A 124,404-nucleotide genomic window follows, 5' to 3' on the forward strand; every position below is an offset into this window, starting at 1 on the left:
TTTTTGCAATACTTGGCTCCCCAGCTTGCTGGTTGTGTCACAGGTAAAGTCAAAATTATTAGTCTCTGCAGATGAATTTGCAGTACCATGATGATTTAATAGACCTGGACAGGCAAACTCATCTGCAGTCGTTGCCCTCAAGGAAAAACTTCTGGTTTCTTCTGAATAATTCCATTTCCCCCAAATCTCCCTTCCTCGCTCAGTGCCCACAGATCTCTATTGAAACATATTGTTGTCTTGTGCAACAGTTGTGTTCCCACACTCTGCACGTACAGGTGGTTTAAATAATGAACCTGCTTGACAAATAAAAAAATGTATGCACAGACGTCGGAGTCTTCATCATAATGGCTGATCCACATCCAGCCAAACAGATTTGAAGGCAGACCTGCTCTCCTCCAAAGCCGGCAGAGGATTTCACTGCAAATTGATGCGGTGCCTTTTACAATGTCCCTGCCTGAGTACTGATAGAGCCCTAATAAATCAAGGCAATCACAGGGAGATATGGGAAAGACTTTGCCGTAAATCCCCCTGGGATCATAAATGTACAGCTTCTAAATGCGTCCGTCCACACTACCTGTCTCTCCCTGTTTCGTGCTGTTTGTCTTCTTCTTACTTTCTTTTGTTGTTCTTCCTTTCTTTCGCGCCGTCTGCTCCACTTCAAAGACTTCCCATGTCGACATTGATTCTATCATCATTTAAATCGTAGGAGTGCTGATTTGCACTGTCACTTTGAATGTTCATCGGTTTTCTGGATGATTGTGCCAAATTTCTCATGGAATACAGCGACAGTTAAATCATTCACAGAACGAGGAGGAGAGTGGAAAGCATAACACGTCGTTGTTGTGGCCCTCCACAGCCACTTGTTGGATTTGCCATTTCACTATGACACTGTAGTCGACGCTACAGACTTATTCAATCCTTTATTGATGCATGCAGGGAGATTCATTTGAAATTCTCAGCATTTAAAGTATGAGGAGAAGTGGGCAGCCACTGTGCAGCACTCAGAGACCAACTCCTGTTCTAAGCCAGTGCCTTGCAAACATGCACAGAACGGGATTCAAACTCAGGACTTTTCTTCCTGTGGCGCAACAGTGCAGACCGCAACCACCACCCTGCCCAAATAGAGCCAGAACACTCGGGAAGCCACCTTTTTTCAGGCCTCTGCACAACACTGACTGTTTAAAAAAACAAACTTGGATTGGACAAAATTGGACGAATACCACCTGATTAAAAACTGTCGGTAACACAGACCAGGACCCAATTATCCATGAAGAGATGTGCCATGTCGTGGCCATGGTCTGCAATGCCTTTCCCACCAAAGCTGCTCAATTATGATGGCTTGCACTGGTGCCCAAGAGAGAAGCAGCTGGCACAAAAGACATGCAGTGCAGTTCAGACTGAGGTTCAGCTCTCAATGTTCAGATTTGACTGTTCTTTCCACTGTTGGCACTGGAATATTGAACATGCTAGCATGCCCTCCTACGTGAAATGTGTTATAGAGAAGTGAATGTTCTCAATAGAGTATCAAACCTCACAAGAAAACAAGAAAGTTAAGGAGGGATACACTTTTTATGTATATATAAAGATTTTAGTATTTTCTTACCTCCACCAAGGAGGTCATGTTTTCTCCCATGTCCTTCTGTTTGGTTCAGGGTTTGTTGGTTGGTTGGTTTGTCAGCAGGATTACACAAAAACTACTTAACAGAAAACCTCAAAACTTGGATGCAGGTTGGGTCTTGGCCAAGAATAGACCCCATTAACTTTTGGTTTGGATCTGGATAAAGGATGGATCCAAGATTCTTCATTTTCTTTAACATTTTGACATGTTCAGTCGCATGGATCTTGTTGAAAAGTACAATTTGATGCAGATCCAAATAAACATTTTAATATGTTTAATTTGATATTGCATTAAGCATGAATGATTGAATTTTCTTGTCATAGAACCTAAATACACTCAGTAAATCTCACTTGGTAATTAGTTAAAATCCAATATAGTTTTTAACAAAAAGGTTGTTAATTTGGTGACTGCAGTGACTCACAGTTACTTGTCACAGTTTCCTCACCTTTTATTTGATGGTTAAGTCTGATCAAACACTGATGGATGGGTTCCATACTGAAGGACCCCGAGCAGTTCGAGTGAATTACAGTGATATGCACACCACTTCTCACTTCTCATGATATCTGGGCCTTGAGCGAATCTTGCTGGAAAAAGCCAGCTGGAGTCTTGCACACACTATTTTTATAAATAAATTGTCCCTTTAGGTCACAGAGCTCCCCTGAGCGTCATCCCTTTATGGAGATGACCCGTGCCTACTGAAATATTCCCGACAGTTTTAGCACGTCTAGTCTTCTACTGTGAATCACTGGAGTCAGCGTTTACCAGAACGTCCTGCTCTGGGGCCAACTGCCAAGTACATTTATCACCGTATCGATGATATTGTGGGTTCCTGTAAGTGGTGAATGCAGGTGCTAGCGTACTCTCTATCTCAAAGCCCAGAGGTGTAACAACCTCAGTGCTGCATTATTTAAAGATGTAATAGAATGTGTTTTTCCTGTCAAATGAGAATCTTTTTATTTTTTTTTACATTTGAAGCTAAAGGTGTTGCGGTTCATGGGTTGACCAGCAGGTGGAGGAAGTTTTCATGGACTTCTTCTACCCTCCAGCCCCCACCCGAGTCCCTCCTCTGCCTGCCTCATGCTGCCCCTGATGAGAGGAGTTCCTGCACAAACTTCATTCCACTCCACAGAGGGGGAACATATGTTGGAGACTTAACAGAGAGAGTCAAACTAAGCTCTCAGACTGGACTTCCTTTTTTTGTTCTTGGATTACTTCTCTCAAGTCAGGGTCTTAATGCGTTTTTTTGTGCCTTCACACCAGAGTACATGAATGTGGAGGTGTAAATGAGATTGTAACTGCCTGTAGACATGGATACATCCTTTGCTTTGGCCCTCCTGCTCTCTCTTCATCTGCACTGCCACCTCCTCGTCTGGGCCGCAATGGACTCCTGCTATGATGAGGAGGAGGGCGCCCCGAGCCGCTGCATGCCCAAATTCGAGAACCTTGCCTTCAATCGCACAGTGGTGGCATCAAACGTGTGCGGCTCCCCACCTGAGGACTACTGCATGCAGACGGGCTCCACGCGCTCGTGCCACCACTGTGACGCATCAGACCCAGAACTGAGCCACAACGCCAGCCTCCTGACAGACTTCCACAGGAGTGAGGAGAACACATGGTGGCAGAGCCAGTCCATGTATTTTGGCATCCAGAACCCCAATTCTGTCAACCTCACCCTCCACCTGGGTAAGAGCACAGCAGCCCGTCCACAGTTCAGTCTGACCCCCAGATTTCTTTAGTTTGACTTTCCTCAACTTGTAGGGGAGGAGGGGGGAGGGATCTGGGTCAAGTATGTCTATGCTGAGGACTCAGTTATGGTTTCTGTTCCTATAATGCTGCATATAACTTCCTAAGTGCTTGAAATCTTTTCATATGAGCTGCATTCGCTGTATCCCTGAGTAGAATATGGATATCGGTTAGAGCTTTAATGTATTAAGAGGCTTCTGATGGGATTTCACAGAGTTTCACAAAGTTTCCCTTCACACCAGTTGCGTGTAAGAGTTTACAGATTTCTTCGCTTTCCTTCTCTGTGCAACTTTACTTTGTTCACTTTCTGGCAGTTAATTGATTGGCAAAATCTCTAATACAAAACAGCTGTGCTTAACAAACACGAGTTGTGTTATTCAGTCGCGGCTCTGGCTGTCTTAATAAAAAACAATTTGGCTTAGACATGGCTTAGACCTGGAGAGTTTGTGAACGCTTAGCCACAAGGGCATGTCTGAGAATTTGGTAGGATTTAAAGTGGAAGAGAAGCAAACACACAAACACACACAGTTGCATCTGATATGCCTGGACAACAACTGAGTTATGGCCAAGCGCCGGCCCACGGTTACTCTCGTTCAGCCCACATGAAGCCATGGAGCATTGGTGATGAACCCGCCTGAGTCTGGTTTGCACAATACAGTCGTAACTCAAGTTGATGAGGCTTATTTTGCGGTGTAATTTGGGTGAGAACTCTACTAGGACACAACCACAACACACAGCCTTCATAGAAACATGTCTCCATTATGATTTGGGCCAGATGATGCCCCCACAAATCAACCCTTTTATGTCACTCTGTCAACATTTCACATTGGAAAATTCAAAGTTAATCTTCTGCTACAGGCTCAATTTAGAGTTTAATGTTAACTCATCTCATCAAAACAACATTATGTCTTGAAAACGTGGAGTAAACATGTATGTAACGCTGTGATCCTGCCTTCTCACTGAAATAAAGTGCAGAAACAAGTGAAGGGGGGGGCGGAGTGGCTGAGACAGAGACACCATTCACCCTGTCACAACACACTGTAACGTCAACATGATGTTGAAGCGGTTATTTTAAGGTAAAAAAGTTATATAATGTTCAATATTTTTAATACAGGAGGAGCAAAGGAGGACCAACTGAAGTTAGCCCAAGCATTAACATAAACTGCATCTGGAATTCAAAAGATACACTTACATCAAGGGGAAGTAACTTCCATTAACCCCCCAGCCAGAGTCATTTTTGCATAGCCAGGGACTCTGTCAGCAGGTCTACTGTCACTTGATATTATGCTAATTTTCCCTACATGAAACTTTTTTCACAAAACTTTTGGATCCCCTCAGAAATGCATCTGAAGCTAAATTTAGCCTTTGGAAGTTTTGAAATGTGGTCAAACACCTCAGGTTATGAAAGTTATTGTCAAATTTTATAATCATCAAAAACATCACAGCTCAGTATCTAAACGGATCAGTTTAGACCAGCAGTTGAGAAAGACTTCTTGTTCACCTTCTCCATCTGCACTGCTTTAAAGTAGACATATTATGCACACCTCCCGGTTCATAATTTTATTTTTGGGTTACTACTAGAAAAGGTGTACATGCTTTAACGCTCTGATTTAGCTCCTGTCTCTTTAAGGGCCTCCGAATACCCACTTTCCTCTGATTGGTCAGCTCACACACGCCTGAGCCAGAACTGCCAACAACAACACCAGAGCAGTTGTGCTTAATTCATTCTTACGTGCAAACTTCATCGACTTAAAGGCAGGGCTACTGACGAGGCGTTTCAGGAGCAGTGTTTTCTGTGAGAGAGAGGAGCTCCTGTTGGTGTGGACTTTGACCTTCTAGACATTCAAGACCTTTTACATGCACTAGAACCTGTAAATACCTCCATAAAACATCAGGGGAAGGAAAAAACAGAAAAGCTCAAGGTCTTCTTTAATTGAGACATCGTATGATGCAATAGAAAGCACAAATGCATCGTTGAGTAAAACTAAGATTTAGAATAACGAAGCAATTATGTGAGAAGGAGAGCGTAATGGATTGGGTAAAAGAAGAGGATTCATAACTGCAATATCTTATGGCATGAGGTGAAATGAGCCAAACTCTTAAAGGACAGTTTAATGGTAGTGCAAATGATTTCTTTTACTTCTCTGACAGTAGTTCAATGTGGACACTTTTCTTTTGTTCAGCTTTTGAAAAAGCCTATAGCCCGTTACTTACGTGCAAGTACAATATCTGGGTCAACTGTCTGGTGGTTAGGATAAGGATAGATCTGGGCTGGGTAAAGCAAGTAAAATCAGGTAGAATAAGGTTCAGACAGAGTGAAATGTGGAAGCCATAAACCTGAATAATTAAACTTCACTTGATTTGTGCCGGGCTCGGAGGAGAACCTGGTTCAAAGCAAATTATGCAACCATCCACCACTTCCACCACGCCGCTTTATTCCAGTGTTTCTAATACAAGTTTTGAGGATTACCTCCTTCACGCATTCTCTTCCTTTCGAGAAAATGCTTTTGACTCACTTTTTTTGTACACTGTGTACATATTTGCATTTGAAGACATTCCTCATTTCACCAAATTTTATGGGCGCAGCTTGAGCCATTAGCATCATTATCCCATTACCATGCTGCGGAAAAACTGCTGAAATAACTAACGGAGCACATTTGTCACTTTAACTGAATTAAACTGTGGCGATTAATGTTACAAAGCACTAATACAAATCTTTCTATGAAATTACCTTTCCCACTTCCATTTATTTTGCTGGGCTGTGTGCGTGTCTGTGTGTGTGTAACAGAGGGTATCAGCATGTACACAATTCGGGAACTTGACGAATATGGCTCTAGGCCACCCTTTATTATTGAACTAAATTAAAACCAAATACATTCTACTCAAAATTAATATATTTTTGGAGAGAGCACCTTTAATAAATTGAGCTTAATCACAGAGGTTGGAAAAAGCACTTCCTGTTATGTTTAATCAGTCCTCTCTTTGGTTTTTTACTCTCCTCTGGTTCTGCTCATGACAAACAGCCTATTCCTCCAAAAGCTGAATATATTACAGAATCAAGAGAAGTCACCAGTGACTTCCCTGTATTGTGCCACGGGCAGGTTGCTAACAAGCCAGAAAACTCAAAACAAATCGACTTACACAGCCAAACGATTACTCTTCCGTTTAATTTCGAAAGAATAGTTTGACATTTTGGGGAATTGCGCTTATAGGCTTTCTGAGAAGAGCGATACCACTCTCATATCTGTCCGTCGAATATGAAGCTGGAGCCAGGAGACGGATAGCTTAGCTTAGCAGAAAGACTGGAAACAAGGTGAAAACAACAGGCTAAACGATGGTCTGTAAAAGCTCACTAACTAACGTGTTATATCTTGTGTGTTTGATACGTTGCTTCTCGCCGCTGTTGTGCAGCTGTCAGTTAAGCAGTCGAGGTTTCAGGAAGTCACTTTTTACCAGACAGACTGGTGTGATTGGTATCAGTCTTCTCATTCAATTCTTGCAAAGGAAGGGTATTTCCCAAAATGTCAAACTACTCCTTGAAAACTAGAATAAACTCTGACTGTATTCAAAAGAACGCAATGTACCAAACTATTGAGAAACTTCTACTCGGTATCAAAGAAGTGAATTCAACTTCCAGCGAGTTTACACTTGCTAAGTCGTGCAGGGAATCCAACACAGTGAGCATGAAAATGTGTGGTAAAAAATGTTCACTGATAATAAACTGTTGACCTAGTGTGTTCATGTACTTGGGGGAAAATTAGAAATGAGGAAAATATCTGTTACTCTGAGGTAGAACAATGATCTGTCCATGTTATGCCCTGTTTTCAGCTAATCTGTGCAGGGGTAGACTCCACGCCTTCCCTCTCTGTGCAGGATAAATGGCTGAAAATGGATGGTTAGATAGATATTTATAAAAGAAATGTTGACCCTTTCCAGCCATGACTAGTAAGAAAACTAAACTTTTCTGTTGATATGGTGAGCTTGTTAGCAGACTCTTCCATCAGTCACTTGGAGTTGTCTCCCTGGCCACCTGGCGAGGGTTGACTCTCCTTTTAGCTCTATTTTTGGCTTCCACCAATTCCTGAGGGGAAATACCTGACTCTTTAGCTGCTAAATGCTAAATGCTACATCATGTTTTCCAGCTGCCATTTAAGAGGCATACGGGGGGGTCAGACAATGTAAACATTGGTTATGAGTCTCAATTCAATACAGATGCCTCTACATGACCAGAAGCCAAAAGGACTGGCTCTTTCTAAATGGGGCCTAGTAGTATTTCATGGCTGTCATCTGGTCAGATTCCACACAGTATCATTACATAATGAGGGAATGCTGATAACTTAACTATATTTCTTTTTCCAAGCAACCGGATCTATTAACTGTAGGCTACATTTAGGCTAACCTAGGTGTATGGTAAATGTTTAAAAAATGTAATATATATATATATATATAAATCATCATTAATATATGGTAAATCTATAGTGAAGTTAACTTTAGTTGAATGAAATGCTTTATAAACATTTATTAGGTGATTGCAAAGGTTTATAATTGCAGTCAGTTTTACTTTTACAGCCCAGAATCACAAATCACATTTTGCCTCGGGGTGGCTCTACACTCTGTACCGACCTCCCTCTGCCCTTAGACCCTCAGTTCAGATAAGGAAAAGTCTTTTAACCTGGGTAAAATAAAGGGAAGAAACCTCAAAAGAATCACCTTTAACTTCATCCTCTTTGTATATGCGTGTGTGTGTTTGGACTTCCAGCAATCAATCAGCGCAGACAGCTCCTGTTTGAAACTAGAAATTTTCTTGACAGGTCACATTTTTCTGCCTCCACCTCCGTAGGTGGAGAGTGGGCGCCTCCCCGTCTTCAAAGAAACAAGAGACAAGGGACAAAATGATGACAGAAGTTGGAAATGTCAGAGCTTTGACCGTACAGGAACCGTTGTATCACGTGCTCTGCGAGCGAGAAGTGCCTCCGTCAAATGGAGAATATCGATTTCCGATAGCGAGCAGATGTCTGGCTGTGTTTTGAGGCTTTGTTGTTTATAATCTCAGGCTATTTCTTTTCCTCGGGAAAGGTGCCAACGCCGCTTCTGCTGCTGCTGCTGCTGCAGAGGTATGTCCTGTGTTGTCTGGAGGGTTTGTTATTCTTCAGACGATCCCAACACCCACAAGTCTGTCTGCCTCAGACTGAATTGACCTTTGCCCCCTTCTGCACATCTCCCAAACATGTGTTTTCTCTTCACTTGATGCTTTGGATTAGTCCAACATTCTTGAAAGAGGGGAAATTATGTTTTTATAGCAGAATTTTATGCAACTGAACATCCCTAAATTTTGTATGTGTGGCATCCCTTTGTTCCATGTGAAAGCGCTGTGATCCATCTGGGCCGCCGGTGGGGGGTGTCCTCGACATTACTGTTTTCTTTTGCCTCTCCAAACAAAGCGAGCTCCCTCTGAGGGGAATTCAGGCAAATGCAGGGATGATAAACACAGCGGTAGGATGTAGGGACGCATACTGCAGCCAGGTCAGAGTGGGTCTGCGGAAGAGTAGAAAGAGATGGGGGGGGGTGGAGAGAGCCGGGCTGCTTCGAGGGGAGTAAACAAAACATAATGAGGAAGGGAGGAAGAAAAAAAAGAGAATGCAGGCTGGTTTGCTGGTGAGGAATTGGGGTCAGATTTTTCCCACAAGTCTTGAGAAACACACACACGTAGATTTGAACGGCACACATTGATGTCCACAGCTGGTTCTCATTGAGCACCGTCAGAGAAAAGCAACATCCTGTCTCAGATGTAAAACAATTACAAAAGTCTGCCGCAGTTGGCATGACGCTCTCACAGCCAGATTATTGGCATGCACACGAGATCCCGCTCTTCTGTTCTCTTCCATTCTTAAACTTTGCGACGCAGCACGATTAGAAGATAAACCCACTCATCCATGTGTTTGCTGATCACCAAAAATCTCAGCTTGGAGTGAATAGATTGTAAATACTGAGTCTGCAGCACTTGTGGTGAGTTTAGTCTCAGCGCCTCTCAGAGCAGCTGTGTTAGGTTGACACGAGTGACTCAGAGCGGGTCAGACTGCTGCTCCTCTGCTAGCTCCCAGCCTTTTACCCTTAAAGTTGTCCAAATAGTCGTTTTTATTAGCCTGTCTGTGCGCGACGTGAGCAGCTGTGGTTTCATTTGCGATGCCACACGACTCTGGACCAGCCCTGTAAAAGTCACAACAGGCTGTTTTTTTTACTGGGTTTTCCAAACTCATATTAATTTTCAGTGGTAAAAGACGTGTCGCTCGGCGAACAAAGAGAGACTTCTGCTTCAAACTGAGCTGTCCAAACTGCAAAAATAAAGTGTGAAATCTATCATAAGGTGGTTTTTCTCCATAGATATTTTTTTGTTGTATGCTACTGTGCTGGCTTAAAAGCTTAAAAAAAACCCGTCTGCTGTTCCCATATAAACTCTGATGAATATACAGTGCACTCCTGAAAGAGGATCAATCACGAATCATTAAACATCATGCATAAAAAAAAACATACAAATATCCTTTGCAATTAGTCTGCATTTCATCACGGGGGACATCCAACAAATGTTTCATGTTCTGCCTCTTTTATGTTTTTGCCTCAGTCCCCGCGGGGCTGTGCTCACCTCACGCAGGGAGTAAATGAAAGCTAAATGATCTTAGTTCTCCTACAGGAAAGATACCATTAGAGAATGCTGCAGAGACAAGAGACAGCGATGCCGAGTTCTGACTTGGCAGGGAAAAAGCAACAGATGTCATTATGGCTGTAGCCGTGGATGGCATCCCTCTACGAATGCGCCGAGCGGCTGAGACTTAGTATCTAATGATGTAGAAAAAAATCCCCATGAGTGCAATGAAGAAGCCTGTTAAGAGAATTTCTCCATGTTACCTCTCACTCCAGTTCTCAATATGACTTCAGCTTGTGTCTGCCCAGTTAATCCCCCTGTAAAGCTGCACAACATTTGGCAGATCCTTAATGTTTATTCATATGCAGGAAGTATAACTCCGCGAGTGTCCCCGATATGGCCTCCAAGATTATTGTTTGAAGTGTCCACACTGAGTAAACAATGGGAGGAAACGACACCGCTCGATCACGAGGAGATTTTTGTGTTTGTTTAGCGATCGGGCGAGAAGATGTCCACTTTCTCACAAAAAAACAACAACCGTGCTGCAAATGAACGACTTCCCCGCTCCAGTTTTTGCACTCTGGGAAGCATCGTGAAGAAAAAAGGCTTGCATTAATGCAATATGCAAAAAAAAGATTCCAAAATGCATTCTCTCCTAACTTTTTTTTCCTCTCTTTTAATTAAACATGTACCTGGGAGACTCATCCCTCTGCTTATTATGCACCAAAATTACTTTTCAGACATTTCTCCAGTCACAATGCAACACCAATTACTGCGCAACCTAGTCGAATCTGCTAAATCCCCCAACGCCAACTCAAATGGAAATCTGGGTATATCTCCTCGTTTGCTTCGGATCTTTCCAGACGCAGAGACTGTCCTCTGAAAACCCGTTTTCCCTTTTTTGCAGATTGAAGTTGAATCACTGCTTTAGGGGGAATTTATACAAACCTCCGACACGTCTTCTCTTTCCCTCTCTTTTTTCTCTCCATGCCCCCCAAATGGCTGATGCACTACTAAAACTTCACCTCAGATATATAATTCAATCAATAGGTTTAATTCTACGCCACGCTCGCCCCAGCCCCATGACACTCATTAGCGTTTTGCATGTTCGACCAATCACTTTTCTATTGATTTGATCTGCTGCTTTCCTGTCGCACATCAAATGTTGCGTCAGACTGTATTCTCCACCCGACTTTGACTTTCTTTAGGTACAGTTTTCAATTTGCTGTTGTGACTACGCTGTGCTTATGGTCTGGTTAAGGTTTAGGCAAAAAAAAACACTGTGGCTTACATTATTTTTCTGGTTGCCGCAAACACAACAGAAGATGACTGCTTGTCAAAACTATCATTTTATTTTTTGCTACAAACACAGCTGGAAATTGTCCCAAGCAGTGGCAGACTCAGGATGTTTGAGGGGCATGAAAAAAACAATGCTGGCACCAGCTGTATGTGGTGGGGCACCAGCACCCAGACAGATACATTAATAAGAGATAGAGGGGCACCCTAGAGGGTGATTTATCATGTTTTTATCCCTCATCCAAAATATCCAGTGGTTTCACACTTACATAGGTTGAAAGTCAGGTCATAAACATGTTATGTCAACGTGAAATTAAACTTATTGAAGAAATGCCAATTAAGTATGCATGACGCAAACACATTTGAACCTATCTTCTGGTGACTGTGCAGGCATTCTAACCACAGATTTGACAATACAGGCTTTTTTCCCCTCTCTATGTTTTTGCACTCATTGGCCCATTCTGTCCCACAGTTAATATAAGGCTGTCTCTTTCCCTTTGACCTATGTTTCACTTCTGGGGCCCATTATGATCTGGATAATGAGAGAATAATCCTGGGTATTCTTCTACTCCTGCAGGAATGACATTCATTTACCCCGCGTAGGGGAAATTAAGTCTATCCCCCATTGTTTTCCTTCTTTCTATAATGCAATTATGTCCTTTTTTTTTCTTCTTTGCTCCTGGGCCCTAAACTATCACCCCCCATATTTGTCTCTTACATAAGCAGCCCTGATCTAACTGTGGAACTACAATGGATCTCGTCCTAACAGTAATTCTTTCAGTGATTCCATTCAAAGCTAATCATATCCGTTCTCTACAGGGAAGGCTTTCGAGATAACCTATATTCGATTGAAATTCTACACCAGTCGGCCAGAGAGCTTCGCCATCTACAAGCGCACAGAACGGGACGGGCCCTGGTTGCCTTACCAGTATTACAGCGCCTCTTGTGCGAAGACCTATGGCAAGGACGCTAAGGCTTACATTCGCCCAGGAGACGACGAGAGGATGGCTCTATGCACGGACGAGTTCAGCGACATCTCGCCGCTCACTGGAGGGAACGTGGCTTTCTCCACCCTGGAGGGACGGCCCAGCGCTTACAACTTCGACCAAAGCTTGGTGCTGCAGGTGAGTTCATATTTTGTTGTGTATTATGTATGAATAGAAACCCTGTGTTCCCTTTCTTTTCACATATTTTGGTTTACACGGCTCCACTCTCATCCGTCACTCAAAGTGTTTTGCAGATAAATCACATCTACCTGGAAAGCTGTCACAAACATCTAATAACACCGATTGTACAGATTTGACTGTTGCAAAGGGAAAAACAACTTTTCATGACATGAATTAATGCAAAACTCGTATATTTTTCAGAGACAAATGTTTTATTTTGGTTCAACTGGAAATCATTTAACTGTTTACTTCTGTTTAATGCCTCTTGTTTGCTTCTTTTTCATGGATTCATTTTATGCTTTTATTTGTATTATTGTGTCATTTAAACCCAGTACAAACAGGCTTACAAGACACAATTATTTACAGACAGAGAGCAGAATCCAGAGTAGCAACAAAATAATAAACCATTTTGTCATTTTTCCAAGCAAAAACAAAACAAAAGCAGCCAATTTACAAGCATCAAAACTTAATAAAAAATGTCATTATGTGTCTGTCAGTGTACCAAAACACTTCTTGATTTTGAGGAGACATTTCATTTCGAATATATATTCAGAACTCATCAAAATGAAGACAAAACAGAAGGATTTATTCTTGACATCCCAATCGGCAGACTAAACGCTAGTCAAGTGCAATTTCTGCCAAACTACTATGTTGCAACTTTCCATTTGTTTAGGTTGAATTTTCTATTCCTCTCTTTTGGCACAATGTTGTTTTTTGGTCGCCACACTCACAGATAAATAGTTCAACTCCCTGTGACAAATAGCTGGTTTTGGTTTCCTCTTTTTGCCGCTTAAACGCCTGGAAATATTTCCAGGTGGTGTGACTCGGTCTCCGGTTGGCCGTTTGGCAGCCTTGTTGGCTGTAATAGCGCCACTACCTCCACCTCCTGCTGTGACACATGGCTAATAAGCACACAATACGAACGTGATAGGCCACGTTTGGTACATATGTCAACCTTGGATATAACTGTGGTTGTGGAAATGTTAACTGCTCACATAACATCCTGGCAACTGGGTTGTTCTCAACTTCTCCTAATTTGCACAATTCACACAACCTGTTTTCCTCCTGAATATTTGATGTTGGATCCGGGTATCGCTGACCATCCTGATGTATATTTTTCAAAACTTATGGAAAAGGAACGTGTCTGAGTTTGACAATGCAACCAACTTTCTTTTAAAAGAAAAAAAAAAAAGAGTTATTTTTTTCTTCTAAAACCCAAAGGCTGCTCTCATCACACAGATAGCATGTTAGCGCCTCGAGCATCGACTGCATCATCAAACGCTTTTCAATCAACACTTTTACGCAAACAAACAAGCAAACCATAGCTATGCACATATGCAGCATGCCTTCGAGCCATTTTTTCAAAGCATGCTGAAGGGAATCTAATGTTATGTTTAGCTCTGATTAACATTGATGAAGCTGTGAGGAGGCTGTGCTGAATTAATGGCAGCCCCTTGAGAGGGAGCCTGGCAGGGGTGGGCACAGTAAAGCGTGGCTAAAAATGAGTAAATAAGGCACTTAATGCAGCCGCTCCCTTTTTTTCTTTGATGGGGCTGTGAGTATCCTGCATATTGCATCTGCCAATGCATTTGCTCTGCGTCACCACATTAGTGGAAAAACTTCTTCCGACTTCTTGTTAGTTATTGCTGTGGATCTGAGCCGTTGTGTGTGTAGATCAGTGACTGTATCTGTCATAAGAGGAAATTCTATGCAGCAGTACTTCCAGATCTCAGCATTACGTACTGTCACCTGTCAAGGACCAAAGAATACAGTAAAAAATAACCTTGTCACAACAAATTAAGTATGATGGCTAATTAGAGCGTCTTCTGAAGGAGGATATGTCACCAGAATACAATTTATGGCAGTTAGGGTTTCTGCAAACCGCTGATATGTTCACATTTGTATGTGTCACATATACCATATTGACATTTTTATCAATATGTGCCATATCACGTTGCCATTACATGTTTTTGACCTGGCTTTCATATCAGGAAGTGGAGGGGATGCTGGTGAAGTCAACATTTGTAGGTTGTGACACCACAAGATTATTATTAAGGACAACTTTGACCAAAGCAGGTATTTTAAACGGAAACATGATATTCTCCTAATCCTAACAAGTGGTTTTTGTGCTTAATCCTAACCAGAGCATAAGCACAGCGTAGCCATGACATAAAATTGAAACTTGTGCCTTAAAAAAGCACAAACTGCATCATAAAGAAAGGTAAAGTTTCAATATATCTGTGGTTTGCAGACAGGTACATTGCAAACATTTATTCTGGCGATCGGGTTGCTCCATTTCTAAGCAGATGAAACGTGTTTGTGTGGCAAGAAAAAGTCAATCGCTATGTAAAAGTCCAGACAGAAGTGATAATGGAAGCATACGTCACGCGCCAGCAGATTATTTATTCATTTATTTATGCATTTATTCTGAGACAGTAAAATAATTGCCTGTTCGGGGAGAACGTGAATCGATTTTTAGAGATGACTCAATTGCATGGAGTCAACGGAAAGTTCACCCAGGCCAGCTCAAATTGAAAAGCTCTGATATGCTCTAGCTGAATGAACGGTCGGAAACGAGACTCGAGGGTCATGAAGACAGAAAGAACTGGTGCTTCTGATGAGGTCTGAGATCAACCAGAGGACGAGGAGGCTAAACACAAATACACAGACATCTTCTGTCTGAATGCACCTAAAGGCATCATGATCCAAACACATCTCCTAGACATTATGTTTAAAAGTTGTGTATGGATATACTGTAGTTAGGATGGATGGTGGACATACTGAGTGAAGGACACCAGAGACTGGGGTTTGCATCCAGCGTGTGATTGCATCCAGGCAACAAAGGCTGAAAAGTGGAAAGAGATCATGTTTCCAGTTTAATACTGAGAGTCATAAAGTACTCCTGTTTTGTACTGTGGAGTTTTTCAATTATTAAACGAGACCGTGATCTTTCCCTAACCTCAAACGCTTGAGTGCTTAAACATAACCGTTTTACGACCATAAAAAAGTTATACAACCTGCAGAACCATTTCCATACGTTAATTCAAAACATTTCTTCATTATGTTTATAGAATCTAACAGTGATTTCCAGCAGAGAGGGTTTCATCCTCCAATTACCACCTGCTTATTCGATGAATTGCAGTGCTTCCATGTTGCCATCACTAAAAAGCAGAGGCAACAGCAGTGATTTAAACATCCCCAGCAGGAGCAATGTGATAATTTTCACAACCTCCATAACCTGACTGTAGGCCCGGAGTGTTTTCACTCTAAATTTTGCTTCTTCCCGTTGTCTCACGCTTTTTTTTGTTTTTTAACTCCCCTCTCTGCAGCAGCAGTAACAGCTAAAGTTCCTGCCATGCAGTGAACATGAATCTTCAACAATAATCTCCAGGGACTATGATGATTGGTCCACACCCATTCCCCCTTCCTGCCATGAGCAAAAACATAAAGACAATGATTATGACAATGTGTTCTTCTCCTTCCGCGTGACCTTTCTCCTAAAATGTGAGGTGAAAAAACTGCAGAAATAGGATCTGGCAATGCAAGACTACCACCTCTGTAAAAGGAAGCTGTCCTCCTCCACATCATTAAATAAGAAGAGCAAGGCTGTCTTTATGTGGGGGGATATGCAGCGTAACCCTGAAGAACCATAACCGGCTCTCAAGAAAAAGAAGCCATCTTCCGAAATGCAATAAAGTAACAATGAGGGAATTTCCAGAGAATGTGCGTTGCTCAGCCTATATTTGCAGTGTATAACTGTTATAAATCAATTTAAAGATGATTTAGCTATAGCGCAACCCAATCCCAATATTTCTCTCTTGATGTCTTCAGACTCAACTGTGAAATATGTTGTGTTTCAAATCTCTGAATGCGACGTTCAATGAAAAACTGCTGAAGCAAGCGAGAGCCTGACTCTGAGAAATTGCTTTTTGTCCACCAACGCTGGTGTATTTGAATTTTTTTTTTTTTTTTATTATTATTATTCATGCCCTTAAATAAAATTGTAAATAAAAACAGCTGGATGCAGAGGTTAGATTTAAAATAGAATTGTGGCATGATGAATAAACGCTTACTTTGACAGAAATATAAAGAACATCTGCTGATTTTAGTAGTTTGTAACTGATGGTGATGTTTAACCCTTTTCGTGCATGGCGTCCAGTGGACAGATATTTGGAAGCCATCTGGTTCTTTGGCCTTATTTGATACTACAACTTGAAGAGTGACAGGAAATGGGATGAGAGAGAGGAGGGATGCCATGCAGCAAAGGGCCACAGTTTGGATTCAACCCCTGGGTGTCAGCGTTGAGCGACATTGTGCACACTCTAACTTATACACCACGAGGACATCATAAATCCAAAATAGCAGGATTTAGCAGGACAAGATTTTCTGACTAAAACCTCCATAGTGTTAGGCTATTAAACAGCAACACTAAATAGTCTTCAGATTGTATCTAAATACAGGCCCAGTAGGCAGAATATACCCTTTGGTGTTTAGGTTTCTGGTTAGTCATTGCCCCATCCTCATGTATCTTGTTGTGACTTTACACTTCCTGTCTTTGTCTTTTTTCTGCATACGCCTCTGTTTCATTTGTTCAGTAGCCCTTGTGTTTTTAAGCCTGTGTGCTTCCTGTCAGTTTGTCTGTTGTGGTCCTGTGTTCTCCTTGTGCTTTCCCTGCGTTTTGCCCTGCATGCCTCGTGTCATCCTGGTTTGTACTCTGTTTAGTTTTGTTCTTGCTTTTTGTTCCCACTCCCCAGCCCCTTTTGTTGCCCGCCTTTGTTATCATGAATACAGCTTTAGTTCATTAAAGCTCACTTTTTTGTTACGTCTTCCTGCCCGCCTCTGCGTTTGCATTTGGTTCCTTTGCCTTTTTTGCAAATCTTAACACTTTGGTGCGTTAGGAACACTGGAGTGGAAAATATGTCTTATCAATCACAGGAAAAAGGTGTACAAGAAAAGTATTATTAAAATCTGGTATTAAGTACTCTTGTTTTAGTTGAAAAATTCTCTTTAGCTGTCTGGTTATCTAAGAAAAAAAGGATTTTAGTTACTCCTTTATCACTTTTTATACCGCTGAGGCACGTTGTCCACTGCAGTGTACATTTACGTCACTCCGTTAAGTTATTACTGTGATTTTTCACTTATTTCAGAGTGAAAACAACCATTGAAAAAAACACATTACTATGTGATTTCATTATAAAAGCATGAACGGGTTAATTGGCACTCCTCAACTCCCCTAAGATGATTTAAAAAGCAAAACAGTGTGACGCAGCTGAGGAACCCTTAAGGCTACATATGGTATCTGTGACTGCACACATACCTAAACCCCCCCTGCCACACACCCTTACACACACACATGCTTTCTCTGCCGGATGCTGTCTCCTCATAAAACCAGCCCTTTCATCAACCACAGCACTCTGGATGCGTGACATCTCTGCAACCTCCTACAGAGTAGAAAGAGGCTTGCCATCCTCCAGAGTGATCCCATTTTGAACTGGGGGAAAGATGGAGGACAGACAGCAGTGGTGAAGCTACATCAGCTCTCAAGCACGCACTAAGCTGCTACTGAGTAGTCGGATAAAGGCGTTTTCTCCTTGTCTGCTATGCGAGGTCCCCGTGCATCTACAACAAGTGCAAATAGAAATATTGCATTTCATTTCTATTGGATTAGCTTTAGTGTTGCGATGGGTCGGGCACATTGAGTGGCAGGCTACCGTCAGTCAGTGAGGAAAGAGGAATGTGCATGCAGGATTTGGCTCTTAAACTGAAAGTCCAGAATTTCTATATGTTTGCCAGGACGACAAAGAAAGAAGAGTGAATGATAAAAAAACATATTTGAGAGGCTTAGCAACAGCCGAAAAATACCTCTCCGGAAGTTTCCACAAGCACCTGGATGTGGTGCTTCGGCATTATTTGACGATTTCTATGAGTTTTAAAGTGCTTGCAAGAAAAGGTAGCTGCAGCCTGGTTTTCTAGTTCAGAAATGATTTAACTGTCCCTTTCTGATTAATCCCTTCACACCAGCTTTCTACCACCGCGCTATTTCGGCCTCTCTATCCATCTGTTATATAATTCTGGACTCAGGCAGGCTGGGACAATAGCAAACTAGAGTCTAGGTTTGTAGGACGTACAGGATTGAACCCAGTGTCCTGAAATTTTTGTAAAGTGAGCATTATGTTTTTTAGCTGGAAATGCAGGCTCTGTGTGTGAAAAAGAGCGAGAAATGCCTGTTCTCACCATGAAAGGATTATATGGGATTAAGGAATTAAGGGGACTAAGAATTATACGAAGGAGGCATGTGTAGGAACAGGTAGTCTGAGAGTCAGGCATATAGTGATAGGAAGAAAAGGGCATTGTGGTCACGATGTTGGACACATGCGTTCATCTCTAATGACCAGAGTTCAGTCACAAGAGAAAATGTATACTTTTAGCTTACTTTTTGGCTAAATATATACGCAGAGATCTTGCCTGGACCTACCCCGTGTCGCTCATTAACCCCCGACTTTAACGGAAGTTGTTTCTCTTGCTCGCGCTCGGCTGTTTGTTTGGTTTCCCACCTTTCCACAGGCAAAATGTTCAATTTGTGCCGCTGTCACATAATTCGGTGGAGGTGGCATGTAATTCGAGTGTGTCCACAACACATTGAATTCATCCAATTCTGTACAAAGGAAGGTGTGAGAGGAGGACATTTTTGGTTGTAGGCATCTTGAGCAGTGAATTGTACAATTTCCAAATCGCCCCTTTGTTTTTTACTGTGTTGTGTAAGGTCTTATCATAGCCTGGGTGTATCACCAAATAATGCAACAACAAAAAAAATGCCCTTTGTTATTTGAATATGCTATTAATGATCTATATAAGTACTTAACCTTATAGGTTTACGATCTCAATCACTAGCTTCAAGTCTTCTTCAGACAGCATGATTAAGTAAAATATACTTTAAAGCAGGGTATACTTCAGGGCCTGGCTACCTTGTGATTAACAAATCGCTACCACGGCATGTCATCGGGTTCTTAGCCAGGTCCAATCAGTATCGTTTCCACCTCCGCTCTCCCGTCCAAATATGACCACTTCTGGTTCTAATAACCAAAAAGGCCGCCACCATAATGCCGAGGCTTCAAACCAGTAGGTGACGTCACGGTGGGTTTACACTTGTTTCAGACTGAAATATCTCAACAAGGATTGGGTGTGTTGACATGGTATTTGTACAGACATTCATGGTTCTTGACTATATATCATAAATGTCTCAACATTTTATACATTGTCAGGATATTTGGTGCACACTCGAGTATGGCTCGGATCGCATTTTTCTGTCCGAACCCGACTGAGTCCTAGAGGATAGTTACCAAGCCTGACCGGCCCGAGTTTCATCGGGCCCCTTTGAATCACACAAAAACGGTTTGCACTTGGTTTTATAATGATTATTGGGTTCCAAGTGGACGACCGCCAAGACACTTTGTACATTGTAAACTGATCATTTAGACCACTTGGCTCTGGACACAAGTGGTCAGCTGGACGCCTTGAAGACATTATGGACACAAGTCTGTACAGCAGTGTCTCTTGGCTGTTAATGTATCTTCGGATCAGTAACACATTTTAAAACTAAGTATAAACTGGGTCTGATTTCTATATTTCTTTCTCATCTTACTTGTTGAACTTTTGATAGACTTTATTGACTCCAGATTAAAGTTTTTAGACACATCGCTTATTGAACCGCACTGTCTCTTCTTGTCTGGGCAGAGGGGTGACGCTGTTCCAATAAACAAACACCCTTATGATGACTCAGTCTATTGAACCGGCTTTGTTTTTTTACACTTCAAAGGACTCCTCCAAAAAAAGTCTTTAGTTTGTTTGTCTGGGAGAGTTTGATTCCCAGATGTGTCCGTCCACGGCTCCAGCTTGTCCCTGTCTCTCCTTGTCCAGGTCAGCAGCATCACAGCTTTCCACACTGGATGGGGAATAGCAACAGGCACTTTTGATTTCGGTGTCGGTTCCTCAGCCTGCTGTTCTGTGTATGTGGGACCACTGTGACCAGCTGGATGGAAAAATCAATCAATTAATGCATTAGTCAGTGTGTGGGAAAAGCTCAACAGTGTTCAGTCCTGTAAAAAAAATAGCTAGGTTTGCAGGCACATGTCAGTCAGGAGCTAATTTGATTCCCTTCTGTAGCTCGTTGTGCTCAGAAAGACTTAATTTTGCGTTAAACATCATGTAAAAACAACATCTACATTATTTCATCAGCAAATATTTCCCGAGGTAAAAATATAAAATATGATTACATAACCTACCACCATACAGTATTGAATTATTTATCTTCAGTGTACAAAGTAATTAGGATCACTATCAAAACTCATATTTTCAGATGCAAAAACTGCTGTTGCACATTAAATACTTATGAAGAGAGACATCAGGGAAATTATATTAAAGGTACATGATGAACTGCATGTATTTAAAAAAGTCTTGGTCTCCTTGATGGGTCTACTGCTTCAGATTTAAAGGGTAACTTTACCAATTAGAGTGTGTTTATAGATCTTGGGGAGAACTACTGAAGTGAAAAAAAGCCTTTTATAGCTCCAGAGAAAGCTATGTGTAATCTGATTAATATCCTCCAGTGGTGTAACTCAGTGGCAAAGTTGCATTGTGGGAAATGTAGGCAACAAAGGCGATATCCCTGGTTCTGCTGTATCGGTTTCGATCAGTTGTTTTTAAACTGTCTATAATGAGTGGCTTGCAGAAGGTGCATTGTGGGTACTGTAGGCATCAGGTTTAGACAGTTAGCCCACTGGGATAATTGTACGACTATAACACTGCTGGACAGTTTAAAAACAAATGATCAAAATGATGCAGCACAACCAGAGATATCACCTTTTTCATTCCACGTCTTCTTCGCCTGTTTCAAAAACCTGCTGCCTACATTACCCATGATGCAACTTAGCCACTGAGCGACATCCCTGGAGGGCAACTTGGCAACAGCCTCTGCTATGGAAACTTGGCTTCGTCATGCAAAAACACATTTTACTCAAAAACAATTTCATCATTTTAAAGAGTTGACTCGATTAAACAAAATAATTACACGTGTTTTCTACAGATAAATGAGTTGCTTTCATCTCTGCAACTTCAGCCTTTGATTTCTCCTGTTGATAATCAGTGTACAAAAATACACAAGCCACATGTTTCATTCTTTCCTCATCAGTCTATAATTTGGCATTTTTTTCCCTTTTTCCTTCATAACAGCAGGAAAAACTGTAATTGCTCATTACTACTACTGAGATGTTGTTATTTTCATAGCGAGTCAATGTAAGGAGCGACATAAGCGCAGGTGGTTGATCAGTATAGAAGCCTTAGTTACATTAAAACCTGACTACTAATTGTTTTGCTGGCTGTATTTCAGTATGCTTTGGCTGACATCGACCCACTGATTATAAAGCCGGTGGGGGGATCAATATAAGCCAAGAATACATAGATTGGGTGGCAAATCTCTCAGCAGACCTGCCAAACACCCTCTCTCCTTCACTCCACCTCTCCCTCTCTGCCTTCCCCCTTAAACAACAAGATGAGAAGGCCCGTAATTGACTGTGATCTGTGTCCCATTAGAATAAAAGGCGGATCAATTGCACCATTTCTTTCATTAAATCTCTCATTCCCCCTCCATTTTAAGGGTGATGGGACAGATGGGTGGAGTGTGCAAAGACAAAAACACATCAGCCATCCTCTTTGATGCAAAAACAAAGCTGCTGAAAGGAGTCTTCTTTTTCATGCTGTGAATCATCAGGGAAAACAAAAGAGATGGTGGGGCTTTTTTTTTTTTTTCTTTTATTGGTGACATACTGGTTCCCGCTTGAGATCCAAATACTAGAAAGATGAGAACAAAATAATATTCAATACAAGGGGCAGGGTTGAGGGGAGCTCTCAACAATATAAATCCCACAACAGCACTTTATGTTGAATATAAGATGAAGGATTAAAAAAAAGGAGTTTGGAGAAGGCAACAGGGAGGGAAGTACATGCAAGGATATAATAGCTGCTTGTTTTAGACAATAAATACAACTGCAAAGCTTCTCTTCTTCTGTGTAAATAGCGGATCCTTTATTTCACCTGGATAATCAGTATCAGCGCTGCTTTCCCGGCAGTCCTGGGTACATAGAACGGAAACAATCAATAAAGCAATTCAAATTATATCAAACAGTTGGTGCAGTCTCTTGGTCAAGTCTGTTACTGTCAAAAGCCTGTAGGCTCGTTTGATCACTCGCAGACCTGTCCAGCTGATTACAGATAGTGTCACTAAAATACCGCAGGCTGATCCGGGATGCAGCATTTTTTTGGCTGCAGGGATTTTTCGGCAGGTGCGGGTCCGGCCTCACCAGAGGCCTTTGCTGTGACACCCGGGGCAGTTCTGTCAGGTACGGGGAGCGATGTGATGCACAGATTTAAACACGACTGTCAGTACAGTTATTTTAATTGTGTCCACTACGCTGTCAGTATACCAGCGATTTGCTGACATTTGCTATTTCACGACTTTTCCTGTCAAAGACACTGGCAGGTTTCACTTTTGCCAGAATAAAATGATGCCAGTTGAAGATATTCTATGTGGGAATTCTGCACTAAAATCTCTGAAAACGACTTGACCTGTGTTATATATTTTGTTGATTTGTGTACTTATATTATCCCAAATGTTTCCAATGTCTCCACACGTTAAGTCAAGGTAATTGTCTGTTTCATTTGGTTGCCCAGCGCAAGTCAGTGAACGAGACTAAATTCAACACTTATAAAACTTTAAATTATTACCTCGTCTGAGAACATTTGTGCCTGAGTCACGTCAGATGGATTTCCATCAGCGATGGTGGCTGTTTAATGGTGTTTTCACCATCAGTGAAGCAAGTTCGACCGCAAGATCATTTAGTTTGTTCACGTTGCTCATGCAGTGTCAGGACAGATTACCTAGCTGTCCACCGTAGCTAACGTTAGCGAGCAATGGCACACATAAAGGGTGTGTGTGTGTCTGTGTGTTTCACTTCAGGTCAACTCTTTTTTCCCCTCTCTTCTTTGTAACGTTGTGTTCTAGAAGTAAAGTACATTCTTCCTCCAGCTCGAGTCAGCAGTCAGCATTACAGTGAATAAACATCCGACAGTGGAGGTCACCCCCGCGGATCGCTGCTGCAGTCAGGTTGATAAACAGGAGCGAAGATAAATCCACTTTTTAATCTCAAGAGTTTTAAATGAATCTATTAATCCTGTCGGTTAACAGCTCCGGATCAGAGCAGAATCCTTAAACAGATGGATAGTTTTAAGGAGACCTTGGAACAATTTCCAGTTGTCAACAAAACAGGTATTATGTGTTTTCATATCGATACCTAACCGCAGCATAAGCAGACTGTTGTAATGAGGTAAAACAAAAATAGAAAAATAACCTCAAGAAATACAAAGTTGCAACATACCTGCTGTGGCAGAAACATACATTGCCAACATTTATTCTGGCGATTGCTTTTCAATATCTTCCAAATTGATTGGCACAAAATTGATGCCATCAGGTCAAAATTCAGATTTGTGTTTACTGAGAACTGTTGCAAATCTTCGGCCACATAAAGGTTAAACTGGTTAATATTACTCTCAGTCTTAGACTGCAGGAAAACATGTCATGATACTTTAATTAAGTCGGAGTCTCAACTGGTTTTTAGTAAATAATATACACATATCAAGTGCACATCTGCTGCCATCTATGAGTCTGCCAATCTTGCTAAATAGATCATTGGCAGCAGTCGGACTCCCTGAGGAAGCCCCTTCATCGTGAGATGCCTCTTCATTAAGTCAAACCTTGTGTGAATATGATTATATGGCCAAATACAGGTGGCGGCGGCTGACTTGGAGGGGTTTTCGATGGCTAATATAAGATGTGGTTAAAACAAATAGGGGACCATGAGCTGAGCGGCACAGTAACAGGACTTCAGTGAGTCACATGTGATGACCTCACAAATTTCGCTGTCCTCCGTTGACCTTTTACTCATGTCATACTGAAGTAAAAAGCAGGAGAACAGCCAGGAATGACCTTCAGTGAGGTGTCTTGGATTGAACTCTTTAATTTCTCAGAATGTGTGGAAGAAAAACTTCCACATGCACAAGTATTTTTGCCCTCATGCCAATATTCCTACTAAGCTATTTACATGTCTAATATTCCTTTATTTGCAGACATACTGCACAGTATGCTGATTAGCAAACACAGCATCCATCTTTCATTCATCAAACAACTATTTTGAAAAACGGTCGGCATTGTGATAGTCGCACTTCTTCAAAAACCTGTTGACATCCAAGTCTTTCATAATGTTCAACAGTCTGGTAACTCACAAAGCCGACTGTAAAAAATCGGGAAACATATTCTGAATGTTAAGCGTCCACAGAATTGCTCCTGAAACCTGAATAATATCAGCATATTTCATGTCTTCATGGGAAAATGCTACATTTGGAAGAAGCGATTAGCCTCTCAGAACGAGCCTCAGTCTCTGGCTTTGTGGAGTCGGCCGACGCTTGGGCAGAATGTGTTTTTCATAAAGTTGATATTATCAGAGTTAATGCCCCGAGCGCTTAACTGTCCAGTTTCTTCCCCCCGTTGTTTGTAGTAATATTGCATTTCTATAGACATGAGCAGTGATCCAGCTAATGCAGTAAAATCAAATCCCCGGGGGTACAAATGAGGCCATAGCGTAAAACATTTTGTCCATCTGACTGACAATGTGTTTTTATGCCAAACAACCGAAAAACACTTTCACCAGTCACAGTTTATAAGGGTTTTAAATTCAACATCAGCATTCATGAATACTCACGAATAAGTCTTTTTGTGTGGTCGCACGTACAGTAAATGAAATCTTTAGCGGCAGATAACAGTGTGGTCAGGTCTCCCAAGGTGCTTTTAATCATATATCACATTTATCAATTGGCTTTTCCGTGCAGGGAGGCAACAGTCGGCCATTTGTGTCAGGGGTTAAAATCACACTCGCTCAACCGAGCGTAAAATGATCCCCGCTCCTCTCTGTGGCATGTCGGCGTGCCATTCTCTCTGCATATGTCTCATACAGAGCCATGCATATTTCATGAGGCTTAAAACAGGAATTGCATCCTGCCTGTTTTATTAGCATTTTAATCCCTTTGCAGATTCGCCGCTTGTGCCTCAGTCTGAGGAGCTGCGCACTTTTCAATATAGACACTTCACACGCTTCATCTGCTGCTTTTAAAATATATCTCCTTGTCATATTGAGAGGTCAAAGCAAAATTACGCTGCAAAAATAAAAAACCAACTGTCGACACTTAAACGCGCAGGTGTTTCTGTCATGTATATGACATCTGCATAAATGTAGTGTTTGTGTTCTGCCAGCGATCTAATGCGTTGTGTTTTCTTGCCAAATGATTTTTATTTGGAATAAACAACTCTCACCTTGTAACACGCCACTTAGATGTTTTCTCTAAAGTAATGGCTTACTTCAAACGGGGGCTCTGTTGTCAAGTTTGTAAAGCTCTCTTTTTTTCAATAATCACGCGGAAGATGAAAGCTGCTGCATGAATTCAAATTTAATTTGTTCAGTCATCCAATAAAACGGTTTGTCTGTCTCCCCTGCCACCAGTCCATCCTCTCTCTCTCCCCCTCTCTCTCTCTCTCTCCCTCTCTAGAAAAGCTGTGTGGCAAATTGGAGCTCCAGCATTGAATGACAATGAGTAAAAGGGGAAAAATACATATTGAGGGCACAGTGAACTTAAGCAATTAAATTAAAAAGTTATTAACTTTGGAATGAGGGACACTGCTCTCTTTTCCCGTCACTGCCTGCAAGGCAGGGGGCCACAGAGTTCAAGGAAACATACTGAAACAGAAAAGAGGGGAGCGGGGGACAGACGTGGAGAGGAAAAAAGAGACAGAGACAGACGGGGGAGAAGACACAAGAGAGACACGAGGCTTAGAGGTGAGGGGGAAGGTTACGAGCCCGCCACCCCCCCGAGCGGAGATGTCCTCCAAAACTGCATTTGATGGCATCAATAAAAAGTTGTTGTGCGCGGCCTGATGTCTACGTGCGCGTGCACCTGCTCGTTTGATCATTAGAGCGTTATTGTCTTAAGCGAAGGACTGGCTCATTGCCACTCCAGCTTATCCTTAAGTCAGCATCATTGTAGCATTGTGAGCCCAAATTCCAAGGGAGTGAGAATCAAAGTTAATTAAGCTTTTGCTGTGGTTTGCACAAATAATAAGTAATGGGCTGACTACTAATTAACCCTAAGAAACTGCTTCCTTTCAGTGCAGTAAGTGATATTTGGAACTATGTCTGCTTTTCCTGACACAATTAGCACTGTTCCGCCGAGCATATCTAATAACTCGTCCATATGATAATGGTCTCGTACTCTGTGATGAATGGAGGAGGGGGGAATTTGCTTTGCTGTGGTGGGATGGGAATTTTTTGAAGTGCTAACAATGCGTTTAAAACATTTTTATCATCTATGTTTGTGTTAAAGCGTTGAGAGCGGGATGTAGCCGAGCAGCACCGGCGTTCAATGCGGCTCCCTCATTAGTGGAGGACATAAATCTCGTGCATTTTAACATTAATGATCATCAGTTTGTGCAAATCATTTATTTAATAATTTATCAAAAGGCCAGGACATGTCTGTTATCTACCGCCCGTTGTTTTTTCGGGGGATTTGATCACATTAGAAATGAGATTCCTCACTGGAACCGCAGAGCTTCATGCCAGAAGCTGATCGAATCTACCTCATGCACCGTTGCGCTCGTGACGTATTGATCTATTTAATTAAACATGAACCCATGAAAAATATTGACACAATATTCTCGGCGTGTTTGTGTGATGTACTCCTTTTTTTCTCGTAGTTGTCAGAATGCAGCAAAGCACTCGTCTATCTCGACAACTTTTGGACGGATTGCCATGAAATATAAATAACTCCACAACTACAAAATAGTTGCAGCACAAAATTTTTACAGACTTTTATGTTCCCCTCAGGATGAATTGTGAATTCATCTTTCAGGTTCACATTTTTTTTTAGCATAGCAATTGTTTTTCATCATGGTGCCCCTTTAGCTTCCCACAGCGCTGCTTCTGTCACACTGCAACCTGTTTCCATTTATGTAAATCCTTCACTGGTTGAACACCTCACTTATTGTGCACAGGGACAAGTATTATCATTCGAATAGAACAGAGAAAAAGTTTATTATTCAGCCGAGGCAGGATAATTGTCTTTGGTCTGACCGAGGGGAAATGTAAACACAAACATGTCTACAAGATAAAAACAGAACAAAGATCTCATCGTTCATCCTTCGTACCTCTGGTGCACACCTACACTCTCATATTTAAGCTTACTGTAGTCAGCTGCCAGCAATAATTGCATTCAGGATAGAGGAACCCTTGTGGATCCAGAGGTGTTCTGTAGCGGCATGAGGGGAGCAGCTCAGGGTGGAGGGGATGCGTGTTGTCATTGCTGTAAAGGTCATCTGAGGACTTTCATTGTTAGCCTACTATCTTCCCTGCAGTCCAACAACCCTAATCTCTAGTTTTTGTTCAAGTGTCCATACTGGAAAGAGGATGCTCTTTATTACCGTGACATACACTTTTTTTTCCAAAATGTCAAGACTGACCTCAATCTCTAAATTATTAAAGAGACGTCAGAAGACATTATGATCATTTTTAGTGTGTTTCAGGAGAAAACCCGACAAAAGACAGGTACAGCATGAGTGAGAAGGTAGAAAAGCTGAGCAATCAAACAGACGACGGACATAAAGACAGTTTGTAAGCACGTCGCCCAAGACAAGAGTCATTTTCTGTCTCCTGCAGATGAACTTTTCCCACGAGTAGCACTGGTGCTCCCGAGCAAATATTTTAGGAGCACCACTTAAACTGTCATGCAACACAATACATTCTTATGTTTTCCATGCTGACTGATAAATCCTTCGGTAATAAAGGGGCATATCAGGTCTCTGGTGTTTCACATGACATACGAAGGTGATGCTTTTAAAACGTGGGCATGTTTGCAAGTTGCACAGGCGCTCCTGAGTATACATTTTAGTTGCAGTTGCAGTCTGGAGTTCTATCCTGTTGTTCTGACCTCTTGTTCCTATTGTGAGGTTAAATCACAATATATTTCCTCTCCGGTTTCTCAACCTCACTGCCCCTCATTTCACCATATTATGTTACCTTGCAGCTCATATTCCCCATCTCAAACTGAAAATAATCACACGTCCAGGTGGTGTGAAAAACAAATTAAAGAATTCTGTTGGTCCGTTTTTTCCCCCCCCTGGTAACTGCAGTGCATTCAGGCCATTCACTGTTGTCCAAAGTCCATTAGCCAGTCGAGCCATGGTCAAGTAGGGGCAAAGTCAATAAGCAAGGGCCTGGAACAATAGTACGCCGGCGAACTGCACTCAATTCTGCAACACTGTACTTAGGACAAAATAGCAGCTCTATAGCAGCTCCTCGATAGGCTGCTAAGGCACAGAACAGTCTGGTAACCCTGAAAGAGCACTCCAGCTAGCAGGGGAGTGCAGAGATAGGGCAGGAACAAGGAGAGAAGGGAAAATACAGATACAGTATTTCAGGTAGGAACAATAAAGGAGGGATGAGTTACAACTGGGAGCCACCGGTTGACCTAATTAAAATGTAAAAATTGTCCTCTCTCGTTAAAAAGACCTGTTAATTAAGGGATTTTTTACACACTGTGCCACTGATTGCACAGCGAGACACTAAACCTCGCACAGAATAGCCTTCTTATTAGAATTTACTGACAAAGCAAGACCCACAAGTGGCGATGAGGTTCCTGTCGTCACGCCGACACCATCCATGCGAGGGGTTGAACCAATCGGGAACACATGTGTGGCAGATTCACACCAGATGTTCCACTAAGGGGGCTACGACCTCTTGATGCCCCACAAGTATGTCTCTTGGAACTGCAGGCACCGACCACGCAGGTGGTCTGAAATCCCAAGACCCTCTCCTTTGAAACCGGGGGATGGTGGCTGCGCTGACTGACTGAAGAAAAGCCCCTGAGAAGATAAAGATTGGAACTTAGTTGGAGACTTTCACTGCAGTGCTGCTCAGGCTATTTTAAGCTGAGAGAGATCACGTTAGGTACCTGTGAAGAGAGCCTCAGAGGGCTCAGTAGTGTCATTTCATGCTGCTAACCAATTAAGCCACTTTCTTCACTTGCTGAACAGAGAGCAGTGCTGTTTTAAATGGTAACTATCGCAAAGCTAAAGAATGAAAATGTTATTACATTCGCTCTGTGCTCATACTATACAGATTTGGATGAGGTATTTTCGCTTACATGACTATATCCACCATTTTTTCAGTCTATTAATTAGAAATCTTTGATGTCAGGCCGCAAAACCAAATCTATGCTTGTCTTTTCTTGTCAGCCATGTTTCTGTATTGCTCACTGCCCTATTCTCTGCTTTTAACCGCATGTCTGCACAGCTGTAATCTTTAACAAACACATAAACAAGACTATTGTTCGTTATGATGTGTTGTCTGTATGTATTGTATACATCTCTGCAAGCTTACGCCCACTGTATAGTGACATGAAGCCAATAACTGTTTGGAATTAATCATAACATCACAGGAGTCAACAGCCATGCAGTGAGTCTGCACCGGAAAATGCTAAAATGCTACAATCTCACAATTGCAATATGTTGATGTTACACAGATACACTGCATGTTCGCCAGGATCATCATCTCAGTTTAGCATGTTTTGCATTCAAAATTTTCAGTTTTATCTTGTGGCAACACTGTGTTTATGATCTAGTAAAGTTTAGGCACAAAAATCACTTGGTTAGGGTTCAGAAAATGTTCATGTTTTGGCTTAAAACAGCTGGAAATTATCCCAAGATCTCCTTTAAAAAATATCCAGCCGTTTCACACTTACAAATGTTGAAACTCAGTCTCAAATTGCAGTCACTGGCTTGGCTGTGGTTTGCAGAAACATTCTGACACTGTCAACATTTTCTCTCGGCGAGCGGGCTGTTGTAGGCAACTTGTAGAAAGCTACTGGTTGCATGGGAGTTGCGTTCTGTCACCAATGCTAGCGTGACAACTCAGCAGTTTAATGTGAAATTGAGATGTAACAGCTTTAGAGGACAGTCTGGGGATCACCAAAATAATTAGAATACATCCGGTGAGCTCCATATCTGTACGAAATTTTCTGGAAAACCATCCAATAGTTAAAAATTGCCAAAAATGTCAATATGCCGGTGCTGCTGGTGCTTAAGTCGGCGATACTCCTCTGGGGAACATTTACAAAATTTAGAGCTACACCAGTAGCTTGGCAAAAACATGGTATGGTATATCTGTTATGCTTTAAACAATGATAACATGAAAGGTAAAACATGAAGAGGCTAAATAGGCTAAACCCAGTTCATCCCAGTCCAGTTCTATTTGACGGGGCTTCAACCACTACAAAGACGGGCTGTAACACTTGAGAAAAACATGAATGAATGAACTCATCACACATGTTTTCAGTCTGAGGCCCATCCGTCCCAATCTCCTTTCGCTCCCGTTGCCACACTTCAAAGACACCTCTGGGGAGAGGCTTCAGAAACGTACAGCATTACAGGCTTTTTCAAGACAGCCACAGAGTCCCAGTCAAGAAACGCACTGAGAGTTTCTCTCCAGCTATTTGTTTTAAAGTTGGTTCTGCTCACGAGTAAGAGATTCCTCATGTCATTTAGTTCTGCCTTTACCTGGCCTCGCTTTTATCTTCCACCCGACTATTGCACTTCCCCTTTGCTTTTTCCTCTGTTTGTGTTATCCCTCTTCACTTTCTTCTCTCGCTCTTGCTTCATCCTGTCTTTACCTTTGCAGTGGGCTTCAACAGAGGAGCTTAAATCATATCAGGGACGGGGAGCTGTGTCACGTCCCATCCGTTATACTGAAGTAGTGCTGCAGTGATGTCTCTTTTCTTATGTTTTTTTTTTTCCTATTTCTGCCTTTGTCTCCATTAATCCCCTTCTTTCTTCACCCCTCTTTCTGACATTAACTCAATTTCCTACACCATGCTCATTATCTCCCCATTACATCTGCTGTCTCCCCTGCCATTACACCATCACCCCTGTCTCCTTGATCCGCCAAACTCTCCATTCCAACTTATTTTTCTTAGCTCTGTCTTTTGCTGTCTTACATATCATCTCTCCTCTTGTCTCTCTTAAGTAAATTCCAGTTTGTATTTCTGTCCTCCCTCCTTCCTGTCTGCTTCCTCCTGCCTCTAGGAGGCGCAGCAGCCAACACATCACCCCCCTCTGGTTCTCTTTCATTCTATTTTTTTTGTAGAGGTTGACCTCAGACAGTGTTACAACATCTCTCTCACCATGTTGGTCGTTTCTTCTTCCCCTACCTTTTTATCTTTTCCAGGAATGGGTGACAGCCACTGACCTGCTCATCTCTTTGGACAGACTTAACACCTTCGGAGATGAGTTCTTCAAGGACGCCAAAGTGTTGCGCTCGTACTTCTACGCCATCTCTGATTTCTCTGTGGGTGGCAGGTAAGAGTCACCTGAAACCACCTGCTTTCTACCAGCTCATGTCCCTGGGGAGCCAAAATTATTTCTGAAATGTTAAAAAATTAGTCACTTTAGTTCATAACCTTGAGCTTTGTTCTGTGAAACCCAATGAAAACTCACAAGCTTTGTGCCGTCCTGTTTCTCTGTGTCAGGGCTAAATAATAGAGCCTCCAGCTACCTCAAACACAATGCAACACAAGGCCTGTCTCCTAATGCATTTATATAATACTAATTGGCTTTGCCAAATATATTTCAGAGGACACACAAATGCTGTGTGAGGAGGTAGGGGATGCTGGTTGAGCATAAAAACCACAGATTTTGATAGTGAGCCCGGGTTTCAAGTGCTATATCTCACATAATGGTGTGTGTAAGGTGGGGCGATGGTTATGGTTTGGGTTAAATGTTGAAAAATTCAGCATGCCCCATCTGGTGCTTCAAGCAAGCCTTGACTTTTTCAGTATTTAATCAGTAGCACAATGTTTTTCAGGTACATTCAATATGAACAATTTGCAGATATGTAACCTTTTCTTCAAAATCTAATTGAATATGCAAATGTCTCATATAAAAAACCAGCCTGTCCTAATGCGTGAAATATGGCAGCCTGGTCAGTGACCCTACACTTCTGTGTTTGATAATGTAGTTTCAATTCTTGAAGCACCTCTCTAGTGCAGTAAAGAGCAAGAAATATCCAAGTAGGAGGGTGGATGGATGGGTCATACCCTGGCCGTTCCCTCCAAAGACAGGGGTTCACATCCCAACAATCAAGAGTGGGTCTTTTTTAGTCCAAGTCCATATAAGTCATAATATTTTAACAGTTTATCAGCAAGCTTTATTTTGAAAGTCTAATCAAACGTTGCATATAATGTATTATTGCTAACTCGATCATGGAGCCATTAATGTGCCAAACTGACGTTAGAAGACAGATGTACTGTCTGTAACAGGTGTACAGTATGTGTGCAAAGTGAGACGATCAATCAGACTGTCCCGGCAAAAAAAAATAATAAAAAAAAAACCTTGCTGTCTGTCAAGTTGCCATCAGGTGAGAGTAAATCAAGATAATCCTCCATCCCCCTTCCACTTCTTTTGGTTTATTACTCAAAGTAATGAGAGAGGACACGGCGCCAAGGACCGGGCTGCACCATGGCACCGCAGATAGAAGCGGACGATTAAGTAGTTGAGATGAAGCCTTCATAAAGCCTGTAAACTTGATCTGACACCTGTCACAAACGCTTAGGATCACTGCGGCCGCATGACAAATTACACGCCAATGCCACAACACTTGGGGGAGAGACACACATGACAACATGTTAGCCTTGTCCCAGTGCACTCTGTACACATGGGTTTACACCTCAGCGCTGCACCTCACCTCCTACTCACAGATGCTGTAAAAGACAAGATTTATACAGAATATCCCTGCAGGCATTCATGTATATGAAAAACGCTGTTCTTTTCCCTCTGGTATAACATGAGGACTCAACATACTGCACATCACTTTTTGAACTGCACATATGCTGCCTGTACAGTTCGTGTGAACTCCCTCATAACATATTCAGTAAGAATTATCACCGAGCAGCTCCGGTCTACTCCAGCAGAGAGATGTGATATTTGGATCGGAAAGCACTTTGGAGTTACCAGGGTTTTGTTGTCTCAGCGACAACGGAAATAACTGGGTCTGAGCCTCAGGCAAGCACACGTCTGGATGCGGGACAGCTGGCTAAATTTGACAGAGCCTGCCACTCAGACATGTCCCTGTCCCCTATCACAGCCACTCGACAAAACCCGACGACGCTGCCAGGAAATATCACACACAGCAAGGCGTAGCTGCCACTGTGCTCCAGAGGAAATTATATGTTTTCCAAAAGCGGGGAGGGAGGAAATTAGCAGCTATTCACTATCTTGTTGTGAAAATTGACTTAATAAATCGTGTGTTATCTGCTTTTTAAAAGTTATACATTACATTCATTTAAAGATGGTGTGCAGGCAAAAAGATACACAGTTAATAAGAGCTGATGACAAATGCACAAACTAGTATTCTTAGAGATACATGCTTGTTGCAGTGTTTAAGACTGAGTGCTGACAGTTGCTGAAGGGGAATGAAAAACACACCTCATCTCAGGCCATGCTATGCTGGATGGATGATAATAGGAAGTGACAACTCCGTACGGTGGAAACACCTTCTCACTTTCCCCTCTCCTCTGCCTTCTACTCCATTCAACTGTGTGTGTGTCTGTGTGTGTGTGTGTTTTGGAAAAAGGTTGTATCCTTTACAAAACTAGCTATCTGTCTTTCCCCTCAGATGTAAGTGTAACGGTCACGCCACCGAGTGCTTTGAGGGGGAACACGGGAGGCTGGTCTGCGCCTGCCAGCATCATACAGCGGGGGATGACTGCCAGACATGTCGCCCCTTTTACCAGGATAGACCCTGGGCCAGGGCCACCGGGGATTCCGCCAACGAGTGTTTAAGTGAGTAGCCTCCTTCTGGTCCGCTGTCACAAACCCAGCCTGCTGCAAAAAATTCACCAGGCGGTGTTGAATTCAAGTGACAAGCCGAGGCTGTGAAAGGTCCCATAAAGGCCATCAGTGTACCACCTCCCATCAATCTCCAATATATCTAGGAAATTTTGATTTCTACTTCCTGCGTGAGCGAGCAGATACTACACTCGGGGAAAAAAAGAGAAGAGTCAGACTCTCAGTATGGAAATCAAGTTCATTGGGTGTTATTATGCTGTAAAATGAATGGTATTTTACTATGTTGAACTCGGCTTCATAATCGCATTTGTCTATTTGTCTTCCACCACATCTCTTTTATCACATTTCAGGCAAGAACAAACAGTAAGGAAATTCATTTTGTGGCTGCATTACAGCAAGTACTCATTTATAAACGGTGGCATTGTAAAGTGTGTAAGTACCGGCCCCTTGGAGGATGTGTGTTTATTTAAATCAGCTTCTGTTTTGTTCTGTATGTGCCGACTGCACACACAGCATTGGTATGCACATATGTTTGCAGGCATCTGCCCTTCAGAGCTTCTGAATGTGTGATTTAGCGCGAGTGTTATCAGGTTTGGCTCATCACACCGTGCACTTTCACTGCAACGCTGCTGAGGATGAATTGTAATTGGCTGAGGGATAAAAACCATAAAGGAGAGTGGCTCACAAATTGTATTTGTTTTTCGCAGAATTCTATTAAGCAGCAAGCTTGTTTTAATTACTCTTACTCTTGGTTCCAAGCAGATGGCGTCTTAAATAGAGTACTGCGCCCAACTTAATCAATGCGGTATATTAATAAATAAACACACGCCATATAAAAGAGTCGCAGAATGTGGAAGGATAATAATGAATGCTCAGTGTAATTGCAAGTCTCTATCTGGCACAAAACTAATTTTGCCTCAGTTTGCCCCACCAACCTTAAATATCTCAGTGTCAGGCCGCTGCGATATTCTCTTCTGTGTTTGGGAATAACATTTTGAAAAAAGAAGATGGTGATTATAATCAGCATATTTGCACTCAGGAAATGAAGAACACTAAATAAACAGTACAGAGTGGTGAAATATAAATTTGATGAAATCCTGTAATCAATAAATGTGTAGAACTTGGAGTAGAAATCAAGTACTTCATATTTTCCAGACGTTCACAATCAATGTTTTATTACACTTACCACACTGTGTTAGAAAAGGCATCCCATCCAAAGATTAGAGAGGTGTCGGTCACAACCATTGACAGTGTGAACTAAAATGGCACTCAGTAGAGCACATACCTCCTCCTCCAACAGTCCCCTTTATTTAATCAAGCCTAATCCAAATGAAATGAAACATTAGAATCCACTTGATCCAGATTTTTATTTAGATCTGCATGAAGTTGTACTCATAGATACTAGCAACAAATTAACCAACCAACAGATTAATCAACCAACCAACAAACTAACCAACCAACAGATTAATCAACAAACAAATTAACCAACCAACAGATTAATCAACCAACAAATTAACCAACAAACAAATTAACCAACCAACAGATTAATCAACCAACAAATTAACCAACAAACAAATAACCAATCAACAAGTTAATCAACCAACACATTAACCCACCGACCAACTAACCAACCAACAAATTAACTAACCAACAAATTAATCAACCAACACATTAACCCACCAACCAACTAACCAACCAACAAATTAACCCACCGACCAACTAACCAAAAAATTAGCCAATCAAAAAAATAATCAACCAACACATTAACCCACCGACCAACTAACCAACCAACACATTAACCCACCAACCAACTAACCAACCAACAAATTAACCAACCAACAAATTAACCCAACAATCAACTAACCAATCAACAAACTAATTAACCAACCAACAAATTAACCAACAGACATGGGTGAAAACTTAACCTCCTTGGCAGAAGTAAATATGGACGGAGCTTCCAGGTCTAAAGAGTGAAGACAAAGCTAAAGTGCTTCAAATCAACATAATTTCTGATGCCCAGCATTAGACTGGTTTCAAAAAGAAGTCAGAAACTGACCCAACTTCTCACTTGATTAATTACTTCAGTAAACAGTTTCCTAATGCCTTTCTGGTCTGAATCATGAGTTTCAAGTCATCTTGTAAACAGCATGATCTCTGTAAATGATCCTATTTAGAGTAAAATAGGTGACGCTTTAGTGAGTGGCTACCTTGTGATTTTCAAGTTGCGACAACAGCTTCTGGTTCTCAGTCAGGGGTGAAGGCACTTTCACTGAACGCTAATTTGCTGTTCTGTTATTGTACCATAATTGCATACAGCTTAAACATGCTGTTATTTTGTCCATGTTTGTTACTACCAAGAGGTGAAACAACGTCAAGATGGTCCCGCCCCTCTAGTTATGGGAGAGACGTCTTCATCCTAACAAATACAGGTTTGAGCTGTCAGGGGTCTAAGGTGTGAAACATTTGTGGGCTTGAGAGCGCTGAGACCGGTAGTTGTACCTGATGTCACGTCGGGAGAGCAGCAGCAGCACCATTTGCTGTGTGAGACTGCGTTGGCTGCATGTAATTTAAGACTACTCTGGCATAAGAGGAAGGATGAGGTGCCTTTTTGGGTCTAATCGAAACAGGGAACATGATCTCTGGCTTTGCAGGAACAGAGAAACAGCAAAAGCAAAAGTCACATATGGCGTTATTCTTAGAGCATATGTGAATTTGCTGAACTTCTATTCATTTGATATGCATGCTGTTTTTAATTGTTGATGTATTTGCTTATCCACTTTTGGTTTGACCTGGAAAGATCTTTGAAAAGCCATAAAACATGACTGAAGTCAGGAGCTTTGAAAACAGTTTTCATGCTGTCTGTTAACCTTTCTACTTTTATCCTTGCAAAATATCGACCTTTTCTGTCACTTCTTCATCTTTATATACCTGCGTTCACTGTAGAAATATCCAAGACTGTCCTCCCAAGAACAATTACAGCATTGGTTGTTTCAGCAAGAACCTCCAAAACAACATCTGGTAGTGTTCAAGTGACAAAACTCTCTAGTAATTATCAGTCAGGTGACGTTAAGACAAACATTGGAAAAATTACATAACAACACAGGAGACCGATGTTTCCCTTGATTCTACCTAAGAGTGACCACAATCCTTCTGTAACCTTAACCTCATGATTATTTTTGAAAACAAGACGACAAAGTGAATATTCCTAAAAGACATACTATGTAAGAATGTGGCATTAAAACATCTAACGGTGCATTTCATTTCGTCACCTGTGAGTTCAGGATTCACCGGAGACTCCGGATCTCTCATTCATGTTAGTACATTTCATGAACACCAATGGCGGTCACCTCTACGGATCGCTGCTGCAGTCCAGTTGATAAAGGGGAGTGAAGATAAATCCACTTCTTAATCCCAAAAAAAGTCATCTCTGCACTCTTCTACCATTTGTAAATGGCTCAGAATCAGATGTGACCCAGCTCTCTCCTTCAGAGCTGGCCGGCTCTGAGCAGTGGCTCTGCCGCTCTCTGCAACTTTTTTGTTTCGGTATGATAGATTGATAGACAGTCTATTCAAGTCGTTTTTGTACCTGAACAAAGTGTTCACTGAGGGCTTTAACAAGTGATACTTTTTATCTTTTGATTTGGAGGACTTGTTAGAGATTTTTCAGTTGTAGAGAATAATGTGCAATATGATAAACTTTATCATTATTACTGTCTTACCGTTAATAAGAAAAGTACATCTGCTTGCAACACATTTGCTGCTTTATTCTCCACCAGATCAAAAGGTGTGAATTAGTACCTGTGTAATGAATATGTAGTGTGAGAAAAGACTTGCAGTTAGCAGACATGAAGTGTTGAAAACAAACCTCTAAAGTGCAGAAGTGTGACGCTACGGGGGAAGTCACAGTTCGGTCATACCTTGGTTTTAGAGTCACGGTGCGTTTCCATTTTGGAACAATCGGAAATAAAACAGCGACAAATGAATCCTAAATGCCAAATGCTGCGTTTCTTTTCATTTGTTTTCATCAGACAGTGGTGTAAGGTGCAGTTTGTTCCACCTGAGAGTGTTGGTGAAACCTGTAGTGCATTAAGTGGTAAACAGTGAACATACACTCTGGCATAGGTCACATTTTAATGCAGGGCTGATAAAAAACAAACAAATGCGATGTAAATGCCAATTGCTTCAGTAATGTCTTTGGCCCTGTCTGCTTTCACATCTGCAGGCTGCTTAAGAACAGCGGGGACACGCTGTTAGACTTTTTTGGCTTCTTTTTGGTGATTGACACATGTGGGTGATGCCATCTAATACGACGCCGACACGCCGTCCCAGTTCTGATCCACCACTTGCTCTCCGAAATGTTCCACAGCTGATTTGAAAGAAGCAGGCAGGTTCTCGAGCTCCTGCGTCTCATTTAAACTCAGCGTATTGTCAGCAGTCAGTCACAGTGTCTTCTTCTTCGTCTTGAGGAGCAGCTTTTGGGTGCATTGCCTCACCTTATTAATTGCTCACATACTTGCCTGTAAAACTTTGCATGTTACTGGAAGATACCATTAGATCACACTCCTTATCTTGTCCCTGACCCCTGACCCCGTCACATCGCCATACTGGCCCTACACTGCCCCCACTGTTCATGCAGGTATTGCACCTTGCTGCAACTGATTTTGGTCAATACTCATTTACTTATCCACACATTATATATAGAGAGACTGAGATTTTATTAACCCTTATTCATAAGTGATGCACCGATATGGAAATGCTGGGACGACACCGATGTTTAAAATAACAATTTGTAACCGATAACAGATACCGACATTTTAAAGTTTTGTTTTTGTCTAATTTATTCTCCCTTTTTTGTCAAGGAAACAAAGAAATCCTCATTATAAAAGCTGAAATCAATTCAGCCCTTCATTACACTTATCTTCCAATGAGCACAAATTCAATCATACAAATTCATAAAACAACCTTTAATATGACCTTCCTCCCCATGAAAAACTCTTTTTTGAAAATAACTCCTTCAAAAGCTGCTTTATCCTGCTATACAACTCACAGAGGAGAGCTTTTTCCATTGTAGTCCAACAAAAACTCTTTGTGTAACATAAATTAATGTCATAAAATGTAAACGTAAAAGCAATAGAATATAAAAGAAACCATCAGGTTGCTGTGATGACCCTCCTACTCACCTTTCTTGTCCGTTTTCCTCCAGATTCTCCGCCAAACTTGTCATGTTCTGTTCATGCCCTCTTGCAGCAGATTAACAACGGCCACTGACACTGGTGAATGCCACCTTTATTTATTTGCCGATAAGCCGACGTCAGTCAACCACGTGCGTATCGGCTGATACCGATGTTGGGCTGATAAATCAGCGCACCCTCAGTATTTACTCTTCTGACACTCGACTATCTGATCAGAGAGGATCCATCACTTCCTCAACTTAGAATCGACTTTTTCACAATGTTTCCTGGTTCAAATTATTTTGTGCTTGTGAGATAATGTCTGAAGTGTAATCTCTCTCTGGATGCTTGCTGCAGCCTTTACGTTAATCTGACAGAATTCGATTCAGAATTATGTCGTGTTGAAAGTGATGTGTTGTGACCCTCACATAAAAGTGACGAGGGCGTTTATTCAGACAGAGGATGCATTTCTGAAAAGGGATTTATAGAAATGCTTCATAAGACTTGATAGTAAACATTTTCAATGATGCTTTCCCCTGGCTGATGGCTGCTGTTCTTGCTATATATGGAATGGACTTAAAGGAGACATGTCATGCTCATTTTCAGTTTCATAATTTAATTTTAAGTCACTACTAGAAGAGGTTTACATGTGTTAATGCTCAAAAACACATCAGTTTTCTCTTGTCATTGTTTTCTGTCCGGTGCTGCAGCGCTGTATTGCCCCTCTGTTTTAGCTCCTGTCTCTTCAAGGACCCCTCCTCCTCCTGAATACCCAGTTTCCTCTGATTGGTCAGCTCACACACGCCTGACCCAGCACCACTAACAACAACAGAGCAGCTGTGCTACATCAATTCTTACATGCCAAATCACCCACTAGGCATTACATTTTGCAAATGTAGGACATGGTAGTAGTGTGATGTCGCAAAAAGTCACAGAATTAAAGGCGAGACTACTGACGAGGCGTTTCAGGAGCTGTGTTTTCTGTGGGAGAGAGGAGCTTCTGTCGGTGCGGACTTTCAAGATCTTCAACAACACACTGAAGGAAAGGAAAAAAATCTCCTGTAATGTTTGGCCATTGGTTGTCACTGACCGAACGGTAACAGACAAACACGTATTATAAAACATCTCCATATAAGAATATCAGCTTCATAATTGTCTGTCACCACAACCATAATTAGAGCTATAATTAATACATTAAAGGATGTTATGTAACATTTATAAAAGCAATTCTTCAAAACCTCAAGCACAACAGAGCCGCGACAGTTGACAACAACCGACAATGGGAGCTGACAGAGATAAAGTTATGTATATGGAGCACTCATGCAAATAAGAGGCAGAACATAATTCACCAACACGTCGCAACATCGACTCCAATTATTGCGGCGCAGAAAGACATCTTGAAAGGTGGCGGCGAGTCTAGCTATCAGCGCTGATAGAAACCGACAATTTCCGACAAATTCAGCAAAAATGTCAAGTGACTCTTTCAGGCGATATGTTCGCAAATAATCCTTTAGCAGCGGGGGATAAACTACAACACACTCGTGACCTTTTGAGGCTTAGAAAACCATGAAACCCCAAGAATAAGACAATAATTAAGATAAAACATGAACTTTGCAAAATGACACCCACTTAATAAACTACTTATTTTCATTTGCCTCTTTACCTCTTCAACTATAAATCCTCTTTATCACGCTCTCCTGGAACTGCACGCCGGAAATCTAACTGCAGGGATTTGAAACTTACTCCTCAGATTTGTTGTTATCTCTCCATTTCAAATAATTAACTCGCAGCCTTCCTATCACACACAGACATCCTGGAAAAATCCTATTACAGTACACAGTTTATAAAATGTGTTTATCTCCTTCGGCGCAGCGTGCGTTAGGATATTTTTACATGTATGCAAATGATATGAATCAATCATTGCATTTCTCGACGGTTATGAATGCCAGGAAAAAAGACGGTGTTAGGTGAATGACAATCAACATCAACCCAGAGTGACTTAAAACAGTCGAGAACAAGCACATTAATTCAAACATGTTCAAGTAACTCCAGCGGTGACCCTTAATGGAGTGTGTTGGTTTAATGCCGTGATCAATTAGGCAAATTTGTGTCGTCCTCCCACACAGACTGACACAATACAGACCTGCTTTAAAGATACAGTGTGCTTCCATATTCATTTAAATGCCGACTGACGGTGCAACATCTCTTCTATAATATATTCCCCTGCATGAGGGACTTTGTTATCGATTCTTAGACGGACAAAAACAGGAAATGCTTCTGTCTTCTGCATAAAAAAACCTCTCCCACCTATTTTAATAGTACATATCCCAGCCACTAAAAAACTAACTGTCAATTGCAATTGTAATTTAAGATGTTTATTAGGCACACCGCTTCCAATTTCTGAATTTCTTTCATGGAGAAAGAGACTGAAAAGTACTTTAGGGACAATGTGTGATTCATGTGTGATTGTCGCAGCTATCGCTATTGTGTGAACAGCAGCAGCAGGTGGTAAATGGAAGCTTTAGGGGGGGTTTTGATGAGTGTGTCGTCGTTCTGTTATTTTATTTGTCGTTTTGCTATCAGTCCAGGTTGCTTATCAGAACTGGATATTGGACTTCTGATTTTTTTGTCTTTTTTTTTTGCTTTCTGTCTGCTTAAAATCGGTGTGGAGTAATTTGTAAAGGTTTGTGCAAAGAGATTGTTGTTCGTGTGTGTGTCTGTCTCTGTGTGTGTGTCTGTGTGTGTGTATCGAGGGTGGAATACAATGTCATTCTCATCAAGATTTCCCCCCCTCCGAGACTGAAATCATTTATAGCCCGAACAGGTTGCTGCGGGTCTTCATCATTTCCGCTGTTTGTTTGATGTTGTCATCGGTTTAGCCGGAGGCTGTTCCAGTCATAGACTCTTTAAATCCTTTTCTTTGCCAATGATTGAAGGCTGTGGTTGTAACTGGGCGACTGTGATCATTTTGGTTTTGAATATCAATAGAGCAGTTCATAATACTGTAGATGTATCAGACACTTATCGTCTCACCCCTCCGGCAGTACTCCTACTGTGAAATATGAAGAATCCAGAAGTTGATTTAAGCCTAAAATCTGTTTATTCCCTTCTTTTTTATTTTTTTTTTTATTTTGCTGTTTGCTTTGTGGACTTCAATTAGTAGTAAAAGATGGTTCTCCCATTTACAAACAGTCAAGCAACAGGCAGAAACCTAACTTCCACAACGTCATTATAATATATACATGGGCATTTTTTCAGAGAAAGTTCATTTTAGAGGTGATTTGTATTCTTGCATTTCCAAAAACGCTGTTACGAGCACTTAGCTCCACAGGCTCTTGTGATATTAAACATTCTCCTCCTGTAACTTTTGCGTTTGGTGCAGTTTAAGGCACAAAAACAACTCCTCACGTTGATCGTCCTGTCAGCTCCGTCTGTTTTCTACCCTTCGCCTGCACTCTCACAATGACGCCACTCAGAAAAACCCGTCTATTCTAATGCAAAAATAGTCGGGAATTATATTGACATCAGTTGTCAACATCACGCAAAGTAGCGTAAACTGATTATTATTTTCAAACCGTCTGTGTAATTTCTGAACGATTTGATATAGTTTGTCTTCCCCTTTATTCCTCTCTATACACAATATGCACTTTACTGTTCGTCTGATGCCACAATGCGCTTCCACCTCAGAATGCGTCTTAAGCAGTGTGATATAAATCTAAAAAGTCTTTAAATGGCACCTGTCAACATCCCTGAGTCCTTATCGCTTCAAGTGTCAGAACATCTGGGAAAGTGTAATGTGAACTCAACCTCCTGTAGGCCACAAGAATACAGGACTTGAAGTGCACAATTGGGCATAAGAGCTTTAACTATAGAGAATGATGAAAATAAATCATGTAACTGCTAAATGGACTCCAATTGTACCTCTTTAAGCTCTTTGAAAATTTGCCTCTCATTCCCCCTATTCACTGGGGGTACCACCATCCTGTGATTAACGGACAACCCACTGTACACTCTGTGCCACAGCTGCACTATTATATCATTTGTGTGAACATTTGATATATTTTTCTGATAGACTAGCTGACAAATTGTTACTTGGAGTCCCCAATATAGCTGTAATTGCAGGCAGTTGTGCTTGAGAAAGTGGACAAAAGCATAGAAAAGTATAGACCATGAATAACCACTTTAAAAGTAACTTTAAATAAGCGCAATGTCTCTCAAAAGTTCTTAACTGTTACGTTTGTTAGCTTAGCTTGAACAAGTGGAAAACAGCTAGCCTGTCTCCGTCCAAACATAAGACAATATAGTAGGCTTCACCGACTAGCAGCTAAAGCTAGCTAATTTGCACATTATTATGCGTATTTCTTGTTTTCATCTTTACACAAATTGAAATACAACAAACAAGCTGTAGTTTAATGGGTGGTTATGCCCCCCAGATGCAGCGGGCACAAAAACAACTCCTCACGTTGATCGTCCTGTCAGCTCCGTCTGTTTTCTACCCTTCGCCTGCACTCTCACAATGACGCCACTCAGAAAAACCCGTCTATTCTAATGCAAAAATAGTCGGGAATTATATTGACATCAGTTGTCAACATCACGCAAAGTAGCGTAAACTGATTATTATTTTCAAACCGTCTGTGTAATTTCTGAACGATTTGATATAGTTTGTCTTCCCCTTTATTCCTCTCCATATACACAATATGCACTTTACTGTTCATCTGATGCCACAATGCGCTTCCACCTCAGAATGCGTCTTAAGCAGTGTGATATAAATCTAAAAAGTCTTTAAATGGCACCTGTCAACATCCCTGAGTCCTTATCGCTTCAAGTGTCAGAACATCTGGGAAAGTGTAATGTGAACTCAACCTCCTGTAGGCCACAAGAATACAGGACTTGAAGTGCACAATTGGGCATAAGAGCTTTAACTATAGAGAATGATGAAAATAAATCATGTAACTGCTAAATGGACTCCAATTGTACCTCTTTAAGCTCTTTGAAAATTTGCCTCTCATTCCCCCTATTCACTGGGGGTACCACCATCCTGTGATTAACGGACAACCCACTGTACGCCCTGTGCCACAGCTGCACTATTATATCATTTGTGTGAACATTTGATATATTTTTCTGATAGACTAGCTGACAAATTGTTACTTGGAGTCTCCAATATAGCTGTAATTGCAGGGAGTTGTGCTTGAGAAAGTGGACAAAAGCATAGAAAAGTATAGACCATGAATAACCACTTTAAAAGTAACTTTAAATAAGCGCAATGTCTCTCAAAAGTTCTTAACTGTTACGTTTGTTAGCTTAGCTTGAACAAGTGGAAAACAGCTAGCCTGTCTCCGTCCAAACATAAGACAATATAGTAGGCTTCACCGACTAGCAGCTAAAGCTAGCTAATTTGCACATTATTATGCGTATTTCTCGTTTTCATCTTTACACAAATTGAAATACAACAAACAAGCTGTAGTTTAATGGGTGGTTATGCCCCCCAGATGCAGCGGGGCTAGTCTTTTTTTAGCCCCTGTTTCTAGCCTTCATTCTCAGCTAAGCTAACCATCCCCTGGCTTTAGCTTCATATTTAGCATACACACGTGGGAATGATATCAATCTTTTCATCTAGCTTTCAGCAAGAAAGTGATTAACAGTATTTCCTAAAATGTCAGACTATTCCCAACATTTATGATTATGTTACTTATGCACTTATGTTAAAAATTACAGGGCACATCAGAACTAGCGTGGTGGCACTTTCAAGGCTTTAAAAGCGTTAGCTAAGTGGGCTAAACTATAATAATAGCATTGGTAGCAATCATTTAATAAAGTCATTAACCTAGATCTTAATCAGTGAACAATACACTGTAGCAAATGCTTTAAAAGGAGGATTAGCATCCTGTTGACATGGAAAATGCTAGCTCCGGTTAACAGGACGTAACACAGAAGTTGCGTCAATAACTTGAGCAAGGTTACATAATGGCTAGGAATAAGATGGATACAATAGGCTACATCTACTAGCACCTCTAAAGCTAGCTAGCTAACATATTCAGAAACAAGTGGTAGTTTTATGGGTGGTTATCCTGTGTGGAGTAAGTTCCTGGGCACAACTAGACTAGCTTTTTTCCCCTGTGTCCGGTCTTAATGCTAAGCTAAGCTAACGGCCCCCTAGTTCTAGCTCCATATTTAGCATTGACACGGGAATGACATCAATCTTTTCCGGGAAAGAAAGTGAATTTTCCAAAAATGTCATAAACTTCCAATAATAAATATACTCAACTTATATGTGTCACTGCATACGCTCTCATTACACTGTTTGACATGACTGGAGAGGAGGAAGCAACAATCATTCAGTTTTGAGGATTTTACGGTCTCAAGAGACTGCAGCGCTCCTCTGCTGTGGTGAACAATGTCGATGCTCAACGAACAATGCTGCTTTTTTGTAACACCTCTTATCAAATACTCTCATCGTAACCTAAGCACAAAGGTATCAGGGCGGAGCAGTGTAGGCTGTTGCTTAGGTAGAGGTCTGATTTGTCTGCAGCGAGTACACTAAAGGTCGTACAGATATGTATGCAGCATGATCCCTCACGGACCGGTTTTCTTATCACTGCTGGTGCTCCACTCTCGCTCGTCCGACATCTCATTCGTCCAGCAAATTAGATGTAAAAATGAGAAATTACTGTGCCTGCAGGGATTGTTGTCTCTCTCTCTGCAATGCATTCTGCAACACTACTGAGAAATTATTCATATAAAGGGCAGAAGGCAATAAGATTGTGAATTGCATCACCTCCGATGCAGGTGAGGTGAGAAGGCGAACATCATTTAGCCTCCCTAAACTACGTCTCGCTGCTGAAAGACAGCTCCTTCACAATGCACTAACTCTCATAATGCCATCATGAAAAGTTAATGTGTTGTTTATCACTTATATTTGTTTTCTCACTGTTCAACTGTTTCCATCGACCACTAAAGATCCATAATTCCAGGCTTTTTGCCATCTCAGTATATTTTCACAAAAAGCTGGGCTCCCATATTTTTTCATTATTTCACCGTCTAACTGATTTAGCATTTTATGTTCTGTTAATGTCTGATGTTATGTCATTTGATGGGTTTGTTTAGGAAGTATTTGCTTCGCAGTATCTTATTACTGCAGCATATTTGATCAAACGTCTTATAACTGGGAATAATCATGTCATGATAATATCTGATTTGTCGTGTTTACATGCACTTTAGTAATGTGATAATGGAGAAAAACGGGTTTAAACGATTCAGTCAATTAGTTGGATACGTGACATATTCTAACTAGAGTTAACCACCACCGTTTAGATTATAAAGGGATGACCACACCACCAACTGCAGTGAGAGTTTACTCTGAGCTGTGAGGGGGCTGTGTGCTGTTAGAAGAACGTGGTTGTCATAATGTGTCCGGGCTATTCTCAATGAGACAAAGCCCCCAAGGAGCAATATTAGAGCAACGTCCACGCCTATATGGGCATGATATGCAAATGAAAGTGTCCTTGGAAGGCCTTTTATACAGGAGCCTGAAGTGTTGCAGGACCGGCCTCTCAAAAGAGGTTAGTGGCTTGGCTTTTAGCCCCTGGAGGCACTGGGCCATCTCTTTTTTCACACGCAGAGATAGAAACTTTGCTATAGTGGAGATATCCAGTTCAGATAAAGTACAAAATCTGGGTAGAAGAGTGATTAAGATAGATCAGGATGGGTTTCTTGGCTTTTTTGTTTTTTGACTCCCACAGGAACGGCACAATACAATAAATTCCCTTCCAGAGTGGTAGCGTTATCACAGAACTAATGTCAAATATGTTATGAAGGAAATGTACAGTAATTACTACCTGCGTTATGTCCCTTCGGCAACGATATTTCAAGTGGAGCAAGTGCCACCTTTTCGTACCACATGCAGCTCATAAAGAGCAGCTCGGGCTGGATGGAGGGCAGACCGGATGTAGGACTTTGATGTGCTTCAAAAGTCACTTCAGTGAGTTTCTCTATATTTAACAAAAACTAAAAATCATCCCCCGACCTTAACCAAGAGCTTTGAGTCCCTAAACAGAGTGTTAAAAACCTCTTCATCATGCAGCCACATGCAGATACTCTACTGCGAGAACTGCCAAACAAATGAAATACGTTGTCAGTGAACATTTTGCTGATGTGCTCTGCAACCACATTGTGCAACTTGGGAGGTATACAGTATTTCCTTGTTAACTCAATTTGAAAGAAAAGAAAAAAAAGAAAACATGACTCAGGTGGCATTACATTTCATTTCCCTCCTAACGAATTTGTTGTTGCAAATTATGAAAATAATTCCCCGGAGACAGGGCTGTTAACACAACAACCAGAACTGCACTCCCATACAAATCACTCCTAAACAATCCCAGACGTTGCCTAAAGCTATGTGCTGTAGTCACATTTCTATTTCTTTTCTTCAGCATATAATGCAGCTACCAAAACATGTTTCTGTGTCTATATGATTGAGACAAACAAAGTTATGGCCGACAAGGCTTTAGGGCTCCGACCAGAAAAATACCCCGCAGTGTTATACTGTAAAGTATTTCTTTGTGTAAGGCATCAGTGTTGGAGGAAGTGGCTCCATCAGGCACAAGAAAGAGTCCTTTGTGCACTATATTGTGTTCATACTGAGTCTGCATCCTTTACTTGTATGGAGCCTCCACAGTGGCTGCGATGCACAAGGCTGCGTGGTCCCTCGGACAGGATTGAAGGAGGCATGTGAAAAAAGGTGGCTGTGGGCGGCCGGTGGCCAACATGGCGGTCAAGACGGTCAAACTGTGGAAGGCTGTGCAGAGGTCTTCGTGTTAAACTAGTCGGAAAACAGCTTGAAGTGATTTGCTCTATATGTGCACTGCTCGTAGCAATCTGCATCCCACATACACCACCTTTAAACTGTTCTGCTACACTCAGTCTTCACTCCTCACTCCGTTACTTGTTTAGTGGTTTGATGGCTTTTCACTGAAGAGAGGCGGCTGACGAGCATCATCAAAGGCCATAAATGTACATTATTTTAAAAAAAACAAAACATGTAAACAGAGTAGGAACGATCCAGAATAATTATCTATTTTTCACAGCAGATAATCAACCTGAATATGCAAATAATAAAACAGTAATAAACAAAAGCTTGATAGAAACAGGTATGGAAACTGGAGCAGCAAGTAATTAAAACACTTGCTGAGAGGGATGTGAAGACAAACTCATCTATAGACATGATAACTGCAAACTTATACTACAATAATAATAATAATAATAAAGTTGTTTAATGCAGAATCCTTCAAAACAAAGGCATAACAGATTAGACATGTTGGAAAATAAAATACTGTGCTTATAAAAAAGGTTTTGTCAGAGTCAGTATGAAGTTGAACCACTAAAGAAAAACACAACAGAGGCTCGGGCTGTTGTTGACAGCGCTGCCACCTGGCTATCTCCCAGCCCTGACCAGCAGTGGCAGCACCGCTAGCCGGCACGATAAAGATAGAGTGGATGGGAGCTGACAAGCGGAGACGGCTGGACGTATTTGCCCACCAGTGCCAATCAGAACTGAGTCATGCCGCGGCGACTTTCCATGTGGAGTGTCAGTCGGTGTCAGATTGGGTTGCCCCCACGAGCAGAGGGATTGCAGTCAGATGTGATAACAAGGGACTCAGTATTTGTCAAAAGATGTGCGTTGTTTTCAGAAAGCCAGAGCTAATAGTGCTTAAAGGCTGCTGGTTCCCACAGTGTCTTTTCATTGAATCCATCAGAACTGTAATTTCAGGTCGGATGTAACAGTTCTGGTGGGCAGCAACACCACATGGATGCTAACGTGTTTACCGTATCGACTTTTGAGGTGACAGGATGGGAAACGTGTGTTTATGGCTCGGTGCGCTCTGCCCAAGTAGCCAGGTGTTCAGTCAAAAGGAAAATGTTTGTGACAGGAGTCTTATTATAAAGGATGTCGACTACACTCACTCATAATAACTTCATAAAGGTAACGGAGCCAAATGAAACGCAGAACACTTTATTAAATCTCTTCCAAGTTTCTTTCGTGTAAGGCTCTGAAGCAACCGGTGATCCTTTTTTTTTTTTTTTTTTTTTTTTATCTTTTAAATATCGTGAACACCGTTGAGACTACTTATTAACAGGAAGTAATAATCATATGGTTATTGCCAGAACAACGGAGAGCTTGATTCATAATAAAATGGGCAATTTCACCTAAATCCCCCCTCAGGGTAACTGGTAAACTAAGGAGGGATTTGATGCGAGGGGTATGAGAGCTGTGATGGTGTGTTATCAGTTGAGTAATTTGCTCTTGTATAAACATGAATTACTGTTATCTAAGTGCCCCCTGACAGCCGATTGGCTCCTCATTAGGCCTCTGTGAAATGAGATTAGCAACGAGCCTCTAAATTATGATCCAATCCCAGAACACATAATCTCTCACACATATATCCCCCCTCTGTGTCTTTCCCGGGTCTATTTCTGTCTCCTCTCTTTTTTACCTTGTTGCCTCGTCTTTTCTTTTTTTTTTTCCTCGTGGCTGCCGTTTCCTCGTTCTCCCCTCATTTGACCTTTTTGCCCTTTCTCCTCCTCCTCCTCGCTCTCCTTCCCTCAGAGTGCAACTGCAGTGGGAGGTCAGACGACTGCGTGTTCGACGCCGAGCAGTACCGGAGCACCGGCAGTGGGGGGCGCTGTGTGAGCTGCAGAGACAACACTGATGGGCCCCACTGTGAGCGCTGCAGAGAGAACCACTACAGGAGATCTGCAGAGGAGCCCTGCCTGCCCTGCAACTGCAATATTAATGGTGAGCCGCCGATGCAAAAACCCTTAATTGTTTTGATAATAACTTAAAAAAAAAAACCCCTAATTATAATCCGTGCCAATATCATTACTCACTACTTTTGTTTTTTCCCCCCGACGCGAGAAAATGTAATTATGGTTAAATTGGATTTCTGCATTGGCGCAATAACGCACCATAAGCAAGATTTAACTCGACAAAAAAAGGACTCGCAGGATTAATTGTTGCAAATTTTATGGCCAAATGTTTTTAAATCATTAATAGCACCACATTAATATTTAGTCTTTCACACTATTCAAGTGCCAAACCTCGCCTGAGAGTAGAATCTTCCTCTGATTCATAATTTACACAATCTTGTTCGTCTCATGTCTCGCGGATCTCATCAGATTCGTCTTCACCTCAGCGTCCCGTGACCATTACAGAAAATCAATGACCAGTTGACTCGTTATCAGCTGGTACATCTCGTGTCTTCATTTAACACGGTCTCATTTTCGGCCGAGCGACGTTTAAATGTTTGGGGCCCCTAATTGCACCGTCGTCCAGAACCCAGAGAAAGAATTGAACAAATACATCAGAAATCTTCCCCTCTATGTGTCCTGAGTAGTGCGAGGTGATTGCACAGAGATGTTGGAGTCCATTATATTGATAAAAGGTTATAGCAGGCTCCATCAGGCTTACTCTTCCTTTCATGTCCACAGCTGGTCTTTTTTCTCCATTAACTAAAGCTACAGTATGTCAGATACAGTGCGGTTGCGAGGTTACACCCTGCTCTTCAAGCTCATCTCTGGGGTTTCTGAACAGGAATTCAATAACGGGTCGCCATTATGAAACATCATTAACGCTGTACTGACCGTTTAAGTGTATTTTACCAGTAACCTTTTTGGATTCTGAAGTCTTCTTTCTCCACCTGTTTCCCTTTTGTCCTCGCTCTATCTGTGCACCCTTTACATTCCCTTCTAATTTTTTTTTCTTCCTTCACCCGTCTGTCTGACGTCCCTCACAGGTACACTGAGTCTGCAGTGTGATGTAGAGGGAAGGTGTGCGTGTCGAGTCGGCGTGACAGGCCTGAAGTGTGACACGTGTCTGCCTGGATATCACTCGCTGGGCCCCGGTGGCTGCAGGTGAGCAGCGCACACAGTCATCGACACGGAGACATTTTGAGGCACAAGACTCACGAAAACAAAAGCGAATATTAACCAAAGACATTTTAAAAAATATATGAGGAAGAGGGGTTAACACAGACACAGACTTAATAAATCTTCCCTGTTTTGCAGGTTTACCATCTAACATTCCCCAAGCCTGAATTTATCAAACTACAAAGCCGCCGTAAACAAGACGATTCTCATTTCTCCATGTGACACCGCTGTGAATTAGTGACCTTCTTATCAGCAGGCGCCACATTGTGCCAAATACAGTATCAAACCGCTAACAACCGTTGCAACACGCAAGGCAACCCAGAGCGCTTTAACAAATATTTCAATCAAACCCAGAGCAGGGTGTTTTAGGGTCATTTCACCTCTGAAATTCCTGTGTGGTCGCCGTCTGCTGCCTCTTTTGCTCTTTACTCTTTGCTTCATCAGTATTATTATCACCGCGCTAAAATTATAGTCCGTTTTCTGTGTTATCAGACGAGACAGTCGGAAGGTATTGATGTTTATCACAATCTGATTGATCATCAGGTTTATAATCTGCATTTCATCTGCAATATTTTTGTTAAGCCTTGGATAATTTACTATGTGTTGTCAAAGGCTGCAAGTATACGGTATATGTCTGATATTTAGGGGGTTAGAGTGCTGCAGGGATGAAGCAACTTTGTAAGTCGACCCAGAAGTGATCGTCGCCCTGTTTCCCCCGACAAAAACCAATGAGATGTTTCGATTGGATTTTGGATTATTGCTGAATATAAGGTCTGTGGCAAACACAACTTTATGATACTTGCACGCTTTGTGAAGCAGAATCATCTTGACCACTGACAGTACATGATTTAAGAATTGCCAGAAGTACAAAGCTAATATTAGGCTTTACATGATTTACATCGCGGTCGCATGACATCAATTTGACTACCACTGAGTTCCCGGCTACATACACACTTTACTTTGATCAGGTTTGCAACTAAAATCGGCCTATAGAAACAGACTAGTGAGCAGATTGACGCCACCCTCTGTAAGTGTAAATCGCTTACGTTTTTGTCGACCACAGACCTTTTTTCAGGCATTTAATCAAAAACCCATTCAAAAAAATACTTTGCCCTCAAGATGAGGGAACTGGAAGAGTAGAAATGCTAACTTATTTCTGGGTTTTAGGATTCATTCCCGTAGCGCTCTGTCCACACGTGGATGACAGTTAAAGGGTTGGTAATGTGAGGGACATTTTCCTTATAACCATATCTTATATTGTGTAACTACACAGTACAAAGCTGCTGTTTATGTTCTTACATCAGCAGTGGTTGAATGGCTATGTATGCTGTGAGAGGGGTTTGGTTTTTGTGTTGAATAAAGAGAATTATTACACAACGTTGCCATGATTTGATTTGATTTGATTTGTTTTTTACAGCCCGCAATTTTGAACATACTTGAACACTTAGCTGCTAAACAACTAGCTATTTTCCTCAAGAGTAGAGAAAAAAGGGGTAAATTATAAAGAGAACATTGGACATCCATCGAGACAGCCTCTTAACATTAACCCCACATGAATGCTAATGTTGCATGTCTGGTGGATGTGAAAATGGAGAGTGAGGAAATCACAGGTTTTAGCGAAATCGTTGCTATGAGCTGCTGCACATGGTCGGCGTCTTGGTTGGTTGGTCAGTCAGCCAGCCGTCCAGACCAAGAGTAAAAGACCTGCTGTTTGAAGATCCCTCAGAACCGAGCCAGGGAACATGCGGTCTCCTCCATCTGTTACCATGGTGACAGGATCCAGCCTTCACTGCCTTCAGAAACTTCACTGTAAGCTTTTGCTGCAGCCGATCCGAAGGAGAAACTTCTCTGCTGTCCTCCAAAGACACTCGAATGAATAATGCTTCATGTCTAGTTAGGGAAGGTCAGCGTACTTTTTCTAAATATAATCCCATTTGTAATCTGCTTTCATCGACTTAAATATCCTGAATCCATTTTTTTTATTGTCACAAACTATTTATCAGAATGTTATTTCACTCTGTTTTTCTTCATTTACAATATTGATTTATTTAGCAGTAGTAGTTAAGTGGTGAATAAATGCCTCCATTGTATTTAAAGAGTTATTGTTTGGTGTATTTTTGCTGATCCCTGATTGGAAAAAGCTCTCCGAATTGTCACATTGATTGGCTGATTGCAATTGTTGTCTATTATTTGAGGTGGAGCCCCTCACGAAGAACAAAAACTTAACACATCTATTGAAATATTTTTCGACGTCGCTCTGTTTTTGATCATTTCAGTATGCTACAAGAATGAGCTCAGAGGGTTATAATTTATTACAAGATAGCCGGAGTTGTTTTCATTCCTTAGATATGAGCCGGTTTCACCTCTGAGGCTTTGCACACTGTGCCCTTTGTTGCAGCCTGAAGATGCACTGACCTGCTGCATACATTTTGATGATGAAAAGCACGGTCCAACTTTCTCCGACCCCAGAGCTCTCTCTTACTAAGTATGCGCCGCATACGAGCCGGCATGTAAATGCATATGATTGTGCATGTGTGTGAGTGTGTGCGTGCGTTGAGTGTGAGAAGTATGTTGCAGTATTTATATTCATAAGAAGTCTAGCTCCCCCTGACCTCCTCTACATGCCAAGGGAATGCTAAGTTGTGATGGTGCTGAATAGCATATCAATGACTGTTTGGTGTTAGAATTATTTCTACCACCTAACTGTGGACACTGTGACAACAGACGTGGACTCACTGTTAAACACAACCATGGATGTTCAGTTTTTAGCTTTTAACAAAGAAATGTAACATATATTCTTGTGACTAAAGCTGCTAGAATCAGTATTTTTGTCTTAACAGTGAATCAAATGACTATTTGTGATGTGACAAGGGCAGCTCGTAGTGACGAATCCAGCCTCTTCCAGCTGCAGCATGCATCTTTTTTCAGCAAAAAGGCACCAAACAGCAGACAGGCAAGGTTAGCCACTAGCTGGTGAACATTGCTGAACCGATAGCAGCATAAGAAGATATTAGCTTAAAGACTAAGTCCACCCAAAAATGAGAATTCAGTCATTATCTACACCTTCGATTCCCAAGCGGATAGGAAGTCAGGTGTCCACAAAACATTTCTGGAGCTTCATGGCAAAACAGCGTGACAACATTCTCCTGAACAACTGAGGTGGATGGGGACTAAAAACTAAAAAATAAAGATAAACAAAATGGGACCACCTAATCCAAGTCCCAAGATCCCAGAATTGATTTGAAAAGATGTTATTTACATCCTTTTTAAAGCCGAAATCTTCACTGCGGTTGCTAAGCTAAAAGTGTTAGTGCAGATCCCATATGAAGCGGGTGCACAAGCTCGACTGTGCATCGAGGTTGTAAATAATTTCTTTCTCAAATCAATCTGGGATCTCAGGGCTTCTGGAGATTTGGGTTACGCTCAATAAGCTGTATGAAGTTATTTTATGTGGCTACCCAGCTACTTCAGTCGGTTAAGAGGATGCTGCAACACTGTTCTGCTGTGAAGCTTCGGAAATGCTTTGTGGACTTCGAAACTTCACCTGACTTTTTCTCAGTGTGAGTTGATAATGACTGAATTTTCATTTTTGAGTCAACTTATCCTTGAAGATAAAGAGTCAGGTATATTTCTCAGCAGCTTCCTCTGTTAAATTGGGAGTAAATATTGGACTTTCATTAGCCACATCTCCAAATGCATGCTAATGTTACTCCTTCCTCGGTGTATACAGGAAATAGTTAACATGTTAAGTGCATCAAAGGTCCAGAGTGTAGGATTTAGTGGCATCTAGTGGTGTGGTGGCAGGTTGCAGTAAACTGACCACCTCTCAGCTCACCCTCCCAGTGGCCACCAAAGATGCAAAAGGCCCTCTCTAGAGCCAGTGTCAGGGTTTGTCCCTTCTGGGCTACTGTAGAACATGGTGGTGCAACATGTCGGACCCACTCTCTCTGTAGGCTCATTCTAGGGTAATGAAAACACGATTTTCAGGTGATTATACGTTAATGAAAACCTATTTCTGCCATTGGAGCTTCGGGGGGTAATAACATATCAATGCTGCATTTACAGCTTCTCACAAATGGCCAAAAACATCATTTAAAGCAGGTTTAAAGTGAGGCTCAAGATAAAGGAAGCTTTATTGAAAAGGATTACTGACTGAGATCTCATTTGTAACCCTGGAAACTCATGTCCTTCATTGAATATCACAATCTTTTGTTTACTAAGAGTTATTCTCATGGGCAAAACTATCAAACATACAGAACATGCATGCACACATTCCAACATACTGTATATGCATACACACACACAGAGAGAGAGACATATTGTACACACAAACACACACACACTGGTGTCTGTCATTCATGCCGCAAAATCAGGCTTGTTGAGTGGAGGTGTGAATTACGCAGACCACTGGAGCAGAAACAAGTAGAGACGGCCTGCCTTGTGATAATTGAATTATTTGTAATAGCGCCTCGTTAAAAAACAGATCCTGCGTTACGGTTTCAAACAAAAGTAATCAATCAATGAAGGTGATCAAACACATTCTGACACCGTCCATGTCCCCGCGGCTGACCCCGTACACTCGCTTTTATCAAGGTTGTTCACGCTGACTTTAAATTTCAGTTTTAAATGAACGTTCTGATGACTTAAATAAACTGGCAGGGTCGACCAGTCATTAGGGAGATTCAGGTTCGAGCCCTCAAGACAAGTATCCATGTTGTTGATGTGTCCTTGAGCAAGACGCCCCGCTGTGTCCTGGGCTGCTGGTGTGTAGCCGACCATCTGTGATCTGGAAGAGGGCAACGTGTAGAGAATCACATTATTTTTTTCCTTTTGTTTAAAAAAAATTCTTGCTCAATAACAATGTTTTTTCTCCCACATACTGTCCGAGTGTACGCACATCTTTCATCTTCACACTGGTCACCTGTCGTCTGCAGGCCGTGCGAGTGTGACCCCAGCGGGAGTGTCGACCACTGCTCCCCTCTGGACGGACGCTGTCTCTGTAAGACAAACGTCGAGGGACACAGCTGTGACAGGTGCGTTATAAGGTTGCTGCGTACTTCCCTTATGTTGCCAAGGCAACCAGAACCAGAACAACTGAAGCAATTACTAAGGGTTTTATCAGCTTATGTATAGAATACTTCTTTCATCACGTTCATGATCTTTAAAGTCTGCATTTTCAGGGCGATCACCTCCTAGATTTAATAGTAATGTGAAATAGTTGCACCCAGCAGACAGGTGTGCACATCCTACAGGTGCAGCAGAGGACTTAAAAAGAAAAGCCTGAAGAATAAAACTGCTTTCTGTTCTGGGGCTATCCCGTCATTTGGACGACATGGACAGTGAACACGCCTGTACCGACATGTCAATAACCGAGTCTGCCTCTCCCTGTCTGTTTCCACCCTGCTCCTCCAGGACACAGGATCACTCTGATAAACTCACTGTGACATCAGCAATACACACAGCCCCGGGTCTCAAACTATTGAATAATGCTGCGCTCCCACTTTGTTGACTTTTTTTTTTTTCCCCTGATTTCACGGCTGGTTGAGCAGGGCCCTCTCCTGTGTAATGTGACCAGTGTAGTGGCTGATTTTTCGCAGTGTTCCTGTCCCACCCTTATGCCAGCTGGTGTCTGTAGGTCAGCACTCAGGGTCCTTGCAGCTGAGCCACGGAGCCACGCTCGGTCCCTTATTCCTTAACGCTGCCACCCCGAGAACAGCTTAAAGAGATTAGTGGGAACAACACTACGGCAAGGTTGTAGTAAATAGCTGCAATGAGGCTTGTGTGCAGCATTTGCATGTTAATAACTTTTTTATAGATGAGGGTGTGTGTTTATGTGTGTGTACCTGCAGATGCAAGCCAGGCTTTTTCAACCTACAACGAGGGAGCCCCGCAGGCTGCAAGCCGTGTTTCTGCTTCGGCCACTCGTTGGCCTGCTCCTCGTCCAATCACTACGCTGCTTTCAACATCACCTCTGACTTCCTGGAAGGTATGTCTGAGGCTCAGCAGCCTGTGGGGATTGTAATAACACTGCTAAAATTAACAAGACCAACGATGTTTACTTTGTTTTTTTTTGTTTTTGCAACCTCTTCATTTTCCCCTCACTACGATAGTTTATTGTGCTTTTATTTATAGGTGATAAACTGCCTCCAGTGATGTCACCTAGTGGCTAGGTTGCATTGTGGGTAATGTAGGCAGCGTGTTTTAAAAAAGAAAGAAGAATGCATGGAACAAAAAAAGGTTTATGACTCCTTGTTTTCATACTGTCCATAATGAGTCCAACAGGGTTATAGGGGCAACGTTAGACCAGTAGACTGCTTTTCAAAACCTGGTGCCTACATTACCCACAATGCAACTCAAGCAAATTTATCCTCTGGAGCCACAAAAGGCTTCATACTACTACTACTACACACAACAAATATGCAGCATAACAAAATGAGATTCAGACTCAAGACAATACAACTAAAATAGGACTGAACTGAAGTTGACTTCCTGACACTGATGCTAGAAAATGATTTGCGTTCGGTTGTAACATTCTGATTGCATGATTCAGATATTATTGCAGATAATATGCACAACATTACTTTTTTATACACCTTGTGTGCAGCAGGTATATTTAATCACAGTAGGGCTGGGGGATATGGATCATAATTCCTATCTCGGTATATTCTATTGTGTGCCAAAGCGGCTTTTAAGATGTCACAAGCAATTTTATATATACATCAAAATGTGGAGGTTCAAAGTTTTGCAGCACAGCCCAGCAAACTGTAGCATGACTATAAAATGATGAAGTCCATTGTCGACTGAGACAATTAAGTTTGTGTTGGGGAGAGTTTATAAAGGCATTAACAATGGCCATTCAAATGAATATATATATATATATTTACATATTTGTTATTATTATGATTTATGCATAGCATGGACAGAGAGAGAGAGAGACTTTGTCCATTATATACGTCTGTCCAGCTGTGTGTCACTGCTTCAAAATAGATGACAACCAAGAGAAATATTAATTCTGATTTACCTCACACGCAAACAAGCATGCAAACCCTCACCGGACACAAATAGTATTGTCAAAGACTATATCTCATTAATATAATGATATATCGTAAGAAGTCAGTGGACAGGAAAAAGCACCCTGTTTTCATGTAAAGCCACAAGCAGAAGAAAAACTCTAGAAACTTGGTTTTGTAACTTGGTCACAAACTTAGTTTTTCTGTAACAACTCGGAGGGTTTCTGACTTCGCCTGTGTTTTCTCCATATGGTTGTATTTCTTGTATTTGCAGCATCTGCATTTGCATGTGTTTTCTTTACTTGCAGAGTGCTGAGGTTCTCAAGGTCACTGTACACAGTTATTGTTCTTCTATGTTGGTCATACATTAAATAAATACAATGAAACCAACGGAAAAATCATCTGAACACCGACTATCAGTATGCGATGCAGAGGAATGCAGCTGTGATTCATGTTTTGTCGTCTTTTTCCCCCTCAGATCAGGATGGCTGGTCAGGAGAGTTCTCCGGAGGGCAGGAGTACCCCCTGCTGTGGAAGGAAGGTGAAGTCTACCTGCTGCCTCTTACTGAGGAAGACATCGGCTTCTACAAAGCCCCCGGTGAGTCAGACAAACAAAATAATAGAGATTTGAGCTCAGCCGTGAGGACAGATTGTTACCTCAGCTTGGGTTTAAATGGGTGGGTTACAATCCCTTTTGTTGACTCTTATGATACGACATAATAAATCCTCCAGTTGTTGCTATTATAGTAAATATGTAAATGATAGTAGATCATCTATAATAGCCATAGCTTGTTCCTGTTGTTCCTTAGTGAGATTAATCAGGGTCTTTGGCAGCGGGTCACACAGCAGTTATTCTGACACCATTTCCCCCAATCCGCTATCACAGCCATTAGAAGATAAGGGACTAAGCTGGCCCGGCTACAGGACTTAGGGCCCATTTCTATCAGCCGCCCCAGCAGCAAGGGCCTGATGGAATTGGATGTCTTGGCCATGCTGGAGAAGCAACAAAGTAAAAATTGGCTTGGTTTCTTCTTGTCTCCACTAAGTCGGTTCCAGCCATCAACTCGCAGCCCCTCCAGCCACCACGGCAGTCCGCAGCCAGAAGCAAAACAGGAGCAATCCCATTAACTCCGCATCCTGGAGGTTTTATGCCCAATACGCGCAATCACAGAGAACGACTCCATTCGGGGGCATCTTTTTTTAGAAAGATGAAACGCTTACAGCGGGACGTGACAAAGCCTGGTGGTCAGGCATGATTTCCAGAATGTCATTACGAATGCGTTGATAAGTCACGGCTGTGCATGTGTGCGTACTTACACGTGACATGTGCATAAGTCCATAATGAATGCTTGCATGCTTTTCCATATATATATGTGTGTGTGTAATTATAAATGCACATAGTTAATAGTGTTTTTAAAAGTTGCTTTCTTCTTCACACGGTCTATAGTAACGTCTCTGTAGGCCACAACACACAGATTAGTGGCCCAACTGGCCGAGAGCAGCTTTGTGGCAGCCTGCTTATCTACTTCGCACAGTGCTTGTTTATGTTGTTTCTCCACATAATAAATGCACAAATCTATTTCCTTGCCATCCCTATTAATGATCTCATTTTCTCTCGCCCCTTTTTTTCTTTTTCGTAGTGGTGCATGTGTACAGTTACTTTAAAGATTAGAGCGGAGTGGCAGCGGCTTTGGAAGCAGCGCTGGAATTCTCTCTCTCTCTCTCTCCGACGCTGTCTCGCCTCCTTTTTTCCGCCTTTAATTTGTGTTTGTGCTGAAATCCCTCCACTGTGTTCTCCAGCAGAGTGAGGGATAATTCTGAGTGGCAACTCCACATTGAACATCATACGAAATGCATTTTTTTCTGTGATTCCAATGAATCTGTTTGTCACCGTAGTTTGTCTTGGGCTTCGGCTGTCACACGAGGGACAGGATTCAATCATTGGCTTTTTCTATTGAATTAGTAGAGAGAGAGAGAGAGAGAGAGAGAGAGGAGTGTTTGGGATCTGCGTAGCTCAGCCAGCTACAGAAATAGCAGCCAATGCAACAGGGAAAGAAACAATAAATCAAGAATTTCACTTGAGTTTCCTGAATTCCCCCCGACAATCAGGCCAACATGGCGCCTCACTCTTTCACCCCCTTCACCACTTTACCTTGATTGTCAAATGACCATCAGACGATCCAATCACGAATCAGAATTGCTCCTTGAAAACATTTTGATTCGTCCTCTCCCCCTATTTCCCTTTCACTACCGGTGTGTATGCCTGCTCGAGACATAATAAATGTATGTACGTGTGAATCTGTTTTGTGTGAGTGCACTTGGGTGTGCGGTCTTCCTCTGAAGCATGTGCACTGCCACTTGTCCGCCTCCTGATCCTGGACATCTGCTTGACGGTTGACACAGGCGGAGTTCAAGTCCCCGTGGTGACTCAACAGACTGAACACTTGAGCGCAGCTGCCAGAAACTATCATAGACAAACATGAAGTACCTCCCCAAACAGTTGCTTTGACCTGCCTCCAACAACTGTGGTCACCACTTGAATCTGCTGGACAGTAACTACGGCTCTCTTGGCTGAGCCAGCTTTCGTGCTGAAGGGGACATCATCTAGCATAAGTCCTTACAGCCATCTGTTGAGAAGCTTGCAATGTTGATCCTTTTCATATCTGCAGCACAGGCCAACCTTGCTAAGCCAGAAGCAACAGGGAGACTGAAGGAAAAGAGACAGAATTTAAATGAAATAACCCTGCAGAAGAAGGAAAGAAAGCAGCATATGGTTGCTCTTGCGTTCAGTTGAGGAGTGGCAAAGAGAGTAAGAGGAGCAAAGATCCATGAGAGCAGCTCCGGGCTACCTGTCACTCCGATTCAGGCTACAATTGCCGGTAAGAGCCTCACGCAACCTGAGTGCTACCTGCACCTAGGTCTGCACGTAATCCAGTCTGCCGGCCTTGTCATCCGGAAACATAAGCAAAAGAGAAAGGAGATGTGGCGGAGGGAAATGAGAGAGCTGAGTGGAGAGCTAGAAAGAAGAAGAGAGAGAGAAAGACAAGCAGAGGGAAAGTCAACTAACTTAAAAGGTGAAGGAGCGCTTGAGTTGAGGCTCGAGTGGGAGAGTAAAGAGTTTAGTATGCTCGAGACAAACTCAGTCGTACGACATTTTGTCTGATTATGTCTAAAGGTGAAAGTGTTGATACCCTTTCCAAACGGCCACACTCAAAGGCCTTAATAGAGCTCTCGGGGAGGCAGCCGGGAGGTATGTCTTTTGCGTGTTCTGTTGTCTTGACACACTGAATCTTTGGTCAGTGTCTTCATTCCCATTCAGGCTGTTGCACTTGGTTGCACACACAAAAGGTGACAGAGGCACTGCAGTTGTGTGAAGAATAAATAAAGAGAGCTTCAGAGAGAAATTCACACCCTGCCTTGTGTCTCACCTCCACACACCCGACGATCAGTGCGAGGATGTGACTGCTAGATTGTCTGTGTCAGAGACACAGTCTCGCCAATTCCTACGTCGGACAGGTGTCGGATGAGGGGATTTTCAGACGCTGTGACACGACTGACAGGCGCTTTGTTTGAAGCATGCTGTGGCCTTAAGGCTGTTCGGAGCGACAATAGCACTTTGTCACAGCATTGTCATTCATTTCAGACCACGGTGTTGCCACAATGGGGCAGACGCTGAAGGCTCAGTAAACTACGCTGGCCTATCTTATACAAGCGTTTAAATGACTTTGTAACGTCGATAACAGACTTCTACTTCTGTTGACGTCATGGTGACTTTACAAAGTTGTCAAGTCTTGACTCATAACCCTTCAGTGTCACCCATTGGTCTTCTCTCATATAGAAAAAACATCCATACCAGAAAAGTCCTCACATTTCTTTTAAGTGTAGAACTATTTTCGAATCACTCGCTTAAAAAAAGAACAGTATGACTCCTTCATTGACATTTGTACCTCGGCTCTTAGACAACTTGTGTGTGGGTTGGACAAGAGCCCTCAGAGATGAGACCAGTCATCTGATTTGATCTCCGCTCAACACTTGACTTTGTCCCCCGTTACTCCCCTGAAGAACACCAGATAGGTTTGTGTCTTAAAATAGTGCATTTATATTTCTATTATATCAGATTTATATCCAACATAATCGGCTGAATAGGCGTATTCAGTGTGTGCCAGTCTGCATATGTATGTGCTTTATATTGCTTCAAGAGTCCCCTCGACTATGAAGCTTTCCTTGCATGTAATTCTGTTTCAGGTCACGTACATTGTGCCTGCAGGCAGTGCCAGTTTAGTGTTAGACTCGGTGTCCTGACAGTGTTGCACCTGTTTAAAAGTTTAAAGTTTGTCCATCGGGCCTTTGCCCCTCAGACTGTCTGCTGCATGGTGGTCGATGTTGGAGCTTCGATGGGATCAGTGTTTGTACAAGGCAGCTGTGATTAAATTGAAATTGAGTTGATTTAATTTAGTTGGAGCAAAGTCTAAACCTCCCTGATTGATTTTGAGCTCCTCTGCCGTTCCCCAAAAGTTATACGGGCATCTATCACTTGGTGTGATGGCGGCTTTATGCCTTCCTGGCACAGCGTCAGTGGCAGCGCAGCGAGTGGACCTCAGATCATTCTGACAGAGTCATAGAAACAAAATGAGTGGCACAAGTTGATGCTTCTGGTTTTTTTTCCATTCAATTTTCTCAAGTTGTGGACTGAAATACATGCGTATTAAGTATATTGATTATTTATATTAACAATATAAATAATATATATATTAGCAATGCCATTTGTCAGTTCCCAGAGCACAAGTTGTCATCTTAAAGGTGCAGTATGTAAAAAACAAATGTATGCCGTCCCCTATTTGTTTTCGAGTAGCCGATTCTTACATAGTGCACCTTTAATGTAGCTTGTTCTGTCTGACCAACAGTCAAAAAGCCAAAGATGTTCAGTGCAAAAAACAAAATCTTCACAGTGGTATAGTTAATAGCTTTGCTTATAGATATACTTTGACACACTTTTGCTGGTTCGAGAATGAGTTCGTATGCTAAATATTAAAATATTATATATATATTATATAAACTTGTAAAAACACGACTTTAAAAAAACATTTTAAAACATGATAATCAGACAGGGTCACTGGAAAGCTGATTTTTTAAACTTTTTGACAGAGTCAGGACAGCTGTTTTCCCCTTCTTCCAGTCTTTATGTCAAGCTAAGCTAATTGTAGCCTAGCTCTTTATATTTATGATATGTATATAGTGGTATCAGTCTTCTGATTAAACTCTCAACAGAAAGCAAAAGTGTTTTTCTCAAAATGTCTCATGACAATCAGCGGCATATCAACAGAATAATCGCTAACTCTTGCTGACTGCAGCTGTCATTTTGCTAGTTAGCTCAGTTAGCCATGTAGCAAGTGGTCCTATCAGCTGACTCGAGTACACCTGCACTGTGAGCTCGGACCAATGAGGGAGTGTTGGTGTTAATACCCCCACCACAGGAGCCTTGGACCGTCGGGGCGAGCCGGTTAGCATGCTAACTTCTGTAGATGACATGTGGTCAAAGAGGTCCATGTTTCGTGCAGCAGAGACAACACTAACTTTTTTTATAACTTTTATAAAGTTTTTAAGTAAAAAGTTTGACATATTGCACCATTAATGTATAAGTTGATTATCAGTTATTAAAATTGAGTGATTAATCAGTTTATCGTCTAAGTGGTTTTAGTACCGCACTTAACGTTATATAGAAAATGTGAATCCCAGTGTTGTGAGACGCGTGTGCAGCTGGCACGCTGTGGTATTCATAAGATTGTTTAACTTTTTAATTCTCTCCAATTTGTCATGTGAAATAGAATAATGAATATAAATCCATGGCAATGCACAGACAGCAGATCACACTTACACATGAATAATCCTTTCATTGTTTTTTTCATAATGATTCATTACTTTGGAGAGAGGCTCGCCAGTGGGGCCAGTCCTGGATGGTCTATTAGGGTTGTGAGTAATTACGCTTTTGGTACCTCTATCCTCACACACAGAGGAACCACACTGACGCAAATCAGACACCGGCAGAATAATAGCCAGCGAGCAACAGCTGAAACATAACCACTCACGACCATAAGGGAGCACTTTAGGGAAAGAATATTAGCTTGGTCACACAGTAGTATTACTGGGCTCATTACCCACCGTTATGCAAGGAATGCGCAGTATGTATTTCTTATTAATCATTTCAAAAGTAATATCTGTTGACTTTTATTTTCTGTGAACAAGAGTTTCTCGCATTACTCAGTATTACAGTGCGTCACTCCCCAAATATAGGTAATTGCCTCTTCTCAGCTGCCCCCCCCAAAAAATAGTGGCTCTGCTGAGACTGATCTCATTTTTAAACTTAATGCAACAATGAGCATCTGCTGCCGGATGCTATTCTCATGAGTGCAGTTTGAGTATGGTTGTGTCTGAGTGACTGACTGGAGAGATCAAGTTTTATTACGGCTAACACAGTCTACAGTCGTAAGGAAATTAGATTTCTCCGACAATATATAACTATGTAAGTATAACTGAATATATTTTGATAAGCTATTCAGCTAGTTAGGAATATAAAGCTGTATATCTTTCCTTTACATCCAGTTTTGTCTATTCGCTTCAGGCTCATATGAAATAATTATTTTACGCTTCTATTTATCGATTTGTCTTTTATTTGCTCGCTTCACTTTTCAGCCCTACATTTTAACTTGCTGAACATTAAAGCCATTTATCAAACCCCTATTTTCCTCACATAAGATTTAACTACGTCCTCACCGTATTTCTTTAACAAAATGAGCGCCATCCTTTTTAGCTAGCTACCTAGCTGCAGCTTCCTTCTTTCTAAAACTACACCAGGCAGTGCAGGTAATGTTTATCATCATTTTTCTTGAATATTATGCAGAAATATTTACATATGCATAATAAATTGAAATATGGAGATACCCATTTATATTTATATTGAATTAAGCCTTGAGGAAAAAAAGGGAGGGAGAGACTTTAAAAAATACATAACAGAAAACATGTAAAGTCTATGCTCAGATTGAGTTGTTTATGTGTTTGGGTCTGAATTTGCACTGGTGTGAGTGTCGGCCTGTCAAACTCAGAGTGAGTATTGATCGGTTATTTAATTTAGACCTTTCACCCATATCGGTTGTTTTTCCAACGGTTAAGATATTAAACCGGCGAGGGCTCATTGAAGACATTCCTCACTAATTGGTGATGGATTCAATCTTCGCCTTTTTTCTTTCCGGTCCTGGCTGTTTTTTTTGTTTTTTTATATTCCTGGTCATCAATACGTATTGACTCTGAAACTACATTGAGATGTGTGGCAGCTCATTCCACATGAGAAAGCTTTTTGTCCTCGCTGGTGATGATTGGTGGTTGTTAAGCTGCTTCCCTCGCTCCTGATTGGCTGTAATTATCTATTTCTATTGATTCTGAAGCCACATTGACGTGAGCGATGCCGTATCGGACCGAGGACAGAAAGTGCTATTGATTAGTCATGTAATTGAAGCTTTTCCCCTTTTATCACTGCCTTTTTCATTTCCTACACATACCTCCGCTGTTAAATAACACCGTGTGTCGTGCTTCATTTATTGATGTATCCTCACACTCGCTCATGTGGATTGAATTGTTTAAAAGCTAACAGGTATGATGGAAGCCGGATGTGTTTTTTGATTTAAAGAGCTGACAAAATGGTGCAGCACCTCGACTATTGAGTTTGCTTTCTTATTCGTGAACGCTTGCAGCTTATTAGAAAGAACAGAGACACAGTAATGCGTCACTTGAACACATCAAAACAACAATTTAAATTAAACTCTCTTACATTATAGCTAAACAAATAGCTAATGCCACTCCGGCTGGAATAGTTGCTGGGGAGATACAGCGAGAATACTAATAAAACAATGTTATTTATAATAAACCAAATTAAGTGATTGGTGAGAGCAAAAAGCATTATGTATTGAACCATGACGTACTTGAAATGATGAAAGTTTATACTTAATTGAAATAATAATTACATTGCTTTTAACTTTTTAAAAAAGCAATAACTTTAAGTAATTAATTTAACACATCACTGAGTAATACATCACCAACAGCAGTCAGTAACTTCTATTCAAAAAGTGGACTCTTACAAGTGTTACAAAAAAAAACAATGATTAATCTGGTCAAGGATGTCACGGTGAGAGTGGGCCGGAGATGTACAGAGGGCCCCGGCAGAGATGATAAAAGGGGGCTGTTGGTCGGGCACATATTAGACGATCAGACAAGTCGAAATTGCTCCGAATGATGCCAGAGGCCCCTCGCAAGCAAAATCACCCACTCAAGTCCTTAGCCCTCCCAACCCCCAGAAGAGCTCAGGATGTACTTCACACACGATTACGCTCAAAAACAAGGTGGCAACCAAGCGTGCAACCTGTCAGTTCTGCCCACTCGCTCACCCAGAGCTGGTGGAGAATGGCAACATGGTTGTTGTTTTTTTTTCTGAAAATTGTTATGATTTTCTCATGTTTAGAGCACAACAACGCTGTACTTATTTCCATATTGATTGAGGGAAATTTCTTGCCTATTTTTATATATAAAAAGTACATCTTGAGTGTGTTTTGAGGGTTGGTAGCGGAATGGGCGGGGTGTCTAGTGGTGGCTAAGATCTTTGAAGTCCTGTTAATGTGCTGTAATGAGCCAGAGATGAGAGGGTGGGTAATTACACATAAACTCCCGGAGTGCTTCATGTGAGCTCAAAAAAGCATGTACCCATCCGGCCTCGAGGAAAGAAAACAGGCCGGATATTTTCTGAATGCTTTGCTAAAAAAAAAGTAAAATACTAATTCAGCTTCCACCACTATGCTCACAACTCCATCTCTGTGTTTACAACATTGGTTGACACCTCAGTAATAACGCTGACTCCACTCACCTTCTCTATCATCCAACCTACCCACTCCCCAACAGAGAAATTCCTGGGTCACCAAGCCCACAGCTATGGCCAGCTCCTCTCCATCACCTTCACCTCGGAGACCGCCGAGCTGCTCCCCGACCACGTCACCCTGCTCCTCGAAGGCTCCGGGATCGCCCTGTCTGCTGACCTTTCACCCCAACTAGTGCTTGACCATGACCCCGGCTTCACACCGCGGCGCTCCTTCGTTGTCAGGTACGAGATGCAGGCACGGTGCTGTCAGTTTGTGAGTCTGTGTGCATGCTTTTTTTTTTTTTATTATTCCTGTTGAACTCGAGTCTCTCTGGAAAATACCAAAGCGTTTGCCTCGGTGTGTGCATAAGGAATGGATGTCGGGATGTTTGTTTTTCTCTGCATCTGCAGGATCTCCCCCTTGCCTGACTCGTTCGTTGTTACAATATATATAGCGTCCGCAGAGTACAGACTATCCAGGACACCCATGTACTGATTACAGCTCACCCACATTGACTGTGCTGTCATGGTCCCAGCAGAGGTTTTTGGGGATATGAATGTGGTGATGAGCCAGCTCCCCCATGCGCTGGCTGTCATGTAGATCTGGCAGGTACAGAGCAGCAACGGCACCGCATTTACATTTTTACATTTTATACATTTAACAGATGGTCTCACCTCGAGTGACTTGAAATGTGAGCAGCAGTGGAATGACACGAGAGTCACCAAAAGTGCGAGAAAAAAAAAAAAACATGATACCAATGGGGAATAACAGTCAGAGTTACACTTAACTGACAAATTCATTGATCAAGGGAATAGAGGTGAATGAGGACAACACATTATAACAAGACTGAGTCGACAGTGTACATGGGGCACAGCGGTGGTTGTCACTCCCCAATCTGAGCTGTAAAGGTGCCAGCACATCTATCTGCCGGCTTTGACAGCTAGGTACGGCAACACCATTTGGACAAACCAGACACAGAACTGCAGTAAAACCGGATGTTTGTCATGTAAGTTTATAATCATGATTACATTTGCATCAACATACAATTTGTACATATGTTTGGACTGTAAACGATTACAGTAATACGAATATTGTACGCTACGCTACAACACCACTGTCTAGAATAATCAGCAAAAAAAAATTAAAAAGTCACACATTAATATTTTGTTGGACCGCCTTTAGCTTTGTTTACATCACGCATGCTCCGTGGCATTGTTTGGAGAAGCGTGTACGCAGTGTCACAACTTTTATTTCCGTCCAGAGCTGCATACATTGTTGCGCCAAGATCTTGTATTGACGATGGAAGAGTGGGCTGCTGGGTAAAGTCCTCTCCAAAGATTCTCACTGGGGTTAAGGTCTGGACTCTGTGGAGGCCAATCTGTGTGTAAAGATGATGTCTCGTGCTCCCTGAACCACTCTCTCACAATTCATCTTAGAATATGCCCCTTGCCATCAGGGAAGAAAAAATCCATTAATGGAAAAAAACTGGTCCTGGATGAAATCCAGGTTGTCAGCTGACCTCCTGTTTTGGGCACATAACGTTGCTGAACCTCGACCTGACCAACTGAAGCAACCCCAGATCATAACACTGCCCCCACAGGCTTTTACGGTAGGCACTAGGCCTGATGGCTGCATCACTTCAGCCGCCTCTCTTGTTACCCTGATGCGCCCATCACTCTGGAACAGGGTAAATCTGGACTCATCAGACCACATGACCTTTTTCCATTGCTCCAGAGTCCAATCTTTATGCTCCCTAGCAACCCCTTGACGCATTTTATTTAGTTTAGCCTCGCTGATAAGTAGTTTTCTTAAGGCTACACAGCTCTTTAGTCCTCATCCCTTGAGTTTTCTTTGTATCGTCTGTGTGGAAATGCTCTTACTTCCACTATCAAACATAGGGGACCACGAATGTCTGAATCAAATGTTGTTCCAATCCATCTGATAGTTGCTGAATTATTTCAGCCTTGGCCGACTGACACCACCATCATTAGAGCCAGGGCAGTAGCATGGCTGAAAACAGGTAAATATAAGATGTAAGGCAATCCTGTTGAAGGATCACCTCAGACTACAAATGTAGAAAAGCTTGAGTGGAGAGAGGGACACATGAGGTACTGCTTTAACAGATGCAGCATGTAGGAGTCTGATGTTTTGGCCGTGGCGGGGAGGTCACTCCAATCCGGGAGGCAGAGGAGGTGGGTCTGGATGGAAGGATGACCAGGTCGCAGAGAGAAAAGAGAGCTAAGTGGAATACAGCGACAGCATGCAGGTCAGGAGGTGGAGGGTAGAGTGAGTCCATTGCCTGGAGGTACAGTAAAGGGCACCTGTGGTACCTTTGCAGCCCGATGTGCGAACACTAGGGCTTAAAATTTGGTACAAGCAGCGGATGAAATGAAACATTATTGATCCTGATGAAGAAAACTGGAGCACTCAAGGAGCGTGTGAGGTGTGATTTTTTTTAGCTCATGATTAGATATTGAAGCCTGCAACCATGGTGACTTGTTAGTAGACAGGAAGCTGATAAGCTGTCTTATTACACTTTTTTATGTAGATTAACACATACAGTACATATGGGGGTGTAAAAAAACAATTAAGCATAGAAAATGAGTCACAATGAAGTCACAGCTCTATTCTCTTGTTAGCAGGATGTATCCTAATGGGAATGTGTGTGTGTGTGTGTGTGTGTGTGTGTGTGTGTGTGTGTGAGCTCTTCAGGCTGTTCAGAAACATACACACACGTGTATGGCATGGAGAGCTGCAGCCCACATGCCTCGGTGATTTTTTTTTCTATTTTAATGGCAAAGTTAAGTTTGAATTAAATATTTTTTAAACATGAGTCTCGGAGTTAAAACGTCTCTGACCCACCGCAGCACTTTGCTGTTAACAGCTGCAGTTTTAAAATGTCTGAGTAGTTTCGCTTAAACCAGGTATAATGCATATTGTGGCCGCCCACGCCTGCATGTAAAAGCACATTAGTTTTCTATTCAGATCACATTCGTACGCCTCCAGTTGCATATGTACACAAAAGTGAACAGATGAACATGAACTCAGAAAGCAATTCCACATGAGTGTTTTTTTCACCATATATGACAATGTATAACTAGCCCATATAACTGAATATATATGTAAGTAAAACATAAAAAAAAGAAGAACTGCAAAACTTAACATCCAGTTTTCCTATAACATTGTGATAGGATCTCACTTACCTGCTCTATATGCGAATAAACATATACTGAACATCACAAACGGACACACTGTTTCTTACACAATGTATGTCCTGATGTATGACATTTGCTGAATCAACAATAAGGCCCAGGTAGTTGAGATTGTGTTGTCGACAGCATTTCACAAAGTTTATAAAGTTTCTCCTAACTCAATAAATCACAAAATTGAACATTTTTTTAAGGGAGTCTGGGGAATTTTCTCGATTGGCGACAAAGAAGTTGCTTTTATTGGTTTCTGTTCACTGTATTTATAAACTTTGACACCTTTACAGTTGATGAAATGTTGTGCTGTTCCTTAAGTGTAATGGAGATGGTGAGGGATGAAAGAGTGTTTTCAGCTGTGCACTTGTTATCGGATCACTCAGGACTCGTGTCTATACCGGGTCTGAACGAGGCCTTTGCCATACTTGAGCTGTTTATGTGTTTGGGTCTAGATGTGCACTAATGTGAGCGGTGGCTGCATGGGGTACCTGATGAGGCCAGACAAATCTAAATATTATTTCAATCTCGCATTCAGTTGTAGCTTTTATTATAATCCGAGGGCAATGGCACCTCTTTGAATACTACAGCAATCACCGGTTGGGTATTGTGATAAAGATTGCTGCAATCAAAATCAAGCAGCGACACAGTTTCTGTCACACAGAGCTGATGGTGTTTACAGTACCTGCGGCCCGCAGTCTGCCGTCTTTGCTTCCTCTGTGATTGTATTAAGTTCCAGTAATTTGTTGTTGTTGTGTTGTGCTTTAGGCAGTTTATTAGCATCTCTGTTTGGAAAAGTGAGACTAAAGCATTGATTCTGATACAAGCCTGCATTTTGTCTTTACCAGTGGCGGACTCAGGATGTCTGAGGGGCAGGGGCGGGAAACAAAAAGGGCACTAAATGTATGCTGCGAGGCACCAATGCACAGGAAGTCACGATACTAGAAGGGCACGCTAGAGGACACTTTATCTTGTTTTATCTACCATACAGGCATCCAAGAGGACACTTGCTGTAATTTTTTAAGCATGGGGACACCAAGGGAGGCGATTATTGAAGCATCTTTGCGCTCTGTTAATAAAAATGAGCTTAAAAACTAAAACAAATCAAAGGCAGTCGGAGGAAATATTTTGTTCATGTTTCTACATTCAGAATTGTTCTCATTTAGTCAAATTTGATGAGAAAAGATTAAATTTATGACACAATTTCAATAATTTTATTAACTATTATGATTTATTGACTTACATAACCTTTTAGCCTATCCTGTACAGATTTTAGGGCTATGAAGCATTTATAGATACTCCAAGATATGACATCACAATAAGCAAAAAATACCAGTGGAGGCACAGGCGAATTTTTATTGCAGAGTTAAAAAACCAAAGCTATTATGACACTTCATATCGTCCAAGGTTACAGTCTGTGTAGTGTGAAACTCCTTCTTTGTTGCTTCCCCACACAATGTTCTCTTTTTGAGGAGTAACAGTGAAGGGAACTGTTGCCCATCACTTTAATTGGGTGACGCAATCTCTTCACAACCACTTGAGACAGGAGGAACAATTACAGCAACCAGTAGCTCTTTCCAGAATACATATGTGCATGTGAGGGCTGTTTAAAGACGGACTTAAATCTGCCTTTTTCCTGGAAGATGATTCACAATGCCTGCCTCACCGGCATACCAAAAAGGCAGACTGTGCTAGAACATCCTCCTTTCGTTTCTTATGATCCTCTGTGTTCTCAGTTCCAGTCCAATTTGTTGGTGATACTGCCCCTCAACTATTTGTAGGGCTGCTGGAAATCCTCTACCGGTCTCTTTCATCTCATGTTAGACTTCCGCCTGGTTCTCCTTGCCCCAATTTGCTCCTGCAGGCCTTTTTTTTCCTTCCTGCCCTTCACGGTAAAGTGGTCAGTGACTGGAGGAGGAGGACTGAGGCTGAAGTGGCGAACCCTGGTGTGACGGCCTGTTGGGAGGCGGGCGGTGTAATCAGTCACATTGTTGTGGCGAGGTCTCATCAGGTCCGTCGACCTGCGGGAGTGGGTGCAGCTCTCCACATTGAACCTGTTAAAAACACAGGCTTAAGTCATTCTCTCTATTTTTGTTCTCTTCCCCCACGTGGCCTGACGTCTTTCTAGCCAGTAATCCCTCTCATCCCACTCAGCACCTCCTTCACACTGTTTTGTTGCAATTTGTCTTCAGTTCTGTTTTTCTATCTTTAATTCTCCTCCTCAGCACCCGTGGACCAACTTAACTTCCTCCCCGTAGCCAGGCCTGGACGGCCTCTTCCTCCCTAAGAAGGGATTTAATTTCTTTGTTTTCCAGGGTTTGTTTCAGTTGAACCACAGGAAACAGCAAACTGTTTAATGGAATTGAAGGGTCCACATGGAAATTGACATGTTGCACAGCCAGGGAGCCGAGCATTGTCCTCCATGTGCGCTCCACAGGCTATGTTCCAGTCCATTAGCTCAAAACAGTCCTGTAGAGCCTTCCACATACTTCTGGGATCACACTCCTACAGTCTAGATAACAATGGGCAGCTGACTGTTAGCTGCTGCTGAAAGGAATCGAAAAAAAAAGCAGCGATATGTTAAATTTTGTAGAAGCTGAAGAAAAGGTACAGTAGGTTACAGCATGCGGAGTAAGTTGTGCTTTGCTTGGAGGGGAGTTGCACTAGTTCAGATGGGAGATGATTAAAGCATGAGCCAAGTGCTGGCCAGAATCCTCAGTGAGGAAAGGTCTGACTTGATGGATGTTGTAAAGTTTAAAGCTGCAGGAGCGAGATGTGGTTGCAATGATGGGCTCATGCCGCAGTTGGTTGCCTCGAATCACACTGCAATTGTTGGCAGTTTGGCAAGGAGTCAATACACTTGTTCTGTTGTTCGCGGTGGTGGAAAACAGAGTTTGACAAAGGACAGTTCAGTCTTGTTGAAATTGGTTTCAGTGAAGTGGGTGAAAGAAGAAGTGCCCACTTCAGATGGAGCATCAGGTGATGAGAGAGACAGGCAGAATGTGTTGCTAGCGAAGGGAGGCTAGTATGACAGAATAAACCTGTCTCTGCTATATTAGAGATGTGTGCTTAATTTTGCTTCATGTAAACCGTCTATATTGTATATACTGCATGTTTTTTTTAGCAGCATGGCTCTGGGGATTGCAGTGTTGGTCTGCTCTGTACCAATGTTTGGTCAAGACTATGGGATGAATTCTCATTAAATGTTACATGCACGGGGCAACTTATAAGAAGAAATGCAGAGAAAAGCAGTTAGAGTAGTGAAGTCGAAAAATGTTAACTTTATTTTAAGAGTATACGCTTTAAATGATGTGAAAATAAAATGACAATAAATCACATACACACCGAAATATTGCAGAGTAAAGCTGCTGTAAGTGTTGATGTCGTTTTAGCTAACTTCCTGTCTGTTTTACAATCCCCTCCCTCCTCTCCGCGTCACCACACTTACACAACTCATTTCATTTTTCTTTTTTTTTTTGGAGGCAGCTCTCTTTGCCTCTTTCTTCAAGCGTTTTTCTTCCCTCGGCCTGTTGTGTAGTAAAAGCCATCACTAGGAGCACTGGAATTAGAAGTTTTTTCCTGTTTTCCACCATCGATCCTGCTTCTCTGCATGTTCGCCGAGCAGACAGGACCGCCTTTTTAAGGAGATCTTTTTGTATAGATTATTTTGTTGATCCTCTGACTTTACAATAACTTGTTGTAATTGATGTTTGAGTTGATTTGGTGAATGAGTCAGCAAACATTTGCCAATTACACACATAAAGCAGATAGAGTCATGCATCTGACCATCTGATGACGCATCCAAAATTCACGCTTATCTTGGTTTTGTTGTTGGTCTCCTCCATAGCGCTGCAATGATTACTCTTTAAATCAATTAGTGGATCGAAATAAAATTATTGCCAAGTATTAAGATAATTATTTCAAGCAAAAAAATGTCAAGAATTTCTGGTTCCTGCTTCTAAAATTTAAGGATTCTTGAGAGGAGATGAAGAGTCTTTGGATTTTGGACTGTTAGTTGGACAAAACAAGCGAATTGAAGACGTCACTTTGGATTCTAGTAAATTGTAATGAGCATTTTTTCACAATTTCTTTACATTTTATAGGCTAAACAATCAATCAATCCATAATGAAAACAATTATTACTTGCAGGCCTGCTCGAGCTCCTCAGGGAAATATCGCCTCTCTGCTAACTTTGTCTGTCGGCTGCTCTGTGCTGGGCAGCTGTAGCTGGATTTAACTTGTAAATATTTGACTTTCCAAGCTGATGAGAAGGTCTTGGATGCACCGTTAGTTTGCTTCCTGAGTAAGCTTATTATGTGGCAGAGGTACAGAATCTTGCTCCATCAGAGGATCCAGTGCCTGTACTGGGACACAGCTTGCCTCTTTCTGTCCCCTCCACCACTCCCATGCTCCTCTCTGGTGTCTGCGCACTGGTAATGAGTTTCCCCCGTAGCACCGAGAGCTCTGGCTAAAGAAGCTCTGTGGTTCCCTTTTTTCGAAATGCACTGGAGCTTGGGGGACAGAGATTGTCATTAAGTCTCCCTCTCCGGAGAAGTTCTCCACAGATCTCATTACACTTCTCAGGTACATGCACAGATGCACTCCACTACGTACTCTATATCATTCCCTCATGCTCCCTCTGTCTCTTACTGCCTCGTACTACCACACACTCGTACTCGCACATGCAAACATGTGAAGAATTTGTGCAACTGTGAGCTTTCACACAAACACATGAATCCATACGGCCATCTGGCAGTGCGATTTGCAACAATCCCATTTAACATACGCATAAAATAATGTAAATGGGAATATACGTATTTACGTGTTTTGCTAAAGGCACGCGAAAGCATAAATAAACATGAGAAGGAAACACGCACACACACACACAAACACATCTGTCTCGACTGACAGCATCAGCATTCACTGCAAGTAAATATGTTAACCTGTTAAGTGGCTGTGTGCTCCCACCTGGTGCAAAGATCATTTCAAAATCAGATGAAGGAGAAATATATGGAAGCGCTGGGAAAGCGAGCGGAGGGGATTTATGAAAGGAGGAGGTGAATGGCTTATATAAGGTAGCATCCACTCTTCTCTCTGATGTTCCCTCTATTCACATTCTGTTCCCTTGAAACCAGTAGGCGGGGAGGTTTTATTGCCTTGCTTGTAGCTGTATGTGTGCATCTGCAGCATGCAAGCATAAAATGTATGCCATGAGGAACCCCTCAGATACTCAGCTTCTTTTTTACAATCGACTGATAAACGTTGTACACCCAGCTAGTCACTGCTGGTCAGCTGTTCGCTCTTTTAACTGCCAAAAGTGTTTCAGGAAATTGCTCATATGAATCCCTTAAAAGGTACGAGCCAATTTGCAGCAGTCAGCAGAGTGCTAGTAGTAGCGCGGGCATGTGGTCCATCTGGCACTGAGCTCATTTCTGTCATGTTTTGAAAATTCACTGACTTTGATCATAGATCAGGGTCAGCTGAATATATCGAACAGAGAGCAGAATGTGCTGCCAAAATGGAAAAAGGGGAAAAAAAAACCTTTTGGCTATAGGTGACTGAGCAAGGCAAGAAGAAACATGGGATTACTACGTGCCCGGGTAAACCTATGAATTATTTGTGATTTATTAAGCCAGGCCAGAAACTCTGTTCTTGTGCTGCTTGGATTCTCCTTTTTCAGGATAACCAGGACTGTTTCAAAACAAACAAATATTTAATAACAATAATTACATTACAGATGTTTAGATTTTTATATATGGATATTTTAGGTTGCCGTAGAAAATTCATTTTCTTATCTTGAACAAGCAGGTTGTGTTTTCACCCATGTCTGTTGGTTGGTTTGTTGGTTTGATTGGTTGGTTGGTCGGTCGGTCTGTTGGTTGGTCTGTTTGTTGGTCGGTTGGTTGGTTGGCTGGTTTGTCAGCAGGATTAAAAAACAACTATTTCACAGCTTTCAACAAAACTTGGCTGGAGGATGGGTCTTGGCCCAGAATATACCCCATTAACTTTTTGGTGCTGATCCAGGTAAAAGGGCGGATCCGGGAATTTTCTCTAACCTTCTTTAACATTGCGAGATAGGTATAGAAAGAAACCCTATTGCCTGAGAAGACATTTCTCAGGGAATGATCACATTGAGGACAATCCTTTCATACCCAAACAAATCAATGAAGTTGATGTGGCAAAACAATAAATACATATATCTTTTCCTCTATTTTCAATGATCAGCAACCAGCAAGGACATGTAGAAAGGAAGGGGTAACAACCAAGCTTGTTAGCTCAGAGCTAGTTGGTTCATGGGCAAGCTTCACTTAAACAGCGGGTGTCCATATTTTTATTTTATATTAATACAAGATTTAAATAATTAAAATGTATTTTTTCAAGGCGGACTGGATCAATTAGAATATGCTATTTGGATATGCTAATAATGTGCCCCATACGCGTATAATTTGTGTAACTCATTTGTCTTACTTTCATGCTTGCTTATCCTCCCAGTACCTCATCGTTCTTTCTCTTCCTCCGTCACTCACGCACCGTTTATGTCTTGCTCACCTTGTATCTCTATCTCTGTTCTGTCTCCAAGGGTACGCGAGTGTGTGTGTTTTTGTGTATGTGTGTGTCCAGTATTCTTTTGGGCTTTTCTCTCCTGATGATCTCCTCTCATCCTCAGCGGAGCAGGGCTTAATTACAGCGTGGCTCGCCGCGCTCTGCTTGGTGCTGATTAAAAGGGACACCGATGCTCTATAGGGAGAGCCTGACTGGGAGTTTGTTCACTTTCATGCACACTCTGCTTATCGCTGTCTGACCAGCTCCATTACCATGGCTTTGAGGCCCAGTTTGTAATTGCCTCTCTTTATTACTGCGCCTACATGTCAGACCAGAGAACGAGGACCCGCCGCATCAGTGAAGGGTCTGTGGCAATGTACACACACACACACACACACACACACACATAGCACACATAGCACACATGACAGAGGCCATGCTCAAAATAAAGCATTTTGAAAGTAATTTAGTGTCGGGCTCAGAGATCAGCCGACCTAATAAAATAGAGGCCATCGAACATTCACAAATGAAAAGGCTGATGTGGTCAACAGTCTGAATTTATTTTGCACTTCATTCTTTTATGGTTCTTGCCTGTAATTACAAGGTTCATGTATTATAATTGGGGCACCAATTTCAAATAAGGTGCCCTTTTTAAGTGTGGTTTATAAGTTGTCACACATCCCTTTATTAATATTTAAAACAAGGGTAAAAGTCTGTGAGGCCAGTATGCTCCCATCAGAAATGCTTGTTGGACGGTCAAATAGATTCGGAAACCCCCTCCCCCCGGCACCTTTCTGACGTCGTATTAGAGGAGGGTTAAAGAGAGTGCACCGCGTCTTACTCTGAGAAGCAGAGAGGAAAACGATTGGCGCCACAAAATGCAACCGAGGGCTTAAACTGCCTGTAAACAAATGTACAAAATGCATTGTCGCAGTGGTGTACTCTCTCTCTCTCTTTCTCTCTGTCGTGTTGTGGGATGAATCAGGCACCAACAGCCGTTTATTCTGAGAACAGATTCGGTCCCTCACAGCCAACTTCACATTATCAACCTCCAGAAATTGCACAGGGACAACAGGATGTTACAGATAAACAAAAGGTGCATAACAGTATAGGTATTTGAACAGATACATATTACGTCCCTCACAGCCAACTTTGAAATAATGAGCTCCAGCAATCGCTAAAACACAGAAAGAAACAAATGCCGCTGTAGTTAGACCACATAGAGTTTTCATGAGGTTACAAGCAAGCTAGTAAACTCACCTAGTAAATACTCCACAACAAACCAGTTTCATCATATTATCATTTGACTACAGATTATGACGAATAAAAATGCTCGACGCCCACAACATTAGCACGTGGAGCGTCAGGATCCTACAGTTTTCCCATTCTCCCTGTTAATGCCTGTTGCCTTAATCACATTTGTCGTCCCAGAGGCTCGATTTTTCAGTTCAGCAGCTCATAAAAACTTAATTCTGGGTTCTTTAACCTGTTGGTAGTCAGTTGTTTGCTAGCAGACAGAAGTGACAAGGAGGCACCTTCAGACAAAGTCAGAGAAGAGTGATGGATTTTTGTTTCCCCCTCCAGGGTGTGCAGGACTTAATTGCACTTTGTCTCTATGGCTGGATCTAGATTGTATTGATTTTAGGAAGTCTAGACAGCAAAAAAAAACAAAAAAAAACACATAAAATAAGATTTTTGCAAATCAGATCCAAACCAAATTTGGTGATGGTTTGAAATGCGATTCAAATCAGATTTCTACGGATGCATCTGTGGACGTTCTGGACGCTCATAATGGATTTCAAAGTGTCTTTTGTGTCACTTGTCAAAATGTCAAACGTCAAATCCAGACTCGGGGAAGTGCATCGGTGAGCAGCAGCTGAGACAACACAGAAAATGACAGTCTGTGGGCAATCACCCTCGACTTGACGGCATGTTTGTTTGGAGAGCAGGATGATGTAGCTCCATTTCGCATTCTTACATGTGGTATATCTGCATCATCAGTGTACGTAGTGACTGTCTCCTGTGTCGTGCAAATAGGTTGATGATGTCTGGACACAAAAATCTGATGTGATCACATGTAAATAAAAGTGCAGACGGTCTTTCAGATCTGGTTTGAGAAACAAATCTGATTTGCTAGCCGTCTGACCATAGGCTGTGTTGACTGGTGATTTTTGACCAAATGATGGCACCGGATAAAAAGTTAATTCACCAGAGTTGTTACAGTTCATCCTGTGGGAACATGAATGACCGTACCAAACTTCATGGTAATTTATCCCAGAAGTGTCGGGATGTAACAGTCAGGACCAAAGTGGTGCACTGATATTGCCGTCCATGCAGCGTTGTAGGCCAAGACCAGGTCACTACTAAGACCAGAGTGTTTTGAGACCGAGTCAAGACCAAGGTACGACAGGAGCTGCTTTATCTATGTGCAAACAAATACAAACAAACACAGAGTTGAAATCGACTTAACCATCGTTATACAACACTCCTTTCCATGTTTTACACACTACACAATACAGTTTTTTGTGCAAGCAGAAGGTTTTCTGGGTGACTGTTGTCTTCCCATAAAAAACATCATTAAGTACAGTATGTTTCAAACAATACAGTGATATCCCTGCAGCTGTGGTCTTGACATAAGTTTCAGAGTCCTTTCTGTCAGAGACCAAAACGAGGCCGAGTGAAAGTGAGGTCGATTCTGAGACGAGACCGAGACCTTGAGCACTACAACACTACGTCCATGGCTTAAAAGTAATATACTGAGGCCTTATAGCTAGGTTGTAAGCCATTGATAAGAATAACTCATGGATTGCCAAAAAATCTGTGGCATTGCACCCCTTTGCTGGTCTCTATCCTTTTTCCTCCTCTAGCAGGAGACAAGTGCTTTTTTTTTTTTTTTTTTAGCTAGCCCTTGAATTTGTAGCGAAAATCCCAATGGGGCTTTTTACCCTAACCCTCTAGAACACAGCTGCAGAGCATCTGGACCAAAATCCATCTACTTAACATCTTATTAACATTTGTAACTGCGGACTAAAAGGCCTTTTAAGAGCACGAGAAACCTAAGTGTTAGGTACCATAGATTAGAAAGTGTTACCTGTAATCCTGTTTATGAAGATTTACAGTATGTATTCCTTTATGCTGCTGCTCCTCAGCTTTGGGGACCTACACAGGATCCTGGGAGAAGATGATTTAACCCAACGTAGCCTGTGTGGAGCTGACACAGCACCTCTCATCAAGATAGAGAGAGTGCACGATAGCTGGGATAAAACAGGCAGATGTCAGCTGTGCAGCATGGCTTTGCAGAACATCCTTCAGCAGATGGCAAAGCTCAATGATCAAGACCCTGAATAGGTGTTGAAGTCAGCACATTTACATTTTTCTTCGCACTTTGTGTGTGTGCAGGTAGTTCAATAGATAGTCTGCCATAAAAAGTCAAGCTGTGACATGGCATTTATTATCTGCTCAGTTGTAGGAAGGTAATTAAATAGCTATAAAAAAAACACTCCAGTTATTCATAAATCAGCCACGTACACACATTAACTTCACTTAGGTTTTTTGTTCCTGTAAAATGTGACGGTTTAGTTGTTCAGCGTGGCACAAACACACTCTAAATGATGTGTTTTCTGTCTTCTCGTTTCACAGGCTCCATGAAAGTGAGATGAGATTCAAACCTGCGCTGTCTGCCTTTGATTTCCAAAATCTCCTTTACAACCTGACAGCTCTCAGAATCAGCAACGCTGGGGGACACAACTGTAAGTGTGTGTTTGTGTGTGTAAAGATTGCCATTAATGCAGGTAACACGAAGAGTTCAGGCTCTGTTTCACTTGTTATTTTAAGGGTGTTTGTCTTTTTTACTTGACTACTGTGTCCTCTATGGGCCGCACTACAATGACAGTTTGTTAACATACTCAACGCATTATTACTGACTTTTATTACTGTGCATTGTGACATACCTCAGGGGAGTTATACTTGAGTAAAAGTACAGATATTGTGTGAAAATATTACGTGATAGTCACCCACATGAATAGTATTTGAGTAAAAGTCTTACAAGTATCTGATATCAAATGTACTGAAGTATCTATAGTACAAGTAAAAGTAAATTACACATGTATTTATGTGTGTGTATATACTGTACACTGTGGTTATAAATAAATATAAAACTTGGGCTGTGATGCAGTATGTAATCAGCAAAGTAACTAGTAACTAAAGTTATCAAATAAATGTAGTGGAGTAAAAGGACAGTATTTGCCTCCAAATTGTAGTGGAGTGTTAAGTGTAAAGTAGCAGAAAATGGAAATACTCAAGTAAAGTACAATTTTTAGGTATTTGTACAGTACTTGAGTAAATATACTTAGTTACATTCCATCACTGGTTAGAAGTGTAAAATATGTGTTACACTCTGAATGGGGCTTCTGTGCGTAATAAGTATTTTTACTTATGATACATTAATTACATCTTGCTGAAAATACTTTTAGTTAAGTAAGGTTTTATTGTAATGGAGTATTTTTACTAAAGATCTGTGTAATGAAGCATTGTACAAGGGAATGTAACAAGAAGTTGTATTTACTGTCAGTCTGTTAATTGACAGATGCAGCAGGTAATCTGCAAAGTAGCTAGTTACTAAACTAATCAAATAAATGTAGTGGAGTAAAAGTACAATATTTGCCTCCAAAATGTAGGGGAGTGGAAGTATAAAGTAGCAGAAGATGGAAATACTCAAGTTAAATACTAGAACCTCAAATTACTTCATCACTGTGTATACTATTAGAGCTGTAGGTGTTATTTATGCCTGAGTACACGGCCATGTATAAAAAGAACACCAGCAGAATTCAAGTGCCACAGAAAGTTTCAAAAACCTTCATGTCTATTAATAAAAAATACATTTTCATCGCACGAATTATTAAAGTTGCACAAAGATAGTTGCTAAAACAATGTCAGTGTTTGTATTCAGGGAATAGTTCAGCTGCTCCAAATCTGGCTCAGCAAAAAAAACAAAACAAAAAAAAAAAAAAAAAACGGGACATTTATTCCCAGATGTTAGGAACTAGTTCTTGAAAACCTTCCTCTTATTTTTATCGTGTCCTTCCACTCTTTCTATCTGATAGTCTGTGTTGTAAAGTGCAGGAAGGATCTGAGAGGCATTACGGCGGATTAGAGCTCCAAGAAGACAGAACAGCTGGCCGAAATCGGCAGCTCTCTCACACATACTTACACCATTTTAATTAGTTGCTCGGCGCGGGCGTTGTGACACGCTCTGTTGTGTTAGTTCCGCGTGCACTTGGCACGCAAAAAAAGGTCCGGACTGTGCACACACAGAAGCAGAGGCGCGGTCATGCATATTCCTTCCTGTGGCCGTCCGCCCACGTGAACGTGCAAACAAAAGTCGGGCACACAGTTTACACTGCATCCATTGTTCGTCGCAGGGGGAGAGACTCTGTTAATGATTTGTGTTCGGTCTCAAAATCATTCTCAAACAGCTTTGGGAGCGCCTTATCGCTGCAGGCTGCACGGCAAACTTTAATTTCACAATCCTATAACGCCGTCCTCTCATCTTTCTCCTCTCTGCCTCTCACATTCTCCTCGACTCTTTAAATTCCTCTCTGCACACCAGAGACAGTCTCTTATGACAGAAGTGTATTATTTTAATGACAGTATTGTCTTTGGACTATAAAGGCGGGCTCTGACAGCAGTCGCGGTAAAAGGGCCTTTCATTTTCTCCGCCGCAAAAATTGAGTTTGGAACAGGGAGGATAGGCATATTGGAGTTTATGAGGACTCAATGGCTTAATGGCTTAATGTATAGGTACCTAAGGAGACCTAAATTGTCATTGTCTGCGGGGCTGCAGTGAGCGACGGGAATTAAAGTCTCCGCCGGTCTGACAAGGTTTCTTGGAGAAAGGATTGATGGAGAGAACTTTCGCAGCGTGACTTAAAATGAAATGTTTTTAATTAACTGAAATATGGGGTACAGTGTCTGAAACCGCTTTTAATTGCACATTTCCCTCCATTGAATGAGCTAATAGAATTCAGGAGGTAGAGGAGAGCAAAAGGGTAGAGGCTAAGGCGAGGCATGGAAGAGGGAAGAGGACAGCCGTGCCTACTGATTATCCCTCAGAGGTGCAAATGAACTGGGTTTCATCACCGCCGAAGGAATGGTTGGATCATGACTTGTTAGAAGTCAAGGTCCATCCTCTCCTCTGGTTCTTCCACTCTCTAACCCCCTCACTGTTTCTTCCACTCAGATTTCCCTCATTACGCCGCCGCTCATTCACACTTGGTTTATTTCTCATCTGACAAAAGCTACACAGTCATATGTGCACAGCATATTCTATCTATGTATCCGCGGCTGTGGTTAGGAGAGCACAGGGTGAAAGGGATTCGGTTCAGGATGGCCTGCCCCCATCACTATTCATGAGAGGAGAGAGGGATCTCGAAACCCCACAGGAACTGCACGTCTGACATACCTCCACTGAGTCTCCTGTCTCCTTTTCTTCTCGTCTTGCTCTGCTGCAGTGATTTATTCATTTGCTATATCAAAGATTCCCCGGGTGACGAGCGTACGTGTGTGGGCGCAGGCGTGCGCACGTGCGTGTGCCAGCGAGCATTAACTGTGGCATTTACGGGCGTGTGGGTGGATGAATCTGTTATTGTGTGCGCGTGTGTGCGTGTGCGTGCGAGACTATAAACTGTAAACACAGGCCAGAACCTGTAATGAGACAGGGAGGGAGGGACAGCGCGGCAACAAATGCTAATAACCTACTGCTTAACGAGATACAGAAACCCACACACACTCACACACACACACACACACACACACTGCTGATTCCAACAAAGAGCAGGTGCCCCCGAACACTTCAACAGGCTTCTGAGGCAACAATTACCAGTTTACTACTGATCTCTGTCAGCATCAGTTTTATGAAAAAGCACTCTTCCTGTCTTCCCCTCTTTCCTCCTCTGCAGACACGTCGCAGCTCACCCGGGTGATCCTGACCTCAGCCCTCATCCCCTCCGGTCCATCCAGCCCTCCCGCCCCGTGGGTGGAAACTTGTTCCTGTCCCCCGGGTTTTGCCGGCCAGTTTTGTGAGCGCTGCGCCCCAGGGTTCACCCGGGAAGACCCCGGCAGAGGACCTCTCTCGGCATGTGTGCCGTGCAACTGCCACCAACATGGATCCTGCCACCCAGAGACGGGTAATAAGCGAAACATTTACAGTACATTCGGCATGTGTGCTGAATTCAAATGATGAAAAAAAATATCAGAAGGGCATGATGGCTTTGGTGTCACTTGTGTTTATGTTTCAGTGACTCCTGCACATGTAGAAAAAGTCTTAAAAAAGCCTGAGTAAGAGTAAAATCATAAATCAAGTGCAGAACATTTTATATTTAAAGAAGAACTCCACCAGTTTCCCTTGCCAAAGTCAATTTATTAGTCACAGGGAGTTGCTCTGCAGCCTGTGAAAGTAGCACGATGTCTTCTTTGGCTTTGGGGGAACTCTGTCAAGTTTAAGAAAACATATATATCGATACACTGGGGAAAGTTGCTGCAGCCTCTGACTATAAATGACTCAACAGAAAGTTAAGTCTGAAACTGTGGACTGTGTCCGAGATGGCTCCCTATTTACCATAGAGTACACAGTGTGTGCTTTATTATTCTGTTCAAATTCTGGACTTTTAAAATTTTGCCAACAGGCTATACAGTCGCTCTGAAACATTAAAACTTTGGAAGAAAAATAGTGGTGTCCATGGCATGCATTTTATTAACTCTCAGTATCAACTCTACAGCTGTTAGCAAGGACACCACCTGATGACGGTAAGTGTCGGAAATCTCAATTTATACTTTATACTCATTCATCAGTCAGGGATGGCCATCATACTGTCAAAGCACACATTTTTATAACATTTTATAACTCACATGACAATGAAATCCCTCCAATCTCTACCATCCATCCCATATGATGTAAATGTGGCGTAATGGAAGTTAAGTTGTCTCATGGGAAGTGTAGGATCCAGCATGTCTTGGAAGTAAAAGTCAGGATATCTGCATCAACTGTCGCCACAGGCTTTCTACCTGTTTCTCTGCTCATGCTGCACTGATTTCAAAAATATTTGCGCACCAGTTTTATGAAAGGAGCATCTTTCCAGCGTATATATTTACAATCATCAACACAGACGATGGGATAAAACACAAACAAGTATTGTGTTTATACTTTTCAATGGACTACGTTTCAGATATGATCCGCAAATGATCACATCCTGTTTTATTTATGTTTTACACAGCGTCCAAACTATTTTGGAGTTGCGGTTGTACTTGAAACCAACTACCACTATTAGCCTTGGCTGTAGCAACAAGCGTTTCCCCAAATGTTAAACACATAGTATGTTGTCGTATTATTATGGAATATTTAACGGATCCATGTTGCTGGTTAGGCGATGAAGCCGTTCCCTGTGAAGCGTTCAGCCAGCGTTCAGTGAGATAAAGGATCATCAGATGTGTGCCTCTGAGAGCGCGCAGGGAACAGAAAGAGATGCAGGCTGTTCCCGCTGAACCATTTTTCTGTGTCTTTCCAGAACTGACATTCAGTCATCATCGCTTCAAGGGAATGTAACTCAGTCATCCCTGAGGAGCATTGGCAAGCTATCACTCAAGCTGAGAACTGGATGGCTGTACTAATACAGCAATATCCTCATTTCACACAACTAATCTGTATAATACCGGCTAAACCAGGAGTGTGTCATTTTCATGGGAGATAATAACAGCAGCTGCGGTATTCTTTTAGATTTTGTGTCCTGAACGCAACGTCCTGTAAATGACAGAAGTAAAACAGCAGCTGCTGGTCGTGTAAACAAGTCAGAACCGCTTTGCAGTTATTTATATGTGTTTGTGTTTCTGTGAGTGAGTACTACACGCACTATCTGTCGTTCTCTCCTGAAGTCTTCTCCACACTATCTCGCTCTCACAGCTTTTAAACATGTCTCTCCATCTCACCAAGAGCAGACAACTCTCCCATCCAAGGTCCCACCCTCCATCTTTTATCTTTCTTCAATCTCTTTCTTCCTCTCTATCTCTCCCTCCTACCCTCAGCCTTAAAGTATCACAGATCTGACCTAGTTAGGAGATGCCTGAAGCTTTTGGCTGTGAGTGTGTGTTATGTTTGCGACTGTGCGTGTGTGTGTGTGTGTGTTTATATGACTGTGTGTGAGTGCGTCTGAGGTCCGGAAGCAAGTCTGGTATCACTGCCTGCCTGCCTCCCCCCTAATTAGACTTGTTAACCGCCTCTTGGCTAATGATGTCTAATTTGCTTGCAGATTTTCTGTGTCTCTTATGCCTCTTCTCAATCTGGATGTCTCTCTCTCTTTCACACACACACGCACACACACACACACCGACACACACACACTCACACTTGTTCTCTCTGCCTCTCCTTGTTCCCCAGACTCCCTGTTCAGCCTCTTGCTGTCTTCTGCCTCCTTCATCCTCTCAGCTAGGATTGCACCTGCTCTCCCAAGTCACCTTGACTTAGTCCTTGACTCCCTTCTGTGCAGACTCGTCTTAAGTTCCCACTCCCCGTGTGCTTTCCTGTCTTTTTAATTTCATTTGTTTAAGGATCCAAAATTCTGGTTCTTTCATGCCACGTGTAATTTGTAAGTGCTGCTATGTAGAACAGGATTCGGGGCCAACCATGAAATGAGCGAGCAGGTGTGAAAGAAAAACTGAAAAAGTCAGTTTTGTTTTTCCTGTTCTTGGAGAAGATTGAAAGTGTCAGACGAAAGGAGAGAGTTTTTGGGGCGATCCGAACGCAGACGTGCTCGTGTTCTTGATTATTTATAAATGAACCTGTCTAACTTATGTGTAAACCAACTTGGCGAGTTGCCATCTTTGGTTTTTGGAGCCAGAAGTCACCATATTTGGACAAGAGGGTTGGGAGGATATTCTCACTGGATCTGACTGAGAACCCAAGGACACAATGATGTAGCAAATTGTCACTCACAAGGTAGCCATGACCAAAAGCATACCCAGCTTTATTGTCTATTTTACACAAAATTGGACCATAATGTACACAATGAGCATCATTCTGTATTGAGGGAGACTTCAAACTAGTGATTGAGACCATAAACTCATTGGGGAAATGCTTACTGAGGTAATAATTCAAGTGAGAAGTATTTTCTCATAAGCTTACACACAGTCAGACTTGTTTTTGAAACCTGTGGAGTTGACCCCTGCTGGCCATGAGAAAGAATGCAATGGCCTTACATGGTCATAACTGCAATCACCCACTCCCTTCATTTTCATGATTACTACGACTTGTTCTCCAGACTGTCTCCATCATCCGGAGACTTGGATTACGCCAGACGAGCTGTGCTGACGAGCGAAAAGAGTGTAATTAAAGAGCAAAACACTTTAAACTACATAAATTCCACGTTCAGGGCTTTAAAAATGTATGTAAACTATATATTGCTAGATTTGAAATCTCATCGGCTAGATGATGCATCAATCACCTGGAGGCTGGCGTGTAGGTGAGAGGAGAAAGAAGAGAGAGCCTACACGATCACTCATTGGCTGTTGCAGGCTCTAGGGCATGCATATAAGTCAATCAAATGTCTTACATCTCAGGATCTCTGGTGAGGGATGATGAACGAGCCGTGGGCGGGGAGACTCAACATACTCGGTTGGTAACTCAGTTTACATCGACAGTAAATGCAAATAACTTTGTTCTTGGCGAGAGAACCATCTGGCACGGCTGTGAAGCTGAACTTAAACTGAACTCAAAAGACCTTTTTCATTATCCATTTCTGCTCAAGGAGGTTTGTTTCCGCTTGCCATCCACAACGTTACTGCTGCATCGCCTTCTGATTTCCCAAACTACCGAGCAGGCCGAGGGTCATAACATGCGTTAATCGCGCGTCAAAAAAATTAACGTCGTTAACAGGAATTTGCGTCAACGCGCTATTATCGCGTTAGCGCTGACAGCCCTAATATATATATGTATACATATATATATATATATATATATATATATATATATATATATATATATATATATATATATATATATAGTAACACACACACACACACACACACGCTTCTCATTGTGTTTTTAAATATTTACATGGCACAAGTGCCATGCAAGTGATGAATGAGTGTTAAATATGGAACAAGATGTGTCCTCTGAGTCATGGATCAAAATTCCCCCGTGTTTTGTCCTCTGGCATGAAACTCTCGGGTTGAATAGCAGCTGCCTGTCAGGAAAAGGCGGCTCGTTAAAATTAGCCTTTCTCTTTCAAATGGATGGTGGCATGTCATCTTCTGAAGGCCTGCTGGCTTGTCTTTAATAAAAAAGAAGGAAGCAAGCAAACAAACAGCAGAAGCTCTCCATAAATCTATAAGTTCAGGTCAAGGGGAACTATCAAAGTAAGTCGATTAGAGACACCCTGTTCATCATTTGTCACCACGAGGGCGGACCAACCTGCTGTTTCTCCTATCAGAATCTTAATTGCTGTTTAATTACCTAACGACTTCTATCATCATGCAGGGTGTGCCCACAGACAGAACTGGGCTTGAGTTTATTCTGTGGCTGCCGAGGGAAGCTGCAGCCAATGGTGCATCATAATCATGATTTATTAACACTCTCTAAGTTGTGTCGGTTCTATTTGCTCTAGCGCAACACAACAGATTGGAAATGATAATATTTGTGGTGGGACGAGCAAACTGCAATTTTCTGCCGAGCTCTGGTGCCGCAGGGCTGATGAAGTCAAACATATGTCCTTCAGATACAAAAAAAAAAGAAAAGCTGTGTGTGACGCATGTGTTTTCACAGTTTTGGACTGTACATTTTTATTTCAGCGTTGGACCGGACTTGCTTTCATTCCAAATCTGGCAAAGGTCATAATTCATACGCTTTGAGGGAGAGTGTTGAAGAAGGAGAGAGAGGATTGTTACGTATAAATAAAAGCGAAGACACTCCATTTTCTCAGCAGCCCACACTGCAGGGGAGTGCTCATTAATCAGCCAAACAAATGAAACACATGATGCTCTTGACACTGTAGTCTCTGCTGGGAATTGAGCATTAGGGTGCTGTATTAGAGCTCTCTGCTCTCTAATAGACTGGAGTTAGTCCTCAACACTGAACCACACTTGTACTTACATCTTCAGAGGACAATGTCATGTAAGTACGTGTCTGAACAAAAAATGACTGATGGGGCAATTAGAGGGCAAAGTCAACAGTTGTGTAATAACCCGATTCCAATGTACCACTTGCCCATTCCTCTTGGCCCTACCGCTGCATATATTTTGCGGCTTCACGTTAAAGTGAATACGAGGAACTTCTCTTTTTAGCGGCTCCTTTTGACAACAGCGGTACAACACCAGCACCTGCTGTTTCAAAAGATCTTTGCATTTGTTTTGGAAGCCAGTGACAGAAAGACCGCAGGATGGATCGCGATGAGGTAATGTATTTATATGTGATTCTTATATGTGATCGGACCCGAGCACAGGCATTAATAATAACTATATAAAAATAGTCTTTTCACTTTAAGGGGTAGGGTATCCCAATTCTTGTTGGGATAAGAGAGGTAGGGTGAAGTTTGTGGATCTCCAAAACAAAGGTGTTTCAGAGATGTGCTTCAAACCAAGGGTTATGAGAACTATGTCTTCAATAAATGATGGTCCTTTTGTTTATAACAAGCATAAAACATGTCTCGGTAGCTACCTAGCTAGCTAGTTCTACCCATTGTTGTTCCTGATTTGTGCATGACAGTGTAACAATTTCAACTGTGCACTCCCGCAGTGAAGTCAGTCCAGACTGGCGAGGTAGGAATACTGGTTGCTCTGATTAGCCTATAAAGCACTGCTAGCTTTCTTTTGTGATTGATGACTTGAGTGATAATGTCAAGTTGTGGGCATCCATTAGCGTCCTTGCTTTTTCACCACAGCTGAAGACGGCACATTCAAAATGTCCGATCGCATCTATTTACGTTAACGTCATCGACGTCTGCTGATGTGTTTGGGGGGTCTTGAAGGGTTGTCCCATTTAATGGAGTAAGATTTCAACCTTAACTCCTCGTAACTACGTTCTGAGGGGCAAGAGGCCACTCAAAAAATGCCGAGAGGGAGTAAAATTTGGAAATGGGATTGAGCCGATTCCTTCTGTGTATCCAGAGGCAGCTCTGTCTTCAGTGAGACACTGACTCAAGCAAAAAGAGAGACTACACATTTTTTTTACAGAAAGTCTGTGTTCCTGAGGTGTGAAAAGTATTTACCAGGCAGGGAGGGTCTTGTTGCATTACAGTAAATGTATGATCCAGTCAGGATAGCTCAGCCTCTGGTGCTCTGATTTTGACAGTTCATTTTTAGCCATGCTAGCTTGCGGTGCGGCTTTAGGGGGATGCAGTGTCAATCTGTACATCGGTCTGCCAACCACTGAAATATCCCAACAACCACTGGATGGATTGGTTATGAAATTTCATGCAGACATTTGCAGGCTTAGTTGAAACAACTTTGGGGATCGCTTAACTGTTTATCAAGTGCACATCATCACGGCAAAATGTAAATTGTGTCCAATTTATGATAAAATACCTGGAAAAGTAGTGACATTTCCATAAATCTAGTAGTGTAAAGAACAAGAAATGTCCAAGTTGTGTGATGGTGGGGTGGTTGGATGGGTCATACGCTGGACTTTCCCTCGTATCCATGTCAATGAGACATTATTAATGAGAAATCACATATTGATTAGGTTAATAGCCCATTAACGGTTAGTCCCAGTTATTTCCAATTCATCACCTGCACGAAAACATTTTGTCGATTCCTCTCATGTGACTCGCACCAAAGCATTAAAGATCTGAAGGCGTGAATCGATGTGGACCCAAGTGATTGGTGTCTGTACATGTATTGACTGTAACAAAATGTTTTTTCAGTTTTATCTTTTTATAGCAAATGTAGCTTTTGTTTCTGGTAAAATGTAACAAATGCTATTATATTATTATTACTTTAAATCTAAGCATTGGTTTATTTCAAAAGTAAAAACTATACTTAAATGTAAGAGTAAATATTAGCTTTTTTCCCAAATGAAAGAAATTAAGTTGTAAAAAAGCCAAAAAAATGGTGTGTAGTCTTCATGAGAAATTATCTTTTTACTTTGTGTGAATGTAAACAAACGAATTATAAACATAATTTGAGAAAAAACTAGTAAATTTAGCTGCAAATTAGAGTCCAAAGTACCTTTTTTTCCACTGTGTGCTATGGATCATTTGCCCAATGCAAAGACTAGGTGATGTTAAAGATGATGTTTAAGATGCCTGTTATAAGGACCACGAGACACGAGGTTTCCTGCACCACTGCTGCCGTTCACACTCTAAATTGTCGTCTGTAAATTGCTCCGTTGCAAAAATTGCTTCGGCTGTTTGGTTGTACTTTGACTCGGATGCTGAATGAATCGCCAACTCAACCTCCCAGGAAAAAAAAAAATAAAATACCTTGAACTTCCAGTTAAACCACATCTAGCAATTATCATGTGGCCAGTAGTAAGCTGCACTCTGCTGACCACAAATACCTGGATGCTGCATGTGCATCTGCTCTACAAACCGCCGAATAAATACGCTCTTTCTGTTCTTTTCTTCTGTTTCATAACAGCATATGCTTGTTTCTCACTTTGACATTTGTGCGGGGCCAAATTTTTGAATAATGCACAGTGTTTTTGCATAGCTAAATGTCGCGCCCACTGCAGTTCTGGTGGAGGCGGTCCTTTTTTTTTTTTGCTGTCTTGGTCTGTGAAGGGGAACGGGACCACCAGGGGCTCCTCCAGCAAAATACATTGAAGTCGGCCTAATAAAGGCCATAAACCCAGAGTACCTGTCTCATTGCATCAATTAGGAGTACGGATGAAGAAATTACCAAACATGCTGCTCATCGCAATCCTCATTAGAATGCTAGGCTAAAATGGAGGACGCTGTGAGTCAGTGTTTACCAACAGAGGGCTGCTTTAGAATGAGACGGAGGAAGCCGGGGCGTGCGTTTCCCAAATGCCTGCTTAAATGCCATCTTCAGCTCTCTAAGGTCATTAGTTAGAAAAATCTATGGGAGAAAGTTGAGGCAGACAAACTGATAGAGAGCGAAGCCGGCTCTAGTACTGGCTTATTCAGCCCCCTAATCTCTCTGGTGGGCTGTATTTGTTGCCGGCTAAGCCCTGAGATGCCTGGCCTGTATCAGCGTGATGGAATATGAGGAGCGACAGTGAGGGGGGAAAGGAACCGAGAATGAGCAAAAAGAAGACAGTTGTAGTCAGTTAGAATGAATCTTACCATGTAATTTCTCCCGCTGATCCCATTCAGCACGCTTCACTTATCTCCTCACAAGCAGCGCATTTATTTTACACGAAAATAAACAGGAAGATAAACAATGTGCACACTCTGTCTGCTCGCCTTGGTTTCCAGTCACACTGTCAGAGACCGCTGGTTTGAAAAGGTTTCAACCTTTTTCCCCGAGATTAAATTAGTTTTGACGGCGGTGGGAAACTTAGTCACCACCAACCTGATGCATCGTCAAATGAAAATGAGGAAGTTTCCTCTGCCTGAATAACAGCAGATATGAAAGGAAAACCTCTGGGACACCGATCTTACAGAGAAAGCTACCAAAGCATAGAAATCTCCCAGCCTGTCCTGGCTGGTTATATAAAATGTAATTTGAAGGAAATAGAGAGATATGATACAATCAAATGGACACTTGGTAGTTCAGGTTTGCATTTCCTTCAAGTTGAGGGATATGCAAGAGACACTTCAGAGACACAGTAATGTTTACCATGTTCATCTTGCATGCTAACATCTGTACATCTGAGTCTGACTGGTATTTTCTCATCAGCCATGATCGGATGAGGGTGCTTTATGAACACATTTGCCAGGATAAATGTCAGTAGGGTACAAAGGTATGACACGCACAAATGTGATTGCCAACATTTTATCCTGGCGACTGGGCTAGAAAAGTCAGGGCACAATCAAATTTGGTAGAATTCAATGTGTTGGTACCGTGTGTGTCTGTACCAAATTTCATGGTAATCCACCCATTTTCACAGGATCAGCAACATCATAAAGATGTACCATCTGGGGACCATGAATGTCTGTAAGAAAAACTCATGCAGTCCAACTAATAGATCTTGAAATACTTTTTCCAGGACCAAAAATGGTGGACTGACGCACGCCGGCCATCTGCTAGCATGGCTAAAAAGAATTTAAAGATAAACAACCCAATGAAATATTTGTTTGTTTATTTATTCAACCTTTATTTAAACAGGAAAGAGGTCTCAGTGAGATTGAAACGCTCAGCTCGAGTCCTGGCCAAGACATGCAGCAGCACAGTTACGTGGTTGCAGACACAAAACAAACATACAACAGTTAACAAATATATAACACACACAGTTTGACGTAATCGGACACAAGTGCTTGTTTAGGTCCAAGAGAAGGTCTCACTCCTGCTGTTAAATCAACTGAACAAGATTTCCAAACAATTATTTAGAGGCTTATCGCATCAGTTTCACGAGTGGTTTGACATTTTTTGATCAGAGTGAAATACACTGTAAATCGCTCGTCCTGCTCCTCCGCAACAACTACTGTAGGTGACCGACAACATGAGTTACAGCCACTGCCGTCGGAGTTCCCATCCCTTCTACCCGAGGGCCTTGGCCACAGCAATTTGGCTGACAGCCTCTGTACACAAAACAAGAATTGATGCATTTATTTTCCACAGTCACAGTGTGACAAAACATATTTCCCCAGTCATCCGTATTGTGCACATTATGTATGGGGGTTGACAGAATATACAGTCCCTCCCCTCCTTCTCCCTAAACATCCTCCCCTCTCTCCTCTGCAGCAGTCCACTCCTCGTTCAGACCCCGCTGACGAGCCACATCTGCAGCAGCGGGCGCTGGCAGCATATCTGTGTTAAATTAGAGAGCAGCATCACCATCAAACAGTCCTGCAGCAGATTTACCCCAACTTCTACCCTCAAGGCCTCAGAAGCTGCAGACAAAATTTTCTCTCTGTGTGTCTCACTTTCTGTTTTGTTTCCGTCTCTCCTTCATTAAAACAGGGTGTTCACATGCATTAGTAAATAGATTTCCTTGGCCTGAAGCTCTTTAAAGTTCCCTTGGGCTGAGTAGACAAGACTCCTGGAAAATGCAGAGGTCTTGAAAAGCTTGTGTATTTGACATCACATCCGTGTTGCACAGAAAAGAAATAGAATAAAAAGGAACTTAGTGAGAATTATTTTGTCGCGGATCTTTTACTTGGACGGCATTTGTCGCTGTAAGAGCCTAAAAGTAGCCTAAACAGTCACAGTATTCACGCTGCCACATGTTGCTTTGAACTCACGTGACTTGTTTTACTCAGAAGACCCCACATGTTGCCCCTCCTCATCAGACAGACCTCCCAAGATGGTGCTGGAATGACATGCATTGATCTTTGGAAACCCAATTTGGTCAGTAAATAAATCAGATTTCGAGGGCAAGAATGTAATAACAGAAGAGAGGCGCACTCTGATCTTCTGCTAAACAAAAACATACTCATTTTAAATCCATTTCTTCTTGGATCCATCCCTCACACTTTCCTGTCTCCATCTGCTGTTAAAGCTATTACGAGCTACTGCAAACAAACGATAACCACGCTATCTCTGGAGGAGCTACTCATCGCACTTTGTTTGAGAGGAACACTGAATAAAGCACAAACACAATGAGTGAAAGAAAACGCAGCCACCGGTCTTTTCATTCGTCCGTGCAGCTATCACACAGTGATGTATTCCAATGAATTCCTGTCCTCCACGAGTGGCTTCCTTAATGAAGTGCATTAGTCCGGGATGTGTGTGTGTTTTCTGTGGAGAGTAGGAGCAGAGTGGAGCGGTGACGCGCAGGTAGAAAGGAGCTCTTTGGAGAGGATGATGTGGATGTGATGGAGGGCACCTCTTCAAAAAGAAAAACCTCCACGCTGCTTGTTTCCCATACAAAAATATTACTTTGCCATCACAGAGCAGACGAGCAGAGTTCAGGCGGGGGAGCGTGAGCGCTAAAGAGCAGTGCTCCACGGCTGAAAGGGGAGGGAGTACGAGAGGGCGAGAGCAGAATGGCGGGATTGTGTGGATTTGTGAAAGGATTCAAAGTGCGCAGCTCCACGAGGGAGTTTCGCAGAAATCCCAATTCATTACAGCTGAATGAACGGTCATTGGTTCATTGATAAAAAAGTTGTTCTGCCGGGATGTTGGGAGCTAAGACAATTAGCGTGACGTTGAGGGGGGCGTCACGTGACGAGCGGGGCCCTGCCAGTCAGTCGGCCGCGGTTTGTGATGCATGGCGTTAGCTTTTCCGAGGAGCCGATGGAATGATAATAGTGTCGAGGAGGCCCTCGGTGGCTCTGCGGCCTCATATCACGCTCAGTCATCTTCACACTCAGTAAAGTCAGCACATTTCTGCTGCCATTAAATTCACCACGGCTCATTGGGGATTGACACTGCACGCCATCAGTGTCATTGTAATGCCTTGTGAAATTCAAGAAGGATTCACTTCTTTATGCTTGGGACAATCATTATTGCTAAATACTCTTTCTAAATGACTGGCATTACGCGCTTGGAAGTCATGTATTATTCACCTCACCTCGCCAAAGAACTAATGATTTTTACCCAGAAGTCCACACTTCATCAGGCAACGGGATAACCGTTCCCCCTAATGGCTATGAGATCAATTTAGCTCTGCAGCCGTTATCTCACACACTTGACTTACAGGGGCTGAAGTTAACAGGGCTTTATTTAGTGGCGGGGGACATTGGTTGCAGTGACCCTCATAACTAGAGGCAAGAATTTCTTTACTCCGATATTCACTGGTGTGAGCTGATTTTAAAAAGTGCACAGGAGAGCTCCTCAGCAAATCACACCGTAGGCTATGAGGGAGCGCTGGGAGATTTTAATGAGGACTCTGTAAAAATCACATGCCCGTGGATTATTTGCTATGCATCGCGATCTTATTGGTGTTCTCCAGAAAATCAGCGCAATTATTGTTATCGAGCCTTTTTTTTTTTTTTTTGCTGGAGTCAACTTTTTTTTAAAAAAGGATCCATAATTGTTGTGACTCCTCTGATATCCAGACGCTCAGCGAATACTAAGAGCCCGACGTCATGCTGTGCAGCAGGAATGCTAAGTGTCTTCCTCTGCAGTTGCACAAGGCAGCTATTATTGTGTTACGGTTTGAAATGCACGAGCGATGATTAAAATTTAATTAACGCCTGCACATTATGATCTTATGATACATTTAACTTTGTAAGCGTCTCAGCAGTTGCTTTTTTCACTTTGTGTTTTTTTTTGTTCAGAGAATGTTAACACTTATTACTTTGCAAGCTTTGGTCAGTCAGTTATTAAATTAGAATGCCACATTGTGTTATGTCAAATTTTTGCTGTTTCGTTTCAGAAGTTGCCCTTGCACAAATTCAGCAAGTGCAGACGATGAGGCTCTGAGGGTGCGTGTGCGTCCTGTCATCTCAGTGTGTGACGTTGGAGCCACTGCAGGTCACTGAGCTGCAGCGAGCCTTGCTGCTGCTGCTGCTGCTGCTGCTGCTGCTGCTGCTTTTACTCTAAACTGTGTCATCTTCTCCACTGGTGTGGATGTGTTTTTCTCTGATCAGCACGTTGTATCTATCACGACTGCATGCAGCTCACTGTATCTGACATGTGGCATAATGAGGACTGAAAATCTATCCGAGAACTCATCAGAGACTTAGTGTATGTTTATGTGACACATGTCCAGGTGAACGAGGCATTTAAAGAGGCGTGAGGCTGTGAGTTGTTGTTTTTCTGAGGCTTTTTTCAAAACAACAGTTTGTTTTTTAGGACGTCATAGAATTGGTAATCTCTCCCACTTGGTGGAGGGAATTGCTTTACTTCTTGAAGGTCTTTCGGACTGCATTTGGCTCTTATATTTCCCAAAGCAATTATACTCGGGGTGAATTTAGTTGTCTTCTGCTCTCCACGGTGGGCTGTGGGGAATGTTTCCTTTTTCTTTTTTTCTTTTTTTTCCTACTGGATTGGGCTGTGGAGTGGAGCGTTAGGGTGAAGTGGCTGCAGTCTTGGTCAGAGACACAGCGCGCTCTGCTGGCGACGGGGGGAAAATGCCACCTTCTGTGGTCCATGTGTGTCAAAACCGAAGCGTGAAAAAAAAAAAACAATGTCAAATACAAGCAGGTGTTCGTCTGTGAAGCAGGGGCGCGTAATTGTTACACTCCTCTCTCTCTGTCTCTGTCTGTCTCTCTGTTTCAGGTGTGTGTGAGTGCTCAGACTTCACCACGGGGATGACCTGTGAGCATTGCCTGGATGGTTACTATGGCAACGCTCTGATTGGCACTCCCGGTGATTGTCAGCCTTGCCCTTGCCCAGACCGTACCAGCTGTGCGCAAATTGCAGAGACAGGACAGGTGGTCTGTACCAACTGCCCTGCAGGACGGACAGGTGAGATGACCACCAGCGATGCAGTATCCTTTTTTTTTATGGCACCATGCAGAAAATAACGGGCTTTATCTGAAGGATGAAATGATGCAACACTTCCACAAGACAGATTGATGCTGAAAAGGCTGAGGATTTGTCATCCTACAATGCCACCTGTGATTCAGACACATCAGAGTTTCTAATTCAATTACAACAGACTCCGAGGGGACACGAGGACGACCTTCCGACAGTCTTCCCGCTCAGTCATCCATCTAATTCCCCGCCCACTCATTTCACCTTTCACCCTTGCGTAGGGATGCGCTGTCAGATGTGTGAAGACGGTTACTATGGCGATCCCCTGGGACAATCCGGGGCGGCTCGGCCGTGTGTGAGATGCGACTGCAACGGCAACGTGGACTTCAACGCCGTGGGAATATGCGACCACATCACCGGGCGGTGTCTGAAATGCCTGGGACACACAGAGGGCGACCAGTGCCAACGCTGCCGGAGGGGTTTCTATGGCGATGCCCTGAACCAGACAGCCGTCCAGAAGTGCAGGGGTGAGTTAGTGATGAGGGACTGGGATGGATGGGGGAGGGGTTTACTGAGTTACTATGTTTATAATTTAGAGAAAGAGAAATGAATTTATGTATGACAAGGTTAAAGGGACAGTTCAGGGGCAGTTTTTTTAAAGTGGGGTTGTGTGAGGTGTTTATCCATACATCCAGTTTCTCCAAAGTGTTCACCGACGCTCACAATAACACAAACAAACATGAACACAAACTCGACTGGAGGCGGTGGTGGAGGAGCTGCTCCCATGTTCTGCAGATTAAAATGACTGTTTTTGTCAGAGGGAGTCTGAAGAGAGCAATAAGACAGCTCCCTGTTGGAGAAGGGCTGTCTAATGGCCAGGTAAAGCGTGAAAATATTATAAATACAGCATACACTTAAACTAATATTGATTTTTAAGGTGGCTCAAATAGGATTTGCTGCTGCCCCTGTCCACAGCATGTGACTGCACTGTCTGCTTCCCAACACTAAGGGTGTACCGGCCGCCATCTAGCCCACATGGTATACTAACTACGGATGAGCGCCTCAAACAAACCCCACTGTTTTGCTTTCTGTTACCTCACCTGGATGTTTGATCCTCACTGTGCAGAGGTTGACACAAGAAGACTGTTCTCACATTCATCTGCTCCAAGGGGGAAAGTTTCTCTGTACTCCCGTCCCATGTGAGCTAATCACTTCTACATACATCATGACTTTGTGATATCACAACAGTTTTTAAGCCAATAGTGGTTTACTGTTGTTTACATTAGCCGTGTTTCCATGGTAAACATATATATATGCACATTTTCCAACACATCCTCAGACAACCTAAAAAACCTGAGTAGGTTGATCGCCAGTGACTCCCAAAATGACACATATCACTGTTTCCAAAACGGCAAGAAAACTACTTGGTTAAGTTTAGGAAAACATCGTGTTTTGGGTTGAAATAACTACGGCACCTTTGTAAATTCAGTTACAAGCGTAGCAACGTTAGCTATAAACTTAAGTTTGTCAGGTACGTTAGTAAGTTAAAAATGATAACAGCAGTCTCCTGGATGAAGGTCCACCCTGCCCTGCTCCCTAAGCAGACATTTTTGCTCTTCATACTACTATACCCCTGACTTCCTCCTTTGCAGCCATAATAATTACTATGGCCACTAGAGGTCAAAATACGTGGGTCCTAATAAGTTGCTTTCACAGTCGACCTGCATTTTAAAGTATCGCCTTAGAAAAGCTTGATGGAAACGGCAAAATTCAAAAAACATTCTCATATAACAGCATATTCCTCTTTTAGTTACATCATCTTATCGCGCCCTCTGTTCTGCAGTGGTATAATGGAGCACTGTTTGTTTCAATGAACCAACTCCTTAAAGGAAACCACATAAAAGTCGTGGAGAGAAACAGGCATCCATTTGCAATTTCTGTTGCCGATTTTATCAAAATTCTGTTTGGACAAAGACTGGCCACTGAGTTTGGACTCTTCAGTGAAGTCTAGCAGATTCATAGATCAAGATTTTATAACGAGGGAGAAGGAACAATAGTTTTCAGAATTTTAAAAATGGTGACTGTACTTTTGTGGAAAAACCATATCAGACACAAACTATAACTCAAAGCAAGAGTAGTTTTATATTTTAAGCCTTTTTGGAGGAGATTTTTTTTAAAAATCCTCACTCGAGAGATGCTTGACATTCCTTCAATACCACTGTTAGCCTTCAGATTGCTGGTTTTTCCACAGGATAGAGTCAAGTAATAGCCTGAACGACATTGAGAACAAAGGACTCCATGGCCTTGGGTTCTGCTTTTAAAGGATCGCAGAAAATAGTGCATTCAAATGGGCTTGGCTAATCAGCTCAGGAGCTCCTTTTTAGACAAGTGAAGCACTCTTGAGTCGTGAAAGGTGAAAGCTGAAAATAGGGCAAACAAATGGCTGTGAGTCAGAAAGATCCCCCCCCCCCCCCCCCCCCCCCCCTAAAGAAGGAGAACTAAAAAGAGTCTTTGGTTTGAGAGAATTTAAAAAAAGACGGACAGACAGAGACACAAAGAGTTACAGCTGTGATGTCTTCACTCTCTTTAAGCCGCGGGTCGAACTTCTGTACAGAACAACGTCAGAAATAGATCCATGAGTCTCCCTGGTGCTGTCGGTCATTTCTTTCTGTTTTTCCCTCAAGCACTCTAGCATCAAATCAATCAAAAGTCCCCCCCCTCCCCACGCTAACATGATGCATTGCCATGATTTCAACAATGCAATATGATTGCTTTAATAATGAAGTTGTTTTTATTTGTTTCCTCCAGCCTGCAGCTGCAATCCTGCCGGAACCTCCGGGCACGTTAACGAATGCCACCCTCAGACAGGAAACTGTCAGTGCCTCGGTCACGTGACGGGACGGGACTGCAGTTACTGTGAAGTCGGCTTCTTCAACCTCCAACCAGGTGTAGGATGTGAGAGGTATTAAAGATCGCCTGGGTGGATTTGTTGAATAGATTTAATAACTGAGCTTACAAACTGAATCTATTACTGGGATTTTTTTTCCCCTGCCTTCCTTCCTCAGGTGCAAGTGTAATCCAATTGGCTCGTCATCCATCGCGTGTCATCCAATCACAGGGCAGTGTGTGTGTCGTGCAGGAGTGGAGGGGAGACTGTGCGATTCTTGCCGTGTGGGCTTCTTTGGATTCTCGTCACGAGGTTGCAGAGGTACAGGACTTTACTTCAGGCATCGCAAGTGCTCTATCCTCTAATCCCCTCATACATCTAACACAGATCACACGTGAAGGCATTTCTAACTCTTCAGTGTTTACCTCTGCTGCTCCCCCGTCTTCTTACGGCCCCTCTCATCCCTCACTGTCCTGTGTCCTCTTCCAGCCTGTAACTGTGACCCAATGGGCTCCATCTCCATGCAGTGTCACGGTAACGGGACCTGCCACTGTCGCCAGGGCTTTGTGGGTTATAAGTGTGACAAATGTGAGTTGAACTATTTTCACAACAGAGCTACGCACCAGTGTGAGGAATGCCCGGTTTGCTATGGCCTTGTTAAGAAGCAGGTGAGTTTTATGGTTGCTTGTGACTGTCTGTGTGTGTTTTGTGGATGGACTTTTAAAATTCTACACATACAGCCTTCAAACCTGCAATTACTGATTTTTTTCGGGGAACAGGCAACACATAGAAACAAGCTGTGAACACAACACTGAAATATCACCATTTCAGTTGCTCTGGCAAACTATTGCCTGTAACTCTAAAGTCTCCACACCCATACATCACATCTTATGTATCTAACGTGTAGAACAAGTAGTAAACTCCACAGCTCAAGAGTAAAGCCAATAAACCTAGTATGCAGCAGCTAGCGCGTCCACCATGGACGGCTATGTATGGCAGGACCACATGGACAAACCAAACAAACAACTGGAGTAAAACTGGCAATTTGTTAAGTTCAGTTAGCCACTCGGATCCAATCAATCGATCAATTCATCTCTATTTGTATAGCACCAATTCACAACAAAAGTCATCTCATGACACTTTCCAAATTGAGCAGGTCCAGACCAGACTCCTTGATTAATTTATTTACAGAGACCCTTGTCGACAGTGGCGAGAAAAAACTGCCTTTTAACAGGCAGAAACCTCGGAGCAGAACCGGACTCAGTGGTGGGCGGCCATCTGCCCGCCATCCAGCAGCTACTGGTACTGACAGTCCACCATGTTTTAAAAAGAAGACATTCAGCCACTGCTAGCTTAACATTGACCTCTGAACATTACCAAGGTGATTTGTCAATGTAGCTTTAATGTTAGCAAGCAAGCTAGGAAGACACAACATATAAAAACAACAACTTTGGACTCAGGACTCACATTTATCTTCTTTTGATAGAATCTAACTGCTACCACTGTTAGCCCCAAGGAAAATATCTGGCTTTTCAGCTGCTAAATGCTTCTCTATGTTCGCTAGCTAGTCGCTGACTTTGTCTATCTGTGGGCTTACAACGAGGTGTTTAAACAACCCGATGTGCACATAAAAATTGTGCTATGAATGAACAAGGGACCCCTTTCACATACAAGTACACACAGGATCCATTGTTAGTCAAAAAAAGAGATGATATAGCCACTTTAAGATGCTAGCTAACTGTCTCATAACGAGTGTAAGAAAAAGGAATGCATCATATTTTAAGCCTATAGTATATTTTATGGCTAAACATTAAGCCTATAAGATAATATTAAATGGAGAAAATTATGGATATGGATATTTTTTCTTTAAAGTGTTTTTTTTGTTGTTTCTGTTCGTAAACTAGTCAATTAATCAGCACTATTATATTTTTATATATATTTTATATATTGGTATACAAAGACACAATAAACATTGGCTTAAATATAAATGCACAGTTCCCTCTGAGATATAACAGGAGAAAAATGCAGCATTTTACAAAAATACTACATTTGAGTTATGTGTCGGCGTCTGACTAAAAGGACTACAGGCAGCTGCTTTGAATCTTTTACTATGTGTTACTGTGTGTTTTCTGCACATATTCATATAAATTCTTTGTACATCGATTGTGCCTTGGCTCTTGCTATTCCGAGGTGCAATTTGTTCTCGAAATAGCACAGTTGCCTCCCCGGCACATCTCGCCTTTGTAGACCCTCATGACAGCCATATGGCTCCTTTGTATTTGCAGATTGCAAGTAAACAGTAGATGTGCAGTGAAACAGAAAGAGACATTTGCCCTAATGATCTCCTGTGCTGCTTCTTTCTGTCCCTTCAGATTTGTTGCAACCCACGTCTGCATGCTAAGGTGCTGCATCCCCTGGATCTGGCTTTTCTGAGGCCAATCCAATACCTCCGACATGTTCAGTCTTTTCTCTGTACATATTCTTGTTCTGGCTAAAGTGGCTCTGCGTTCTCTCTGGACCGGCTTGTACCGGTGAATGCATGCTGTGATTTCCATGGTGTTAGCAATTCAGTGAACATCCCGAGCCTTGTCTGCTCTGAACACCTGCAATTACTCTCACTATCCTCATTCTCCCCCAGCTCTCCCTTTTCTGCCTCTCCCACTCTCCGTCTTTCTGCTCACATTTTCCTCCGGCTTGCACAGAGGAAGGAAAAAGACTAACAAGTACAAGGAGAGGGCAGCTGAAGAAGACAGAGATGTGTGATCCATGATCAAGAAAGATATTAGAAGGAAACTGGGAAACAGCGAAATAAAGAATGGGATAAAATAATGAGAAAGATATGTGGTACTTGTTTAAAGGTGAGAATGAATTCCTGCAGAGGGGCACAGGTTTTTTCTTTTTAAAATAGATGAAGAATATGTTATACGTGGTGTTTTAAAATGACTAGACCAAGGAAGTGGGCTCATTAACGCCTCAGGTGCTATACAACAAGTAACTACAACATGCCTGACAAAAACACATGTGCAACCTGTGGTACACGCTCCCTGATGTGGAAAAAAAAAGGTATGATCACAGTGAGAACACACAGCCTTTTTATAAACCTGAACACTTACCCTCCAGGGTCAAGAAATTGGTGCCAATCACAACATCTTCGCTCCATTCTTAGACTCTGACTTCCATTTCCTGAGAAGTGTAATCTAGTTATCACTAGAAATGCTTTCTTTGGCCACATGCTATGCAGAGAATAGTGTGAGTGGATGCAGATATGAAAACCGTATTTTATCCTTATCCTGTTGTTGATATTCATTTATTCATTGCTTTTGTTGAAATACTACATTTTTGATGTTATGGTGCACCAAGAATCAGAGTCCTATCTCAATCCCTGTGTCTGAATAAATAAATACAGATCTGGGTGGATAGATATTTTGCTGTTCTATTTGTTGTTGCAACCCCGGTGGTTTTCTTTTCTCTTTTCCGCTCTCGCTAAAATCTGTATTCTCATTGACGCCGTCAGTGATAAATCTCGGTGCTATTACAGGCAGAAAAGCTGAGGACTCGCCTGCAGGATTTGGAGAAGCTCTTGGCTCACTTTGATTGCCGAGGTAGATTTGGGAAGCAGCACCACCTGCTGAAGTATCACATGGCCAGGCTTTATGAGCATGAGCACCAGAGGGAGGATACTCTACCCAATGCTCTGGAGGATTTTCTGGCCTTCCAAGGTAACAGCAGCCAGGAGCCGAGATAATTCCACTTGGCCTGTCAGTCTTTTTAATGTTTCCTTCGTGGTCATGCAAGAGACACTTGGCAGCCTTCTGCTTTGTGAAACGTGATGCCCGCTTGTATGCCATTGTAGCTTTTGTGTCACATTTTGGCAGTGAGACGATAACATGCCATATCAATACATACAAGACCAGCAGGCATGGTTTAGAAATTTGACATGTAACCGCCCCCGGCGTTTCTTGCAAATGGGCTGCTGCTCTGTCTGCGTCTCTTCAGTGTGACGCTGCCACAGATACGGCACAACAAAGCGATTAAATCAGGAAGCGGGCAACAATACAAACCTCTCCCAATTACTTTAACACAATGCTGATATATCCTCATTATCTTTGGGGGGAGGAGGGCTTACAGGCTCAGCTGCAGAGGCCAAATGGAGACAAATCATAACAATATAGAACAAGGCGCCGTGTGACCAACTTAATCCCTATTTATATGACAGGCGGTGCATCTCTAATCCCTGGTTTATTATGATTATAGTTGCAATCACGATAACAGTTGTCTAACAACCCCCCCCACCAACACACACATACTTATACACACACACACATGTAGTTTTCAGCCATGTACTTTATGACATTGGGTAGCCCCATAATAATTTAACAAGTATATGGGAGCAACAGACTCACTGTGGCAAAAACAGCACACACTGGGGCGCACAATACACTTGTTATCTCTCGTTTTATGAGGCACAAAGACAAAGAGGGGTTCGTAGTGTCACAAAATGAAGTCACAAACATCCAGACGTGTTTCTACTAATTGCACTGAGCTGGCTCAGCCCTGCAGACTGACTAGAAACATCATAGTAAATATAGTGAAACTGTGGCAGAAGTGTCAACATCTGGACGGAGTTATGTATGGATTCTGTTTTTCTGACTAAACACAGATAGACAGGAAGGATTTAAGTCTGAATTCACACAGTAAATGAGAGTAACGTGTGAGAATATACACAGCATTCCTGACACCGAGTCTTGGAAGAAATAATATTCATAGTGAAATAATCCGCAAAGGATTTACTGTGGTTTTTATTTGCTTTTGTGCTCTTTGTTCTTCCAGAAGCACGGGAGGCCTTCATAAAACAATTTTCCTTGCTGGAAGCTTCTGCAGGCAGACTCTCAGCCCAGCTGCATGGCATTACATCTGCTTTGAACTGCAGCATCAGCATGACAGAGGAAGAGAGGAAGGAGAGCAGGAAGGATGAAGGGAGCAGGGGTGTGTGTCAAGCGTTTGCAGAGACGATTGTCGTGATGAGAGCGTCTCAGGAGCAGCTGAAGCAGGCGACGCTGGACCTGGACACCATGGTAGGGCGAATCAAACATATCTACATACTATGTCTTCAATAATAAGTAAATTTCACATATATTACAGGTGTTTCAGTGTATCAAAATGCTCTGGAGAGCAGTCCAGAAGCATGCTGATAATGTATGTAAAGCAATTGATTTCATGTCCTCGCTCTGGGTTGCTGCAGTCGGTGGAGCTCCCTCTGTATAGATCCACAAAGATCCCCCAAAGCAAAAACAATATTTCTCACCAGCCCCACACACCTCCACCATCCTCCTTCCCCCCTGAGTGGCAAATTCATGCCTCCTAAGGAAAATCCAAAGACTGTTTGATGGACGCTAAAATTAACAACTTGTTCTTCACCCACCGCGAGGCTTTTCACTGTCTCTCCACCACGCTCGCAGGAATCTATTATGGATACTGCTGCCGTGTTATTTAGGTGCGGGGAGATGAGAGAGGTAGTTTTGCCAATATATAGCTCTCTATTTCTGATTGTGTGTCTGTGCGAGCGCCGAACACACACAGACTGTACCTCCGCAGAGCCTTATCACTTGGGTAAGCCTGAAGCAGCAGCAATTTAATTTCATATTAATAAGCAGAGCAGCCTCCCAAAATGGAGTTGAGAAAAAAAAAAAGCAAAAGTGTCAATTGTTGATTCCGTTTTCTCATTTTTATTTGCATTTCCTCAAATTAAATGTCACTCGGGGAAACGGTTCTGCATTTGACTGTATACGCATTACATTTATCAGGATGAAACTTCAGGGGATTCATTTTGAGGGAGGTTTTTCCATATGCTGCCGCTTTGAATGTTTTTATAATACATGTACTTAAGTGAAGAGGTTCATTAGAGGAGTTTCATTATTTGCTAAATTAAAGCAATCCCCCCCCCCAACACCATTCTGAGGCAGGACCAGGACCTGCACACAGATTCTTAGGTTTTCAAGGTCACTTTGAACTCACAGAGCACATTTTTTTGTCCATTATACAGAAAGTAATAGACTGATTATGACAAAAAATCCACACAAATGTCTGATAGGATGAAATGATGAAGTGATATCCAGAGGGTCAAAGGTCAACTTCCACTGTGACTTGATAATGTTCTGCAAAACCACTTTTCTGGACATTATTTAATGGTAACGCAGCAACAGAAGGTAAAATTCACTGACTTGGTGACCTGAATCTCGGGTGTCCACCTTGAAACTGTGGTGATCGTATAGACCTTCTGTGCTGCCAGGTTGAACATGTGTGTGAAGGATCCACGTTTTACAATTTGTAGCGTCTTCCTGTTCTGTTTGAATTAGCTTTATTGGATAATCACACAAACGCATACAAGGACTTATACAATAAGTAGTTACATCCGAGCAATCTGATTGGTCAACTAGACATTTATGATGTCCCCAATCAGCGTAACATCACACCTCGCTCATCACTCCAAATTGTACTCCACCATTTGTGAGAAAATCAGAAGCAGGGAGGTTTTTAAATGTTTTTTTTATTCATTCAATTCAATCAAGAACAGCAGTGGGTTGATATAGACTGTTACCTCCTGTAAGGCTACTTCTGTCAGACATTAGAGTCACATTTATAGGATATTTACGCACTTTAATAAACTATTTCAGAACTTGAACTTTACCACTTGTATTGCAGAAGTTCTCCAACATGTTTGATTAGTCAGATTAAATTAATTAGTGTCATTAATTCCGCCGAGGAGGTTGTGTTTTCTCCCGTGTCTGTTTGTTTGTTGGTTGGTTGGTTTGTCAGCAGGATTACACAAAAAGGACAGAATGGATTTCCACTAAACTCAGATTGAGGATGGGTCTCGGCCCAGAATAGACCTCATTAACTGTTGGTGCAGATCTGCGCTTTTTTTAAAGAGGTCATATTATGCTTTTTTTTGGGTTTTTGCCTTTTTCCTTTATTGTGTTATGAAGCACTTTTGTGCATGTAAAGCTTCTGCAAAGTGAAAAAGCCCCAAGTCCACGCCAAAGGGAGTTACTGTCTCCCACAGACAACACTGCCCCTGCACTGCCTGAAACATCTGGTTTGGAGTCGAGCCTTTACTTCAGTAACTTATGTGCGTCACTATGTAACAGCCGATAAAAATAAATATATACATTTATATACATTTATTTATATACTATAAAATATATACGCTCCAGGCAGTAAGCAGACATTCAGTTGCTACTGCTGTAGCGACGTTATTTTAGATCACACTACCTTGCTCGGCATGACCCGCCCTACTCAGCCTCTGATTGGCTACATCCTGCCTGTTGAGTAATGCGCATGTGCAACTCTCACCAAAGATTGAACAGAGGCGAGATGTTTCACTCCGTAGCGAAAACGGAGTGTTCAAGACACAGTGTGAAGAGGGATGCTGCAGCAATGAACCTGAAAATTAGCATAATATGACCTCTTTAACATTGCAGCCAGGATGTTTTTGATATTTCTGTTCATTTCTCAGGGAATAACTCATGAATCTTGATGAAATAAATCAGGCGTATTCAGGTGGCTGATATCGATCACATCTACAATTTGATGTGGATCTAAATAAAAATCTGAATCCAGCAGATTTAAATATATTTTATTCTATACTATTTAGGCTTGATTGAATTAAAGGGGGTTGTTGGGTATGTGAGTATATGTATATATATTGAGTATCAACTTTCTTTAATGAAAATAATTTATGGTGCTGTTATAGATTGCTGCTAGACCACCAGGTTAATGCAGGTTTACACCTCCCTTGTGCAAAGTGGAAATGTTGCAAGGCTAAATGATATAGATTGGAGCAGAATAGATTTCAAAGATAAATATTTAGCATATTTCTGAAGAGATTCCATTGATCTTTTATTCTATATTTAAGTCATTTTGACTTTTGGGCACTGCAACATTCTTGAGTTATTGGAAATGTTTGGATCACACTGAAACTCTGTTCAGCCACTCCTGCATCCTCCATCAGCTGTTTCAGTGGGCTAACTCTGTCCTGCTAGCTAAGCAGTTTGTGTTTATATGTGTGGTAGTTATTCAGTCTGGGAAATCCCAAAATCTCTAGAAAACACAAATCCGTTTTTAGCACCAATGACCCGATGTGCATGTTTCACTCTGGTATCCTATATGCTGTTTTTGACCTTATATGCCTCTAAATGTCTATTGTTTTACTTCTAATGTGTGTACTTAATGATTTTGTATGTTGATGTAAAGCACTGTAGGATCCATATTTTGTATGAAAAGTGCTAAAATTATTGGACGGCTACTCAGCAGGGACTAGAAATGGTGGCTCCATGTGATACTGTTCTCTACCCATCATCTGAACTCCTGTGTTAAAAATAGTCTCTGGATGATGACACCATGTTTCTCATACAAAGTCAGTATGGCGATAACTCCCATTTCACCAAGAACTATTACAGAAGTTGTAATTATAGTTAAATCAGCTTTCACACAGATCCACGCAAACAGAGCTGGGTGTAAAACAAAAAAAGAAAAAACTCTCCTTTCAGCCGTAGTGAGACTTTTTTTAGACAAAGACTTTAGTTCACATGATTTAATTAAGCATGTCAACACAGTTCGAAGTCTCTTCGAGGCTCACCCTATACTTTTTTAATTTCCCAGACCTGCTTTCTTTCCCTCTTCCTCCTTCATAGATCATTCCTTTTGAGGTGTTGTCAGGACCGAACGAATGGAACATTATGGTCAATGACTCGCAGGTCCTAATGAAAAGGTAAGTCAGGTCTATGGAGTTTTTTATCTGGCCAATTATAATTAACGACCGCTGTTTCAATCCATGCAACATCTCCTCTTGCTTCCTTCCCTCAGCTTGTCACTTACATAGTTGTTAGGCCTCTGTGAATCGATGCCCCTGGCTGCTCCATCTATGCACCACTATTATGTGGTAGTTAGAGAAATCTTGACTGCGGAGCCAGTGAGGGGAAGCCGTCGATGCTGAAATCCATTTCGTCTCTCCTCAGGCGGTTGTAATGGTCTGTTATTCTATGTAACTCACTCTCTCCTTTTCACTTTGTCTTCCCCTTTTTTTCCTCCCTCGTAGTCACAGAGAAACGGCAGACCACATTGAGGCCGTAGCCAGCAGGGCGGTAACAGCCTCGAAGCAGACCTTCGGATTCCTGATGGATCTGCTGCAGGACAACTCCACAGAGGAGTACATCAGGAACCTAACAGAGCGGTGAGCACAACACCGAATCCAAACACACACACACACACACACCCGTGCAGACGAGCACAAGCCGAAAAAAAATGTCTCCCGTTAACATAAAGCATCTTGTATTGCAAAATCCCAACAAGCTGCATTACTCCCAGGATTATTGCACTTCCGCAGTATATTTCCATCAAAGTGCACCTACCCCTGTATTACAGCTCGAGGTCGTCTTCTTCACAGAGGCCCTTTAAAGCACATTGGAGTTTAGGAGTAAGACATTTAGCCACAGGGGGACAGCTTCTCTCCACTGTAAGCCTATTGCTTTCTTGGATTTGCAGCACGCTCGCTGCATCTCCTAGCGTGTGATTGCTCTGAGGATTATCCTGAATGCTAGACAGAATGATGCAAAAAGCCCTCCGGTGGCTATGATGAGAGCAAGAAGCGAGCAACTCAAAATTGATTACCCCCGTCTAACAGTAGTCAGCTCGGTTCAGGAGAGTTTTGTTAATCTTTGGAGCACTGCTATATGACTGTGTGTGTGTGTGTGTGTGTGTGTGCGTGTGTGTGTGTGTGTGTGTCACTTTAGATTGTGAATTGGGCAGTTCAGCCACAGATGGGCTGCGTAAAAATTGCATTTGCCACACGTATCTCCGAATGTGTTGGCGACTTAAGCAGATCAGATGCATTTTATTGGCAGGACAGCGATCCAATCAGAAAAGATGGCAAAGGTTTTGTCACTAACGACGGGCCTGTGTTAAGACAAGAGTTGAGTTATCTATACATTACCTTCTCGTTTAGACTAAGATTGTTTGATTTAGCTTATCTTGATTCTCTTCTGTCACTGTCACAAGCGTTCTCCATCTGTAGAGACAACAAAGAAATCACCTTTTTTTGTAACTGATGAGCGAAATCTTGACTTATCCCACATTTCAAATCACGTTTGTTTAAGTATCCGTTCAGAACATAATGCTGCATGCTGGTAATTGTCTCTTTTGTGCTGGTTTACATTTTTAACCACTGGTGAGGTGGTTTTACATTCCTTGTATTCCTTGTATTTGTTCTGTGTCGACCGTCCCGAAAGTCAATAAAAATCATTTTTTGCCTCTTTATCGTTCGCTGGAAGTTTTAATAAAGCCAAATGTGCCTTCAGTTGTTAAATCAAACTGTATTAAGCTTGTTAATGGTACTCTAGGCGTCCACAGGATCCGTCATTTCTACGCTTCCCATTCATTGTTTATATAAGCTGCCATGCAATGCATTCTGGGAGTGTAGTGTTTCGAGAAATGGGGCTAACCCAAAGACAGATTCAGCAACTGCATGGCTAATTTGTTCCCTAAAATGTCTACTATCGTAAGTATTTTTGTAATATTAGAGAAAGTTTCTAAACGAGCCGCCATGTTGGTCTGATTTGAGTTTTTGCGTGGTTGTCAGAGGGTGTTGCCTGTTTTGGTCAAGCGTCCAATGCGTCAAACAACGTCCCTGTGGACACCATAAGAGATTTTCCCTCTAATTTCCCAATAGATATCTGTTTGATGCCAACATACAAGATTTGAGTGAAGCCTAAAGATTTTATTTTTTACTTGTGTAGCAGAAACAGTTTATTTTCTCCTTCCCCGCTCCATCAATCATCTCCCCTCCAAATTTAGTTTGGGACCCCAAAGTACCTGACTGCATAAAGTAGAACTCGCTCCATATTTACATCTACAAAAATAAAAAACTACTGATGCATCACTCTGAACAATCTATAAAATAATAATACGTGTGTGTATGGGGCTCATTTTTCTGCTGAGTACTTTTACTTCTGATACTTCAAGTACGATTTTCCACTAATACTTCTGATGCTTTGTCCTGGCCAGCATCCTGTGGACCAACCCAAAGCGTCAGTATTTGACAACCTGGCAACGAGACTCAAGAATCAACTATCTCTCTGCAGAACTGTCTATTTTAAACTTTAACTTGTTTGATTGCCTTTTACCATACAGGCTGTTTTTGAAAAGGCACTAACAACAACCTCAGGCATATCAGTGTTCTCCCCAAACATGTGAGATTAATTCCTGTTAAAAGAATATATTTTTAGCGAGAACACTGTGATGACACACACACACACACACACACACACACACACACACTGTGATTTGGGTGTTTCTGCTCTGTCGAGGCAAAACAGATTGGGTATCATTACAGCTGTGGAGGTGATAAAAGTGGCACTTTAACATCCACCACGCTGTCTATCACCTCTCGTGAATTCATCATGCTTTCTTTGCACAGCGTCGCCTCCTTCTCTTTACTCCTCTTTACTCTCTTATAACAAGCTGCAGTGTCTTGTTCACAGCTTTATATTGATTTCAGTAAGGCACACTATGATCATTTCTTAAGGGGGAAAAACACCACGGCTGAAAACACTATTTTTTCATGCACCAATCATTTTTTGAGATTTTGGGCTATTTCTCTGCCGTTTACTTTCAGACTAGTGTTTAAGAAAACCTCCTTAATAAATATTTAGGTGTTCAGATTTATGTTTTACACATTTACGCAAGTTAGTGCATATTTAATAAGACTGCCTCACTTGCAAACTTCTGATACAAAACTATAATTACCGAATCGCCTCCACGCACCAGTCAAGTTGCTGTTCCAGAGCTGAATAATGGCCAGTACCATTTTTTGCAGAATATTATGATGTCACAGTGCATTTAACCTCTGACCCTTTGGACATCAAATGTCATAACTTCATCATTGTATCCCATATTTAGCGTTAGTAATTAGCATATGAATTCTTAATTTATTCATTTATTTACACATTATCATTTATACATTATTCATAACCACTTATCTTCTCCCAGGGTCGTGGGAGGGTGAAGCCAATACCAGAGCGACAGGGCTGACATATAGTGACAAAGAACCAGACACTCTCACATTCACTTGGGCAATTAAGAGTTAATCTCACTTGCATGTCTTTGGACTGTGGGAAGAAGATAACCCGGAGACAACCCATGGAAGCACAGGGAGAACATGCAGAAGAAGGGCCCCGGCCCCAGCAGGGACTCAAACCCGGGAGCTTCTTGCTGTGAGGCAACAGTACTAACCAGAATGTGGTGCCATGAGATCACAATGACCTTAACCTTTGACCTTTTGACCACCAAAATCTAATCAGGGCATCCTCAAATCATGGTGGACGCTTGAACCAAACTGGACGATATTCCCTCAAGGCGTTCTTGAGACATCATGTTGTCAAGAAGGGGACGAAAGGAGACCACCTAAAAATATAATTCTGCTGATTACTTACATTTACAGTAGATAATTAAAACCTGTCTTAATGTCAGTAATCAGAAGTTTCATGGTGATATCTGTTATATATCTCCCCTTAAATAATCTCAGATATGAAATTAAATGTGCTAAACGGTGTGAATTGCACGAAAGGCTCTAATGAATCTGAAGCTTAGTGTCTCTTTTCATTATCTTGGCACTAATTAGTCAAATCCTGATATTGATAGAAAAATTCAAAAGTTGTTATCACAGTACATTATATTTCACTACCTTTCCTCTACTTTTACCTCAGAATCACACACATGCAGCAGCAGAAAGAAAACCTGACAGCGCAGGTGAACGATACCGCTGCCCAGCAGCTGGCCCTGGAGGAGGAAGCTGCTGGTTTAAAGCTTGCCCTGGGTAACATCACATCATCCTTACGTCAGCTGGCTCTGACAGATGCCAGCCCATCGCCAGAGCCCGACCAAACACAGCTCAACCAAACACATCCAATCAGCCACACAACAGAGGTCAGTTTGGACAGCACCTGCGGGGGAATTTGAAGTGTTATTATGTAACATTATAAAATCATTTAGCCTCGTCAGAGCTCGTTTGATAGCTGCACATATATAAGAAGCCATTATGGCTCATTTAACTCGGCTCATATAGAGGTATCAGTATCTTTCATTTTTTTGAAGAGTGGGCAGTTAACTGCACTTCATTTTTTTTCTTAATTTCACATTTGGCAAGGAGAGGGGGACACTGATTAGGCACAGGAGAGACGATTCTGGCAGGATTTGCTACTCATGGGGGTACATGTTGTTCCAAGGGAGGGTGATTAACCACTGCAGCATCTCTGAGCAGACAAAACACCATAAAATGACACAAATAGGCTTGTGTGCCCTCTGTAAATGGCTACATGAAGGCAGAGTCTCTTGCAAAAGGGGATTGTTTAAATGAAAGTGTTGCGTTTGTGTATTTCTGTTTCCTGTTTAGTGGGGCGCGGGCCTGCTAAAGCAGACAGAGGAGCTGGACCGGCAAATTCAGACCAACAACGAACTCATCATGAAGATGGGAGAGGAGACGGAGCTTCGAAAACAGACTGCCAATAAGAAACTGGAGGTGGTGGATGTCATCAGCGAGGTGACTACATTTACTGCAGCACATGGCTTTATGGCACGATATTTTGCATGCTTATTGGATTTTTCTCTTTGGTTGTGGCCCCGACTACGTCAACTCTGCCTAACTGGCACGCAAATAGTCCTACTCACTGTGTGTAGACTGAGTATGAAGCCTGCCATTGGCCAACTTATTTCAGTCGGCATTCTCCTCCCCTTCCGCTGTCTGTGGTGTTACGTTTTTAAATTACAGCTCAATTACAACCTCTGAGCTCGCAAGATACATGCTGAAAATAGCAAGTAACCCTAACCTGGTCGCTAACGATATGAAGATATGTAAATGTTACGTGTTCTTCTGCAGGGATTTAGCATACTTTTAGAGGCAAGATCACTGCATCCTGTGCTTTTCACTGCCCAAGACGATTTCCCCTATAGCGCTGTGATAATGAGTGAAGCCAGACCTTTCTCCAGCGCTGAGGAGACGGGCCTAACTATGCAAGACTAGTATGCTTGTCTGCGAGTAGAGATAGAAATGTAATTGTGGTTCTACAAATGATAAATTTGTACATGTTTTACCTCTGACTATCACGGGATGGCAGAAAAGATAAGAGATGATAGTCTGGGTTAAAATATACTTGGGTTCAGGAAGGAGACAAACCCCAGACAGATACTATGTTCATGTGTCTGAATGAAGTGTCTTAACAACTACGGGATGGATGACATTTGGTTGGCCTACAGATGATTATGATCCCCTGGAAGAATCCCCCATCAGCCTTCTCTGTACTTTGTGTTTATTGGTCATTATCAAATGCTAGCATTCACATATTGACCTAACATGGTGAACATTGTAGACATCATACCTGCTAAACATCAGCACGGCATCAGTAACATTGTGCTCACATTAGCATGCTGACATTAGCATTTAGCTGTAGCGTAGCATTACAGAGCCCCGGGCATGGCTGTGAAATCTTTTAATTGCCCCTACGCTGTCCTCCCACCAGTTTAGACCACATTAAAGCATTTGATACAACATCGCTTCAAGCTTTTGAATACACTCAGCTCCACTGAGGTCACGTCTCATCCCACTTGTCTCTTTCTCAAGCTGCAAGCTCGTGCTCAGGAGGCAAAGGTCGTGGCTTTGTCTTCCGTGGTGACGGGGAAAGAGGTGGAATCGGACGCCATCGCCCTGCACAGAGAACTAGAAAGTGAGTGTGTTTTTCTCTATATGACTTCTTTTTTCTTCTTTTTCACTCTCTCCCACTGTCTGTCTTGCATAATGTTTTTTATTGAACTTCCAGCTGAATTATTCCACTCAAATTGAAATGTCAAGTACTGACACCAAAACAAACACAGAGAGCTACAGACTCGATATTACTATAATAAATGTGTCATCGCCATTGTAATGTTTTGACCTACTTGACATGCATTGAATGCAGCAGCAGCAGCAGCTTTTTTCCGTGAAACATGTAATGAAGTGCGAAAGTTTTTGAGATTTTTTTCCAGCGTCGACTTTATGAATGAAATCTTGGCCGAGTCTTGAGTCATTTTGTTTCCTCGGACTTTGATTGAAAAAGCAGCGCAGAGGAACTTATTTTATTTAACACAACCTTAAATCTTAAACAACCTGCAAACCTGTTTCCTGACAAATACAAAAATTGTCTTCCAAAGTCAAAACAGTTTTGGTTGTTGCGCATGAGAGATTTTCCACTCACTTCTCAGTTGAAAATATATAATAAGCAACATTTGACCGAGTACTTGACAACAGTTGGTTGTTTGGCCGCTGTAAATCTGTTCAAACCACACCAACACAGTCCCGATGAAGCAGATTAGCTAACTAAGTTTAATCATCATACTTTTCTCCTCGCAATCATCCACTCAGACATGGTGAGGGAGTGGCCTCGTCGGCAGACCCAGACACAGGCTGCAATGAAGAAGGAGAGACCACTGGAGGAAAAAGTTCTAGCTGATGTCAGGAAAAGGGTCTCGCAGATTGAGAAGACGCTAAAGCCAGCTCTGGAAAACTCCAGCCTCTCCAGTAACACTACAAAGGAGGCGGAACGAACAGCACATGCTGTGGCAAAGGTATGTGTGCAGTCGGTACCCGCTACGATGATGGCATTCCCATCGACGTCAGCTGTACTTTGCGTTCAACTAGTGAATGTTTGCAGCCTCACAGAGCTGCTAACACGGCTTAGTCTTGTTCTGTTGCCATTCCCTCTTCCCTTAGTTGTATTTTTCCGTCTTTCTTCATGTGCAGGAATCCAAAGCCATTCTGACCCAAGCCAAGCATACCAGGACTGCATCTGCTCACCTCAGCGCTCATGTAGACTCTGCTTTACAACAGCTGACTGAGCAGGAGATGCTGACTGACAGAGCAAACTCCCAGATCACCTCAGAGGTACCCCGACACGGATATATACACATTTGAACAGCAGAATCTATGCATATTGATCTGTACTTCCTGTGTGCAGCTTTTAAAGACTGTTTCAAGAGGATGTCTCTTTATCTGCAGCCTGTAGTGTCCCTGACCAGAGTAAAGGAAGACATGGAAGCCGCCAAGCTCCGTTTAAAGGCCTATTCTGATACACTCACCGACCTAATCAGCAAGATTGGTAAGTCATTCTCGTATAGATGATTTTCGCCGCAGCTACTTTTTAGTCTTCCATGTCTATAAAGCTCATAAATCTTCATTACACCTTAAATGTCAGATCGCTAAAGAGCTCGGTGCTTTTTAATGCCTCATTAAACATGGAAATATTTCCCAGATTTTTATCCCCATGGTAAAGGAAGAATAACTGGTTTTCATTGGGCCCAAATCCTGTTTACTTTGTGGGTAAATCCCAGTGTTGAAATCATTTCTGACCCTATTAATTCAAACCCAATTCCTTTTATAATGTAGAATTAACCAGAAAGGCGGGGATCTGGCACTTGTGGTCGATGCGTTAACACGCTCGAGAGGATAATGACCAAATGAATGTAATTAGGTTATCATGGAGGCTGATCCACCTTCTGAATCACTGATGTAGGACTTCCATTTATGAACCATGTAATCAGGGTACACGCAAGATCTTGAGTACCGTTAACATCAGAAATAACTGTCAAGTGTATAAAATGTTTTGTGTGTGTGTAACCTTAGAATTGCGGTTATTAAAGAAATGTTGCCGTTTATGTTCGATTAACTGCTCGCTTAAGTGCACCAATTTAAAAGCCCACCAGACCACAAGATTAACATGAAACATGAAGTATTTACATACATGCAAAAATTAGCAAGCCAACTACATTTTGACCTTCAGTACAGGCAACTTGTTCCTATGTGCTTGTAGAGGTCAGAAGAGAAGTTTATAAAAGCGGAGTTCAGAGTTGTTTTCTTTCACTGTTGTCTTTTTAAGACTTAGTGTGGCCAGATGTGGACAGAGATTGTGGCTGGAAGCTGTCTTTTGTTCTGGGTTTTGCCCCCATCGTCAGTGCATCTGGGTCAAAAGACAGGTGGTGCTTCTCTTTTCCTCCAGGCAGCTGAAAACTTGACATTTTGCAGTAGAGGTATCCTACTCTGGTCAGAGAGTATGCAGGAGACCTGAGCACCGGTAGTGTTCTGCAGTAAACAGACATTACAAACAAATAAAGGAAGTTATTCACATAGAATGATATCAATTTCAACATTTGTATGTGATTTAAACATACGCTGACTGAAACTGAACTGAAACAGCAGCCAGTCGCTAACAGTTGTAACAGTATTACTCCTAAATTAAGTTTTACAACTGAAATAAAGCCAAAAATATTTGTATTCAAATATACTTCACCAAATGTGGTGTCGTAAAAAGTAGAGTACTGGCTCGAAATTATACCTGGGTAAAGAGTGGAAGTACGGTTTTAAGACAGGAACATGAAATACAAAAAACTACCTTTTTACCCATGTGCATTACTTGTTACTCGTTACTTCCCACCCCTGACTTTGTACATGCTTGCGTCTAAAATCATGGGTCTGCAGGGCGATGTTTCTCCAAATCAGTCAGCTATCAGGAGAGAAAACTAACTAAATGGCACCTTTGTACTTACAAGCTAGCATTAGCTAGCTGTTGTTTTAAAACCGTAGGTGGCAGCAGAATCCAAAATACGAGTGCGTTAAGTCTATTTGAGGTGATGATCATGAGGGCTAATGCTATTTATGATGGAAATCTTTAAAAAGTTTGGAGCGATAGGACTTACTTTGACCCCCGTATAAAGAGTATCTAATCGGCAATCAACCAAGCAACCGGTTTCACCAGCGTAGCAGAGGACACAGGGTCCTGTTTTAATAGAGAGTATGAGGTCAGGAAGTGTGGTTCAGTTTTATACGGCGCATGCATCTGAGCTTTACAACAATTACTAAGCTTCTGTTTAGTTCCCTGCTCACTTTAATCTTCATTTCCTCTTGCCTTTCCACTATATAACGAGCAGTTTTACAACATACGGTTCCACGCGGATGTTCCATTACATCCTTAGTTTTACCAGTGTGGTCATGAAGTTGGCATTAAATGTCATTTCAAGTGGTGTTTTTTAAAAGTCTTAAACCTAACTGTGAGAGCCCTGGGGGTACCCTGGTAATGATCTACAAAACAAAAACATGTGATGCCTCAGTCTTCTGTTTCCTCTCTCTCCATCTGTCCGGACCAGATGGGAACGTGCCGCTGGAGAGATTTGACCGGATCTTGAACGAGACAGCGCGCCGCCTGAGCATGCTTCGCGGGAGCGTCGAGAGCCCGACGCTGGGCTTAAAAATCCAGAAGCTGCATTCGGCTGCGCAGGAACAACAGAGCCGGATGTCCCTCATTGATCAGGACTTACAGGAGATCCGGGAGGAGAGAGACAGTCTCAGGGACATTGCTTTAAATCTGCCTCAGTCCTGCCCCCAGGCCACAGGAGCAGGAAAAGGCTAGAAGATGGCAGCGATTATGTCATTGATTAGACAGCTGAACATCAGAAAAGTCTTGGAGGATTTTGTTAATAAACGGGCTGTGTTCATTTTTTATTCTGCTTCGGAAAGAGTCAATGATATCCTTTCATATTCTTCCCTGTTTCCACCTTTTGCCCCAAGGTACAATTTATTTTACCACCTCAATACAGTGACTCACACATTTCCACCAGCTTATCCACCGTCTCCCATGATTTATACCTAATCTTCCTTCGCCTTCTTCTTGTTTTTTTTCCCCTTCATTTTTTGTCTCCCTCTCTCATTTTTACCAACAATATCAGAACTTTAATTTCACCATGAATAATAACCAGCCGCTCTGAACCGCTGGAGTGCACCGTCAAGTTTAAAATAATGCTGATTTTCCTTTGTGGGGGTAAAAGGTGTGTCTGAGTGCTCCTCCAGACTGACACATTCATTTACACTTGAGCTCTTTTTCATCAGCCTGGCTTAATTAACAATTAGTCCCCTTGGCCTCGGTGGGGTTCAGGTCAGGCTTCAACAGCACACAACCTGTGTTGGGGATTCTCACCGCGCCTACCTCTCTGTTTTTGTGGTTTCTCAATTCTTCCTTTCTCCCCGCATCACCATCAAATGTTCAAACGTGCCTCGTCTTGGGTTCATGGTTGGTCACACTGTCTGGTTCTGATGACCGAAAATGTAAATGCTAATTATCTTTGTATTGCACATATTGTATTGCCAGGACCAAAATTACATTAGACTCGTTTTTCTGTTTTTTAGGAATGCTGAATAACTGATCAGGGATCAGGATTAGTCGAATGGTTTCACATCTACATCTACATTGGGAGTCATTGTAACCATGTTTTGAGTTTGAGTATGTAAAGCCTTCACATAGAAACTATTACACAATAAAGTATACTTGAAAGGGTCATTTTTCATACTAAAATATCGCTTTTTTTAATGGACACTCTTGTATAACAGTGCGATACACAATGGACATGGAGGAGCTACTCACCGCTGGTAAAAAGCTCAGATTTGTAGATGGTTGGTTCAAGGAATTCCCGGACAACAAACACAATAAAAGAAGTACTCAATCGTTGGAAAACATTCTTGGCTTTTGTGATTTTTGTTTCAAAAACTGAATTCAGCATCATCGTTCAGTGCAATCTTTATAAATGATTGAGCCTTTCATTTGGAAGTGGGCCACCGTAACTGAGTGAAGGATTTGTAAGTAGGAATAGTGAAGACATTTTGGGACGGTTGCCATCCCCCTTGTTGACCTGCCGTCCCCCTGTAGCAGAGGGGTTGTTCAAATGAAAATATTCATCTTCTCAACTCAATGATCCTTTTACTGATTGAGGTTTGTGCAAGTTTGTTTGGACTCTAGTTTGGTCTTGGATCCATATTCAATTTTATGTTGTGGCTTTTAAAGAACAGTGCCACAGGGAAAGATGAGCAAGAGCAAGAGGGCCATAAAGACAAACTGCTGCCTAGAATATTTCTATTATATTCCTATAATAACTCTATGTGATCATTCAGTAGCATCTGTTCAGCAGAGCGTACAGCCCCCGACACCAAACCAACTCTGTAAAAAGACATTTTAGGGGAGATATAGTCTTTGCTATAGGGTTAAGGTTAGTATTGAGTTGTATTAGTTATTACTAATCAACAAGTTATATCTTACTTCTTGAATCTGTACATAAAGTGTGTTTATTGCTTGCCGGTTCTGCCTATTTCCAGTCTTTATGCTAAGCTAAGCTAATCACCTGCTGACTGTGGTTTCAAAGTCATCAGACGAATATGAGAGTCTTCATATCTAACTCTCGAGGAACGAAGCATATGTCCTGAAAAGGTCGAGGTATTTCTTTAACTGTGCAGTTAAATCATTGTGAAGTCATTATGCTCTTTTTGTAATGTGAGCTCTTTATCATCAAATTACTTCTAATTGGACGATATACTGAAGTAAGTACTTTAGGCGAAAAAACCACATGCTGCGCAAGACAGCGGTTCACCACCCGTTGATTGTGGAGTCTTACGCCAATTAAATCTTTTTATAACATGTCCAATCATCTTTTTACACATCTAACACTGATGATTTTATTTAACTCTCTTCCAAGATGATGATTTATAAGTTTGTTAGACCAATAACCAAATTTTGATGGCATGGAGGAGAACTTTCATGGAAATCCTTCATGTGGATGAATGCAGCTCTTAAATTCTGGGAATCGAGAGTAGTAATTTTCCGTCAGTGTAGCGGATAAGTAGAGATGAGCGTCATTGCAATACGATAATGAAATCGAAATTCATGACTGTTGAGAGGCAGCACGGAGACAGAGAACAGCACAGAGTCCTTAAAGTCATTACTTTCTGCAATATTCATGCTTCATATTGTGAATATTGCATTTTTTCCTGATGGGGGTCTACGCCGTTAAAGGCCAAGACAATACGAGTCTATCTGTGCATATTAACTGTAACTGTCTGGATTTTTGATAATTTCATATCCACAGGCACTGCCCCGATAGAGGTGGCCTCAAAAACAGTTCACAGAGAAGTAATAAGTCACCAGCTGCTCACATTCGCATTATAAGCAGCTGGAGACACCTCGTTACGATGTTATCGGCACGTAGTAATGTGCACCAACGGTTTTATGTTGGCCGACAGTGGCATTTACTCAGGATGGGTGTCATTTCACAGCTCTGTCCTTCACTGAGACATCGATGCTCCTTTATACAACTGAGTGGACACACCGCCTGCTGGACCGCCATTGATATCTGGTTTAGATGAGTTAGTCGGTGATCGGCAGCGCTATCAGCAACAGTGATTGTGCTCCCAGACCATAGAAACAGCGTAACCATTATAGCGTTATTGTCTTCATTGGTGGAGGGTGTATTCAGATGCTTTACTTAAGTGACAGTCGTAATACAACACATATTCAATTTAAGAGCCTGTATTCAAAAGCTTACTGCAGTAAAACATGTAAGTATTATCAGCAAAATGTGCTTCAGCCTTATCCATAATCCTGATGGTAGCCACTGGCTGCATCCAGAAAACCCAGAAACACTGGCTGTCACCCTCAGAGGTTATCAACATTCAACGATAGCCGATGGGTCCAGAGATCTCCCAAGCAAAGCATGTCCACATTTCAAAATGTGGACATGCTTTGTACATCAAATCTGTTACTGAGAGATCTCAATAAATTACTTAAAATCAACTGAAGAACTCTCTGAAGAAAATGTGTTTTCATAAAGAATCGCACAGATTTGACCAAAAGGCGTTTGCTGTTGTTGAGTGAAAGTTCAAGAGAAGAGAAATAAGAGCGTCAGCGTGATTTCATTCAGTATGATCACGCCTTTTTTCTTAAATCAATCCCTGTTCAGCAGCACTCCATCCCCTGTGATTTTCCTGTTTTGTACAAATATAACTCCTCTCTGAAGTTTGGCCCTGCCAAATAAAAGTTTCTCCCATGGAGAAAGCCCATGTCCATAAAAAGGAATCGCCGTGAGCAGAACAGCACCACGCTGTGGGGCAGATAATGTTAAATTAGCTGGGGAGGATATAATGCGTTTCGTTAGGGAAGTTGTTCTAATCCAAGAAGAAGTGTTGGAGTTGGTTCAGTGGTAATAAGCTACGAGCCAAACAGAAACTGGCAGTGAATCATAGATGCTGTTTGGCTACTGGTGGGGAGGTAATTAGCAGCTGCTCCTTAACATCTATAGTTTGCATCAAACTTCTCATTCGTCTTCTCGTGTGTCAAGATAGACGCTGGCAGACGCTCGTGTGGCAGCCATGTCCTGAGGACTGATTAGTGGAGTGATAAACATCAGCACCTTATTAATTCCACCAAGAAAAACAACAAATTAAGTTCTAAATTAGCAGTTTTTCAAATCCAACTAAAAAATAAATAAATAAAAAGAAAATCCACAAAAAGCTCAGAAATCCACAAAAGGGATTGGCTTGTCCTTAACACAAGTGCAAATCCTTAACATCAAAGATAGCTGCTGACACACCCCCTACTGTGTCTCTCGTCCCACTTCACAGCCAGTCGTCAAATGAGTTCAGGAGAAGGAAACTAAAAATGTTTTGCGCCCCCACGAAAATATCTTCACTTTTTTCCCCTGCCCAAACTGTGCCGTTGCACCGTGTACCGCCAGAACAATCTGAATCCAAGATCGGCCGCCTTCCTCATCCCCTTTTTATTTGCTTTGGTATCAAGCAATCACACAGTGGATGTAGATGTAAATATGAGCATGCTGTACGTACGGCGTGTAGATTAAATGGGCTCATAACGAGAAGGAAAAATAAATGTCAGACGACTCATAAATATGTCAGAGACCACAAGCTCAAAAGCCCCTCACAAACACCTGCAGAGGGATTTGTACTGTATCTGTGACTCCTGTGACATCATGCAAACATATTTAAACAGATCAATGCACTGTGATGTGTATGGAAATACTGAAACATTCTTTAAACATGTAATATTTCTCTGATTCTTGCAGCATCTTTTTCTGCCACGTAACTGTTTTATTGTCGTGATACTAAAAGTACGACAATACGCTTGGTTTTCTGTTCTCCTGCAGAGCATCTGTTCCCAACACATGCTACAGTAAATCACCCACTTTTTAATTATCATATTCCGAAATGCCTTTTTTTTTTTTTTTTTTTTTACTTGTGCGCTTCAAATCGAATCAAAGTGACACTGAAAACAGATCGTCAAAAACACGACTGGAGCTCGTTTAAGTATGATAATTCATTGAATCCGAGGTGCTCCATTAACGACTGTGTTAATGAAGGAGAAGTCGAGAGCGCGACGTGACGAGACTGAGAAACAGATCTGCCTCCTGCGTTGCAACAAGTGGAATCATGCGCGTTAAAACTATAAAGAAAAGGGGTTTTGCATGATGAAATAATTGTAACCTCATTGACAGTCGCACCTCGTGCCGCGGGTCCTCTTGCATTTCCCTGTAAAGAAGAACATACCGTGGGGTCCTGTTGGGAATTGTGAAGCTTTGACACAGCTCAAATAAAACCACAAAAGCTACGGTGTTATTGAAGGCTGAGGTGTGTGTGTGTGTGTGTGTGTGTCTTCAGAGTGAACATGTTAAAAAGAATTGGCAGATGAGAGAGGGAAGAAATTAGCATATGGAAAACAAACACAAAATCTTTGGTGGTAAACAAGTTGCATGTGGTGCCAAAATGTTTCCACAAGGGGATGTCTTAAAAAACAGAAGCTCCTCGACGAAAACACGGATGAGTGATGTAACAGGTGACCAATGGTTTGCCTTTCTGCTTGTTCGACATGGAAAACATGTTTTTGGCTTTTATGCACTTAACGGGGAACTATTTCTTAAACCTGGGCCCTGTATGTGCATG

General features: G+C 42.1%; 1 protein-coding gene across 1 annotated transcript; it reads left to right on the top strand.

Annotated features, from left to right (window-relative positions):
- The first annotated feature begins 2,925 nt into the window (after positions 1-2,925).
- Positions 2,926-119,041, top strand: lamc3 (laminin, gamma 3). The gene is made up of 28 exons (XM_073478265.1): positions 2,926-3,301; positions 12,117-12,421; positions 31,837-31,967; positions 34,282-34,448; positions 50,229-50,417; positions 51,415-51,532; positions 56,482-56,580; positions 57,397-57,533; positions 59,036-59,155; positions 67,501-67,699; positions 80,840-80,949; positions 84,157-84,384; positions 97,472-97,660; positions 97,951-98,196; positions 100,478-100,631; positions 100,735-100,877; positions 101,046-101,224; positions 104,095-104,275; positions 105,387-105,631; positions 109,250-109,326; positions 109,654-109,788; positions 113,318-113,475; positions 114,002-114,150; positions 115,228-115,330; positions 116,005-116,207; positions 116,383-116,523; positions 116,638-116,737; positions 118,779-119,041. Exons 1-28 carry the CDS (start codon positions 2,926-2,928, stop codon positions 119,039-119,041), a joined length of 4,845 nt encoding a protein of 1,614 aa, XP_073334366.1.
- The last annotated feature ends 5,363 nt before the right edge of the window (positions 119,042-124,404 follow it).

The sequence above is a fragment of the Pagrus major genome, chromosome 12, assembly GCF_040436345.1.
Source record: "Pagrus major chromosome 12, Pma_NU_1.0".
In the NCBI taxonomy this organism is placed as follows: Eukaryota; Metazoa; Chordata; class Actinopteri; order Spariformes; family Sparidae; genus Pagrus; species Pagrus major.

Coding starts and splice junctions, on each gene's coding strand:
- lamc3 (XM_073478265.1), top strand. CDS start 2,926: ATGGATACATCCTTTGCTTTGGCCCTCCTGCTCTCTCTTCATCTGCAC. Junction 34,449..50,228: donor TTCCGCCAACGAGTGTTTAA/GTGAGTAGCCTC, acceptor TCCTTCCCTCAG/AGTGCAACTGCAGTGGGAGG. Junction 97,661..97,950: donor CTGCCCTGCAGGACGGACAG/GTGAGATGACCA, acceptor ACCCTTGCGTAG/GGATGCGCTGTCAGATGTGT.